This window comes from Brassica napus, chromosome C4 (genome assembly GCF_020379485.1).
Source record: "Brassica napus cultivar Da-Ae chromosome C4, Da-Ae, whole genome shotgun sequence".
Classification (NCBI taxonomy): Eukaryota; Viridiplantae; Streptophyta; class Magnoliopsida; order Brassicales; family Brassicaceae; genus Brassica; species Brassica napus.
In genome coordinates this window covers 10,755,844-10,894,830 of record NC_063447.1, presented here as the reverse complement: position 1 = coordinate 10,894,830, position 138,987 = coordinate 10,755,844, and the positions used below count along the sequence as shown (strand labels likewise).

At 36.4% G+C, this 138,987-nt stretch overlaps 21 protein-coding genes, 1 long non-coding RNA gene and 2 pseudogenes across 26 annotated transcripts in view; 9 read left to right on the top strand and 15 right to left on the bottom strand.

The window, feature by feature from the left end:
• Window positions 1-1,601, bottom strand: part of LOC125585113 — a 1,835-nt gene extending 234 nt beyond the window's left edge. The window contains exons 1-2 of the mRNA XM_048753561.1: window positions 299-1,601; window positions 1-221 (exon numbers count right to left, since the gene is read on the bottom strand). The exon at window positions 1-221 is cut by the window's left edge and continues 234 nt beyond it. Of these exons, the coding sequence (XP_048609518.1) occupies window positions 330-1,373 (1,044 nt within the window). The 5' untranslated portion in view covers window positions 1,374-1,601 and the 3' untranslated portion in view covers window positions 1-221; window positions 299-329. The remainder of the gene's footprint in view (window positions 222-298) is intronic.
• A 5,627-nt stretch (window positions 1,602-7,228) lies between these two features.
• Window positions 7,229-10,900, bottom strand: LOC106396212 (probable methyltransferase PMT25). Its single transcript, XM_013836547.3, has 8 exons — window positions 10,653-10,900; window positions 9,284-10,202; window positions 9,055-9,204; window positions 8,716-8,986; window positions 8,529-8,639; window positions 8,276-8,450; window positions 7,737-8,201; window positions 7,229-7,643 (listed from the first exon to the last, which is right to left on the bottom strand). Exons 2-8 carry the CDS (start codon window positions 10,163-10,165, stop codon window positions 7,415-7,417), a joined length of 2,283 nt encoding a protein of 760 aa, XP_013692001.1. The 5' UTR covers window positions 10,166-10,202; window positions 10,653-10,900; the 3' UTR covers window positions 7,229-7,414.
• A 764-nt stretch (window positions 10,901-11,664) lies between these two features.
• LOC106394532 lies at window positions 11,665-14,202 on the bottom strand. 4 transcript variants are annotated; one of them, XM_013835099.3, is made up of 3 exons: window positions 12,905-14,202; window positions 12,110-12,528; window positions 11,665-11,949 (listed from the first exon to the last, which is right to left on the bottom strand). In XM_013835099.3, the coding sequence occupies exons 1-3, from the start codon at window positions 12,999-13,001 to the stop codon at window positions 11,830-11,832; spliced, it is 636 nt and encodes a 211-aa protein (XP_013690553.1). In that variant the 5' UTR covers window positions 13,002-14,202; the 3' UTR covers window positions 11,665-11,829. The 4 variants fall into 4 exon arrangements, with proteins under 4 accessions (XP_013690553.1, XP_013690554.1, XP_048609517.1 ...); XM_013835100.3 differs by having other exon boundaries at window positions 12,920-13,874; XM_048753560.1 differs by having other exon boundaries at window positions 11,665-12,025; window positions 12,920-13,145.
• A 1,111-nt stretch (window positions 14,203-15,313) lies between these two features.
• On the bottom strand, window positions 15,314-16,036 carry BNAC04G10900D. The gene has a single exon (XM_013835044.2). It carries the CDS (start codon window positions 15,861-15,863, stop codon window positions 15,480-15,482), a length of 384 nt encoding a protein of 127 aa, XP_013690498.1. The 5' UTR covers window positions 15,864-16,036; the 3' UTR covers window positions 15,314-15,479.
• Window positions 16,037-18,437: 2,401 nt separating this feature from the next.
• LOC106392782 (uncharacterized mitochondrial protein AtMg00310-like) lies at window positions 18,438-19,205 on the top strand. The gene has a single exon (XM_013833568.1). It carries the CDS (start codon window positions 18,438-18,440, stop codon window positions 19,203-19,205), a length of 768 nt encoding a protein of 255 aa, XP_013689022.1.
• Window positions 19,206-25,161: 5,956 nt separating this feature from the next.
• LOC125585786 (secreted RxLR effector protein 161-like) lies at window positions 25,162-25,938 on the bottom strand. The gene has a single exon (XM_048755460.1). The coding sequence runs from the start codon at window positions 25,936-25,938 to the stop codon at window positions 25,162-25,164; it is 777 nt and encodes a 258-aa protein (XP_048611417.1).
• Window positions 25,939-28,803: 2,865 nt separating this feature from the next.
• On the bottom strand, window positions 28,804-29,733 carry LOC106392780. Its single transcript, XM_013833566.1, has one exon. It carries the CDS (start codon window positions 29,731-29,733, stop codon window positions 28,804-28,806), a length of 930 nt encoding a protein of 309 aa, XP_013689020.1.
• LOC106396675 (protein NUCLEAR FUSION DEFECTIVE 4) lies at window positions 29,235-35,630 on the top strand. Its single transcript, XM_013837139.3, has 3 exons — window positions 29,235-33,952; window positions 34,346-34,760; window positions 34,859-35,630. Exons 1-3 carry the CDS (start codon window positions 33,488-33,490, stop codon window positions 35,542-35,544), a joined length of 1,566 nt encoding a protein of 521 aa, XP_013692593.1. The 5' UTR covers window positions 29,235-33,487; the 3' UTR covers window positions 35,545-35,630.
• Window positions 35,631-47,733: 12,103 nt separating this feature from the next.
• On the top strand, window positions 47,734-54,161 carry LOC106396673 (RRP12-like protein). Its single transcript, XM_048753559.1, has 17 exons — window positions 47,734-47,867; window positions 48,288-49,347; window positions 49,440-49,697; window positions 49,802-49,893; window positions 50,208-50,417; window positions 50,504-50,905; window positions 51,057-51,232; window positions 51,316-51,409; window positions 51,544-51,600; window positions 51,856-51,984; window positions 52,119-52,187; window positions 52,270-52,383; window positions 52,466-52,627; window positions 52,731-52,859; window positions 52,994-53,095; window positions 53,179-53,258; window positions 53,348-54,161. The coding sequence occupies exons 2-17, from the start codon at window positions 48,330-48,332 to the stop codon at window positions 54,048-54,050; spliced, it is 3,795 nt and encodes a 1,264-aa protein (XP_048609516.1). The 5' UTR covers window positions 47,734-47,867; window positions 48,288-48,329; the 3' UTR covers window positions 54,051-54,161.
• Window positions 54,162-56,972: 2,811 nt separating this feature from the next.
• LOC106396204 (protein DETOXIFICATION 15) lies at window positions 56,973-64,385 on the top strand. Its single transcript, XM_013836538.3, has 8 exons — window positions 56,973-57,328; window positions 62,147-62,691; window positions 62,853-62,939; window positions 63,232-63,288; window positions 63,375-63,613; window positions 63,742-63,860; window positions 63,971-64,057; window positions 64,184-64,385. The coding sequence occupies exons 1-8, from the start codon at window positions 57,092-57,094 to the stop codon at window positions 64,265-64,267; spliced, it is 1,455 nt and encodes a 484-aa protein (XP_013691992.1). The 5' UTR covers window positions 56,973-57,091; the 3' UTR covers window positions 64,268-64,385.
• A 214-nt stretch (window positions 64,386-64,599) lies between these two features.
• LOC125585112 lies at window positions 64,600-66,421 on the bottom strand. Its single transcript, XR_007322004.1, has 3 exons — window positions 65,977-66,421; window positions 65,440-65,671; window positions 64,600-65,377 (listed from the first exon to the last, which is right to left on the bottom strand). It is a non-coding gene; the product is annotated as an uncharacterized LOC125585112 (long non-coding RNA).
• Window positions 66,422-67,724: 1,303 nt separating this feature from the next.
• Window positions 67,725-69,637, bottom strand: LOC106396207 (aquaporin NIP2-1). Its single transcript, XM_013836541.3, has 4 exons — window positions 69,231-69,637; window positions 68,681-69,121; window positions 68,541-68,602; window positions 67,725-68,461 (listed from the first exon to the last, which is right to left on the bottom strand). The coding sequence occupies exons 1-4, from the start codon at window positions 69,369-69,371 to the stop codon at window positions 68,245-68,247; spliced, it is 861 nt and encodes a 286-aa protein (XP_013691995.1). The 5' UTR covers window positions 69,372-69,637; the 3' UTR covers window positions 67,725-68,244.
• A 236-nt stretch (window positions 69,638-69,873) lies between these two features.
• Window positions 69,874-72,719, bottom strand: LOC106392779 (receptor-like protein 54). Its single transcript, XM_048755459.1, has 2 exons — window positions 72,680-72,719; window positions 69,874-72,416 (listed from the first exon to the last, which is right to left on the bottom strand). Exons 1-2 carry the CDS (start codon window positions 72,717-72,719, stop codon window positions 70,198-70,200), a joined length of 2,259 nt encoding a protein of 752 aa, XP_048611416.1. The 3' UTR covers window positions 69,874-70,197.
• A 5,294-nt stretch (window positions 72,720-78,013) lies between these two features.
• On the bottom strand, window positions 78,014-80,393 carry LOC106396206 (aquaporin NIP2-1). Of its 2 annotated transcripts, XM_013836539.3 has the most exons (5): window positions 79,695-80,393; window positions 79,136-79,576; window positions 78,996-79,057; window positions 78,527-78,722; window positions 78,014-78,438 (listed from the first exon to the last, which is right to left on the bottom strand). In XM_013836539.3, the coding sequence occupies exons 1-5, from the start codon at window positions 79,833-79,835 to the stop codon at window positions 78,391-78,393; spliced, it is 888 nt and encodes a 295-aa protein (XP_013691993.1). In that variant the 5' UTR covers window positions 79,836-80,393; the 3' UTR covers window positions 78,014-78,390. The 2 variants fall into 2 exon arrangements, with proteins under 2 accessions (XP_013691993.1, XP_013691994.1); XM_013836540.3 differs by having other exon boundaries at window positions 78,014-78,722; window positions 79,695-80,388.
• A 389-nt stretch (window positions 80,394-80,782) lies between these two features.
• On the top strand, window positions 80,783-86,662 carry LOC106396202 (annotated as a pseudogene).
• LOC111198407 lies at window positions 83,468-86,493 on the top strand (annotated as a pseudogene).
• Window positions 86,412-98,255, bottom strand: LOC106396208 (chlorophyll a-b binding protein 1, chloroplastic-like). The gene is made up of 2 exons (XM_022700423.2): window positions 97,575-98,255; window positions 86,412-87,418 (listed from the first exon to the last, which is right to left on the bottom strand). The coding sequence occupies exons 1-2, from the start codon at window positions 98,238-98,240 to the stop codon at window positions 86,534-86,536; spliced, it is 1,551 nt and encodes a 516-aa protein (XP_022556144.2). The 5' UTR covers window positions 98,241-98,255; the 3' UTR covers window positions 86,412-86,533.
• LOC106396209 (chlorophyll a-b binding protein 1, chloroplastic) lies at window positions 87,774-88,869 on the top strand. Its single transcript, XM_013836544.3, has one exon. The coding sequence runs from the start codon at window positions 87,956-87,958 to the stop codon at window positions 88,754-88,756; it is 801 nt and encodes a 266-aa protein (XP_013691998.1). The 5' UTR covers window positions 87,774-87,955; the 3' UTR covers window positions 88,757-88,869.
• LOC106396211 (eukaryotic translation initiation factor 1A) lies at window positions 89,112-90,890 on the top strand. Its single transcript, XM_013836546.3, has one exon. It carries the CDS (start codon window positions 90,299-90,301, stop codon window positions 90,743-90,745), a length of 447 nt encoding a protein of 148 aa, XP_013692000.1. The 5' UTR covers window positions 89,112-90,298; the 3' UTR covers window positions 90,746-90,890.
• On the bottom strand, window positions 91,000-92,090 carry LOC106396210 (60S ribosomal protein L18a-2). The gene is made up of 4 exons (XM_013836545.3): window positions 91,961-92,090; window positions 91,734-91,849; window positions 91,584-91,647; window positions 91,000-91,484 (listed from the first exon to the last, which is right to left on the bottom strand). Exons 1-4 carry the CDS (start codon window positions 91,973-91,975, stop codon window positions 91,143-91,145), a joined length of 537 nt encoding a protein of 178 aa, XP_013691999.1. The 5' UTR covers window positions 91,976-92,090; the 3' UTR covers window positions 91,000-91,142.
• Window positions 98,256-112,584: 14,329 nt separating the features above from the next.
• Window positions 112,585-116,844, bottom strand: BNAC04G10730D. Its single transcript, XM_013836802.3, has 3 exons — window positions 116,585-116,844; window positions 113,956-114,465; window positions 112,585-113,341 (listed from the first exon to the last, which is right to left on the bottom strand). Exons 1-3 carry the CDS (start codon window positions 116,694-116,696, stop codon window positions 112,761-112,763), a joined length of 1,203 nt encoding a protein of 400 aa, XP_013692256.1. The 5' UTR covers window positions 116,697-116,844; the 3' UTR covers window positions 112,585-112,760.
• Window positions 116,845-117,546: 702 nt separating this feature from the next.
• LOC106391252 (ribosomal protein S14, mitochondrial-like) lies at window positions 117,547-118,636 on the bottom strand. The gene is made up of 2 exons (XM_013831853.3): window positions 117,891-118,636; window positions 117,547-117,813 (listed from the first exon to the last, which is right to left on the bottom strand). Exon 1 carries the CDS (start codon window positions 118,504-118,506, stop codon window positions 117,925-117,927), a length of 582 nt encoding a protein of 193 aa, XP_013687307.1. The 5' UTR covers window positions 118,507-118,636; the 3' UTR covers window positions 117,547-117,813; window positions 117,891-117,924.
• A 446-nt stretch (window positions 118,637-119,082) lies between these two features.
• Window positions 119,083-120,422, bottom strand: LOC106394491. The gene is made up of 4 exons (XM_013835056.3): window positions 119,975-120,422; window positions 119,746-119,892; window positions 119,585-119,662; window positions 119,083-119,493 (listed from the first exon to the last, which is right to left on the bottom strand). Exons 1-4 carry the CDS (start codon window positions 120,359-120,361, stop codon window positions 119,266-119,268), a joined length of 840 nt encoding a protein of 279 aa, XP_013690510.2. The 5' UTR covers window positions 120,362-120,422; the 3' UTR covers window positions 119,083-119,265.
• Window positions 120,423-122,847: 2,425 nt separating this feature from the next.
• Window positions 122,848-124,792, top strand: LOC106394930. The gene is made up of 4 exons (XM_048753558.1): window positions 122,848-123,502; window positions 124,028-124,168; window positions 124,282-124,365; window positions 124,464-124,792. The coding sequence occupies exons 1-4, from the start codon at window positions 122,969-122,971 to the stop codon at window positions 124,569-124,571; spliced, it is 867 nt and encodes a 288-aa protein (XP_048609515.1). The 5' UTR covers window positions 122,848-122,968; the 3' UTR covers window positions 124,572-124,792.
• Window positions 124,793-138,987: the final 14,195 nt, after the last annotated feature.

Sequence of the window (138,987 nt, the reverse complement as noted above, 5' to 3'; positions counted from 1 at the left end):
GTCTATAGCTGACCGGTTCGAGGCGCAGTTGCAAAAATTGCTCTCAAACCCTAGGCCTGATCTCCAATCAGGAACCAGAGAAGCAATCTCTCCATCGATCATGTTAGCTATCTTTGTCACATCACGGTCTTCCATCTCCAGCTCTTCCACCATCTCTCTTGCAACGCTAATTGCTGTGTCGCTTTCTATGTCAAACGGGAAGTATATGTTCCTCACAAGCCCTGCAACGAGAGGAAACTGTTTATGGTCTGAAACATGGAACTTTTAGAACCAAAAAAAAGGTTGTCTGGTCACAAACCTTCCTTGTGCCCACAATAACACTTCGTGCATCACCACCATGTCCAAGAATTCAAACCTGTTTGTGAATGGAAGAAGACATTCAATAAAGAAGATGACCAAGGTGAGAACTGAGTAAAAAAATTAGCAGCAGCTACACCATGCCTAGTATCAGGTGAGTCCCTCTCAGACTTCCTTTTTCTGCTTTTACCATTCACGTCATCAGATATATATCTGGGGTCCACCGAAAATCCATCTCCATGATACTTCGCATGCCGATAGAAGTCCCCACGAAGGTCTGCCAGACTACCTTTTACGGGCTTCATTTGATTTGCATATTTGCTTGACTTTGCAACATTGCTGTGGGACTGCCTTGCTGAATATGGTGGACCCATGAAATGTTCGGAATTCATTTCTCCCTCCCTGGAAAACTTATGTTTCTTTCCAAGCCTCAAGAATCCAGATTTCTTTCTAACAACAATATCCTGATCCCGCCAAGAACCTGTTCCAAAGAGTGGATCCTGGTCATCATCATCCATATTATCTTCTGACCCAAGAACCAAATGAGAACCATACTTGTGCCTAGCGAGAGAAGAGGTGTTGTATGCAGAGGTCATACCTAACCCATTACAACCTGAAGCATATGGCCCAACAGACGTTTTATCAAAAGGAAATTTCAGTGTTGCTGTCTTCGGTTTGGACTTTGGTTTGCCATATCTATCCTGTTCTACAATCGTAAGCTGCGGCTGCCACTGCCTAGGAAACTCCAAACCTGAATCAACAACATAACCTGAATGACGGGCACTTTTGTTCTGCGCAGACATCCTATCTTTTACCTTTCTGCTCCATGGCCCATCAAAAGGTTCTTCCTTTTCTGATGAATCCTCCTCATAATAGTCCTTTTCCTCGCGCATTAGAGTCTCCTCGGATTCATAACCTTGCTTCTCGATTACAGATCTCGCCTCTTGAATCTCTATCAACTGCTTGTTCTGAAGCTTCTTTAGGTTCTCAAGAAGCTTCGTTTTGGCTCTGAAGATTCCTCTGAGCTTCTCATTCGCGGCTTTGACTTCGTCTAGCTCTTCGCACACCTTCTCCATCGTTTAAGCTAATAACACTTTCACTGTAACCACCCACAAAAGCAAACGAACAACAAATTGAGCAAATCGAGATCTAAACCCTAACCAATCTAAATGGAATCGAAATCATAAAGAAGGAATTGATGGATGGAGATGTAGTGGAGTATTGATTGTGGAGTTCTGGATCGGGAAAACTGAAACGATGGTGAAGAAAGGTGAAGACGAAGAGCGAGAAGAGTAGAGGCCTCGTGTCATCCGTCTTGCGTTGAAGTTTTTTTTTTTATTCGAACTGGGTAGCAAAGCCCAACACGAACCGGAGAAGCCCATCAAACACAGTCCGTACGTAAGCAAGAGATCTGCTACCCGATTTTTTTGCCAGCGTGTATTATTGGAATGTTTTGATTGGTCAAATATATTAGCTTATGTGGACAGGCTAGAAACACTCCATATTCACCTTTTAGTATAGGACTAGTGGTATTCCGGCGCGTATGAATTCAAAATTGTTTGTAATCATGGAATCACCAGTATCTCTAAATAAACTCTTACATCGTGTGTGTATATTCTTTTACCTGCTTCATATGATGTTGTTGGTAGATGTTTGATGGTAGATACGGGTTTCAAGCATTTCCGCTTTCTTGAGCAAGCATTGACTGCAACCAAGCTGGACCAGCCACATCAATGTAGGAGTGATGCCCTATTCTCGCACGTAACACTTCGTATATTCCTCCTTGGGATAACATGTTCAAGACTCCAACCATAGTAATCTTGAAAATATATCATTAGTTATGTCATGAAACCAAGGGAAAATGCGAGGATTTAACATGACCTCTCTTGACTGGATCATATGAGATTCAAAATAAGATTTGCTATAATACTTAAAAGTGACACTAAAACTGTTACAATGTATTGTAAAATAATAATATAGTTTAATAGTCATCTAAATGTATGTCATTTAATACGTGTCGTCTTAAAAAAAATCATATTTTATGCTTATAGCTTTCACTCTAAATATGGAAAAGCATTCATAAACTTAAATAATCTTAAGATCAACATTTGACATTGTTGTTTAGCATTGTTGTGATTGATGAACTTTTTATGTAGACTTTTCTGGAGTTTAAGTTAAGAAAATAATATCCTAGGTGTGTATGTTGTTATGAAATTGGGTTGTATTCTTATGTTGGGGTTATACTGTGATCCGTTTTCATATTCATGTCAAAATTGTATCTTTTTGCATTGACAAAATAATGTCATGTAGTTTCTACACATTGCTCTGCACATTTATGGAGATTACATATCTCTCTATCCATTTTTTATGACTTTAAAGCATTTAGTTCAAAATAGAGTTTTCTCATTTTTCTTTTCATAGGATTATTTTCATATGTTCTTTGTTACCGCAACTGAGTACGCATGATTGTTAATATATATGGAAGGAGACGTTATTATAGCAAACATTTTTAAATAAATATTGTAAGATTTTACAAATTTTAAGCTAATATGTAATTTAGTGATCACTTCTGTTTCTTAAGCTCCTTTATATCTATGTTTCTACAAATTTGATGTGAAACTTCTTTTCATTTAATCAAAATCTATTTATTTTTCGCTTCAGGTATGTTTATATATATATATATATATTAATTATGCATATAGAGGCAAAACATGAATCTTTGTATTGATATCCAGTGACTCCTTCCATGTCTTAATTTTTAGATATTCAAACAAACTTACATAACTTGTGGTACGATTTTATTGACAAACTCCGTTTTTTTTTAAGAATTTTTAACAATAGCACCATTCATAAATTTTTAACTTCTTCCTAATTAAAGTTAGGATATGATTTCCAAACAACATTTTAACACATAAAAATAAATAAATTGATTAATGTAAGAAATCTAATTTAGATATTCCTTTTTTATTTTTTACCACTATGACAATTACAAAATCATTTAAATTTGAATATATTATTTCTAATCCATTCTTAACCAATTGTGGTAACTGAAAATGAGAGAAGGTTGATCACCTTAACTTACTGTGTGACTACTAAATGTACATTTTACGTTAAAAACAGATCATAATCAACAAATTTCACACCACATCAGTTTTTTGCACCTGAAGAAATCTAATGTTTCTATTTGAATAGAGAAATTTGTTTTTGTATAAGACCAGTCAATATGTTTAATTTGCTGCAAAGAAATTCAAATATGCAAATCTGAAATGTTATATATTATTCCATTGTGATCTGAGTGACATTAGAAACTGAACCTCAAGCTAACAATAAGCAAATGTACTTCCACACAAAATGTAAAAAAAAAAAAGAGAAATATTCAATCACGTGTAAAGAACCAAAACACATTTTATTTGGCTCAACACACATAATATCTCATAAGTAAAGACTGGCACACTCAAGTCTGTCAAAATATTATTCAACTCCTAAAATAGATGAAAAAAAAAAAAAAAGCCCTAAGCAAAGTTAATATGCCAAACTCTCTCAGGCTCTCACATGTATTTAGATAAGCAAAATTGTAAATTCTGAAACAAATCATTATTCTAGTTTACTTTCTATTTGTTTGTAAGAGAGAACTTAGTTTTTTTTTTTTTTGATCAAAGAGAGAACTTAGTTAAAGTACCTTAATTTGTTATAGGACCTCATCAAAAAGGATTGTGCATGCAGACAACAACACCAAGTCCAAACAAACTGTTAGAGATTCTAGAAGTTGTGTTATCTCGATAAAGAAAAGTGATTTGTCGAGTATTTGATTCCTTATTGACAAACAATTTTCGGTAGATGAACTGTATAGTAAGTGGAAACAAATCCTCACGTATTTAACTCCAAACAAACACATCAACAAATGAGTTTACCTCATACAAATTCCATTAGCCCCTTCTCCACTGTTGTTTAAAAAAATCTAATCTCCAGACAGGCAAACAAAATAAACATATTTAATTCCGCCCACCCTGAATGTGAAAGGGGAAAAATATATTCGCAGAAAATAAATAAAACTTGGTTTGTCTCGTTCCTTTTTTATATATGCAAATTTTGCAGAGAATGGGAGGGGAATGGAACAATCATTCATCCCTATCAATCGTCTTCGTTTCCGGTGAGAACGAAAGAGAAATGAGCGTAGAATTTGTTCTGAAACTCCACCAAGTGGAGACGCAGTGCGCGAAGGAACGTGCTCAGTGTCTCTATCACCAGCAGCAATCCCACAATATGAAAACAATGATCCCAACGATCAGGATCAACACATTGTTGTACCTGTTTATTTAAATGAAAAAACAAAGATCGATTAGTTGATTTGCTAATATTAGTTAGACTAAGAGAGAGAGAGAGAATGAGAGGATGCGCATACCCCAAGCGAGAAGGACGACCTTCTCATAGTCTCATAGAAGACTGACGATATCTCCGAGTGTGCAAGACTGCAATACACACAAAGGATGATTGATATAGTTAAGCCATGAGTAATATATATAGTAGCTTCCTACTACTCCATGATTAGATAGATACCTGAGAGCCCATATACGCAGGTAAGAAGAGGTGTTGGAAACAGATCTAAGCAAAAAATTCTATGGTGTGAAAAAACTGATGCACAAAGATCTCGCCGAATTCAAACTCCCCGTGCCCATGTGATCCTCCGCTTGTCGCTACATGAAGACTCTCATCCGTCTCCTCAATAGGTGCGTAAGACTGACCTTGTTGCTTCTGGATCTGGATAAGGAAACCATTTAGAATGACCAGCAATGGAAAAAGAAAGACCATTATATAGGAACTAAAAGGGAAAGCATCTCACAGCTTCATGTTGTTTCTTCAAGATGAACTGCTTTGAAAGCAACATACACAGAACATAGAAAATAGCCAGAAAGAGAAGCACAAGCTGGAAAAATGAGAAGACTATATTGCAAATCACACAAACCTGAAACTGATGAACTGGAAGAGCATCATAGAACTCATGAGCTATGATTATTGTTGGTACTGCCAATGCAAGCAAAAGAGAACAATAGATACAATGAGGAACGATGCAGATCATCATATTTTTCATTGCTTACGACGTTGACTGTTGCTATATTAAGCCAAGAGCCTCATAAGAGATTCTCAATAAGTAAATGTAACAAACATGCATACCTCCTAATGGTACCTCTTCAAGAGTAGCGTGCCAGTGCACAGGTGTCCCAGCTAGTGAACTTATAGCTTTCTTCTCCGAACTACTTTCATCTGTGCACTTCAGGTTCTGGTGCTGAAGTTTCTGCAACGCGGGACTGCACTCCACCAAGTGTATATGCAATGACTCCGTTAAATTTCTAAACTTTGATGTACCCTAAACGTGGACAGTCCCCAACAGAGACACCAGTGAGATAGTTATCACGGTGGCTGGTATGAGTACCGCTGAAAACGCTTTAAAAAAAACAAATAAACAACCAGAATCAAGACAATAAGATCAGATACATACATATGCTAACATTGGTAAAGATATAGTAAATATATATGCTTAGTGATGTCTTCAATAAGAAGAAAAAGATTCATCATTTATGACATAATTTAACAAAGGAGCCGTAAGATCAAGAAAACAAATGGACACAGGAAGTAGAAGTAGATTTGTAGGAATAAACAAATAAGAACTTACCGAGATAAAAGGAATCTGGGAGATCCACTGCTATAATTGACTAATCAGAAGATACTTTGGCGAAAATGAGTGATGATTGATGGAGATTGAATTAATAAGGAACACCACACGAAAAACACATAACTTGTACCGTTTCAGATTCAGTGATGAAGTTCAGAGGTCGTAGCTGGACGGAGATGGTGTCGACGGATCTGCGGTGAGGGATGGCGGTTCCCTCTCGTTTGTTTCTCTTCGGTCCAGCTTATTCCCCGCCGTCTTGGGAGTGCGTCAGCTTGTGATTCTCAGACCTAAGCGACGATTGGAGGCTTGAGCAGATCCGTGAAGCTAGGGTTTCGGAGTTGGTCTCTGTTTCGGAGCCACCGTTTAAGGCCGCGGGACAACTCCGTAGGCGGCGGATCTGGCGGTAACAGGTGATGGATCTAACGCCGATCTTGGACACACCGGCATGGCGAAATCCCGACATCCTGCCCTTGAAACCGTCTGTGTTCAACGGAGCCGGAAGCTATGCAGAGGAACGTACGGTTTATTTTTTAACATAAACGTAGGGTTTCTTTGTTGACTCGGCTGATGACATGGCAGTAAAGACGAATTTGATTGGTTGATTTTCTGATCTGACGTGGCATAGCTAAGAAGGTTTCTTATTCTCCTTTTAGTATAGTTTTGATTATTTTACGACGAGGAGAGGCTTATCACTGGATGTGATAATGGAATAATTAGGAGGTAACGTAAACAAACACTCTTTCTTCCATGAGAGAAGGCTCTATACTGTTTATCTTCGCTACTTAATTCATTCAAATTATATTTGCATTTTTTTCTCGTTGGAATACTGGCACTGCCCAACAGAATCATACAAGCCAATTGGGTCTCACGAGTTCCCTATCGAAGATCTCGGTATCTTAGACTTCTCTGCTCTTTAAATTAACAGTGTGTTACACCATGTTAACTATTTATTATACTTTTGTGTAGAATGAGTGTTTCTAACTGTTTCGTGTTAAACCTCACTTGAACCTCTCTCGCATGAGAACAAATTTCTTGTACAGGTAGCAAGAGGAAAACAAAAAGCAAAGCAAATCCAGTGGACAACAGAGCTTTCTTCGCAGACATGTAGCTTTTGTTTCAGATTCATACTTGAGCCATCTTTTGTGATTCTGACAGTTTTGTTGATCAACATTATCTTTTCTTAATGTTTTACCATATTGTGATTATTTAATCACATTACCAATCAAACATGCGACCTTTACTCTATTCAGACATACAAGATTCGAAAGAGGCAAATGATTTCAAAAGAACTTGTGTTCAAGAGTTTACGTATGCAACTTTTTCAGCGCAAAGGAATACAAGTAATAAACTAATAATTAAATTTGATAAGCAAGAGCCTTGTGAAGGCCTGAAAGAACCAAACATGAATGCAACTATACTCAAGTGTGATGCTTTTCTGACTTGTCTTTAAGCTATTGCCGATTTGATTGTCTCAGTTTGTGTAGGACGCCACCATGACTTCTTAATCGAAAGCAAGCCTTCATTGTCTTTAGACTGTGTAGTTTTCACCTCCCATTTCATAGACTTCACCATCTTCTCAACCTCCCCTATTGTCTCCATGTCGTCTCTTATGATGAAAGTTCCCTCTGGCCTCAGAATCCGATCCACTTCAGCCATTACCGACTCCAACTTGCACCTGTAACGCAAAAGGAGAGAAAGGTTTATATTGATTAAATGAGATCAGAAGCTGTGAGTTGAAGAAAAGGGAACCGGTGATGTAATTATCTACCTCTTCCTTAGGGTGGAGAAAAGATGATCAGCATGGAGAAGGTCATAAGTCCTTGGATAAGTGTTGAATGATTCACACCAGTCATGATAGATTCCAAACAAACCACGTTCATATATGATCGGAAGCGTATCAGGAGCGTCCACAGGAACCACGTTCATCACCCATAGCTTCAGATCCTTCAAAGCAGCAGCAAATCCTCCATAGACTGCCCTCATGTCCATCACATTTCTCACGTTAGACCAATCGATCCCCATGCCATCAATGTATGACTTCGCGACAACAGTCTTCCACTTCTCTTGGTCCGCTGCGAAATCCTCTGGTGCAGGCTTTCCATAAACGCCTTCCTGTGAATCCAACCACTCAGGCGCAGTCTCGAGCCTCTCTGGCCACATGTTGGGCCATGATGCTCCTCGCTTCGATGAGTCTTCTGTCACTTTATGCATACATGCCTCAAGTGGAACATTCCTAGAAACAGTAAATCAAACATGTTAGCCTCTCACTTTACTAGTGAATTGAGAAAGGGTGTAAGGACACAGTACCAAGCTGCGTTTTGATCATCGGAATCCTTGCAGAGAGGAGGATCATTTTGAGGTCTTTTGTTGTAGCATTCATTTGTAGTTGGCTTTTGGTATATGGCAGCACCAACCTCATTCAATTTGTCTTTCTTAATTGTCACCAGCTTCCAACACATTGCCTTTGTAAGCTCAGACATTGCTACAACAACACAAAGAAGGTTAAAATCAAATTCCAAAAGCCTATTCTGAGGTAGAGAGCGATCAAAAAGTTTCCTACCTTTCCATATACCAGAATCTTCCTCGTTCTTCCTATAGACAGGAGTGGCTGACCAGACAAAGAAACCACCCGGTCTCAAAGCACGGTTCAGTTCCAAAAGAAGCTTACCACCTTCATATCAAACAACAACCAAAAGCAATGTTATCATTTAGAACACAACTAAGACAAAAGAACACAATGAGTTTACCTTCAATATGCCAAGGGACTCTACAACGAGCACAATGGATAAGGTCAAAAACAGAACCGGGAAAGGGTAATCTTTTGGTTCCCATAACATTCAACATCGCAGGAATACCACGCTCCAGCGCGAACTGCACTTGCGCCTCGTGCTCATCCTTTGGTGCAAACGACAATGCAAGCACGTCTCTCTCGAAAAGGAAACCCCCGAAGCTAGCAACTCCACACCCAACATCCAATATAACACGGGTTCTGTTTCCCCACGCAATAGCAGGATACGACTGCAAACAAATACAATCACTTCAGTATTTTTAGCATGCCTTGTAATTAGAAAGCTATAAACTGTTACCTCTTGGATGAAATCAATGTAATGAAGGGCACCGTTCACAAACTGAGTACCACCACCAGGGAACGTGAGATGTTCACCGCTCATCTTCACCCAGTTTTGATGTCCCTTGATCGCTGCAAGCTTGGTGTGGGGAACATTGTTGTACCAGATCTGCAATCACACAAACATAAGAACAGATGTCATGACAGATCGTTTAAAGGAGAACAAGCGGTTTTGTTACTAAGTTCACCTTTTCTCTGCTGTTTGGCCACTTGATGGATCGCTTATACCCATCAGGGAGAGACACAAGGCAACGCGGAGACTCCTCAGGACAATGACGCTCGCGGTGCTCATAATGCATCGTAGACTGAAGCTTTTTGATGACTTGCAAGTTGTCAAGGCAAGGGATGTAGTCTGGTCCAGCAGTCACATTGCACGTCTTCCATTCATAGCTACTTTGTTGGTCTTTAGGTACAGAAGACTCTTGTGCTTTCTTCTCGTTCTGCGACTCGACCAATTGTGTTGACCAAGATCCATCTTTAGTGGTAGTCTCTTTTGTAATCTCAGCCTGGTCACCAGCTGGAAAGACTTCCTTGTTACTCTTCTCCGTGCTTTCTTCAGTTTCACTAGCGTTCTCTTCGGTTCCGTTATTACCATCTTCTGATTTGTTTTCTTCCGTGCTCTCTTCCAGCTGAGTTTTCTCTTTCTCCTTTGCCTCATCACTTTCAGACTCTACCTCTTTCACAACCTTCTCCTTTGATTCATCGCTTTCGGATTCTACTTCTTTCACAATCTTCTCTTTCTCCTCATCTCCATCACCATTCTCCTTCCTGTCCTCGACCACCTCAGTTTTCTCGCCAGAGCTTTCTTCAGGCTCAGTCTTCACTTGGCTATTCTCAGTCACAGCCTCGTTCTCCTCCTTCTTTTCTTCAGCAACGTTCTTAGTAACAGAGTCCACGTCTTTTGCAGTATCGGTAGATGAATAGCCAGCAGAATCATCCGAGGCAGACCAAGAAGAAGTGAACATCCAAGTCCCAACTAAACAGAGGGAAACAATCAAAACAATGGTAATGGTTAATCCATAGCTCGATGATTTCTTCCCGTCTACACGAGAATACTTCCCCATCGCCATGTTCCTCGTTGTCAATGAAACCTTTACTCACATCCACCTGAAAAAAAAAATATGACAATGGAGGAATCAGTGAAGCTTAGATCAGTAACTCAAGATGTACACTTTCTTACAATGGATCTGGTTATATGATCAAAAGCTCTAGCAATTACAGACAACAGCTGACTTATTGAGAATGAAACTGGTCATGCCGTTTATGTTTGTTGGCTGGTTAGGCTCAAAGTTCTAAACTTGGTACAGATCTAGATCAACAAACTGAACTGAATTACACAGATCTTACAACATAACTGAGAATTTTAAGATTCAAAAATGGATCTAATTTTAATGAACTGCGAAAAAAACAAGACATGAAGCAAAAAGTTTCAGGACAAAACATTATAAGTGAAAAAAAGGAACAAGATGAGTTCGAATCAGACATGAAAGCAATGCCAAGACAGAAGAAGCAAAGAGATCTGCAGAGAGGGTAGTGAGAGAGGCACAGAAAGATTACCAGAAGATCCTCTCAAAGACTGCAACTTGATGATCAAGGAAAGTAGTAAGAGTTTCTGGATCGGAGCTAGTTGAGTTTTAATTTCAACTTCCAGAATCCAGTGAGCGAGCTTTGTGGGTTAACGACGGCCTTAAATGGATGATTTTTTATTTTAAAATTAATGCGCAATTTCGTGTTTTTGAAGATTATTAATTAATAATTATTGCTGACAAAAAATAAAATTAATTAATAATTATTATTCCATGCCGCCTCGATCACCGACACAGATCTGAAGACACTCGAGTGTGTGAACTGCTTGCCAGCTAAATGAAACCCACGCGTGTTACGCCATCGAACCCATTCCTTTTACTTTAACGGGCCGTAAGCTTCGGCCCATCAAGGGCAATTGGTGGTGAAGTACGTAACAGCACCCGCAATGGACCAATTTTTTAGCTTCAAAACTGAGGTAAAAAATAGTAAAAAAATTTGATGGGTCTCACAATATATTAAGGATTGGTCTTTTCGTATCCTTCTTTAATGATCAATTTGCTTGGAGTATTGTAACTGTTCTCGGCCCCGCTGTTAGGTGGCGATCCACCATTGGTTATTTTCTTTTTTTTTTTCAGCTGAAAAATAAAATTATAATAATTAAAAAAAAAAAATTCTTATCATGATTGTGGATGGTCTAATAATTATGGTTCTGCTTGTTCAGTTGTTCTGATTTGATTAGATAAGAACTGGTCAAAAGATTTACATAAGTATGCATATTTAAACAAGAAAAATCTATATGAGAAATCTATAAAGTTTTGTTTATCTATTTGTGTGGACAAAATTTTGTTTGGTTTACTTGGTTGATAGCTCATAAAGTTATCGGAATTTTACTCACACAACTTCACTGCATTGTTGCGATTTCAGTAACTAACGTGTGATTTTTAATGCTAGCGTTCAGATGAGGCCAAGTAAACATTCACGTATCATTTTGTGTGCGTGTGTATATACACGAAACTGATTAAAAAGAAATTGCAACCGAAAATTCCTTGACATGAACAGATGACATATCTTATTAAAAATAATTATCTAACAAAGGCTGTTATTTGAGCTTCTGATGTCCACTCATTATTGAATATTTTACTCATGTTCTTCATCACCACACTAGAAGTCATGAATCACAATAGCAAATAATCAAATACTATAAAATCTAATCATTGGACCCGTAGGCGGTTCTGTGAGCAAACAAAGTTTCAGACACAGTGCTAGGTATATCAACAGTAGCCAAGTAAGTCTTGGCTAATACTTGCCTGTAATTATCTTCCAGAGCCTGCCATCACATCAAACAAACCGCAGCAACTTAGCGACGAGGTTCGAACAACTGGTGGACCAGAAAGCAAAAGACTCTGCATATATATATGTCCAGAAGATTTAAGGAAACTGCTCAAATACACAGGAGGGGAGAAAGAAATAACAAGAGATGATGATACCTTCTCTTGAGAACATTCTGGCACTTCAGATTCTTTCACACTCTTGACATCTTTGCTTGTTTCTGGCACTTCAGATACTGGAATGCTACCCTCCTTTGCTTCTTCTGGTCTATGCTTCTCTTCACTTTCATCAGACTTATGCTGGACAGAATCCGAAATTTCAACTTGCTTGCTTTTGTCCACACCATTCTCCTCTTGGCCTGTTCCTCGTCCAAGTGCTGTAAAGCCTTCATCTATCGCTTCTTGTCCTTGAGGAGCGTTTGCATCTTCTGTTTTCTCTTTGACAGTGCTTTTCCCTAGACCAGATAAGGGAGAAGGTGATGGATCTCTTGTCCAAAATTCCCCATTTCCTTGAGAACAAGAGGAACTCAAATTTCCATCACTTTCTCCCTCATCTTGGCTTCCATGTTCATCATACCCTGAGATGTTCAGTAAACCTAAAGTTCAAAGAAACTACAAACAGTCTTTCTATTCAGAACATTACTCGGAACAAAATAAAAAGAAAACCATCCAGCACTTGTTGCAACTTGCAAGTAACTAATTGAAACAAACATCACACAGACATCCAAACACGAGTCATATCAAAAGTGAAAGATGTGACTTGTTTTCAATGTTTCTTCTTTTCTAAAGTAAAGTCACAAACATTAGAACACTCTTCAGACAGAGATTTGACTAAATCTCTGTATACCCCACAAGATCCCCCAAAAGAAGATTCATATAAATTAGGACCAACGTGTATCGTTCAACTAAGTAGAGTATGAACTTGTAGTACTTTTAAAGAAGAAGACAGTATACCATGATCATTGATACCTTTGTTGCTTGGACAGGCTCCAAAAGCTTCCAGCTCCTTCTTCTTCTTCAAGGCCTTTCTCTTCTTCGCACCAGACGGCATGATGAACGGCTTGTAAACCAGCTGCTGCAGATGAGAATAAACGAAAAAAAAGGTTTTGGTGTTGGTTCGTTCACTCTAAAGGTTCTCGAGTTTCTCTTTGTCACAGTGGGGTTTGCTTGGCTTTGTTTGTTTATATGTGATGTTTATGTGGAGTTGAGTTTCTCTGACTTTTGTCTGCATGTTTGGGGAAAATCAAATGTCACTGTAACAGCCAAGTCAGGAGATAAGGCGTCGTCATACGGCTCCATATCTACAGTCGATCGGTTTCTTTTGGTAAACTTTCATATGATTTAATGTGGTTCGGTTTGGTTCAAATCGTTTTATCCAATCAGAAGCTCGTTACACCCTAGTTGCAGGGAAGCTTTACTGGACGTTCGCTTTCCACTTCGAATTCGAAACCAGAATCAGAATTTTATGGAAGCTTACAAAATCATGTTTCTAAAACGTTTTTAAAATATCATACTTAAAAACACTTTGGAAACTTACGATTTTCTTTTGGAATCATGATAATGTTTTTAATAAAAACACAATGTCATAAATAAATAACAAATTATGTTTTTGTTTTTATATAAAATCTAAAATTTAATAGAAATGAAATATAGAGAATATAAATATACAAATACTAAAACAAATACTATAAATATTCTCTTTGCATTGAGGTTTTTATTAGAGATATAGCATATATATTCAAATATATTGTCTCAATTATTTATGAAATATTAAAAATAAGTAATATAATAATTTCTTATAAAATTAATTTATGTGTATTTTCACATTTTTAAAATAAAAATGTTACTATTCACAGATCTTTACCTAAACCACTCTCTAACGTGAGTGTTTCATTTGCTCTGCCTTTTTAAATAAAATAACAACCAAACAAAAAAAATTTGCTCCACTTTCAAACAATATATTACTTTAGTAGATAGACTGCTTTTTGTTAATTGTTATCTTGAATGGGAAATAAAAGTGGTTCTTATACACCATATGGATGGACTGCTAATTAACCACTCCCCATTCGTAGCCTCTGAGTAGAAAGAAGTTACGATGAACCACCCCCATCGAAGATCACTACACTGGGAATAACAATATAATTTTTACAGAATCTGTATTGGTTAATTAAACAAAACAATTTTAAAATGAAATAAATAAATTATAAGTTCTCATAGATGAGAGTTATGGGTTTCTAGAATATAAGAAAGATAGAAGAGGTTACAATATATGTAACAGGTAGAAAAAATGTAGATTTAGATGCAGTTATAAAATATTTGAGTATTTTTTAAATAGATAATGTGGAAAAAAAAATGTTGGAGATAACATTTATCAATAGGTGATCATATTTTAATAGAATAGATTATTTAAATTATTATAAATAAATAAATGCTTTATTTTTATTTAAATCATATAATTTTAGTCATAAATTTTATAAAAAATTTATATATACATATATATATACGCTTCTAGCAAATACTTGCTTCCTAATTTTCTTTCAAAATCGTTTTTGCGCTTCCATACGATTCCGATTCTGGGTATAACATAGGTTACACCCGTGTTCTCATTTGGCTTAGGCAAATCTAAATTGTATAGGTCTTATAAAGGAAAGCATGACCAGCCCAGAACTTTTAATGAGCATGGAAAAAAACAATTTCAGTTTGCTAAATGGTTAGGGCATCAGCATTAGGAGTTCATAAGGGGGGTTCACACGCTTCCCGAAAAAAAAATTATTAAAATATGTTACAGTCACGACTCTGTCTCGCAACGTTCCTTCTGCATGAACCAGGGTCGTTACTGTTCAGCGGGCTCCACGCCACGTGGCGGCCCGCTATTGGTCAATTTTTTTTTTTTTTTTAAATCAAACGAAAAATAAATAAAAAATAAATAAAAAATTCACATGATGAACCCCAAACGGGGGTTAATTAATTCGGCTGCCCTTATGGATTGTTAATGGGCGAATAATAAATATGGCTTAATTAGCTCTTATCTTTATGAAAACTTCAATGCATTTCTCTCTGCATTTCTCTCCTTGATATCACCGGTGGCAACTAATTTCTACTAGTATCTTTCTCTCTCTCAATCAATGACAACCGAACAGCTGTTTCAGTTCAGCTTTTTGTCCAAGATAAAATCCAACTCAGATATATTCATCACTCTTCCATAATTCCAGTTAAAGTACAAAAGACACTTGAGACTTGACTAAAATTGGATTTTCTTTTAATTTTAACGTATAACAATTATTATTTTTCTTTCTTTTCTTCTCACAATTAAAACGAATTTCTCTGATGATGTCTTCTCTTATAATTGAGGAAAATAAAAAATTAAAAGAACCTGAAAACATATTTTTCTTTCAATTGTTTCACATTTTTCCCAGCTTTACTTTAAATTTATAAAACAAAACTGGTAAATTTTTCCGTAAATTGTAAGAATAATAGGAAGATAAATCAAATGGCAAAACCGGGTAGTAGTACTAGTAATAGGTTTAATTCAAGCCTCCAAAAAACCGGTTAACTTGAGAACCGAGTTCCGAACCCGGCTCAGATCTCTTCCCTTGAGAGTTCTTCCAGTACCTGTGCAAACCGAAAACGCCATTTCTCCTCCTTGGATCCTCCGTCCGACGATAACATGCGGCGGAACGATCTCTCCTCCACCGCCGGAGTACTCATCCTCCTCTTTCCCGACGTACCTCCTCCGAAACATGTTCTCGGGAACATTCACCGGAAGCGATCTCGATAACTCCGTCCTATTGATGATCCGGCTCGTCTTCTTCATCTCTTTTACACCGAACATGTGGTTTTCATTCCCGTCGTCTCTCTTGAAGCTGAAATCTTGGGAGAATAAAACCTCAGATTCATCGAATTCCTCGGCCATTAATAACAAAGAGAATTATAATTGGAAAGTTTTGTTTAGTTATGAGAGGATTAGAGATTTCACTAATCTCTGTAGATAATGGGATGGTTTCTTTTAAAGGGGAAGAGAGAAGAAGACAATGAAGGAAACGTAGAGAGTCTTGAGAAGTTGTGTTGGGGTTTTATGTGTGTTTAACTGTTTATCAAGTGCATGATGTCATGGTAATGGCATAGAGTGCGGACCCCGCTTTAATTTTCTATTTATTAATATTACAAATAGAAAAATAATTTTGGTATATGGACAAATCTTATCTATACGTGTCTATGCAATGCAAACTGAGACTTGACTCTAAACTGGATCGTTCCTTTGGTCACCATCACTAAGTCGCATCAGGTTTGTCATAGTTTTGTCTTTACTATCTTACTTTTCTAACTGTGTTTATAGCCGTGAATTTATTCCTCAAAAGTTCTTTTGTTCCAGGGTGCTAACTATATGCTTTAACCTTGAATTATCAATATTTTGGGGTCTATAAACACTCACACAAATAGATTATAGGTAGAGATGTTTTATATGAGCATTGAATGTTTATATGAAATATCACAATCATGGAAATATAATTTAATACCACTAGAACATTATAACAAAGTGGGTTTCAGTCAGTTTGTTGATTTTTTTCTTCTCCATTAATTTTAATACTAAACTGGCGTAAATTAATTATGATTGATTGTTAACAATCCAACTAATAGCTGGACGTGTCATAAGAAGAAAACAAGTTACTATTTTGAAATATTATCTTAGGCAAATCACTTTTTAAGCGTTGGGTGTATCCGTGTATGTTTTAGCAAAATAGAGACCACAGATTTTTTATGAGGCTGTGACACAATCCTCGTTCCTTGGTTTGGTTAGATGAAATAATTGAATATTTTTTTGCTCACACATCACAACTACAAACTTTTAGCAGTTTACTTTTATAACGAATATATGTAAATATATGACGTGAACACCCGTGAGTGAATATGCCATATTTTACAACTTGTGTATCATGAATGTTTCTCATGCATGGTTTACAAAACAAGTTAAAATTTTCTTCCGTAATTTTCTGGAAATATTTTAAAGCTAAACAATGTTTAAAATAAGCAAAAATAAATTATCAAAACTATGCATCAGAAGTTCAGAACCAGATCAAGCATCATGTCTAGATTTTGGAACGGGAAAGACTTGTACTTTTGTTTCGTACATGAAAAATAACTGCAGATTGCCATACAAAACTACATGGTCGAGCAAGTCTCAGCTATGAAAAAGTTAAATCTTTTTAATGAAATGAGTTTGTTTGAATCGATCACAATATGTAATCTACTTATTCTTGCTCTTTCAGGCCTTTCAACAAGTGGTAGGTTCGAATATTCTAAACTTTAAATGTAGGAAAGATAAAATAAGAGTTATTCTTGGGTTCACCCCCAAGATTCACCAGCCAATAGGATTTTATTATTTCAAATTTGATATTTTTTACAAAAGGAAACAAAATATTATCAAGTTATATTATGTTTTTAAAATAAAAAAGTAAAAAAAGCAGCTACAGAAAAAAAAAATTAAAAAAATATTTTTAACGTCGTCAGCAAAACATTAAACTTTAAATCATAATCCCTAAACTTTAAATCTTAAACCCTAAACCCTTGGGTAAACCTAAACCCTTGGGTAAACCCTAAACCCTTGGGTAAACCTTAAACCCTTGGGTAAACTCTAAACCCTTGGGTAAATCTTAAACTATAAATAAAAACACTAAACCCTATAACTCTAAACCCTAAATCCTAAACCCTGAACCCTTGAGTGTTTTAGTGTTTATTGATTTTGATTTAGAGTTTAAGATTTATCCTAGAGTTTAAGATTTATCCTAGAGTTTAGGGTTTACCCAAGAGTTTAGGGTTTAGGATTTAGGGTTTAGGGATTAGGATTTAGGGTTTAGGGATTAGGATTTAGGGTTTAGGGATTAGGATTTAGGGTTTAATGTTTTGCTGATGACGTTAAAAATATTTTTTTTTTGTAATTACTCCTATTTTTTATTTATTTATTTTTACCTTTTAATTTTAAAAAGATAATATAATTTGACAATATTTTATTTTCTTTTTTAAAAGATATCGAATATGAAATAACACAATCTCATTGGTTTTGGTTCACCTTAGGGGTGAACCCAAAAATAAGTCAATATAATAATTTGTTGATAACTTGGCTAGATTTTGAAGTAAGGTAAGACGAATTAATATACGGGAAGTTGGAAACAATACTTTCTGTGTGTTTTACTGAAAAAGGAATCTAGACGTCTGCGTGTACAGACACATCAGGCTCCGTTGCTTTCGGCCCACGCGTAGTGTTTTAATATTTTGGCACTGTATACAAATACTATTCTAACGTTAGTGGTAGTTTAAAATTTATAATTTTTTTTATTAACATGGGAACAAAGTGAAGGTGTTTTCTTTTGTAAGAATGCAAAGTGAAGGTGTTGCACCAAAAAAGAAAACAAAGTGAAGGTATTCACTTTCTAATGAGAAGATCAAATAACAATTTAAATTTATAAAAGCCATTGCAGTACTTACGGCAATGCCGGCGTATACAATGTCATGCTTCAAAATACCGCTCCCGCTGTGTAAACAGATTCAGTCTATGCTCACTAAGTTCTGGTGGGACGCTAACCCGGAGAAGAGAAAGATGTGTTGGGTTGCTTGGTCTACGCTTACCTTGCCGAAATATGCAGGCGGGTTAGGTTTCAGAGATGTGGAGACGTTCAATGACGCCTTACTAGCTAAGGTAGGATGGCGCATCATCCAGCAACCAACATCTTTGATTGCTCAGGTCCTGTTGGGAAAATATGCTAAGAACTCTACCTTTATGGAATGCTCGGCCTCCTCTTCGATGTCACATGGATGGCGGAGCATCCTCGCTGGACGTGATACACTAAAGAAAGGGTTGGGATGGATAGTTGGGAGCGGAGATAAGATATGGGTATGGAAGGACCCATGGCTCTCATGTGAGGAACCGATGACCCCAATAGGACCTGCGAACTTGCGAGACACGGAACTGCTAGTAAGTGACCTTTTATGCCCTATCTCAAACTCTTGGGATTTGGACAAGATAAGGCTCTACATCCCTCAGTATGAGGAGCATATTTTACGCATTGTCACAAGCTCGGCGCCCGCACCTGACCATCTAGAGTGGCTTCCAGATAAGTCAGGGAACTACACTACCAAGACAGGTTACGACTTAGATATGACCAGTGCTGTTGAGACTGATACCTCATTGTCTTCTTTCAACTGGAATAAGAACATATGGAATATCAAAACGTCACCAAAGATCAAAGACTTCTTATGAAAACTGGTTAGAAAGGCAATCCCGGCCAGCTCAAATTTAGTAAGCCGTGGGGTTCCTGCCTTTGATTGCAAGAGCTGCAACGAGTTTGAGGATGGCATGCATGTATTTTTACGATGTAATATTGCTGATCAAGTATGGAGTCTGGCCCCGCTGGAGACAAGGCCTGATAGGTTACTACCATCGATTGCAGCATTAATCACCACGGCGACAACACACACGGTCCTCCCTCCGACTGGTCTGACTGTTCCTCTGTGGCCCTGGTTATTATGGAACCTGTGGAAGGCAAGAAATAATCTCTGTTTTGAGGATAGAACCTTTTCCGCTATGGAAATTATGATGAAGTCCATCTCTGACGCAAGAGAATGGCAATCTGCACAGACCCTGGTCACTCATGCAGTTAAGCAAGTCCAGCTTAACAATGGTCCATCAAGTGCGCAAGCTCCCATTGCTCCGACCAGCACTGTAATTTGCAATGTAGATGCAGCATGGGATGCTCAAAATGGGAACTGTGGAATCGGCGGAATTTTCTCAGGAGGAAACCCCCGAGCGACAGTTGAGCCCATATGCTGCTCTCGCAGTTCTGTTTCATCGGCATTAATGGGTGAAGCCCTTGCCATTCGTGCAGCGGTGATGTATGCCGCTTCGTTGAATGTTAAATCCCTGATGATTCTGTCTGATTCTTTGTCCCTAGTGAAGTTTTTGAAGGGAAGAGGATCAGCTCCAGCATTGTTCGGCATTTTATTTGACATCTATCATTTTAGCTCTACTTTCGATGTTGTTTCTTTCTCGTGTGTTTCTCGTTTGAATAATGCGCTAGCTGATTCGGTGGCAAAATCAGCTCTCTCATTGCTAAACTCATCCTCCGTTAATGGAGGCTAGACTCTTTTAAGTTTAATGAATGAAGTGTGTTTGATCAAAAAAAAAACCTCTAACCACTAGGGAATGATAGGTTGCATTCATATAGAATTTAGAGGTCAAACTACAATGACTTGTTTGTAATACATTAGAACATTTTTAATGTAAAATTCTATTTTTTTCTTCAAAATAGAATAATTTTATAGTAGAGTTACTAGAGTAGTAGTTCTAATCATATTCTATTTTAGAAAAAAATGAAGTAACGAATAAAAAATAATTATATTACTTTATTTATAGAATAAATCTACTTCTAAAATATTGTAGAAAATATAGTAGGGTTAAAAGAATTTTTACTTTAAACTGTATTTGGAATAAGAAACGGAGTGGAGTTTAAAATACTCCAGGAGATGCAAGAAAATGAGATGGAATCATGTATACCTTTTTGGGGGATTTGTCTTAAAAGACTAACAATAACAAAATCATAAACATGCAAAATATAACAAAAAGTCATGAAATTACAAATAGTTAGAAGTATAAAGATTAGCTCAAAGCAAGCAGAACAATCAACTAAACAACAAACCGAATACTAAGCAATATTAAGATTTTGAAAGGGTTTAATCAGGCTGGAAAGTATTAGGCGTTAAGGATCTATCATAGAGATTAATTAATAAACTCACTTTTATACAGAGCATAAACTAGGCATTCTAAGTTCAAAAAATAAACTAGGCATTCCGTATTATTCATTTCGCGCCTATATATTTATGATCAAAAGTCTTCCTTTGTCACTGGTTGACTTTCAAGTTAACCACCTACGTTTAGATTTACGGTATTTGAAAAAAAGAAAGAAACCAAGAGGGGGATTAGGCCAAAAGATTAATGTCAATTGCAAAAAAGTTAAAGTTCATATATTCCACAACTGTAAACCTCAGGGTTGTTATACACTGACATCTCTTTAATGGAATTGTTAGATAACTCTTTATTGATGAAATGTATTACTACTCTGATGGTTATCGAAAAAATTAGCGGCACCAAGTATAGTAACACAATTCTAACTATTGCACTATCATTTGCTGTCTTCATAAATCCAATCATACAAATCCATCTATTTTTTTGTAAGAGTATAAGAAGAAAACAATACAAACTTACTTGTATTGTGGGGGAAAAGACTTTGGGATCTGAGAACCAGCGGAGCCCCCGTAGGCCATACTTTCCAGATCTATCTTCAAATGCGAATATTCTCCTATGAAATTTTAAATTCTCTGGTGGAGTAATCATTTCAATGAATCAAATGGATTGGAAAGCAATATTATTTATTTATAGTGGAGATAAGCTTATAATCATTAATCTTGTGACAAGAGCGCTTTTTTTTTTTTACTTAAGAAACTTTCGGTTGGATTTCCCGTAAAAGTTTAGAATCTCGCAATTACATACACATATATAATATATACATACACATACATGTATTTTAAAAACCTAAGAGCAAGAAATCCCCAATAAAATTGCTCTAAGAACTCTCGTTCTTGCATTTAAGATGTCAAAGTCTCAATGTAAGTAGTTGGCAAAAAAGGTCAAAATATAAGAACTGTTGTCACAAGATTTATAATGCAGACAAGGGATCACCTGTTCCTGAGATGCGAGTACACCCAAGATGTATGGAATGTAGTCTTCAGCAGATGCCACCCCCCTTTGGCGAGCTTCTCGGATTGGTCCGAACTACTATCTTGGATCCGAGCAGCTGCGACGCCAGAGCTAAAGCTTCTTAGGAAACTAACTTCTCAAGCTACGATTTTCCATTTATGGAAGCAAAGAAACAACCTGATACATAATCACATCTCACTCTCTCCTGTTTCAATCTTCTACTGCATTGATAAGGAGTTGAAAAACATTATCTCAGCAAGGAAAGGCAGGAAGTACTTTAGATCTCTTATGTCCATGTGGTTGAAATAAATAGGTTCTTGTAGGTTTAATTGGTGATTCATCTTGTTTTTATTTTTTTTTTGCTAAGATGGTTTAAACTTAAGATTGCAAAATCTTCCTTTCATTTATATGATATTTACAATTTAGCAAAAAAAAAAAAAAGATTTATAATGCAATAATTTGTACGTGTTCTTGCATTCTAAGATGTTGTCAAGTCTAAACATATGTCGCAGCAGGGTCTATTGAGCGAGGGCTAAAATTATTTTCATATATATGGGAAGAATTATTAAAATTCATTAAATATTGAGTTCATATATGTATGTGTGCGACAACATACATGCGTATACGTATGATTTTACGTAGGAAAATATAAACATGGTATCTTATGAAGGGAATATGTAACTGTTTAGTTATACGTTGTACGTATATTCTTGTGTTTATATACTGTGAAATTATGGTGGTGTGCTGGCTACGGAACGAACCACTAATTAACGGGCTTATCCTGATTATTCGTCGCTTACTGTTTTGGTTAATCTAAAACGCACGAAAATGTCACATGGAAAATAAAGTAAGATGAATTTGTAAATCTATTTTCGTGAGTAAACGGCACCTTGGCCAATGGCTGATGTTTCGGTTAGGTTCCTGTCTTCTCGAACCTTGTATTTTAAGCAAGCTATATTTGGATAGTCTAATAGGAATCTTGCAAATGTGTATATATATATGACTACTACATATGAATTCGTATATACTTTAGGTTACACTTTTTATATTCGTGTTGATGGCTTTGAGTTTAATTCCTTTGTACAAATTTATTTGTCCAAATAATCTTGATATACTTAAAGTGCGGATATAATATGTGTTCTTATGGAATCTTTCACTGATAGATTTAACAACTAACTAGCAACAGTGCCACCCTCCATGTAACGAGAATTCGTTACACATCTATATTATTAAAAAGAAGTGCTCATTTGAAAATGTTCTTACTTCATTAATTAAACTCACTTTTTTTTGCTTGTCCAAACTGCATAATTTATTACTTGTCTTTTCAGTTACATTAATGAAATATGCTTAAATGAAATTAAATTTCATATTTTATTGTTTGTCTTTTTCAGTTACCTTAATGAAATATCCTTAAATAAATTTGGACATAATGTCATTTAATCAACGAAAAAACTCATGAGTTATCCTTACGTGCTTAATTTTAATAATGGAGATTTTTAAAAACGTGCATCATTAAAATGTTACCTAAAATAATATATAACATGCATCAATAAAACTAGAATTTGACTCACACAATTGTACGGATATTATTTTCAGTTGATTAAATTTAAAAATAATTATTTATTCAAAAAATATTTAAGAATGACTATGTTTTTAAAAATTATATGGTATTATTTGCTCATAGCCCATTTGTCATTTGATAAATTGTTAGAAAGAAAATTTTAGCATAATATAACTCAGTTGTCATTTGCTAAATTTATGGTTTTTATTTATATTTTTTATTATTTAATTATAATATTTCCATTTTATATTTGAAAGATAAATTAATTTTTTTTCAAACAATATTTTTGTAAATGTATTTTTTTAAAAATAATCAATTAAAATTGTTATTATCATTGAATATCATTATTTTTGACATAATTTGAGTTTTCGTTTACATCAAAACTTATCATATTTTAGGATAATTTTAATTTAAAATGTAATTTTCATATTTTTCAAAAAAATTCTAAAAATATTTTTTAAATATTTTGTTATAATTGTTAAAAAAATATTGAGTTGCATTTCAAATAAAAAGGTAAAGATATTAAAAATATTCTAATTAAAATATGTAAAATTTAATATAGTTTTAAGGAAATGGTCAAAATAAAAAAGAATTACACATAAAATAATCATGATTTTTGTTAACTGGGCGGATCATAATTTATGTGATATCTCACACGAAAGAAAAATTTCTGTTTTTAAAATTATCTAATTAACTCTATACTCATTTTTTTATATTTTTTATATGATATCACACATTCGTAAAAAAATAGATAGTTTAAGATGCAAAAAAAAAATATTTACTTAATGAATATAATATGAACAAATATTACAAATATATCATTTAATAAAATAAATAATTGAAAAATGAAAATTCATATCCGGGCTGATCTGGTGCCTCATTAAATGACGTAAAACAAAACCCAACATGGACCCATACGGCCCACAGTTTGAGAAGCAAATGAAACTACTCTTACTCTTCTTTTTTTAACCAAGCAAATGAAACTACCTGGGATGTATCTAGATGTAATTTAGCAGTCCATCGAGTCTTTGATTCATTTCAGGCTAGATCCAAAACTGGATGAGCTAATTAATGGGTTTGTTGTGGATTAGATGTGCACAATATCTGTTTATATTTGGTACAAATATATAACCATGTAAACGTATTAAACACATAGGAAAAAGACCACATGCATATGATCGTGGAAATTTTTAAAAGATCGTGTTTTCAAATAATTGTGCTCTGCTGTTGGAAGATTTGCTGACTTAATTTGGTTTCAGCCATTCGCCTAGCGTTGTTCAAACAAGCTACATACATGTATATCTGGTGTTTTACAATATTCCAAAATTCATATAAAATAGTTTAATTAAAAATGCTGAGTTAAAATATTATGTATATTTTTAGAACTCTATCACAAAGTAAATTTATTTAACGTTTGATTTATAACAATCCAACTAGTAGTAAAAAGACTGCATATAAAACTTGCAAACATTTTATATTTAAAAATATTGTGTAATATAACAGTGGGAGTATATTATTTATTTGTGTTTAGTAGCAAAAGGGGAGAGAGAGATTGAACGTTTTATTATATATATGTTGTATTACGAGAGAGATAGTGAAGTGACAGAGGAAGTTGTGAAGTGTAAAAAATAATTATTATTCACTTCATATGATCCTATTTATAGAGACTTCAAGTCGGTAAAACTAACCGACTTTAGGAAAAGACAAAAGAAGAAGATAAACATTATCTTCTAAATAGATAATCATTATCCAACACTCCCCCTTGATTATTTATTTTGTGTTACGTAGTACCTCGTTAAAAACCTAGTCATGGAAAAACCCCATTGGGACAAAAACCATAATAAGAGAAAAAGAGTACACTGCCGTAATCTCCCCCTGAGAATAATAGACGTAGCTTTCTCATCATAGGTCACGCAAATGCCGCATTCCGATACCGTAGACATGTTTTCGGAAAGTTGTAGTCGGAAGAGCTTTAGTGAACAAGTCAGCTGGATTATCGCATGACCGTACATACTCAATGTCCACTTCTTTATTTTTCTCGAGCTCCCTTACGTACGAGAAAAATCTTGGAGGGATGTGTTTTGTTCTGTCGCTCTTAATGTAGCCTTCCTTGAGTTGAGCAACACAAGCCGAATTATCTTCAAATATTTCCGTCGGCTCTTTCTCATTGACTATTCCGCTTGATTCTTGTATGTGGTGACTCGTTGATCGAAGCCACACACATTCTCGACATGCTTCGTGAAGCGCAATAGTTTCTGCATGATTCGAAGATGTCGCAACCAAAGTTTGTTTCTGGGACCGCCAAGAGATCGCGGTTCCACCAATTGTAAAAACGTAGCCGGTTTGCGATCGAGCCTTATGAGGATCTGATAAGTATCCTACATCTACAAAACCAACCATACCAAACTCGGGTTTTCTAAAATACATTAACCCTAAATCAATTGTACCTTGGAGGTAACGGAATAGATGCTTTATTTTGTCCCAGTGCCTGCGAGTAGGAGCAGAACTATATCTCGCCAGTAGATTAGTAGCAAAAGCTATATATGGTCTGGTACAGTTTGCAAGATATAACAGCCCACCGATAGCACTCATATAAGGTACTTCTGGACCTAATATCTTCTCGCTATCTTCGCAGGGCCTAAAAGGATCACTCTCAACATTGAGAGATCTACCAATCATTGGAGTACTCAAGGGAGTCGCTTTGTCCATACGAAAGCGTTTCAATAACCTTTTCATATAGTTTGATTGATGCACAAATATCCCTTCTCGGAGATGCTCTATCTGGAGCCCAAGACAAAACTTTGTCTTGCCGAGATCTTTCATTTCAAACTCCTCTTTCATATGAGTTTGAGCATCATCAACCTCCTTTTGAGTTTCAATTATGTTCAGGTCATCTACATATACAGCAATGATCACAAAACCAGATGACGATTTCTTTATAAAAACGCATGGACATATCGCATTATTCACATATCCTTTACTCAAAAGATATTCACTTAAGCGATTGTACCACATGCGTCCAGATTGCTTTAATCCGTAAAGTGATCGCTGTAACTTGACCGAACAAATCTCCCTGGATTTTTCTTTCAATGCTTCAGGCATTTTCAATCCCTCAGGGAGTTTCATATATATATCGTTATCCAACGATCCATATAAATATGCAGTCACAACGTCCATGAGATGCATCTCAAAATTTTTAGACGCCGTTAGGCTCATCAAAAATCTAAACGTAATTGCATCCATTACCGGAGAATACGTTTCTTCAAAATCAATTCCCGGTCTCTGAGAAAAACCTTGGGCAACTAATCAGGATTTATATCGTGTTACTTCATTTTTCTCATTTACTTTTCTCACGAATACCCACTTATACCCAACAGGATTTACGTTCTCAGGCGTTATGACTATAGGTCCAAAGACATTTCTTTTATTAAGGGAGAGTAATTCAATTTGAATGGCCTTCTTCCACTCCCAATCATGTCTTTTCTGACATTCCAAAATGGACCTTGGATCGGGATCATCATTTTCATGATCGATCTCTTTGGACACAGAAAATGAGAACATTCCATCAACATCTTTTATCTTATTTCTGATTCATAACTTTTCATCTCGGGCATAGTTGATGGAAATCTCATACTTTTCTGTTATCTTCTCGTCATCTAGATCATCTTTATCTATGCCTTTTTTCAGACATTTTTCAGTAACAGGTTCTTCTGGAACCTTTCCATTTATGTCTTATTTCAGACATCTTTCAATATCAGGTTCTTCTCGAACCTTACTATTTTGCTCATCCAATTTATTTTTCTTTCGGGGATTTTTATTTTTAGAACCCGCTGGCCTCCCCCTCTTTAACTGAACCTTGGGTTCATTCATTTTATTTCCATCAGTTTGTTCTTTAGGAACATCAACTCTTGATGGAACATTTTCAGCGGGTATACACCCTTCTCGTATCTGTGAACGCATCTGGTAACTGGTTTGCCAAATTATGCAAATGCACAATTTTCTGAACTTCCAGCTCTCTTTGATTCGTAGGGGGATCAATGTGTAACAAAGACGGTGTACACCAAGTAATCTCTTTAGGAATTCTATTAATTCCTCCCCCTAACGCTGGAAATTCATTCTCATTAAAATGGCAATGGCAAATCGTGCCGTAAACATATCACCAGTTACTGGTTCCAGATATCTTATTATACTTGGTGACATATAACCCACATATATTCCCAATCTCCTTTGTGGGCCCATTTTTGTTCTTTATGGCGGTGCTATCGGAACATAGACCGCACACCCAAAGACACGGAGATGGGATACATCTGGCTCTTGCCCAGATGCCAATTGTAATGGGGAGTACTTATGATATGCACTCGGTCTTAACCGAACCAGTGCAGCTGCATGCAATATAGCATGACCCCATACAGAAATTGGGAGCTTCGTTCTCAAGACTAACGGTCTTACAATCAACTGCAACCGTTTTATCAATGACTGGGCCATGCCATTTTGTGTATGCACATGGGGAACTGGATGCTCCACATCAATCCACATTCACATACAATAATCATCAAAGGCTTGCGATGTAAATTCACCATCATTATCAAGCCTTACTTTCTTAATGGCATACTCTGAGAACTGCGTTCTCAGCTTTATTATTTGGGCAATGAACTTTACGAAAGCCGTATTTCGTGTCGTCGAAAGAGACACACTTGACCATCTACTAGATGCGTCAATCAATACCATGAAATACTTAAACGGCCCGCACGGTGGGTGGATCAGCCCACATATATCACCATGTATTCTTTCCAAAAACATTGGTGATTCATTGCCTACTTTTGCTGGTGATGGCCGAGTTATAAGTTTTCCTTGAGAACATGCATTACATGTAAACTCGCCCGTTTGCAAAATTTTTCCGTTTTTCAACGGATGGTCATTCGAATTTTGCACTATCTTTCTCATCATGACTGAACTAGGATGTCCTAGCCTCTCATGCCATATTTTAAATGTATCAGTAAACTTCATGTTTACCACGGCATAGGACTCAGTCATGGTTATTTTCGTACAATATAGTCCAGAGGATAACATTCTTAACTCTTCCAATATATGTTTCCTCTCGGACTTAATGCAAAGAAATTCACTGCCATCTTTACTCATAGTCTCAATATGATATCCATTTTTTTCGGATATCCTTAAAACCTAACAAGTTTCTATGAGACTCGGGGGAATACAATGCATCACTTATTTCAAATATTGTTCCCCCTGGTATTGAAAATTTCGCTCTACCAGAGCCCATAATAATCTTTGCATTACCAGATATTGTACTTACGCTTCCAGCGTAATCTCTTATTTTGAGACAGGAGAAATATTTCTTATCTTTAATTATCGTGTGCGTTGACGCACTATCTGCCAAACACAAATCTCCATCCATAGCCTCAAAGTTTGACATTTTCTAAATATAAAACATATATTATTAAACATTAAACATGAAACATAGCATATATCTTACAACAAAAGATATAGATACTGTAATACAATCTACTTATATCACATCGATCTGCATCACTCATCGATACTCTCTGGCTCAACCAGAAAATCTGATACGTCGCGATGAGTATCATCGTTTAAACCATGAAAGGATGGCCCAGGTTCATCAGAGATGAAGTTTGTTTCACCTCTTCCTTTTTCTTTTCCCTTTTGGGATTCTCTATTCAGATCGGCTAAATGTTTTGGCGTACGACAGTTACGTACCCAATGACCTTTCATGCCACATCTGTAGCAAACCTTTTCCGTTTGCCTTTTATCATCCTGGCCCTTTTCATTTCTTTCATTTTCGTGGAAGTCTTTATTATTTCTTTCATCATAGGGACGGGATCTTCTTCCTCGTCCTCTTCCACGACCATGATAACGGTTTCCACCACGTCCATGACCTCGTCCTCTTCTATTATCATAACTGGATGATGGAACATTCACTTCAGGGAATGGAGCAGATCCAGTGGGACGAGCTTGATGTTTTAAAGTCACGAGTTGATTATTCTGCTCCGCTACAAGGAGGACTTGCATCAACTCCGAGTAACGGGTATATCCATTCACCCGGTACTGTTGCTGCAGGATTACATTTTCAGGATGGAACGTGGAGAGAGTTTTCTCGATCATATCATAATCACTTATTTTCTCTCCACATAACATCATCCTCGAAGTAATTCCGAACATCGCGGAATTAAACTCACTAACACTTTTGTAATCCTGGAACCGGAGATGGATCCACTCGTGTTTAGCTTTCGGTAAGATCACATATTTCTGGTGATCGAACCTCTCTTTTAAAGATTTCCAGAGGTCACAAGGATCCTCTTTCGTAATATATTCATCCTTTAAACCATCATGGATGTGGTGTCGTAAAAATATCATGGCTTTAGCCTTTTTCTCATTTGACACCGTTTTCGAACTATCGATGGTTTTCAAAAGCCCGTTTCCTCTCAGCCCACTGCCCATGTCATATAATTATTTTCCGTAATATCCAGGGCATTAATTTCGAGCTTTGTCAAATTCGACATGATATTGTATTCATAGAATAATATTATAAATATAGTAAAGACGGGAATTTAAATGCATAATTTAAATGCAAAAATTAAAGGCATAAAATAAAAGCATAAACTTAAATTGCATAAATTTAAATTGCAGAAATTTAAATTGCAGAAATAAAATCGGGAGGCTCAGCCTACCACATGATCCGAAGAGTCATAGACTACCATATTGATCATTTTTCAAAGTCCGAGGAGACATGGTCTACCATTTTGACTTTTACTTATTTCAAGGTCCGATGAGACTTTGTCTACCATTTTTGACCTTTTCTTTTTTTTCACGGAGGCAAAGCCTACCACGTGTTTCTCTGATCGTGAAGGCATAGCCTACCATAACGATCAGTCGGGGATGGCAACGCCTATCATCCCGAGAAATAAACGGAGAAGGTCCAGCCTCTCACTCCAAAATAATAATAAAATTTAAATAAATTAAATATATTGAAATACATAAATTTAAACATTACCTCGGCTGGTTTAAGAACTTTCGGATTGATAAGCCTCAGTTGGTCAGAGCCTCGTGCTCATAACGTGTTGTGTAATATAACAGTGAGAATATATTATTTATTTGTGTTTGTTGGCAAAAGAGAAGAGAGAGATTGAACGTTTTATTATATATATGTTGTATTACGAGAGAGATAGTGGAGTGACAAAGGAAGTTGTGAAGTGTAAAAGTTAATTATTATTCATTTCATATGATCATATTTATAGAGACTTCAAGTCGGTAAAACTAACCGACTTTAGGAAAAGACAAAAGAAGAAGATAAACATTAGAGTTATTTACAATCTAAGACAGTTTTAAGTTTTTAATAACACTATAGGGCAGTTATGACTACTGAGGTAGTTTTTCTTAACTAAAGGCACTCATCTAACTAAATGGTCCCACTTTTTTTGAAAATTAGTCACCTTTCTTATTTTCTCGGGACTAGACATTTGAAACTTAAAAACTAATTAAAAAATTCAGAAATTATCAAAGCCTCTTCTTCACATCATTGCAATTTTCCGCCGTATCCGGAGCAATTGGTTCACGTCGTGCTTACACTGTCGTGGTCTGTTGTGGTCATTGGGTCGGGTTTTTTTTCCGCCGTCGCAACACTTTCTTCTCCGCCGCCGCAAGACTTCCTTTGATATGATGTGTTGTGTCTTAACTCATCTCTTCTCGTCGTGATTCATCGTCGCCGTGACCTTCATGTCTCTCTTATGCGCTCTGAAACTGGCATGATAAGCTTGAGAGCAACAATGGCTAATTTTGATATTTTTGCATATTTGGTCCCTAAACTTACTGTTATTTATTTTGTAACCCCAATACTTTTTAAATGTGAAAATTGATCCTTAATTTTGTCTCAAACTTCAGAAATTATATTTTAACCTCTTGTAGTACGAATACATCTATGAAAATACAATTAAACTAAAGACATACCTAAATGACTTAAATGAACAAAACCAAATATGAACTATCAAAAAAATATGTACACCGAATTGTACGACAGTACACATGTACAACAAAAATCTATGTACACAAACATTTTTACCATCCATATGTACAACAATACACATGTACATCAGATTCACATGTACAACTGGTGAATTTTTCGGATAGATTTGCAATTTTAAATGAATTAAATAAACTAAAATCAAGTGCTAAAAATGAATTAAATGAACTAAAATCAAGTGCTCAAAATCATTAAGATTATTAGTTATGAATAAAACATGTAATTATGTGTACATCAATTGTCATATATGTTACTTTAGTTTGATTTATTTATTTTGTTGTTTATTTTGGCATTCTAAGTAAGCAACAGTCAATCCATCTATATCTTAAAGACACCACATATTTCCAATCACCTTCTATGTACACGAAATGCGGTGTACAAAATCACATTGTACACAAAACAACAATCTTTCTACACGGAAGCATGCTCACATATTGAAACAAATCGATGGGACGAGATTTGCGGAAAATATTTCATAGGCACACATAGTTATGCATTAAAAGCTAGGTCTTGGAATGTTATTATTCTTGTTTAAACACATCTAAAGGTATTTGCATGTTTAAAATATTTACTTTCAAAGAAATTTACATGTACACTTATGTTTTTGACTATCGACAAGGGCTAACATGTACAATATACATATTATATTTTATCAGATATTTACATGTACACATATGTTTGAGATACATGTTAGATGTCCAACATGTTGTAAAGTTGTGTACATTCGTTAGTGCACATGTGTACATTAAAGGTTGGAGGCGCACATGTGTACAACACATGAAAATTAGTTTACATGTGTACAACACATGAAAATTAGTTTACATGTGTACAACACTAAATTAAAAGGTTATATTTGCAATTTGCAAAGTTAAAAGACGAATGGAAAACTTCCAAAAGTTCAAGGACTCGTTCGTGTAATCAGGAAAGGTCTGGTCTGTACAATTAAAAAGTCAGTAGTCAATTTGAAAGGGATATATTTGCAAATCAAAAACTTTGGAGGGTAAAAATGAATATACTCAAAAGTCGAGGGACCAGATGTGATATACAGCCAAAAGTGGCCATTGTTGCTCATCGAGCTTTCGCGACCCGCGGTGGTGAATCGCTATTCGGTGGTGGATCCTTCGGAAGATGAGCATAAATTGACGGCGTGGAAGAAGAAGCTTGGTCATGTTGATTCATGGCGAAGAAACAGAGGAACCACAATCGTGTTCTTCATTTTGTTTTCGGCGGCAGATATGAATAGATCGTATTCTTCATTTTGTTTTCCAGATTTTCTCTTGGGATTTCTCAGGATTTTTCATTTTGTTCTTCAACATCTTGTTCAAATTACGATCTATCAACTTCTTCGTTTTGTTATTTTTAGAATTATTTCTCTGTTAGAGAAAAAGAAAAAAAATGAGATTAAGAATTGTGGAACCCATTTAGTTGGAAGAATGAACTTAGTTAGATGGTAGTTGTAAAAAACTATCTTAGGAGCAATATCTTGTAATAAAAAACTTGAAATTGCCCTAGGATGTAAATAACTCTAAACATTATCTTCTAAATAGATAATCCAACAAAAAAAGCATTTAAAAACAATTTATATTTTAAGACGGAAACAATAATGTGTCAGAGAAATGATTAACCAAATCATATGCGGGGATATGCCAAAACAATTGTTTACAAAATCATCACGTTTTTAAATTCATGTATATTTCAATTAATTACTCTTTGCACTTGTACAGCTGTCTCTATAAATAATTGAGCGATCAGATTTTTTTCGTTTTCACATGGTGGACTTTTCAGATTTAGTTTTGAGTTTATTCAGACTTTATTTAAGTTTCTCCTTTCAAGGTTAAGTGCTTTTGGTCCCAGCTTCTTTATGAGTGATATTGGTTTAGTTTGGTTGAGAAAAAAAACAAAATTAATGTAAAACAATTATTTGTGCCGTCTAGTAATTTGCCCGGTCGGGTTAAGTTGGGTTTAGTTTAGTTAGCGTGCAACTAAAGTTACTCCGACAATAAGAACTCTTGTTTTTTTACTGCTTGGTGCAGTCCGGTCTACTTTGGTCTAACCGAACCAATTGAGAATACACATAATCAATATAATAGTATATGCTTTTATGTTTGGAGTTGACTTTAATTTCATTTTAAGACAACATAACATCATTTTGATCGGTTCAAAAAAGTGGGAAAGATGGAGATCGCAAACACAAAATGGGTGGCTGCGACGGCGAGCATGTGGATAGAGAGCTTCATTGGAGCAAGCTATACATTTGGAATCTACTCTTCTCTTCTCAAGTCATCCCAATCTTATGACCAATCTACACTTAACACCGTCTCCGTCTACAAAGACATCGGGGCAAACGCAGGCATCCTCTCCGGCCTTTTTTACACGGCGGTTGCAAACGGCAGAAGCGGTAACGGTCGCTTCTTTAGTGGACCATGGTTGGTTATATTTGTTGGGCTGCTCCAATGGCTCGTGGGGTATGGTTTCATATGGATGGCTGCATCCGGAGTGATCGAACCGCCTCCGGTGGCTGTGATGTGTTTGTTCATGTTCTTCGCCGGTCATTGTCAGCCTTTCTTTAATACGGCGATTGTTGTCACCGCCATCCGTAACTTCTCCGACTATGGAGGGACCGCCGTTGGTATTATGAAGGTAGGACAATTATTAGCGTTTAAGACTAGCAGAATAAAATAAGTAGTATTCATTAGTTTACTATTAATACATGATACTGAACAGGTATGCTAATGTTATTATATTAGGAAAAACAAGGGAAAAATATAGAACTTTCGTTCCTTTTTAAATATAACGTTACTAGCTGGATAAAGGAACAAGTATATGTATCAAAATGATGATATTTCTACGACCGATCTATTTTCATATGTAGTTACATAATGTAATTACTAATCCATACTATACAAAGGGTTTGATCATATATAAAATATACTAGTTACTATGGTAAGAACAAATATATTGATGAGTTTTGTACCCTTAAGGAAATTGAATCACATAATAATTATGTGTTATTATGTTTTAACTTAATTTTAGGGTTATCTTGGGCTAAGTGGAGCAATTCTTGTTCAAATGTACCACATTTTCTGTGAAGGTGACCCAGCGAATTACCTTCTTCTCTTGGCCGTAGTACCATCAATTTTCATCTTGACAATGATGCCCTTCGTAAGGGCGTACGACACAGTCATCCCTGGCCACAAGAAATACTTGAACGGTCTCTCCTCCATCTCCTTGATCGTTGTCACCTATCTTATGGTCGTCATATTGGTTGAAAATGTTATCGGAATGCCAAGGTCCATGAAGATATGTTCTTTCACTCTTTTAGTTCTCTTGCTCGCCTCTCCTCTCTTGGTCGCAGTTAGAGCACATAATGAAGAGAAAGAGAGACTCCTGTCTTTGGATTTTCCGGTTACCGAGAGATCTACCTTGCTTGACACTCCTAAGCCCAATGGTAAGGATTAGTTTTGGTTCTTATGTAGTGGCAAATGATATGTTAGTTTTTTGTTAGTGATTATCCATTTATCCTAATACATTTCAGTTAACGGACAGATGTTGATGTTGTCACGACCAATGACATGAACGTCCTGGAAGCAATATGTACAATCAACTTCTGGCTTCTATTCCTGGCGATGATATGTGGAATGGGATCAGGGCTCGCCACGATAAACAACATCAGACAGGTGGGCGAGTCACTTCGCTACTCTACGGTTCAGCTCAATTCTTTGGTGTCTCTTTGGAGCATATGGAGCTTCCTAGGCCGGTTTGGGGCAGGTTACATCTCAGACGCTTATTTACATAGTCATGGCTGGCCAAGACCGGCTTTCATAACCATAAGTCTAGTCATAATGGCTTTAGGTCACATTGTCATGGCCTCTGGTTTACTAGGAAGCCTATATATCGGTTCCTTGTTGGTTGGGTTAGCGTACGGCTCACAATGGGCACTCATGCCGACTATAACGTCTGAAATATTTGGGATTCTTCATATGGGAACTATATTCTATACAATTGGGATAGCTAGTCCCGTAGGTTCTTATATTTTCTCAGTGAAGGTAATAGGCTACTTTTTCGACAAGGTAGCTTCTGAGGATCATTCTTGTTATGGGAGTCATTGTTTTAGGACTTCATTTGTGATAATGGCGGTCATGTCAGTGCTTGGATCTCTTATTTCTTTTGTGTTGTTCCTCCGCACAAAGAAGTTTTATGCAACGCTTGTGGCCAAGAGGATCTTGAAGTGATTAATTCTTGAAGCTAGGGTCTGGAATCTGGATTGTGACACTATTTTTTGGCATTTTCCCTTACATTTCAAAGATCATTTTTAAAACGTGTGTTATGGATTGTTTGAAAGCAATCAAAAGGTGAGTAATAATCAGAAGAATGGTTGTGTTTCAAACAAAAAAAAAATCAGAAGAATGGTCATATAATAACCTTACAAATTAAATCAACAGCCATTTGATAAACTAAGAGATTGTTATTCAATTAAAATATAGGGTTAAACTAATTTGTGGTTCACTAAAAAATATCTTTCAGTTCTGCATACATTTTAATTTCCAATAAGCTGAACTATCTTACGTGCGAATTAATTATCTAGTTAATTATGTGTTCGCCTGTCGTAATGTTGGTTATATAATACAATAGTCAGGCCTGACGATTATACAACTCAGCTTGTCTGGTAAACGTGTCCAGAGAGTAGGGGCTCAAGGCCAATAGCAACTCCAGTGGAGTTATCCACCATTGGAATCCTTAGGTATATTATAATAATTTTTTTTTTCAATAGTTAAGGACTCTTAAAATAACTATAGATCCAATGGTGTTATCCAATATAGAGTCATTAGATTTTTTTTTTTTTTTTAATCTTAGAAATTTAAAATTTTAAAATTTGAAGTTTAAAATTTTCATTTATTGAAAAACAAAATGTAAACATACAATAATTAAACATCTTAATCATTACCAAACTTGTTCCAAATATTTTGAATCAAATCATATTTCAATTATCTATGTATGTGCGGGTCACACACACGACTTCGTATGTCAAGCATAGTAAGGAGATTTGAAAGCTTCGGATAGTATGACATATCCACCTGTGAACTTCTACTCGACTCTCCTTCTTCAAACTCTGATGTATCATATTGAGTGTATCCATTGCGTTCATTTTCTACTATCATATTGTGCAGTATGATACATGTTCGCATAATCATCCCTATTTGTCTCTTGTCCCACAAAATAGCCGGGTTTTTCACTATTGCAAATCGAGCTTGCAAAACTCCAAAAGCACGCTCCACATCTTTTCGGGTTGCTTCTTGAACTTTAGCAAATAACTCTACTTCAGGACCTTGAGGGTTTGAGATAGATTGGATAAATGTTGACCATTTTGGATATATGCCGTCTGTGAGGTAGTACGCCAAATCATACTGGTGCCCGTTGACCACATATTGTACCCTTGGAGCTCGACCTTGTAAGATGTCATCAAAAACAGGAGACCGATCGAGGACGTTAATATCGTTTAAGGTACCTGGAGGACCAAAAAAAGCATGCCATATCCAAAGATCTTGTGAAGCTACAGCCTCCAAGACAATTGTTGGCTTTCCTGATCCACGTGTGTACTGTCCTTTCCAGGCGGTTGGGCAATTTTCCACTCCCAATGCATACAGTCGATGCTTCCTATCATCCCAGGAAAGCCGCGTATCTCTCCAATATCGAGTAGTCGTTAAAGATCCTCTGGAGTGGGCCTTCGTAGATCCACAGGGGCACAGTTGGGGAATCCCCTGCGGTGAATTTGATACGAAATCAACCCTCTGGTAGTATGCTTTGTGTGCTTTCATATCTCGCTGTTCTTCATCCATTTCAGAACCTGCAAAAAAAAAGAAGTCAAATCAAGAACCAAAACCACCTTAATCGATTGTGAACTCAATCGATTAAACCTCTAATCGAGACGATAACAACAAACAACCGAAGCGAAAATGAAAAAAAGAACAAACCGAGACGATTCTTATTTAAAAAAAAAATTGAAATCAAGAACCAAAACTCTAAATCGATTGTGAACTCAATCCAGAACCTCTAATCCAGACGATAACAACAAAGAACCGATGCGAAAATGCAAAAAAAAAGACGAAAACCCTAAATCGATAAAAATCCCCAATCTGATTTCAAACCCTAGATTTTATAAAACACATCAATCGAACCCTAAAACGTGATGAAATCAACATGCATAAACTCGAGAAGGAAAAAAAAAGATTAAGATCGGATTTTACCTTCACAAGTCGGGATCGTAAATCGCCTCTCTGTCGCCTCTCTGTCGCCTCTCCTTCTCCTCGGCTTTTTTTTTTTCGGGTTCGAGATACAATGAGGTTGGGTCGCGTGTTTTTTCTCTCCCCTAACGAGAGACAACACAAAAACGGACCAATCAAAGTGTGCCAGCACAATAAGGACTTCGGTATTTTAATCCTTGATTAAGGATCATCCTTAACTTTGCCCTCCTCTTTTAATATTTCTTTAATCAAAAAGCATTAAGGATTTTTCCTAAGGATTGCCTGATTTATACCGTTGTACATGCTCTAATACCCTTTAGATGTCGCAAGAGCAGTATATCGACTAAACCAGCTTGAATGTAAAATTAATTCTTTTATTCAGTCTCGACGATCACGATGTCCAAATAACAATTGAACACTTCTTATCTTCATTCAACTTCCAATTTTTTACATCATCCAGAGCTGAGATTTCCTTATACAACAGTTGGGTAGTATAAAGCAAAATTGACAGAGAGATATGGACAGTGTAAAGTAAACACGTTGTAGACTCTCAGTTTGATGTATAAAATAATTTTCGGTTTTGTTATGAACATGTAAAAAGTTTCGGCACCGAATTTGACATCTTATGTAAATATAAATCATGTGGAGTCCAGTGTCACTATGCATGCACAGTAACTTTACTTTTTCATTTCTATATAAACGATCGTTTCGATCGTTTGTAACACACATCCATCCATTCTCCTTCTAATAACACATTCTCTCTTGTTATCGGTGTTATCTTCTTCCTACGGGTATAAAATTTTGCTTTATTTAAATTCCCGCGATTCAATAAAATTCCAGTTCTTTTTATAACACGTTATCAGCACGATCGTTCTTCAATTTGGTAAAATTTATTTGTATCATTTAATCCTGCTATAATGGTCGGTATACCGCTGGTACTATTATTTATATCATGTTATAATGGCCGGAATACCGCCTATATTATTTATTAATAATTTAATTAATTTATTGGTCGGCCGAGCCACCTTATATCTGTTTATTGCTAATTGGTCGGTCGAGCAGCCGTATAATTTATTTATTACTCTGCATTGACAAGGTGAGCCGTCGCATGATTTGTTGCCGTAATTTTTACTTTTATTAATTTTTATGAAATTTTATAGATTTGATTGACTGTTTAATACGATATTTTCAGACTGATTTTTGGTGCACTCGATTTAACCCCAACGATCACAAAGAAAAAAATTTCAAAAATTTTCCCCTTTTTCCAAACGGCTATGAACAGTATTTTTCATCTATAAATACACTCATACTTCACTCATTTACTTCATCCAAAACATTTCATCTTCTCTCAAATATTTTCAAATCGCTCAATCTCGGTTTTTCATTACAAGAAAGATGATTCGCATATTTTTGGTCTTATGTGCAATTTTTATTTTTGCTTCTGTGTATGGTCTTTTTATTGGAGAATTTGCGCTTAATGTCGGTTTAATTTTCTATGCGTTTCTTCTCCTTGTAATTGCGTGTATTATCAATATAAATCGTTTGTTTTAAAATTACGAAATTCTAATAAAATATTTTATTTTGTGTTTTTAGAAATACAAATGGCAAACATCGAGAAACTCCAGTTCTCGGCCCTGAAAATAACCGGCGAAAATTACGTCGGGTGGGTCACAGACGTGAAACCATATCTGGTGATGAAAAATATAACCGAAACAATTGTAATCGGTAACAAATCACCACCCGAGCATATAGCCGAAGCGATAATCTTCCTGAAGAAGCATTTAGATGAAAATCTAATGCACGACTATGCAAACGTCGAGGACCCAACTGTGGTAAACTTTAAAAGAAAGGTTCGATAACCAGAGACAAATCAACCTCCCTCACGCTCTAGAAGAGTGGAAAAATCTGAGGTTCCAAGATTTTCAAAAGGTTAAGGATTACAATTCCGCTGTCCTGAGGATAGTTGCACTCCTGAAGTATTGTGGTAATCCTATCTCTGAGGCAGAATGATGAATAAAACATATAACACTTTCCACAAACAGCTTCACTTCTTGCCTGAAATTTACAGAAAATGCGGGTACACGAGATTTTCTGAACTGATGGTTGCGCTCATGTTGGCTGAAAAGAACAATGAGCTCTTAATCAAAAACCACAATTCCCGGCCTACGGGAGCCAAAGCATTCCCTGAAGTGAATGCTACGGCGGTAGAAAATTCAGAAAAAAAGAACCAGACCAACCGAGGTTATGGTCGCCGTTTCAATAATAAACGTGGAAAAACTTACAATCTCAAATGGAAGGGATCTAACAAGTGGGTTAGATCCGAACAAGTTTCAAAGGGTAAAGAAACTCAAGAGGATACCACCCAGAAGCGTGGGACAGTGTGTTACAGATGTGGATGTAAAGGACATTGGTCCCGTACCTGTCGTACTCCTCCCCATCTCTGTAAGTTATATCAAGAGTCCACGAAAGGAAAAGCTAAAGAAGTGAACCTCACTGAAAACTTTGAAGGGACATCGTACCTCGATGCCTCCGACTTCGCAAATGAGCTGGACTAGATTACTCCTGAAGAGAGCCAAAATGCGTATAATAAGACTATTGAATAGTTTTCAGTATTGTCATGTATAATTATTACATTTCCTGTTTTAAACAAATAATGATGTTTTTAACGTCATCTTAATGTATGCTTATTGTGTGTTTCCTTATATGATTATTATATGAATGAATTTTATGTTTTTCTTTTATTAATATTTATGACAATTTCAGAAATGGATCAGAATGCCAATGAAGCAAAATCCAAGAAACGGATCCGTGAAATATGCACACCAGATAGTGGAACAACGCACACTATTCTGAGACAAAAGAGATATTTCTCCGATATAAAACCGACAAGAATTGTCGTCAATACAATATCAGGTCATGCAGACGTGATTGAAGGGACTGGTAAAGCAAACTTTACGTTGCCGAATGGAACAAAATTTTCCATAAATAATGCTCTATATTCTCCAAGTTCTAAAAGGAATTTGTTGAGTTTTAAAGACATATATCTTCACGGATATGATACTCAGTCTGCAACTGAGGATAAAAAGAAATACATGTATGTAACTTCTGAGAAATGTGGCAGAAAACACATATTGGAAAAGTTTCCAGAACTTCCTTCGGGGCTACATCATACTTATATCGATGAGATCGAATCAAATCTTGTAGCAAAACGGAACCCAGAAGAGTTCACATTATGGCATGATCGCCTTGGCCATCCATGCACTACAATGATGCGTAAAATCATAGAAAGTTCACATGGTCATTCACTGAAAATCCAGGAGATTTCTCAAGGGAATAAAATGACATGTGTTGCATGTTCTTTAGGAAAATTGATCGTAAGGCCATCGCCAACCAAAATTGATAAAGAATCACCAATGTTCCTTGAAATAATTCAAGGCGATATATGTGGACCTATACACCCATCTTGTGGACCATTCCACTATTTTATGGTATTAATTGACGCATCCAGTAGATGGTCACACGTTTGTCTATTATCATCTCGTAATGTGGCATTTGCGAGATTTCTAACTCAGATAATCAAACTGCGAGCACAGTTTCCTGATTATACTATTAAAAGAGTTAGACTAGACAATGCTGGTGAATTCACATCCCAAGCATTCAATGACTATTGTATGGTAATGGGAATTGAAGTTGAACATTCAGTTGCTCATGTTCATACGCAAAATGGTTTGGCTGAATCTTTAATTAAGCGTCTGCAATTGATTGCAAGACCATTGATCATGAGATCAAAACTTCCAACCCCTGTATGGGGACATGCCATTTTGCATGCAGAAGCACTCATTCGGATCAGACCGAGTGCATACCATAAGTATTCCCCACTACAGTTAGCGTTTGGTCGAGAACCAAACATTTCCCACTTTAGAATATTTGGTTGTGCGGTATATGTGCCTGTAGCACCACCACAACGTACAAAAATGGGACCACAAAGAAGATTGGAAATATATGTTGGTTGTGATTCTCCATCAATTATACGATATCTAGAACCACAGACTGGTGATGTTTTTACGGCACGTTTCGCCGATTGTCATTTTGATGAGAAAGTATTCCCAGTTCTAGGGAGAGAAAACAAAAAATGTAGAAAATGACATCAAATGGAGTGTACCTTCATTACTTTATCTTGACCCTCCTACTAAGGAGTCTGAACTAGAAGTTCGACGAATCATGCATTTACAGAGTATAGCTAATCAGCTACCTGATGCATTTGCGGATACCAAGATGGTAACTAAATCTCATATACCAGCCGTGAATGCTCCTGCTTGTATCAAAATATCAAATGAGAAAGGAAAAGCGGACAATACACGAGAGTCTAAAACACGCCTGCAGCGTGGCAGACCTGTTGGTTCTAAAAATAAAAATCCTAGAAAACAAAGGATGTCAAGATAAATGACACATCCAAAATAGCAGAAAGTATTTTGGAAAAAACAAATAATGAGGATACTGAGAAAGTTGAGCATCATGAGTCGGAAAGTAATCATGAAATCTCTATCAACTACATCCATAATAAAAGGATATGGAATAGAAATGAACAAAATGAACTTGATGATGCTTTCTCATATATTGTGTCAAGTAAAATAAATGAAGAAGTCGATGATCCAGAACCAAAATCTGTCTATGAATGTCAAAAGAGACATGATTGGGAACAATGGAAAGATGCAATACAAGCCGAACTTGATTCGCTTAATAAACGAGAAGTATTTGGATCTATTGTGCTCACACCTGCAGATGTGAGACCAGTTGGGTACAAATGGGTTTTCGTTCGAAAACGAAATGAGAAAAATGAGGTTATGAGATACAAAGCTCGTCTAGTGGCTCAAGGTTTTTCTCAAAGGCCTGAAATCGATTATGAAGAAACGTATTCTCCAGTTATGGATGCCATTACATTTAGATTCCTGATGAGTCTAGCAGCTGATAAAAATCTAGAGATGCGTCTCATTGATGTTGTTACAGCTTATCTATATGGATCATTAGATACTGACATCTACATGCAAGTTCCTGATGGATTTAAAATGCCAGAAGCATTAAGTTCCAAACCTAAAGAGTTATGTGCAATAAAATTACAAAGATCATTATATGGGTTAAAGCAATCTGGACGTATGTGGTATAATCGTCTCAGTGATCATTTAATAAAAGAAGGATATGTGAATGATCCTATATGCCCATGTGTTTTCATCAAGAAAACAATATCCGTATTTGTAATAATCGCGGTATATGTTGATGATCTTAACATTATCGGAACTCAAAAGGAAATACAAAAGGCATCAGATTATCTCAAAGGAGAATTTGAGATGAAAGATCTTGGACAGACATAGTATTGTCTTGGCCTACAAATAGAACATTCACAAAATGGTATATTTGTGCATCAATCCACATACACTAAAAGAGTGTTGAAACGATTTAACATGGATAAATCAACTCCTCTTACCACCCCGATGGTCGTTAGGTCACTTAATATTGAAAGTGATCCATTTCGACCACCAGAGGAGAAAGAAGAGATACTTGGTCCGGAAGTACCATATCTAAGTACAATTGGAGCGCCGATGTACCTTGCAAATTGTACACGGCCCGATGTATCATTTGCTGTGAATCTTTTGGCAAGATTCAGCTCATCTCCAACTCGAAGACATTGGAATGGGATTAAACATGTTTTTCGTTACCTCCAAGGGACCATTGATTTAGGCTTGTTTTATCCTAAAAGTTCAAAAGATCAAATGGTTGGTTTTGCAGATGCAGGATATCTTTCAGATCCACACAAAGCCCGATCACAAACAGGATACGTTTTCACGATCGGAGACACTGCTATATCTTGGCGTTCTCAGAAACAAACACTCGTGGCTACTTCTTCAAATCATGCTGAGATCATTGCACTCCATGAAGCAAGTAGAGAATGTATATGGCTAAGATCAATAAGCCGACACATCTGTTCAAGCAGTGGAATTGACGAAAATACAGAGCCAACTATTCTATATGAAGATAATGCAGCATGTGTTGCTCAAACAAAGGACAGATATATCAAAAGCGATAGAACGAAGCATATTCATCCGAAGTTCTTCTCATACACTCAAGAGCTCGTGAAGAAGAAAGAGATTGAAGTAAGATATGTCCAATCATGCGACAATGCAGCTGACCTCTTCACAAAATCACTTCCGACTTCGATATTCAGAAAACATGTTCGTAACATTGGAATGCGTCATCAGAAGGATCTATGACTGCTCATTCGAGGGGGAGCTTACGTAGTTGTACTCTTTTTACCTTACTATGGTTTTTCCCATTGGGTTTTCCTAGAAAAGTTTTTAACGAGGCAACGTAGACGTTAAGCAAGAAGCGATAGTGACACTGGTCTCCAAGGGGGAGTGTTATGAACATGTCAAAAGTTTCGGCACCGAATTTGACATGTTACGTAAATATAAATCATGTGGAGCCCACTATCACTATGCATGCACAGTAACTTTACTTTTTCATTTCTATATAAACGATCGTTTCGATCGTTTGTAACACACATCCATCCCTTCTCCTTCTAATAACACATTCTCTCTTGTTATCGGTGTTATCTTCTTCCTACGGATATAAAATTTTGCTTTATTTAAATTTCCGCGATTCAATAAAATTCCAGTTCTTTTTATAACAGGTTTTACATTATTCAATAACTAATATGGAGAGAGTAAAAAAAAAAATATGGAGAGAGTTGTAAACTCTAGGCTGGTTTACGACACAGCCTCTATTTTAGATCTGTTTTTCTTTTATCGGTATGCGTTGTGAACAAAGACGAACAATCATAAAGAAATCAAAATCAATTAGAGAGAAAATATGATTGAAAAAATATATGATTGAAGCAAAACCTGTTTATAATATATATATAGATTTTATGAACAAATCATTTACAGCAAAACAAACGATATGAGCCTGAACACCGCCACTGCTTCGATGTATTGTGGTGATAACAAGATTGAACTTTTACGGTCATTGAGCTCAATAAATATGTTTTCACTTCTCCACTTCAGGTATACCTTCAAAATGTATTTATTTAGGTGCTCTACAATATTTACTGGTTGTTTATTAATGCTGCCTCATTGAAACAGTCAACTGAGTTTCTTTGCGATGGAAAGTTCATGGGCATGCAAACAGAGAACACGTCCTTTTCTAACTGTTCCAAGAAGCTACAACAGTGCTTTCGTCCTTCACATGCATTGCACGTGATGATTCAAAGCCTTTGGTGTTGCAGCTTCCAGGTAACCAACATTTACATTCAGTTTGTACAATCAAATCTCTTACTTAGCTACACTAAACTCTGAAGAAGAAAAGTTTAATCTGTCCCAAAGAGTTGCTCATAAGATTTCTCCTCTTGGCTTACATCTTATACATTTTTGAATGTTTATTATTTAGTAAATGTTTCGTTCAATTTATTTTAAAATTTTTATTTGCAAGTGAAACACCAAAGAATAACGATACTTCCGTTTACTTTGAAACAAAAATAATAGCATTGGTATTTAAATATAGTCTCCAGAGTATTTGAGCTTTTAGTATTTGGATATTTGAAATTGGTTTTCTTGCTGATGTACAAGTTTTTAAAAATTATATCGTTGAAGTTTCCTCGCACTACAAGGATGAAAAAAAATTTTAAATCGCATAAGCTCGAACATAATTGATAATACTACACAATTTCAATAAAATATTTCCTTCAGCGAACTATCTCATTGTTTGTTTCCTTAGTAGTTTGGTTGATAATTTTTTTTTGTCAACGTTCGGTTGACCATTTTAATTGATAATATTACACAATTTCAAAAAAAATACCAAGTGTTTCAAAAATACCGAAGTCTTATTTATTTCGCGAAAGATAAGGAGGCTTCGAGGGTCCTGAATAAAGTTGTAAATAAAGTCCTGTTCGTTTGGTTGCCGCAGGTCTCGGCGTCAGCGGCAGCGTCAATGAGGACAGTTGTTGTTCGTTTCGCAGACGCTGACGCTGCCGCTGCAGCTGCCGCTGCCGCATACTATATCGCGACCGCAGATTTTATCGGCGTCAGCCGCAGGACGCGGCGTTCGGACGCGGCGTCAGACGCAGTTTCCTGCGTCAACGAAACGAACAAGAGTTGACGCAGAATGTTGACGCTGCCGCTGCCGCCGGTACCTGCGGCAACCAAACGAACAGCCCTTAAACCTTCTGTCCTTCATCCGCCGTGAACAAAAAAGCCCACTCTGTGGAAAGCAAATAAGACTGTTTTCCATGACAATACTAAAAAGATTAGCATGGATTTTGTGACTCTAATACATATAACCTAGGCACCACATTAAATAAAAACATGTCTCGACAAACTTGGGTGGCATCATAACGAAAATATGAGCGATAAGTGTTGGAATCAAATCAAGAAATCATTTACAAAGTACTCCTAGAAGAACTCCGATCCTATGTTACATTTCAACTATACAGACTCCAAAGGCGAGAATAACATGACACCCAAACAACATAAACTAAAGATGCTACCTATGCTACTAATAAACAATAATAAAATTTTGTCTGCTTCCTGTGAAATTCAACCAGTTACTTATTATCTTCAATCATTTAGCTACAACATATGTTAACATACATAACTAATAAAATATATTATTAGTATAATAAAAACAAAATCCACTCATCAACCAATTGATATCTGATAATATGAACAATACAACTTGAGGTTATTAAACAACATATTTTTTTTTTTTGTCAACTTAGCTTTTCATTAAAGCTTATCAGAAGTAGGAGTACAAATAAAGTTTACAAACATATGGACACAAGAAAAAGACGTGTCATACAAAAACTTAAGCACAATCCACATGTTAAAGAAGAAGCATGCAGATCGGAGAAGCTTTTGCTCCACCGCCAGTCAAGTTTCAGGCTGAAAACGCCGACATACTCTTCAACGTTCTTGCAACACTTCCATCTTCTTTGATTTGCACTCACTACTAGTCTCCCTTACACCTTCCGCCGATGTTGATGCTTTGTAAATCTTACATCTCCGGTTCATAACACGGGGACTTCTCAATCAAAACCCAAAGTAGATCCTTAGTTGGACCGCTCACATTAGAACGCCAAACTCTACTGAACCTCCTTTGAAGCAACTGACTTTTAGTCCATCATCTTCATCCCCTTTCCAATTAGAAAGCCCAACCCTTTGGCCTTCATCGGCAAACTATAACGGGTTAAGACTGATTTCTTGAAGAAAGGTTCTGAGCTTAACCTTTAAAGAAGATAAACCAAATACCAACAATCGGGATTTTGTATGAACTCGCGAAGAGAGAAAAAAGTTGAATCCGATCTACAAGACCATAACTTTATTCAAACTCAGTCTTCATCGGAGTACAAGAGAAAAGCCATGAAGTTTTGCTCCGCTTCAGACTGAAAACGTCACAACAAAAGTCGCCAACGCGAAGGAGAGATTCGCCGAGCGAAGGGAAGGATCGATCATACATATCGAAGTATTTACATCAAAAAACAAAAAAGAAGATGGTAACCGGCGGCAAAAGCCACCAGCACCGAACATGAATCGTTATCTGAAAACTCTTTTTAGAGAGAAGTTGGAGCACTTAGAGAGGGTTTGGTCCAAGTTTTTCTCAATTTTTATTAAACAACATATCTCAACTTCAAAAAGCCACTTTCTTCATCACATAATCTCATTCGTCCATAATTAGTGCCACCATCATGAGAGTACTACAAAATTAGAAAGAAAAAAAACCAAAAAAGTTAACATAATTAGCAAGTCTAAGAGTTAATTTACCATATAAACAATGGTATCTAAAATCAAAGATTCACAATAAAATTAGACAAATTCACTAATATTCCGCCCTAGGGGCCGACCCTAGTTTGACATATATATTATTTGTGACTTAGTTAAAGTAATCTGAATAAGAAACATAACTAATCTATCGGTAAATCCAAAGACATACAACCAACTCAAGAATTTACTTTAGTGTTTTTAATACTGGATTAACTATGAAGAAAAAGGACGTTAATCGTATAAATCAATGTTTTTAAATGGATACCGTATCGGTCCGTTGGACCGGTTAAACCGCAATACCGGTTAAACCGCAATCTTTTGGTCAAAACCGCCTTAAAATTACAAAACTGGATTAAATCTTAAACCGTGGATTAAATTTCGTGGGAGAACCCTAAAAGGCTTCTCGTTTCATTGCCGCCAACATCAGACATTCAGACTTCTGTACTTACCGATCTTCGAGCAGAAACAAACTCCACGAAGGGTCTTCTCCTTCGCTATATCCAGGTTAGAATCTCGACCAACCTTACTCTCTCCTCCTCCTAATTCTCTCTTCGTTCGGGTTCAGTCTAAAGTTCGAAGCTTTATTCGCTTAGTTCATGTTTTCTGAGACCACACATTTAAAGCTTACAATTTTTTTTTGGTAGAGTTTTGATCATTACATGCTCCGATGATTAGTTTCATTTGTAATGAATGATAATTACCAAGTTTGTTTTCAGCTTTTGATTAGTTCCAATCGCATGATAAAGTTCTCTCTTTTATTGTTTCACATATCATCAGAATCTCTGAAGCTCCTCAGTCTTACTCTTGAACATTTACGAAGATTGTTTTTAGCTTTTGATTAGTTACAATCGCATGATGTTGCATTAAAGGTTCCGTCTTTTCTTGTTTCTCAAACAAACCTAATAGTTCCGGTTTTTATTTTAGACATTTCCACCTGGAATAGTCGAGGAAAACGGAAACCTAGTTATGGATTCATTATGTCTCGACATTGAAACCGGCTTGTGCCTCACACCCTCAGAACCAGACCTCCCTCTTTCCGCTGACTTTGGGGAGTTCATGCTCTCTCGCTTATCACAATCCAAACGACCTGACCATAACCACCTCTGCGCTGTAATCGACGAGCTATCAAAAGCTCTAGCGGAAGGTAACCATAGCCGGACCCCCGTGGCTTACTTCGCCGCAACGTGCAGCTCCCTGGACAGCCTCTTGTCTGCAGACGCTGAATCACCTATGGATGTAGTCCAGCCACATGTTGTCATCCTTTCCCTTGTGTTCCCTAAAGTCTCACCAGGAGTACTGAAGAGGAATGGTTTGGCTTTGCGTCTCGTCCTCAGCGTTCTGCGTCTAAGATCAGTTACATCTGAGTGCTTGATCTCAGCATTGAAGTGTTTAGTTCATCTCCTCATGATGGGGAATGAAGTCTCTGAAGCTCACAGCATCTTGCTGAATCTTGTAACTCATTCAGATGGAAAGGTAAGAAAGCTAGCAAACTCGTGTCTCCGTGATGTCCTGGAGAAAACTCGTGGTACAAAGGCATGTCAATCAGTGAGTGGAACTATCGCAGAATCATTCCAGAAACATCTAGACCTCGCTCATAAGTCAGAAGCGCGCTCTGCGGAAGGAGCACAGCAAGTGCTTTACCTTCTCAGCACTCTAAAAGAATGCTTGGCCCTGATGTCGAAGAAACACATAGCTAATGTGATTGAGGGCTTTAAGATGCTGATGGTTACGCGAGATGCATTCGTAGCAAGGCCAGTGATCGACTCTTTAAACGCACTTTGTCTCAATCCAACATCCGAGGTTCCGGCTGAGGCGCTGGTCGAAGTGTTGTATCATGCTGCTGTACTGTTCTCGGCGCCGGAAACATCTGCTGATGCCATGACCTTCACAGCACGCTTGATGAAAGTTGGGATGATGAGGGCTTTTTCTATGAACAGAGATGTTTGCGTGGTTAAGCTTCCTGGTGTGTTCAATGGTCTGAAAGGTATGCTGTTGTATCTATGCTCCTTCCTGCTTTTGTTTTGTCAATGCGGTTTATCTGATTGTTGCGATGATCTTTGTGTTTCCCTTTGGCAGATATTATTGCGTCTGATCATGAGGAGGCAATCTTTGCAGCAACCGATGCGTTGAAGAGTTTAATATGTTCATGCATTGATGAAAGCTTGATCAGGGAAGGCATCAACGGAATCCGGAATTCAAACTTGGATGTAAAGAAGTCTAGTCCAACAGTTATTGAAAAACTGTGTGCAACGGTTGAAAGCTTGCTTGATTACAAGTACCATGCGGTCTGGGACATGGCTTTTCAAGTTGTTTCGACCATGTTCAATAAATTAGGTAATTTTTGTTATTCTCTGTATTGTTTGTTTCTTTGTACTTCAGGGAGTTATTTTGAGCAATTGTTTGCTTAGTTGTTCATGTGCCTTTCTTTAAATTTTCAGGGGAAGAATCTTCATTTTTTATGAGGAAGACCCTCGAGGATTTATCAGATATGCAAGGTTTACCTGATGAAGGCTTTCCTTATAGGAAACAGGTAACTGTACTGTTATAGTATTGGATCCTAATCACCATCTGCTCAGGTTCTAGACATAAGTATAAGTACTTGAAATAGTTATGTCACTTGTGATTGAAAGACAGTATCGCTTAGTGGTGGCTCTTATGTTGTTGGTATAGAAATTTGGTACAAGAAATATACATGCAGAACTTGTTATGTGAGCGTGCCTTCATTTTAGTTAGAAATGAATGATTCTAGGATATAAGATGATGCAACATGTATTAGACCGAACTTATTTTAGCTACATCTTGTATTTTCCTTACTGATGTTATCTTTTTGTTGGCGATCCCCAGTTGCATGAGTGTGTAGGATCAGCTCTTGGTGCTATGCGACCTGAAACATTTCTAAACATTGTGCGTTTAAACCTTGAGGCGAGTGATCTGTCTGAGGTAAACGTTTGGCTCTTCCCAATCCTGAAGCAGTACACAGTTGGAGGACGGCTAAGTTTCTTCACGGAGACTATTTTTAGAATGATAGAAACAATGAGCCAGAAAGCTCAACAGGTAATTTTTTTTTATCTCTACCCGAATTATAATTTTTTCTTATCTTCATTGTCTCTAATGTTGTTGCTAATTGTTTTTGATGGCAGCTCAAGCTACAAGGTCTTACTGCAGCATCTAGGAGTGTGGATTCTCTCGTATACTCATTGTGGGCTCTGTTACCTTCATTTTGTAATTATCCTGTGGATACTGCGGAGAGCTTTGAGGATCTGGGGAGAATATTGTGTGGAGCTCTTCAAACGCAGGCTGAAAACCGTGGAATTATATGCACCAGTTTGAATATTCTGATTCAACAAAATAAGAAAGTTGTGGAGGGTAAGGAAGTACCTGTCAATGATGCAAGTCCTGCGTTGGTTCGAGCTATCGCTCGTTATGATTCACACAGTGCGGCAGCTAATTTGGAAGTTATACGGTCGTGTGCTCCTAAGTTATTGGATGTTTTGTCAAAAATATTTCATGAATCTGGCAAAGATGATGGCGGTTCTCTTCAGGTAACTAACAATCTTAAAGGGCTCATTAAAATGTCACCAAAGTTTGTTCTTTTTTCTTGTGTGATTGGTCTCTGTCCCTCTCTAATTAGATATCCTTAACGTTATGAGAGCTTATCAGAGTATTTGTTAATTCTTGTTATCTTACTTTCAGTCTGCGATAGGGAATTTGGCTTCCATAGCGGAGAAAAAGACTGTTTCAAAGCTACTTTTCAAGACACTGCGAGAGCTTTTAATGGCTACGAAAACTGCCATAGCAGAAGATGAAAGACCTGTTAGTGGGATGGACGTGGATAATGCTGCAGACAAAAATTCTTCTTCAAACCTTAGGTACTGTTAATTCCAAATGTGTTTCTGGTTTTCTTAGTCGCTACTGAGCCAGAGTTGACATTATTGTCTACTTTTTATTCCAGGGCAAGGTTGTTTGATCTGTTAGTTTCTCTTTTACCTGGTTTGGATGGTCAAGAAGTAGATACCGTATTCAGTTCTTTGAAGCCTGCAATGCAGGTTTGTAAACTGATTTATTGTATTGAATGATTCATTGTTCTGGGTGTGGCTGTGATTTATCCTTCTGCACGAAGGTGCGTTTGGTGAATTGTGTTGATGAGTGGTATATGCTAATGTGGATCTTTAAACTGCAGGATCCCAAGGGACAAATTCAAAAGAAAGCGTACAAAGTTCTTTCAGTTATCTTGAAGGTATTGCTTTCTTTGCCTCTAAGCTTCCACGCTCGACTAGGTCAAGTATATTGATTCATTTAGTGAATATTTGACTTCTCACTTAAGCATCAAGATATTATATGCTTGCTCACATTTGTTAAACAGTAGATGACTAACAGTAAGTTGTGACCCCTATACACTGATCCATTCTATTTAGGTCCTTCAACAACTTTAGCTTTCGTTCTTAAATAGATCTTGACTAATGTCTTCAGTACAAATGTTTTCTGTTGCCAGAGTTCTGATGGATTTGTTTCAAAGAACCTGGAGGAGTTGCTTGAGCTGATGCACAATATATGCCATGTCTCTGCCAAGCGCCATAAACTTGATTGCTTATACTTCCTATTAGCTTATGCGTCAAAGACGGTAAGAAACTAGCCCTTATAGCTTTATGCGTATTTTGACCAAATATATTACGATATAGCTGTAGGTTTTAATTAGAGATGCATTTGGTTTCTTGTTCAAGGATATAGATGCTGATGTTTTATTTTCCCGTACAGGATGATCTAAAGGCGAGAAAGGACATTGTTTCTTCATTTCTACCCGAAGTTATACTTGCTTTAAAGGAGGTACTAAGCATTGCTTGAAACTGTTTGTGTTTAACCTATGATAGTGCAAGAATCATTATTCACATCTCTGCTGTTTCTGCAGGTAAATAAGAAAACAAGAAGCAGAGCCTATGACGTGCTTGTTCAGATTGGGCATGCATACGCAGATGAGGAAAATGGTGGAGACAATGAGAAATTACATGGTTACTTCAATATGGTATGTTTAATCTAATCTTAACAAGCCACTGTAACATTTTTTCGTCAAGATTGGTTGTTTACCTCTGTTATAATCATCATAGGTGGTTGGTTGCTTGGCGGGAGAAAAACCTCAGATGATTAGTGCTGCCGTTAAGGGAGTAGCTCGTTTGACATATGAGTTCTCCGATCTCATAGCTAGTGCTTACAATTTGCTTCCTTCAACATTTCTTCTCCTCCAGAGGAAAAATAAGGAAATCACAAAAGTGAGTTTATCTATCTTCTTTAAAGAAGCCACGACAATATGTTGCTGCAAGTTAGCCATTTTCTCTTTCTGAAACTTGGAACCAAAACTATTATGGAAAACAGGCAAATTTAGGTTTGTTAAAGGTGTTGGTGGCTAAATCACCCGTTGAAGGACTACACGCAAACTTAAAGAGCATTGTTGAAGGCTTACTTAAGTGGCCAGAAGGAACCAAAAACCTTTTTAAAGCAAAGGTTTGTTTCAAATACCTCTCCTGTAGTATGCTTTTTGGGAGGCATACAATACTAGTTGTGTATATATATAATATATATTAGGATTTGTATTTGCGGCTTCGTGTCCTATTTTGAAAGTCATGTTGGTATAATAGGTGAGGCTTTTGTTGGAGATGCTCATCAAGAAATGTGGCACGGAGGCTGTCAAGTCTGTGATGCCTGAGGAACATAGGAAGCTCCTTACAAACATCCGAAAGGTTTGCTAACAGTTTTCAAAGTTGTTTAGATGTCACTATCTGAGTAATGTATACCATTCATCTTCCCTTGGTTTTAATCTCAGGTTAAGGAACGTAAAGAGAGGAAATATGCAGCTGGCTCTGAGATGAGTAGATCTCAGCATTCAAAAGAAACCCTATCAAAGTACCTTTCCCAACTCAGCTTTCAGATAATCTCTCATAGGACTTTCTGAGTGGTCAAGTAATGCATGTTCTTGATTTTTTGTCTTCCAGGGCCAGCCGGTGGAATGATACCAAGATATTTTCTGATTTTGCGGATGAAGACGAGGACAGCGATGGAGACTACATGGATGCAGAGTCGAATGGCCGTAGCAAGGCTCCCTCTGTATTGAAATCTAAAGCATCCAAAAAACATCCGAGGCAGAGTCATCTTGAAGTTGACGAGTCAGATGATGAACCGCTTGACTTAATGGACCGATACAAAACAAGATCAGCCCTTCGATCAAGCGAGCTTGGCAGAAAACGGAAAGCTGACTCGGATGAAGAAGCAGAGTTTGATGCGGAAGGACGGCTAATCATCTACGAAGGAGAGAGATCCAAAAGAAAAGAAATCTCTGATGCAGATTCGGATGCCAAGAGCAGGTTCTCTGTAAACACATCGAGGAAGAACCAGAAGAGGTTAAAGACATCAGAGTCTGGATACGCTTACACAGGGAAAGAGTATGCAAGCAAAAAGGCAAGTGGGGATCTTAAGAGGAAAGATAAGCTTGAACCGTATGCATATTGGCCACTTGACCGTAAGATGATGAGCCGTAGACCAGATCAGAGGGCGGTTGCAGTCAGAGGTATGTCTAGTGTGGTTAAGCTGACGAAGAGGTTGGAAGGTAAGAGCGCTGCGGAAGCACTTGCCACTACTAAGTTCAAAAAGTTCAGGAGTGGTAAGAAGAAATCGGCTGGGAAGAAGAAAAGCAAGTAAGCTTCTCGCAATGTTTTAAGATAATTATTCAAAACCACATTTTTGACTGAAACTTCACATACCATTTTGTTCATTTGTTAATTTTAATCAGATCTTGAATTTTTTTTTTTTTCCAAAGTTATTATAAACTTCATATACATATAAGCATTCCAGTTTGATGAATCTGTTATGTCCTCGCTTGTAGTAAAAATAACAAAAGGTTAGCATGGCACTGATTTTCAGAATATCATTGTTCTTATTACATTTTATTTTTACGAGTGAATCTGTTAGAAAACCAAAACAAATTATGAAATTAACAATTTGCCTTAAAAGCATTGTTGTAGACCACGTGGTGGATCAGAGCTGGATCAGAAGAAGGCAAATTTGAGGCATGTGCAGTGTGTAATAGTGATTTTTGGCACATTTTTAATTTTGCATAAATGCGTATATTGAGAGTGCAAATACCCTTATTTTTACATAGAACTTGCATAGAACCAAGTCATAAAGCTTTAAAAAACGATTACATAAGAGCATCTGCAGAACAATACAAGCCAGGATGCTTATCATGGGATTTAAGTGTATCCCCTACAAAACAGTATAAGCTACGATGCTTCCAATTCCAAAATAAGCAACGTTGTTTTTCTGATGCTTGCACTGTTTGCGGGATCCACTGATACGTGGGAGTCCGTGATCGGTTGTGCGCTAATGGTGGTCTAAGGGAAATATATGATGAACCAGAACCAATCAGATTTTTCGCTCTATTGACTTATGTGTTTGGCACCGAATAACTTTAACCACGTGCACGTCCACCACGGTTCTCACGTCTCTTTGATTTCTTCGTCCACGACTTGTGGATTGCCAATGCATTTCCCTAATCTTTGTTGATGGTTTAATTGTTTTTTTCTAAGTATTCTTTTTCTTACAGGTGTCATGACTCATGAGATCCAATCCGTCTCTTTGTCTTGTGCTTTTTTATAATAGAGATTAAACAGGTTTTGCTCCTGAAACTATGTCCTAACTCCTAATGTATCCCACCATGTTTCTTTCAAGTTTAATAAGTATTAGTTAAGAGTCGAGAGACAGAGACGGAAACACGCAATAAAAGAAAGCACGCTTATCAAATTCAATCCTCGCCACTGTCCCAAAGTTTGTTCAGATGTCAATTCTTTTTAAGACAGTGTAAGTTAGTTCTTGTACTAGAAGATGAAAGAAACAAATAATGTATACATGAATAAATAAGAAATCTTTCGGCTGTCCTTGGTGTCTTAGGAAATCTTTTATTCCTTTGTGGACATTGCATAATGCTAATATTTCTGGCGGGCACACATTTTTTATTTAAGACGTTTTTTGAATATATTCGATACACACTAGAGCTGGCAAATAAACCGAACCCGATCCGAACTCGGCGTAAATACCGATTAAATCTTGTTTTATGGTATTTTGGGTTATGAGTATTATCCGAACCGAACCCGAACCTAAATGGGTACCCGATAAAACCCGAAAGATTCAAAATCCCCCAAAATAGCTTGTACCAAACATGATCTTAATTTCTAATATGTATCTAAAATACACTAAGAAATTATTGAACATCTAAAATAATTATCTATTACATTAAGGTTGATGGTTGATGGTTGAAGTTGGAGGTTGAAGCTTGAAGTTTTTAGATTTTGGTTTTGTTTTCATTGTATAACGTTTCTCATTTTATGAGAACTTGATTTTTGTTTTATACTTTCTTTTATTTGGTTTTCTTTCTATCAATAACTATGTTTACCTTTCGTTTGATTTTGAATGATCGAGTTTGATGTTTCTTTCTTATTTTTGAATCAATTTTACTTACAAATATATATAAATCAAGTATTTTAAAACCGAAGAACCGATTTTACTTATGTTTTGGTTACAAAGTAAATACAAATTACGTACTTTTAAACCAAAGAACCGACTGGAACCCGAACCTAAAAGTACATCGGGTTGTACCGGTTCTTTGAAAATTTACCAACCCCGACCAGAACCCGAGAGAACCCGAACCGGTCCCGAACTGAACTTTCATATAATCCGAATGAGGCTGCTTTTGATAAACCCGAAAAACCAAGACCCGATTGGATAAAACCGAAACCCGATTGGGACCCCGGATGCCCCATGCCTGTTACACACCCTTCCTAATTGCCATTTATGGATCTGAGACAATTCTAAGTGCATCAGCATTGACAATTGTTATACTCCCTCCATTTCTTTAAAAAGTTTCACTTTGACATGTTTTACATAGATTATTTTTTTTGTAAAATATACTAATATTTTCTTATTTAATGTAAGATTACTAAATGAAAATAATTTAAATAAAAAATATTAATTACTAAACGAAAATAATTTAAATAAAAAATCTATATATTATTTATTCAAAAGGATAAAAATAGATTTAATATGTAAAACTGCATTGAAAACGTAGAATAATGATACTCTTTTGAAATAACACTTTTTTTTAAAAAAAATTTAGAGAGATTATAAGTTTTTCAAAAGCACATTAGAGATCGGGGATTGATTCAGATTGATTTATCATAATATCACATTAACAAATATAAGAACCGGATTAGTACATCACTAATGGCTGATTTCTTGTATTGAACTAATGATGCATGAAATACGGAAATCTTCCGTATTTTATAGTTTTTATTAACGTATAAGAGACATCTTACATTTCTATCACAACTTGATATTTTCACCAACCTAAAAAGAAAAAAACCATCTATACTTTGCTATCTAAAAGATCCCCCACCAATTAAGGGACCAATAATACATTGAGATGGGTTCATTCATCTCTGATCTCCCTATCAAAACTTTTTCGGATGGTTCAACTTTCCACTGTATTGGAGACACGTAGGTAGGCACATAGGTCACATGTACTTGTCTCTATATCCTTAAAAGAATATAAATACACTAATCTATCTCCACAGATCAGTAGAGAGATACTGAACACAACACGAATCCCCAAAAGACAGGGATCAAAGAGTTTGTTACTTTGCTCTCTCTCTCTCTTGAGTGCACACATTCTTTGCAGCCGATCGATAATGAAGAAGGAGAGTAACGATGTGTTGTCGTGGCCTCTCATTGAGCAGAAGAGTAGTGGAATAAAGGAGGAAGTGAAGAAGCAGCTATGGCTTGCTGGACCACTAATAGCAGTGAGTCTACTTCAGTTTTGTCTTCAAGTAATATCGGTTATGTTCGTCGGACATCTTGGCTCTCTTCCTCTCTCTGCCGCTGCCGTTGCCACCTCATTCGCTTCAGTCACCGGCTTCACCTTCCTCGTCAGATCCTTTTTCTCTCTTACTACTCTTTCTATGACTATACGTCTATACGTATATATGTGCATACTTCATTTCTTTTACCTTTAATGATATTCTTATTTGGCATTAAAAAAACGATAGTCATCAAAAGAGGTTGCCGTTAAAAATATATTCATCGGCTGAGCAATCTAAAAAAATGAAACATATCGGGTATCTAAAGCCTAAAAGGTGAAAACTAGTTTTAGAACCTTATGTTGTATATTTAAAAATTAGTAATCTGCTTAATTAAGCAAGTATGATAATTTACTCATTTTAAATTTACAGTAAAAATTATTCTGCCTCTGAAACTTGGTTGTATTTAAGTCTTTAAAAGATGGGAATTTTTTTAAAAACATCTGACCTAACTTTCACTTGCTACAAAATATATAACGTCTTGACTTATTTTTTTAGTATATCATATTAATACTCCAACATTTAAAAATTATAAATTTCACACATTTTGTAGATACTATAATCTGGAAAATTCGGCTTTATCCTTAAAGATCTATTTTATTTTGGTAAGAAACTAATTTTACTCACTCCGCAGCAATTGAATACAAATTGTTAATAAATATAAAATTAATAACTAACAGAAAATCATTAAACTCTAAAATTTGGGTTTATAATTTGAAGGTATTTCATAAACGTTTATTTGGGTTCTCAAAACTGAAAAGTATTTTTTTTAGTCAAAGATCATTCCGACTAAAAAAATAATCTATATTATTATAATAGAATCCTTACTAGGATTTTATCCTTGAGTTTTGAGTTAATTACAATAGTATGCCAATTCTTTATTAGAATTGTTTTACTTATTTTCGCCACTTTTAAATTCAACCAATCAAAAATAAGCTTTAATACTAATATCTTTAGTTCAATTAATATAACACCATTAACCTATTCTCTTCACGAAATATATATATATATATATATATATATATATATTTATGGTTTCATGTTCCAAGTCAACTAACATAGAAAATAATTAACCATGCATATTTTTTTTAGAACTCAGTATATTGAAATTGACCATATCCATATGATGGGTAAAGATGTCACCGGTAAAAACATAAATATTCATACGTTTTATATATATTGAAATTTGACCATATGAAATTGTTTTAATTGTATGGCACTAAATTTATTTCTGGTTTACTGGCTTAATAACCAGATCTATTATATTGCCCGCAAATATAGATCAATTTATTATTTTAGTTGGTTTGCTATATTGCCATATCTTTAAAACACATGTATTTGATAATCTTATATATTAAAACAAAATTCACAACCTTGATTCATGTGTGATTTTTTTTTAAAAATAGACCCTCACTAGAAATCAGTTATCATTCATTTATTACTAATAATATAGATTAATAATATATCATTCCTAATATAACATCGACTCCTAAAAATTCGGATTGGTTAACAAACTCACCTTGATTCATGTGTGATATTTTTATTTGGATCATCATTTAAATTTTTTTATTAAATGTATTTCATTAATGCTAATATATAATCTTTTAACTACTTAAATCATAATATAATTTGATATCTTTTAATTTAAAATATAAATAAATATATTTTTTTTTTTTAACAAATGTGTTGAAAAACATTATAACAATATCTTAATTATCAAAAATTGTATATAAATATTTTTACTAATTTTGTAATTAGTAATAAAATTAATATTATTATACATTAATATATATATATATATATACACTCAGTTATCTTTTATAAAATGAAAAAAAATATATCAAATTTTACTATTTTATAGTTATATCTATCATTTTAAAATAAAACATTGTATTTAACTAAATATGATAAAATTATTTTAAACTGATAAATTAATATATTTTATTTTCATAAACATTAAAAATTTATGCTAGAAATATAATATGTTGGTAGAACGGGTTAACATTAGTAAATTAGATAATTCATGTATAAAATTAACTTATCTTAAACTTATATATATATATATATATATATATAGTTATTATCTTAAATGAATAAACATAAAAAAATATTGATAAAGAAAATCTAGCGCTTTGAATTACGGATCAGGATCATAATAATTGAATAAAAAATGATTTTAAAATATATATAATAAAAAATTTCAAATATATGTGATGATTTGAAATAATCAATTAACTTACAGCATGAAAACTATCAAATTGTTATATTTAAAATAATTATATATAAACATTTAAATATATAAGTAACTTAAAAAATATATTCTAATTATGTAAAATATATATAAACATGAAAATTAATATCCGCACGGTTGTGCGGGTCCAAATCTAGTTATTAAGTTTAAACACATGTAGTTATAGTTTTTCCTTTTCTTTAGTTAGATAAATTATTTGAACGGAATTATACTAAAAATTATAAAAATACGTAACAAATATATACTTAAATACATAAAAATATGTAACGAATATATACAAATTATAAAAATACATAACAAATATATACAATATATAAGATTACTTTATATAAAAATACATAATACTATAATTAACAAATGTTGACTAAAATTTTAAAAGAAAATAAATTCCGCGCTTTTAAAGCGCGGATCAAAATCTAGTTAGTTTTTTTAATTCGGGAGATATTTCATTTTCAATAATTTGAGTTTGCTACAGTATAGGATTTGGCATTTTCCCATAATTGGAACTTTTAGGGTCTCATTATCTAGCTTCTTCCTGGATCAGTCACGAGTTTGAGAGAGTGAAATAAACAATTTTCTTTTGTCATCTACAATAGTAAATAAAATTATTTTTGGTATTTGAAAATATATGAGTAATCCGAAACTGTTAGTCTGATTGGTGAAACACTCGAGGGTAAAAGTTACATCTTCGAATCTCGGTTGCTGAAAGAAAATTTAGCAATCGGTACTTGTTTCTGACTCAAAATATGGGTTCGAACTCACAAATTCTTGCAATAAAAAAATAAAAGTTATAAAACTGAATATTTCAAATAATGACGTACACCAAATGGATAAAATTTATAATTTTTAAATATTTAAGTATTAATCAACTGTTATGTTATATTGTGTAACATTTCAAAAATGAAAATATATAATATATATATTGTAACAAATATTAGGTTAAGTATTTTCTCAGAATTTTCAATTTTTTTTTTTTTTTTTTTTTGATAACTCTGGTATCTGGGCAGCCACATTCCCAACTATCCCCCGTAGAGGGTCCAGCACCCCAACGGAAGGGATGTTAAATCCGCTGTGGCCGGGGCTCGAAGTCGTGATGGCGGGCACCTCAGCCGATGTTCCTATACCACCAGACCAGTAAACTGTATAGGTTGAACTTTTTATAGTGACTGGGCTCACCCCGAAGGGCCACCTCGCCAGAAACCGTATCCCACGTTCAGTACTGGCCGTAGCCCACCTGACGCAGGGGTTTTTTAGCTAACCCAGTTCCACCCCGCTATCCCCGAATATCGAACTGGCGACCTCAGGTAGTCGTGTGTGAGAAACATTCAGTATTGCCGCTAGGCCACCTGATGTTCTCGAGAATTGCCTTGGGCTAAATTTTTATGGGAGAATTTTCAATTTTCCCATAAAAAATTAGCCCAAGGCTTCTTTCAACATATACCCGAAATGGATTTATAAAAGAAAACGTACATAGAAAATAGAAAATGTATAGCTCAGCTACTAAGCATATTATCAGGAGACACTAAGGTTATTGAGAGTTAAATTTTGAACGAATTTTAAAATTTAGAGATTTCATTGTTATTGGTTTATGAATTCTTAAAATCTTATTAGAATCCATTGTTATTGGTTTGTGGACTTTTAAATTCTATGAAAATCTTATGTTATTCAAAAAGTTTAGTTTTTATTGACTTTGTAATTCTATTAAACTCTTTTGTTATTGGGACATAAATTCTCTCTAGTTTTATTCATAACACTCAACTTTACAAATATCACGTATAGTCATAGGATTCTCAAAATCTATGTAACAAAACACAAATACACAAACACAACAAGATTTTTTTTACATTTTTATTGTCAAGTCAAAGATAATTGTAAAAAGAAAACTAAAAATAAAAGAAAATATTAAAAATAACAATTTAAAAAAAAATCTTTCATGAAATATAACTATTTGATATTAAAATAAAATCATGAGAAAATTCATAGGTTGATCTTAAAAACTTAAAAACAAAAATCAAACAAGCCAAATCAAAATGTCAAAATATTAAAAAACCAAAATTATTATTTAATTTTCAAATAGTTCTATTTTATGAAAGAATTTAAAAAAAAAAAAATAATAGAAAGATAAGTTTGGAAAGAAAAGTATATATGAAAATCTATAATAATCAATGACAATTTATACAATACTTTGGGTAAGAATTCATCAAATCTACTTAACTTTTAAAAATCTATTAACTCTTAGAATTTTCAAACTCCATACAAATTCTATTTCCAATAGGCCCCCAAGCCACCTTGTCTGAATTTCCAAGTTGCGTATGCATATTAGATTGTCTTATTATTATTATTTTTTTAGTTTTTTTTTTTGGTAAAATAGATTGTCTTATTATGCTGCTACAAAAACAATAATATTTTGTCACTTTAAGGAGAAAAGCAAAAACGCCAAAAATAAAGAATCAAAGGCGTTCTCTGCTTTGCTTAAATATTTTATTTTATTTTTCTTTTTAACATATGCCATACATTGAACGGTAAATGATCTCGAAACTTTTTAGATTGGATGATATCTAAAACTTTCGTTGACCGCTTACTTGTGAAGCAAGAAAGCAAAATCTAATCATAAAGAAAAAAACTCTTCTGAACAGATGGGAACAGCAAGTGCGTTGGACACAGTCTGTGGCCAATCCTACGGAGCAAAGCTGTACGGAATGCTAGGCATACAGATGCAAAGAGCAATGCTTGTTCTTACACTCTACTCTATTCCTCTCTCCATCATTTGGGCCAACACAGAGCACTTCCTACTCTTCTTCGGCCAAGACAAATCCATTGCACACCTCTCTGGCTCCTACGCCAAGTTCATGATCCCTAGCATCTTCGCCTACGGTCTTCTCCAATGTCTCAACAGGTTCTTGCAGGCGCAGAACAATGTGTTTCCCGTGGTTTTGTGTTCTGGAGTCACCACTTGTCTTCATGTGATCCTCTGTTGGGCCTTGGTGTTGAAATCTGGTTTAGGGTTTAGAGGAGCTGCTGTGGCCAATGCTATCTCGTATTGGCTTAATGTCATCCTATTGTCGTGTTACGTCAAGTATTCTCCTTCTTGCTCACTCACCTGGACCGGTTTCTCTAAGGAGGCTCTACGCGATATCATCCCTTTTATGAAGCTTGCTATTCCTTCTGCACTTATGGTCTGGTAAGTCCAACGACCAGATGTCTATATTAATCATTTATCGGAAGCAACTTGGGAAACAAAGTTTTGTATAATGTTGAGATTTGGTAGTTCTTGCTCAACTTTATTTCTTAACTTAGAATCCATTTAAAGCATCTTTATTTTCGGTGATGTTGTTTGAGCAGCCTAGAGATGTGGTCCTTTGAATTTATGGTTCTCTCGTCCGGACTTCTTCCCAACCCGGTTTTAGAAACTTCTGTCCTATCAATCTGGTAAGGATCAATCAATATAGGGTTTATGAATTGTAACACAAATACCAAAACATATATTACTGTATTCTGTTAAGCTTACATCTTTTTATATTACAAATAACATGTGTAGGAACATAAATAGTATATCTACTTTCTAAAGGCAAATAATTATAAATGTCTCGAAATCATATATATCTTCGTCAGTGATGATTGATGAGATACCCAACTAATCAGAATATATTATAATACTCTTCTCATATGTAATAAGTTTAGTTATTGTTTATGAGTGGATTTAGTAAGAAAGTTTTTGCAGCCTTAATACATCAGGAACAATATGGATGATCCCATTTGGCCTCAGTGGCGCCGCAAGGTCAGTACAAACCTTATATATGACTGCATCAAGACTTAATATAACCATATGTAACTTTATTTGTTAAATTGTCCTTTAATCCATAGCACAAGGGTGTCAAATGAATTAGGAGGAGGGAATCCCAAAGTGGCTAAGCTTGCGGTTCGTGTGGTCTTGAGCATCGCAATCTTAGAGAGCATACTAGTTGGTTCCGTATTGATATTGATAAGGAAGATATGGGGATTCGCATACAGTAGTGACCCAGAAGTAGTCAACTTTGTAGCCTCGATGTTGCCGATTCTTGCCTTAGGCCATTGCCTAGACAGCTTCCAAAGTGTTCTTTCAGGTCACTTATATGCTTCACTCAAACGCAAACATTTTTTTTTTTTTTTGCAAGGCAAACCACCTTACAAGCACCGTTATTACTTGTCATGCTTAATATTTGGTTTGTTATTTTTTATTAATGGTTGAAAGGGGTTGCTAGAGGATGTGGATGGCAGAAGATAGGAGCTGTTGTGAATCTTGGATCATATTATCTTGTAGGAATTCCTGTGGGATTGTTACTTGGTTTTCACTTTCACTTGGGTGGTCGGGTAAATTAAATAGCCTAACTCTGAATCTCTGTTTGCTCATCCCTAACTTTCTCTAAGATTGAACGGTTACAAAGTTAGCTCTATATAACTAAAATGTTGTAATATTTAAGGGGCTTTGGCTGGGAATTATATGTGCACTCATCGTTCAAGGTGTATGTCTCTCCATCATCACCTTTCTTACAAATTGGGATGAAGAGGTAAGTAAGAAGCTGTACTGTAATTTAACAATAGATTGTTCTTAATCTATACTGATATTTGGTTACTATGCCTTGTGACTATGACGACTGAGATTATGATTTATAATGTTTGTCGTTTATTGATAGGTCAAGAAAGCTACAAGCAGAGTTGAATCTTCTTCTGGTGTGAAGAATTTTACAACCGAGAATGGGACAATTCTTGTATTCTGAAAGCTATATATATATGTTGAAAATGACAATATTTATATATATTCTTCATAAGTTGGAGATCATTAGAACCATATTTTATTGACATCAATAAATAAAAATTAAAAGTGTTTGTGATTTACTCAGCTTGTTGGAGATTTTCTTCCTTCTTTCACTTATATAATATCCAGAAAAATTATAGTATATTATATAGGTTGGATATAAGTTGAGTATATCAATACATGAATCAAAGAAAATTTGTAGAGATATCTTATGCAAACGCAGAAGGAGATGAAACTAGGCTTCTATCCACAACAATGGATTCAGGCCCACGTGGATATAGATAGTAAGAAGATGGAGAAGACGATGTAACAGACATGGCATAATCTGAAGGAAACGGTGACATCCCTGTCTCTAATGTTTCCTTGAACTGCAAGTCATCTCCGTACACACTAGGTCCGAGATGCTCTGTTTTATCTCAGTCTCTCCTTGTAGCATCTTCACAACTTCCGACATATTTGGTCTTAGTGTCTGAGACATGTTTGTGCAAAGAAGCCCAACTTTGATCATTCTGTCTGCCTCAGCTATATCTAATTTGCCCTCTAGCTCTGGATCTATTATTCCTGCAAAATCTCCTTTCTTGTGCAGCAAGAAAGCCTAGAATTTTTTTTGTAAAAACACCATGAAGGAGTAAAAGAAGGAAGAGAAGCTCGTACTAAACAATGAGCAACCAATTATATGTGTCTCTTAGACAAAGTTTGTCAGTACCCAATCTATAAGTCCAACACAAGATTCATGTTCAGGTGTGTAATTTTTTTTGAATTATACAGGGATATCCTGTCCCACAGAAGTTGTCCAAACTATTCACGTGTTTCCACGTGTCGGTTCTCTGTCTCTGGCGATGCCAAAAAGTTAATTTTCCAGTGGCCGGAACTCGAATAGTAATACTGGTGACTTCACCTTATTGGGCTTTTGCCCTCAAGTTAATCACCACCAGGCCACAAGCTCTGGTTCAGGTGTGGAATTTGCATTGCTCTTTCCGCTAACAATCTCCATTGCCACAATGCCAAAGCTATACACATCAGCCTTTCTGTTAGATAACCTCTCATTGCATATTCAGTAGCCATATATCCACTGCAAACCAGAACCACTGTTAGTTTTGAAACATATCATATCTTTCTTTATATAAACCTTACATTGTTCCTGCAACTCAGGTGCTAATGTGACTCTTCTCATCTTCGTGCAGTCTAGCCAATCCGAAATCCGATATCTTAGCGTTAAGGTCCTTATCTAATATTACAATGGTTCCTTTGATATCTCTGTGAATGATCTTAACCATTGACTCCTCATGAAGAAACATTAGTCCTTTCGCTATTCCTATGCATATATTCTGCCTTGTTTTCCACTCAAGCCTCTGACTATTCTTTCCTGGGAAAGGAGTCAACAGAGATCTAATGAAACCACTTTTGATCTATTACAAAACTAGAGTTGAGCAAATAACTGAATCTTACCAAACAATACACTAGAGAGACAATTGTTTTCCATGTATTCATAAACAAGGAGATGGTTTTTCTCAGCACAGCATCCATAAAGTTTAACAAGATGTGGATGCTGCTAGCTTTCCCTATATTTAAAAAAAAAATTCTCTCTAGCTAACATTACCTTCTTTACATTGAGTTTCTATAAGATTACTGCTCAAATTTTTTTTACATCTTTGAGATTATGTTTTGTACCTTGAACACAGATCCAAAGCCACCTTCTCCAATCTTGTTGGCTTGGTCAAAGTTGTTTGTGGCGGTTCTAAGTTGCCTCAAAGTGAAACAGTACCTCTATCTCCTCTTGTTTCATCTCTGACACATCGCCTCCAAAAGTGAACTCCCAAACACAAGAAAATGATACAAAGTATTGAACTTGTTACACCAATTAAGAGATGATAATTTCTTGTTTTACTATGTGTTTGTGCAGGAGCATCTGCACAGTAACTGAATGATGGATCTTTCAGACATTATGATTCTCTCCAGGTAAAAAAACATTGGGAAAACTGTTTTTTTAGAGCAAAAAAATAGTAATTATGTCCCTTTAGACTAATCTATATTTTGTGTCATATTTTTCTATAATACCCTTTAATATTTATGAAAATAATTTTAATAAATAGTTTTACAAACAAAAAAAAATTTGGAAAAATAGTAACATTTGTTAAAATACCTATATGAACTTAATGGTATATTTTCCAGTTATAAAAAAGTTAAAATTATAAATTTCAGATTATGTTCTAAAAAAAATAGAAATGACATTCTACGAAGTAGAAAACGAAATCTATTTTTTTCATTGAATCTACAATGTTTAGAATACGTGATCTACGTAAATAGGAGTATATTCTACAAATATGTAGAATGCACATTCCGCGCTTAACCTACTATTCTAAAATTCTTAGAAATCGAAATCTACACATTAATCTAATTCTAAAACATGTAGAAACCGACTTCTACAGATTTACTATAAATCTAAAACATGTAGAAATCAAATTCTAAACATTACTATAATTCTAAAAAACTGTAGAAACTGATTTCTACATATTAGTTGTATTCTACTGATAAGAAATCAGTTCCTAAAAATATGGAAACAAAATATTTGAGAATATTCACTTTTATATTTTTTTAAAAAATCGATTTTTTTTTTAAAAAAAAAACGAAAAAGGAATACAACTGATTTCTACATATTAGTTGTATTCTACGGATAATCATACAAAACCAAAAAAATCGATTTGGGATTCTTTCCTCGGCACGGGATCGATCGATCTATTCTTACAGATCGGTCGATCTGTGTAAATCGACCTTCGCCGATCGAGTGAAATGGACCCGGTCGATCAGTATATATTTCGCGTTTTTTTTTGTTCTGAATAATGATCGGGATCGATCGATCCACTATAACTTGTAAAGTGGGATCGATCGATCCCCCTTGTCGAACTCAATATATATCTTTTTAAAAAATTTACAATTTTAAGGGCATTACTGCCATTTTGGAAAAAATTAGTCTAATAGGACATAAAGTAGTATAAATTAGTATAAAGGGACATAGTTACCATTTTTTTGCTCTAAAAAACAGATGTCCCAAAAACATTTAGAAGGAAATTCAGTGTGTAGACATGGGATTGTTGCTAAACCGGACGACGGTCTATTTTTTGTCTGCTAGTATTCTATAGTTAGCGCCTTTTGTTATTGCAAAATAGACCGTGCTTTTATATTTGGTTTGTAATTTGAGCGCAGAACTTTGGAGTTTGTCGGTTTTCCCTTTTATAGTCTTATGTTTTGTAATGTGCCTGTATTAATATTAGATTTGTGAACTCTTTAGTTACAATTTTATAAACATGGGGTTATTTGTTTAATAAATAGAGTCCGTAGGGGCTGTTTTGAAGGTAGAATGGAAATAAAGAAAACTTCAGACTGAAGATTTTACCATAATTTTTTTTTTGTGGAACAAGTGGAGTAGTTGCACAATTTATCCATTAACTTTCGATCTTCTCAAGAGTTGACTTTTAGATTCAAGCTGTTTTTGGGAAATTGTGTTGTCTCCTCTTTAAGCTATCATAGTTAGTTTTTTTTTTCTATCAAGTTGCACAAAACCTCATGTGCTTGAATAAACCGGGAAGATCAGAGGCACATATGCTTCTGGAGGCTGCTTTGCCATATTCGTTGATGTCTACTCCCTCATAATTGAACAGGTAAGCAACTAGGGTTCTAGTTGAGACTATAAAAAAAAAAACTTCTTTAGGTTTTGTTTGACATTCTCATGCTTTCTTGGCAAGGTACCTCTCTGCATTCAAGGATTTTTCGCTCGCTTTGATTTGTCAAAATTAGAATGTTGCAGTCTGCAGTTCTTACTTGAATCGAATAGTAGTTGCTGTCCGAGTATATATGTATACTGATAATGATTACTTACAATTCAAGCCATTGAACAAAGATACAAGAACAGGATTAACCTTAAATATTTATCTACAATCATCACAAAGGAAGATCAGTAACTCGTTTATGAGAAGATCCTGTCTTGGAGAACTCAGAGTTTGCTTTCTGTGTAGCCGGTAACAGTTTATGAATCAAGGCCGCAGAGACAGCTCCAAGTGTTGGAGCCACCAAGTAAATCCAAATCCCTTTGTAACATCCCCACACAAGTGCAGGCCCTAGGCTTCTTGCTGGATTCATTGATGCTCCTGATACCTCTCTGTTAAATGAAATATTGGATTGGTTGGCTAAAGAGAGAGTTAAGCTTACATAGATTGGAAGAGAAAAGTGAAAATTACCCGGCAAAGATAACATTCAGGGTGACCGTTGCACCGATGATTAACCCCTCTAGTTCCTTGGTCTGCAAGATTCATATTATGTTAAGATTGAAAACCTAATCAAGAAATGTGTATAGTGTTTCTGTTTGCTGATCACTTACTGTTCTCTTGGAGGTAGTGAAGGCACAAACAACTATCATAAGGAAGCCGGTGATGATGAACTCCATCACGAATGCTTGAAGATCAGTCCCAGAAGGAGATGATCCTAGGAAGACATCGTGTTTCTTGCTGCACACGTCATTGTTTAGGTCAAACAGAATACGCAGAGTCGCGGAAGCCAATGTTGATCCGATGACTTGAACAGTTAAGTATGCTGGGAGTTGATACAGAGGGAATCTCTTGCAAGATGCTAAGGCTATGGTGACAGCCGGATTGAAGTGTGCAGAGATGTGGCCGAGAGAGTAAACAAGAACCATTATCACTAGACCCCAAACGACTGCAATGCCCACAAGAGTCACTACATTGTTGTGTTGAGCGTTCACGGCAATAGCGGCACAACCCGCAAATATCAAGTAGTAAGTTCCCACGAGTTCTGCTATAAGCTGCAGATTAAGTGAACAAGAAAACTTCAAAAAGGGTACGGAGAAGAAGAAGAAGAAGAAGTGTGAATTAAGCAGTTTTTCCTCAATGGGTTTTGAAAAAAGAACTCACCTTTTGCAAGAAGTGGACAGATAACAATGGTGGAGATGTGGGAGGAGAAGAAGGAAGTGAAGTTTTTGAAACAGGAGGAGCTTGGATGTTTAGTACAACAACGTTTCCATGGTTGCTTTTGCCCACTGATATGTCATCCATTTGATTTTTTCTTTAGAAGAGAGTATAAAGGCTTTGATTGATGTTTGAAGTTCTGTGTGTTGAGAGATTGTGATGAGGTTCTGCTTTTTTATAGTTTGTTTACCAAGACAAAAGCAGAATGAGAATAAAGTGAAAAGGTCAAAGTTTGCTTAATTTATAGCAACTTGCTACAGCAACATCATGGTTTATTATTGGATTTGTATTTTTTGAATATATAAAAGATGAATACTGCTGAACTGTAGATGGTTTTGGAGAGTAAAAGACACAGGTCCAGGCCAAATAGATATTATAGTTTATATGTTAACCAAATGGATTTAAAGTTATTGTTAAAGCAAAGCCAAATCCAGTTTTAGTTTCCTGTTACTTTGTTAGTTTAGGAAGGTATATGAGCCCAATTGATGATAGAATAAAGTAAATGATGATTGTATACCAAACCTAACGCCATCAGATGATCACGCATCTACACATATATTATTGGACAATATCAATATATCATTCATTACTTACACAAATCTTATGATTAATTGATAATATGTACTATGTGTTATGTACCTAACATCATAACTATATTTTTTTGTTGCCAGAACAGTTGATCAAATGTCTAAATTCAGTAATTAAATATTTTAAAATTGATTTTGATGATCCAGATAGGCATTGAACCCTCAGCAGCTCTCTGTTGGAACCCCATCTTGCAAATTAGTAGAGGTGCATGTGGAGAATAACACCGGTAACGAAGTCTACCCACCCCTTGACAGGTCACTTTCAAACTTCTTCCACAAAAATATATAGCTGAAAAAAAAAATACAAAAGTTGTGTTGTTCGTTTATTAAAGGCGAAACAACTTATAGAACAGCATTGGTTTGTATAAAGCAAGGGCTTGTCCGATTGCTAGTCCAAACAACACTCCGGGTCCATAGCCTATTGCTGCTGCTTTCCAGTTCAACACTTTTTCTGGCGTCTGCGGTGTTGATGTTGGTACATTGTCCCTGAAGCAAGATTCTTGAAGAGGAAGACCACAAAGACCCATATTCCCTTCAAAGGAGGCTTTAGGTTGCCCTACAATCTGTGTACTCTGCGGTATTTGGCCAGTGAGTTTGTTATGCGAAACGTTAAGGTAAGCCAAGAAGGTGAGGACTCTTAGCTCCTGAGGAATTTCTCCAGAAAGTTGGTTTTGAGAAAGATCAAGTGACTCAAGTTGTTTGAGGTTGGCCAAAGACGATGGAAGATGACCTGTGAAACTGTTGTTAGATAAATCCAACATAATCAACGACTTCAAGAGACCTACGGATTCTGGAATCTCCCCTCCAAGCCTGTTCCCAGAGATAGCAATGGCTGTGAATGCCTCTGGGATCTTTTCCAGCTCCATATTTAATCCTTTGTTTCTCATATAAATGGAAGGGTAATACTCCGGGGTATACGTAGAGTGCTGTTCTCCTGTGTACTTTAGCCAGGGATAATCAGCTCTAGGGATCTTAAGCAAAGGTGAACTCCAATTAGCAAAGTAATTTCCCGGCAAACTCCCGTAAAAGTTGTTATGGGATATGTCAAGTATCCGCAGCGCCGGGAATGGATGATGGCTTCTAGGAGAAGAAATGAGACCGTGGAATCTGTTTGATCTCAGAACAATGATTTGCAGATCCGACAAAGCCTTCAGCCAGAAAGGGAAGGTGTCATTGATTCTATTGTTCTCCACGTTTAGAAACATCAGGCTTGTGCAATTGACTAGAGACCTCGGAAGCTTCCCACTGATTTGATTGTGGCCAACATCAAGTATTTGTAACCCACTTTTTTCTATGTAGGGAAGTGTACCAATAAGGTTATTGTTATGTAGTTTCAACGTTCCCAGTGACTTGCCTATCAAGCAACGGGGAATGGAACCACTGAAATTGTTGTTCGACAGATCAAGGCGACCAAGTCCACTTGCGTTGCACAATGAAAGAGGTATGTCTCCTGTGAAATGATTATTCGATGCGTAAATGGTCTGCATGGTGGGTGGAATCATTGCGAACGATCCATGAAAGGCGTTTGAACTCAAATCCAGCTCGGAAAGGAAAGAATTGTAGCGCAAGGAAGGCGCTTTTCCTAGAATTCTATTTTTGAAAAGGTCTAATTTCTGCAAGCTCCGTAAGGTCTTAATAAAGGTGGGGAACTCGGTCATGTTGCAGCTCGACAAGGTTAGCTCCTGCAAATTTTTCGAACCGATATTAAGCCTCGTTATAACATTCCCGGAAAGATCTAAAGACTCTAGAGACTTGAAAGGCAAGGAGTCGAAGTTAATTGTGTCGGGTGTGTTCTGAAAAGATAGGTCGAGTTCTGTGAGCTTGGCTAACTTTGAGATAGGTTCTAGGATTCGACAGCTCAAAAGGTTATTGGCCATGTCTAAATGTTGAAGCTTCGAGGTTTCAGAAGAATTTATATCCTCGCGAGGGTGTGTAAGATGGTTTTGGCGCAGATTAATATACCATAGGGAAGGCATGGTGAATAGATAAGAAGGAACGGTTCCAGAAAAGTCATTATTAGAAAGGTCAATATAAGAAAGAAGGGTTAAGTTCTGTATATTGGGAAAAGGACCGGTGAACTTGTTATACGAAAGGTCTAAGGTGTTTAAGCGGCTTAGGTTACTGATTGAGGATGTAACTTGTCCGATAAAACCATTTTGGCTAAGATCCAAGTATTCTAAGTTGGTGAGTCTGCCAAATCCGGCGTGGAAGGAGGATGTGTCAAAGTGGTTCATTGAAAGAGAGAGGTACCTGAGGTGTTGGAATCTGAAGAGGTTACTATTAGCCTTGATGGTGCCATTGATACATGCACCACGAAGGTTGAGCTCTGTCACGGCACCGGTTTTTTCATCAAAAGAAACACCATCAAAGGAGTTGGCATCTTTGGTCCAAGAGGTTATATTTGCACTAGGGGATTGTAAGACCCCATCGGCCAATTTGCGATCGCAGTTGCGGGATGGAAACTCATTCTTGAAAGCTAAAAGAATCTCAACTTGGTCGCGAGGAACGGAAACTGAAACGCTGTGTTGACATGAAGCAGAATTAAGCAGCTAGACTTGAGAATTAAGCAGTCAGACTTGAGAATTAAGCTGCCGGACTTGAGAATTAAGCTGCCAGACTTTATAAGGTTTTATAAAGTTTTATAAAGGTTTTATAAGCTCGATTTTATTGAAGAGAAGAAGAAGAGAGAAAAAGATATTTTATTATATTGTGTACTGAGGTCACTTGTTTTTAAATACTTGTATCCAGATCCACAATTAAATTAAGGAAACTATTTTCTCCTTCTTTCTCTTACATCTTGAGATCTACTTTCTCTATCTCTGTGTTCTTCATGTTCTTCATTCTCCATAAATAAACTCTCAATAATTCTCTCATTCTAACATGGTATCAGAGCATTAAGCTCCTGAAACTCACAAAAGCTTCCGCAAATTTCTTTCTTTCCTTCTCAGATTATCTTCAAAATCTGTTGGATACATCCTTTTATCCACTGGTCCAAAGGTCTTTCAAAAGGGAAGAACCTCACCAGAACTCAAGATAGAGGAGTACCCTATTCTCTGGAACTCAAGAAAGCTTCAACCATATCAGGAAAAGCTTCTTCAAAGTCCAGTTTATCTCAAAATCAGTAGGAACAATCTATTGTCCACTGGTCCATATCTCTCCATGAGGGAGAACTCCAACATGGTGTTGTTTCCAGAGTACAAGAAGGCTAAGGAACAACATAAGAACCACAATATGCCAAGAAGAAGTGACTTGAATCAAGCCAGGAATGTAATCAAAGAGTTTGAGCATCCATCGATTCAAGGTCGAACCATGTATTCATCTGTCATTGGTGGTTCAAATGAAGAAGGAACATGGAGAAGTACTGATAGTGCAGCCAACACTGATGGTCCAGCAACCATGAGTGACCTACATTCCCTTATCCAAGCTTTTATCTCATTCAAGAAGGCTGGTACACACTCTCTTGACCCTAAACCTATCATTATAGATTCAGGAGCAAGCCATCACATGATTAGTGATAGAAACTTGATGAGTGATGTCCAGTCTGCCTCAAGGTATGTTCAAATAGCAAATGGTGATAAGATTAAGATAGAAGGGATAGGGAACCTGAGGTTGTTTGATAGGGAATCTACTGCCTTGTATATGCCTCAGTTTACATCAAACTTGCTATCTGTGAGAAAGACTACTGTTGATCTGAGTTGTCAGGTTGTCTTCAGACCAGATGAGGTTGAATTTCAAGACTTAAAGACAGGCCAAGTGATTGGAAAGGGGCACGTTCACAATGAACTATATCATCTTCAGAAGACAGAGATGTCTAGACCATCCACTTCTCAGTGTTTGGCTAGTACATCCAGCGGGGTTGATAGCACACTATGGCATGCTAGGTTGGGACATCCTCATACAAGAGCCCTAAACTTGATGCTTCCAGGTGTGGTCTTCAAGAATGATGATTGTGAAGCTTGCATATTGGGGAAGCATTGTAGAACAGTCTTCTCACAGTCTAGCACCATCTATGAAAGATGTTTTGACCAAGTTCACTCTGATGTATGGACTGCTCCATGTGTGTCCAGAGAGAACCACAAATACTTTGTCACCTTCATTGATGAGAAATCCAAATACACTTGGGTGACACTGATTCCGTCTAAGGACAGGGTGTTGGATGCTTTCAAGAATTTCCAGACCTATATCTGCAACCATTTCAATGCCAAGATGAAAATTCTAAGGTCAGATAATGGTGGAGAGTATACAAGTCATGCATTTAAGCAATATCTTGCTCAACATGGGATAACTCATCAGACAAGCTGTCTTTACACTCCTCAACAGAATGGAGTTGCTGAGAGAAAGAACAGACATTTGATGGAAGTAGCAAGATCAATGATGTTCCACACCAATGTTCCAAAAAGATTCTGGAGTGATGATGTGATGTCTGCTACTTATCTGATCAATAGAACTCCAACTAAAGTCCTCAACGACATGTCTCCTTTTGAGGTTCTAAATAAGACCAAACCATCTTTGGACCATTTGCGTGTGTTTGGATGCCTCTGTTTTGTGATGATACCTGGGGAGCTGAGGAACAAGCTTGATGCTAAAAGCTCAAAAGCTATGTTCATTGGTTACTCTCCAACTCAGAAGGGGTATAAGTGCTATGATCCAGAGTCAAGAAGGGTTCTTGTCTCGAGGGATGTGAAGTTTGCAGAATCTAGAGGCTATTATGATGGAAAGAGTTGGGATGAGCTCAAAGATCTTTCTCAATCAGCCTCAGATAGAGCAAATAACCTTAGGGGAGTAATGGAGAGCCTGGGAATCAGTATGCCCTCTTTACCAAGTGTGGAACATGTCCCTGAAAATTTATCATCTACTGCAGCTGATAGTGTTGAGAGCACTCATCCTAATCATGAGGGGGGCAGTAGAAATGTTGAGCAGTCTACACAAGCTCAACCTGAAGAGAGCTCTGTAGCTCATGATCAAGATGAGATGCCATCAGAATCAGATGTTGAGACTCAAGTAGAGGCGCCAAGTGAAGGAAATGAAGCAGAACCTGAGCAGATACAACTTTTGAGAAGGAGTACAAGGATCAGGAAACCCTCACAGTGGATCAACACAGAAGTTTACTTCAATGCTGAAGTTGTAGCTCACCCAATAAGTGCAGTATGCTCCCTTGCTCAATATCCAGAAGATCATCAAGTCTTCATCAGTGAATTGGATCAGGAATACATTCCAAGAACATATGAAGAAGCTATGCAACACAAGGAGTGGAGAGAATCTGTTGGAGATGAGATGAGAGCCATGATCAAGAATGATACATGGTTTGAGACTGAACTTCCAAAAGGAAAGAAGGCAGTGACAAGCCGACTTCTCTACACTATCAAGTATGGAGCCAATGGAAAACCAGAAAGAAAGAAGACAAGACTGGTTGCAAGGGGATATACTCAAGTGTATGGTGAAGATTATCTAGACACTTTTGCACCAGTGGCCAAGCTTCACACTATAAGGATTCTCTTATCTCTTGCTGTCAATCTTGAGTGGGATTTATGGCAGATGGATGTGAAAAATATCTTTCTTCAAGGAGAATTGGAGGATGAAGTCTACATGAAACCACCTCCTGGTCTTGAGAACATGGTGAAGTCAGGAAATGTTCTCAGATTAAAGAAGGCAATTTATGGCTTGAAGCAATCTCCAAGGGCTTGGTACCATAAGTTGAGCACCACCCTCAATGGAAGAGGCTTTGTCAAGTCTGAAGCTGATCATACCCTATTCACCCTCACTAGCCAGCAAGGAATCATTGTCATTCTCATCTATGTTGATGACATTATCATCACAGGCAGTGACAAAGAAGGGATCATCTCGACCAAAGCGTTCTTTAAGGCTTCATTTGATATCAAGGACTTGGGAGAGCTCAAATACTTCCTAGGGATCGAGATGTGTAGGTCTAAGGAATGGTTGTTTCTATCTCAAAGGAAATACACCCTTGACTTACTAAATGAGGCTGGAGATCTTGGTGGAAGAGCTGCCAAAATACCTCTAGAGGAAGGATACAAAGTGATGCGTGAGGGGGAGATTGAAAACAAGTCATATGAAGATGTAAAGCATTATAGGAGAATGGTGGGAAAACTCATTTATCTTACCATTACCCGACCAGATGTATGCTTTGCAGTAAACCAAGTAAGCCAACACATGCAAGCTCCCAAGGTACACCACTGGAACATGGTTGAGAGGATTCTCAGGTACCTAAGAGAGGCACCAGGCCAAGGAGTATGGATGGGATGCAATAGAAGCACTGAGATTGTTGGGTACTGTGATGCGGATTGGGCAGGAGATCGAGTTGATAGGAGATCAACTACTGGATATTGTACCTTCATTGGAGGCAATTTGGTAACATGGAAGAGCAAGAAGCAGAAGGTGGTGTCTTGTTCAAGTGCTGAGGCAGAATATAGAGCTATGAGAAAGCTCACAAGCGAGTTGATTTGGATCAAGGGACTTCTTAAGGACTTGGGAATTGAAGTTACAACGCCAATCACGATGCATTGTGATAACCAGGCTGCTATACACATTGCTAGCAACTCAGTCTTCCATGAAAGGACCAAACATATAGAGGTAGATTGCCACAAAGTGAGACAAGCCGTGGAGCAGAAGATCATATTGCCGTGCTACACAAGGAGTGAAGATCAGCTAGCTGATATCTTCACCAAGGCAGCAAGCACTAAGGTATGTGAGTCCATTCATCCAAAATTGGGACTCATAGACCTATCATGTCAATGATCTCTCCTTCATGAAGTGTTCTACTCTTTTTTCTTGACTTGGGTTTTCTCCCAAAGGGTTTTACCTAGTTGAGGTTTTAATGAGGGAATACTTCATGGCTTCCAAGCTTGACTTGTTTCACATGGTCAAGCTTGAGGGGGAGTGTTGACATGAAGCAGAATTAAGCAGCTAGACTTGAGAATTAAGCAGCCAGACTTGAGAATTAAGCTGCCAGACTTGAGAATTAAGCTGCCAGACTTTATAAGGTTTTATAAGGCTTTATAAGGGTTTTATAAGCTCGATTTTATTGAAGAGGAGAAGAAAAGAGAAAAAGATATTTTATTATATTGTGTACTGAGGTCACTTGTTTTTAAATACTTGTACCCAGATTCACAATTAAATTAAGAAAACTATTTTCTCCTTCTTTCTCTTACATCTTGAGATCTACTTTCTCTCTCTCTATGTTCTTCATGTTCTTCATTCTCCATAAATAAACTCTCAATAATTATCTCATTCTAACACACTGGTCACAAAGATGCACCAAAAGGAACAAGTGGTGAATAATAAAACGGCAAAAGGCGAGATCATCATCATCTGAAAGAAAGACTTCAAAGAAAATAACATCTTGGAAGAAGAAATTGGTATCTATGGTTTTGTTTTTTCAGTTCCAACGATATAGTATTACATATTATATATCTTCTGAAAAAAACAATATATATCTCTATCTGATAAGTATGAAGTCACATTGCTTGACTTGGAAATTGTGGAAGTCCTCCACTATGTTGTAGTAGTATTAGTTTGACTTGAAAGTTGTGAAAGTCTTCCGCTATTTATTGACCAAATAATTACCTATATGCTCATATTGCCATATTGGTGACGTTATTGTTACAGTAATTAAGGAAGCATCTGTGAAAAGCCCAAAACAAACTCATGAATCGGGCCAGGTCGAGTTTAAGCACTAAAACACCAACTAAACCGTTAACGCCGTTGGATATGCCAGACATCATCAGGACGGTATCAAGCTGTTTTTGGGAAACTGTGTTGTCTCCTCTTTTAAGCTTATCATATTTAGAATTTTTCTTCTTTTTTTTTTTTAATTTTGGTCAAAAGAATTTTTCTTCTATCAAGTTGCCCATAACCTCAAGTGATTCGAGCTGCCAGGAACACATCTGCTTCTAATGAATGCTGCTTTACCTAATCCGTTGATCTTACCCTCTCATCATTGCACAGGTACGCAACCAAGGATATAGTTAAGACAATTTCTAGAAAAAATTAGGTATTGTTTGACATTGTCATGCTTTCTTGGGAAATAGATTTGCTGTATTTACATATGTTCTACTGTATAATCATTTATTTGTTTTACTTGCGGCGCAAGCCATGTTCAGTCGACTAAAGAAATCAGAAATGGGATGACTAAAGACGTTTTATTAGGTTTAAACTGGAGGGTTACAAGAGTGACAGGAAAAGTGAAAGAGCAACAAGATCAAAAAGTAACAAGATCAAAGAGATAGCCTAAAACCCTAGATCTAGCCGCTCAGTCTGTTCAATCGTCCAAAAGTCCCTTTTTTGTTGCTTCTCTTTCCCTTTTTATAGGACTCATGTCCCTGATGCCCTAATTTCGTACCTCTTTGGGCCTTGATGTGAGAGGCCGAGTATACGGGCCTGGACAAGGCTCCCTTCAAGCCGGGCATTTTTGGTCGACTTACTCGACCGGCTAAAAGTAATCTAAGGTCAAGCCGATAGGTTTAGCCGCCGAGCCGACTAAATCGATCCGACTTACTGGATTAGGGCCTGTTATTCGATGAGCCTTGTGGAGGGGTGTAATCCATCTCCTACAAGCCATTGAACATATTTAAAGATACAAGAATGAGTATTGACCTTAGAGATTTATCTACATCATTACAAAGGAAGATCAGTAACTCGTTTATGAGAAGATCCTGTCTTGGAGAACTCAGAGTTTGCTTTCTGTGTAGCCGGTAACAGTTTATGAATCAAGGCCGCTGAGACAGCTCCAAGTGTTGGAGCCAGCAAGTAAATCCAAATCCCTTTGTAACATCCCCACACAAGTGCAGGTCCTAGGCTTCTTGCTGGATTCATTGATGCTCCTGATACCTCTCTGTACAACAAAAGATTGGATTATTGGTTAGCTAAAGAGGTTAATTACCATTGAATAAGAGTTAAGCTTACAGATATTCAGGACCAGATATGAGATTTAGAGAACCATAAGCATTTTTTGATTAATCTTAATATATTATTTGACAACTTGGAGGCTATACGCCTTAGATATAATATATATTTAAAATTTGAGGGCTAAATTAAGCGAATGTTTCGTCTAACTGTGTCTAGAACCGGTCCTGTGAAAATTGAGAAGGTAAAAAGCGAAAATTACCCGGCAAAGATAACATTCAGTGTGACGGTTGCGCCGATGATTAACCCCTCTAGCTCCTCACTCTGCAAGATTCATATAATGTTAAGATTGAGAACCTGATCAAGAAATGTGTGTAGTGTTTTTGGCTGTTGATCACTTACTGTTCTCTTGGAAGTAGTGACGGCACAAACAACTATCATAAGGAAGCCGGTGATGATGAACTCCATCCCGAATGCTTGAAGATCAGTCCCAGAAGGTGTTGATCCGAGGAAGACATCATGTTTCTTGCTGCACACGTCATTGTTTAGGTCAAACAGAAGACGCAGAGTCGCGGAAGCCAAGGTTGATCCGATAACTTGAACAGTTAAGTAGGCTGGGAGTTGATACAGAGGGAATCTCTTGCAAGATGCTAAGGCGATAGTGACAGCCGGATTGAAATGTGCAGAGATGTGTCCAAGAGAGTAAACAAGAACCATCACCACTAGACCCCAAACCACCGCAATGCCCACAAGAGTCACTACATTGTTGTGTTGAGCGTTCACGGCAATAGCGGCACAACCCGCAAATATCAAGTAGTAAGTTCCCACGAGTTCCGCTATAAGCTGCAGATTGAGATCAACAAGAAAACTTGAATAGGGTACAGAGAATAAGAAGAAGAAGATAGCTTTGAAGTGTGACTCGAGCAAGTTTTCATCAGTGGGTTGTAAGAGAATAACTAACCTTCTGCAAGAAGTGGACAGATAACAATGGTGGAGATGTGGAAGGAGAAGAAGGGAATGAAGTTTTTGACACAGGAGGAGCTTGGATGTTGAGTACAACAACATTTCCATGGTTGCTTTTGCTCACTGAGATGTCATCCATTTTTTTTTCTGAGAAATAGAAGGAAAAGAGAGTATAAAGTTTTGATTAATGTTTGAAGTTTTGTGTGTTGAGAGATTATGATGAGTATTTGCCTTTTATAGTTTGTTTACCAAAACAATGGCAGAATGAGAATAAAGTGAATAAAAAGTCAAATTTTGCTTTTTAGCAACTTGCCAAAGCAAAATCATAGTTAATTATTGGATGATTGTATATTTTAAATAAATAAAAGCTGAATACTGCTGAACTGTAGGTGGTTTTGTAGAACAAAAAGACACAGGTCGAAGCAAAGCCAAATTGGATATGATAGTTTATGTTAAAAGCAAAGTCAAATCAAGTTCTGGTTTCCTGGTTACTTTGTTAGTTTAGGAAACTACATGATTGTCATCAGCTTCGATAATCTTACACATATATCACTAATCAATATTTATGTATTACTATGATATATATTAAGTAGTTAGCTAGCTTCATAACTATTATTCGATATGTTTCACAAACAATGTCATTTAAAAGTTTTTATACATATTGAAGTATCATTTAAATTTTTTATTTTATTTTTTATTCACACACTATGTATTTTTCTCTTTCTAACTAATACATTAAAACAATAAGGATGCAATTGAATTTTTATTTAAATTTATGCATTAACAATACAAAACGATACTATTCATAAAGCAAAAATAAAAATTTAAAATGATACTTTTTACCAAACGAGTGTAGTATTTTTGTTGGTAAAAAAGTTGAAGGAATGTCCAAATTTGGTAATTCAATCTTTAAAATTGAACTTCTTAAATAGAAACCGAACATAACCAATTTATAATATATTAATTATACTAGATATATGATCGATTAAACTGGATTAAAGCAGTTTTCATTTAAAACAGTTGGTTTTTAATACTAGTTTGCCGGATTCAACGTGTGGTCTATCATTTCGGCAACAAAAATATAGTTTTTATGTTAGTTATATAACATGTGTTATCAAGTTTAACCATATAGTTCGCGTGCTATTAATGGACCGTATCTGTACCCAAACCCGAATCTGGATCCGAATCCAACCCACTTAACATTCTAAACTCAGTTTTCGCACGTGGGTTCCTCTTCTGAGCTTTGCAAATGCTCAAACCGAAGAAACTAGCGTTCTCCATTTCCCGCCAATTCCCATCACTCAAACCTAAACAACCTGAGGAAGCACGACTTTCTTCTCCGGCTGAAAAAATGCGTCTCCGTGAACCAACTCCGAGAGATCCAAGCCCAGATGTTACTCAACTCCGTCGACAAACCCAATTTCCTGATTCCCAAAGCCGTCGAGCTCGGCGACTTCACTCACGCCTCTCTCCTCTTCTCCGCGACGGAGGAACCAAACCACTACTCCTTCAATTTCATGATCCGAGGGCTAACCAACACGTGGCACGATCACGTGGGAGCTCTGTCGCTGTATCGCCGGATGAAGGTTTCCGGGTTAAGGCCCGATAATTTCACGTACAATTTCGTTTTCGTCGCGTGCGGGAATCTCCCGGAGATTAGGGTTGGTAGATCTGTTCATTCCTCGCTGTTCAAAGTCGGATTGGAAAGAGACGATCATGTAAATCATTCGTTGATCACTATGTATGCGAAATGCGGTTTTGTGGAGTATGCACGGAAGGTGTTCGATGAAATTACTGAGAAGGATATGGTGTCGTGGAACTCGATGATTGCTGGGTATTCTCTGGCGGGCAAGGCGGAAGACGCGGTGGGTTTGTTTAGGAGGATGGAGGAGGAAGGAGTTGAACCAGATGAGAGGACGTTGGTGAGTGTGTTGGGTGCTTGTGCACATTTGGGTGATTTGAAAACTGGTAGATTGCTGGAGGATATAGCTATCAGGAAGAAGATCGGGTTAAACGCGTTTCTTGGGCCTAAGTTGATCAGTATGTATGGCAAATGCGGGGAATTGGACTCGGCGAGAAGGGTTTTCAATCAAATGGTTAGCAAGGACCGTGTTGCTTGGAATGCTATGATTACTGTGTAAGTCTCATGTTTGAAACTATATTCATATAAAGATTGAAACTTTTTAATGGATTCCATCCCAGGTACTCGCAAAACGGGAGGTCAATGGAAGCTATTAAGCTGTTCCGTGAGATGGAAGATTCTAGAGTTTCCCCTGACGCTGTCACATTGTCTACTGTACTGTCTGCTTGTGGTTCTGTTGGAGCTTTTGAGTTAGGCAAACGGATTGAGTCATACGCTTCGGAGACAGGCTTGCAACATAACATCTATGTGGCCACAGGACTAGTTGATATGTATGGAAAATGCGGAAGCATAGAGGACGCTCTTAGAGTATTTGAATCCATGCCGGTGAAAACCGAAGCCACTTGGAACGCTATGATATCTACATACGCGCATCATGGACACGCTCAAGAAGCTCTTTTACTGTTTAGTCAAATGTCAGCTCCTCCAAGTGATGTTACATTCGTGGGAGTGCTCTCTGCTTGTGTTCACGCGGGTTTGGTCGATCAGGGCCGTAGGTATTTCCATGAGATGAGTTCTTCGTTCGGGTTGGTCCCGAAGATCGAGCACTACACAAACGTTATCGATCTTTTGGCTCGTGCGGGGATGTTAAACGAGGCGTGGGAGTTCATGGAGAAGTTTCCTGGGAAGCCAGACGAGATCATGTTGGGAGCGGTTCTTGGAGCGTGTCAGAAGAGAAAAGATGTGGTGGTTGGAGGGAAAGTTATGAAGATGTTGATAGAGATGGAGGAGGCTAAAAACGCAGGGAATTATGTTATATCTTCGAAGGTGTATGCTGATATGAAGATGTGGGATGAATCTGCGAAGGTGAGGGCGTTGATGAGAGACAGAGGCGTTGTTAAGACACCGGGATGTAGCTGGATTGAGATGGATGGTGAGATGATGGAGTTTAATGCCGGAAGCGATTGTTTACAGTGTGGCAGGGAGGATGCTGGGTCGTTGTTGGGTTTGTTGGTAGAGGAGATGAAGAAGGGAAGGTGTGATTTTTCCAGTGGGAGTTTGAGTTTTGGTTAGTCCCTTCAGCTGCGAGTGTCTGAGGATGTTAAAGTTGTGAGTTAAGTTGTGTCTTCTGACGATGAAAGTGGTGCAAAGTGTTGTAGGTCGCTCAAGACTCAAGAGAGCATGAATCAATATGCTTCATTTGCATTTGATACTTATAACGTGGGGACGAAGAGGTGGTTGCAGATGTCATAACTCATAAGTACTAACTTATGACTCTGTAAGTGGTTGGCAATCATACAACTGTGATGATTGGTATATCAACTTTTTACTGTTTTTTTTTAATGTGATTCAGCTAATTTCTACTCATAATATCTTTTTCATGTTTTTTACATTTTTTTTTTAAAAGTAGTTTCTTATATAATGTGTACTTGTTGAAAAATAAGTGAAAAATAATTTTATTAGTCTACAAACTAGCCGGTTAGTAGCAGTAGTTTCTTTTTTTTTCCATCGATAATCATTTGTTTTTTCTGTTATTTTAATAAGTAAACCGACGTAGCACCCGCCATTTTCTCCATACTTGAAGCAAATAGCTTCTTCTTCTTCTTCTACGGTTGGTGGTGTCTCATGCTTCAGTGTATTCTTAATTTCATTATTTATGCGTATCGTGATTGAATTTACAAATGTGGATCAGTTTGCTAAGGAAATTTAGTTTGATATCTTAAGAATGCTAGTAGTAGCTTTCCAAGTTCATTCTATTTTCTCTTTAGCCTCAATCGTAAAATGATTGCACACTATAGATCTTCTCGTATTTTTTCTTGAATGCAGGTTTCGTTTCTGCTCGGAGTCATCCCTGTCTTCATAGCATGGATATACTCAGAGTTTCTAGAGTACAAGAGATCTTCCTTGCATTCTAAAGTGTATGTACTTTTGGGAATTATTTTATGATTTAAATTGGTGTTAGTTTGTTATACGGCAGCTCTCTTGGGAAGTATCTAACTTGCTTTGTGTTTTAATATCTTTGCATCTTACTTGCAGTCATTCAGATAATAATTTGGTTGAACTTGGTGAGTTGAAAAACAAGGATGAGAAAGTAGCAGTTTTACTTGAAGGAGGTGGTGGTCTTCCAAGATCCGTCTCTACCAAGTTCTATAACTCTCCTATCAAAACCAACCTCGTTAGTTAGTTATAGGAAAAAAAGAAATTGTCTGTTCTTTGGAGTGGAGTGTTCTTGAAACGATTTACGTTTGTCTACTTGCAGGTTTCTGACGCTGGAGGACTCTTTCTTGATTGATAATCGAGCAACCTTGAGAGCCATGTAAGTTCCTTAATTATCATATTGGTTTCATGGCCATGCTGATCATCATCTTCATGACTGTATTACTATCTCACAGGGCTGAGTTCGGGGCTATTATTTTTTAGTTTTATATTTGCGATCTTGGTGAGTCGTAAAAGGTGTCACCTCTTAATTTCCCTTTCTCAGTTTCAACCGCATATCAAAGCTCTGAAACAATATATGTGCTAGAGATGTGTAATATAGTGTAACATTATATCTTTATATCATTCAGAGGTAGGAAATTAACATCTGAGATTTTACATTTTGCAGAATTACAACAGAGACCTTTTCATCTTTCTCTACTGTCTACTTTGCTGCGTCTGAGATATATAATGCCATTAGGGTCTTCATCGCTGCGTATGCCTGGATGACTGGTTTTGGGAACTTCTCCTATTACTACATCAGAAAGGATTTCTCCCTAGCATGATTCACTCAGGTCATATCGTCAGTTTCAATTTCTATAGTTAATCAGTTTACCATAATATATGTTTCTGTAAATCATATGGTTCTTTTGAAGACTCAATATGCTCATGAAATCTCTTACTACTTCCAGATGATGTGGCGTCTTAACTTATTTGTGGCATTTAGCTGCATTATTCTCAATAATGATTATATGCTATACTACATCTGTCCGATGCACACTCTGTTCACTCTAATGGTGTATGGAGCCCTTGGTATCTTCAGTCGGTATAACGAAATACCATCAGTAATGGCTGTGAAGATTGCTTCATGCTTCCTTGTTGTCATCCTGATGTGGGAGATTCCTGGAGTTTTTGAGATCTTCTGGAGTCCTCTAACATTCTTACTGGGTCAGCGTACAACTTCTCATGACACCCACCATCACTGGAGGAATGTGATGCCAAAAGAAAGATGTCTATCAAGACGAGCATAATTGGAATTTCCTCATTGGTGAGTTTGGCTTTTCTCTTAGTTATAGATCTTATGTGTTTGATTATGTTATTATTTTTCAGGTTGGTTACCTGTGGTACGAATACATCTACAAGCTTGACAAGGTCACATACAACAAATATCATCCCTACACATCGTGGATTCCAATAACGTTAGTATCTAAACCCTTCTGTCACTCAAAACGTCAAATCTTGACACATCTCTTGATTTTGACTTTAGCTTTGATTCTGTTGTTCCAGTGTGTACATCTGTCTGCGAAATTCCACCCAACAGAGCGAAATTTCTCCCTGACACTATTTGCGTATGTTTCTCAATCCATTTCAACTAAGCTTAGTATTGATTATAAACGCATCTATAATAAGACACAACTGTCATGATCTTCCTAGGTGGCTCGGCAAGATTACTCTGGAGACCTATATTTCTCAGTTTCACATCTGGTTAAGGTCAGCAAAAAACTGTGTGCTTTCTCCCAAATAAGTAGGCAAGAAACCATTTGTCTCAAAGAATTACAAATGAAAATTTAACAAAAAAATTGCATGTGATACCAGATCTAATGTGCCTAATGGACAGCCTAAGTGGTTATTATCTATCATTCCAGAGTACCCAATGCTCAACTTCATGCTCACCACGGCCATCTATGTCTTTGTAAAGCAAAAGTAGAATCTATGTAGAAGGAAAACAGCCTTTATCAACTCTACATTATACAAATTAGTCATGATTTATTTTTACTCCAGGTGTCTCACCGGCTTTTCGAGATGACCAATACGTTAAAGTCTGTTTTCATACCCACAAAAATGACAAGAGGCTGCTCCACAATGTCCTCGCTGGAGCTGCCATTTCATTCTGTTTATATTTAACTGCTCTCATTCTTCTCCGGATCCCACACTAAACATGTAAGTCCATTGTACCCATTGTTGATATTGGAATGCTCGCTTAGGAAGAGAAACAGCGGTTGAGTAACACAGTAGAACCACTTTTATTTACAGGACTATAAACATGTGGAAACATGAATCTTCTGTGTCAAACTTGCTAAATAGTTACAACACACATCTCATATCGACAATAACGATTTGTTTTCGGAATTCAAGTCATTTTTGAAGCTTACCAAGTGAAGCACCTTTGGGCTGATTAGAACCAGAGAAGTTTCAGAAATGGTGAAAGCGAAGCATCATAGGACTACTTTTGTTCAACCCTTTTCTTTCATTTTTCTGTTGTAATTTTGCCATGAGTTTTGTTATTATATAAGTTTCATTTGCCTTTTTTTCGGCTGTATTGCTACATATTGTCACACAAAACAGAACATACATACATCATGATCATGTGCAATTGCGTGATGTTTTGTATAAGAACAGATCATTCATTAAGAGTCTTTTGTTAAAACGCCAACAGAGTTGAGAAAAAGAGGTTCAATGTCTGATAAATAATACAATGGTACGACAATGGAAATTTCACAAATTTACTTAAAAGAAACATCACAAACGAACTCTCTTTCTCTTGCTAAGCTTCAACTCGCTCACTTTCCGGGGACGAAGTTGGTGGCGAAAGCCCATGCGTTGTTGTTGACTGGATCAGCCAAATGGTCAGCGAGATTCTCCAACGGTCCCTTTCCGGTAACGATTGCCTGAACGAAGAATCCAAACATGGAGAACATAGCCAACCTTCCGTTCTTGATCTCCTTCACCTTCAACTCCGCGAACGCTTCTGGGTCAGCAGCGAGGCCCAATGGGTCGAAGCTACCACCTGGGTATAACAAGTCCTCTGCTTCTCCCAATGGTCCGTCTCCAGCGACTCTGTAACCCTCAACAGCTCCCATGAGGATCACCTGAGTAGCCCAAATGGCTAAGATGCTCTGAGCGTGGACCAAGCTCGGGTTGCCCAAGTAGTCGAGCCCTCCTTCGCTGAAGATCTGCGAACCGGCCTTGAACCAAACAGCCTCTCCGAACTTCACTCCGTTACGAGCCAATAGCTCAGGGAAAACGCATCCTAGGGCTCCAAGCATGGCCCATCTGCAGTGGATAACTTCTAGCTCACGGTTTCTTGCAAAGGTCTCCGGGTCAGCGGATAGACCAGCGGTGTCCCATCCGTAGTCACCGGGGAACTCTCCGGTGAGGTAGCTTGGGGGCTCGCCGGAGAATGGACCCAAGTACTTAACCCTGTCGGATCCGTACCATGGGCTGCCTGATGGACCGGTGGGTTTGACGGTTTTGCGCATGGTGACACGGGCGGTTCCAAACACTTCGGAGGCTCCTGGTGAGAGCTTCACAGCCTTTCCGGCTAAGGCGAGGGAGGACAGAGCCATGGTTGAGGCAGCCATTAGAACTTTTCTTCTTCTTTTTTTGTTTTTATGTTTTTTTTTTTGTGACCGGTGAGAGTGATTGAGAATGGTCGGGATATAGATCTGTTTTATAGGTGTGTTACGAGTAAGGTTTGTTATCTGTGAAGTATCCGTATCTGTTTTCTTATTGGCCTATGAGATTTTGGATTGGTCTATTAGTTGTCCTATGTGTCGCCACCAGCTTTTGCTAGATTCTTTAGTTGCAATGAATGACACTTGTGATATGTACAATAGCAGCTTTGAGTTAATGGCCACACATAATGATATTTTGTTTGAAGCACCTTTTGATGCTGATACGTTTCAAACGGATAGAATTACGTCAGATTTACACGTGGCAGATTATCAATGGTTACTCTAATATTGCTCAGACTCTACGAGATATCTAATGGGGACCGGACCAGCCAATGCAAGCTCAGCGAGACAAGAAAAATCTAAACTCCAACCAATAGATATCAAGATACTGATATCACGAGATAAGCAAAATGATTCTGTATTCATTAGCTTTCAGATTATAAATACATGGCAACCTCACCGTAACAAAACCATCCAATTCATTACAAGTTATCTAAAAACTTTAACTTGCACCACACTCTAACAGCAATGGCCGCCTCTACAATGGCTCTATCCTCTCCCGCTTTGGCCGGAAAGGCCGTGAAGCTTGCTCCCGCAGCCTCTGAAGTCTTTGGAACCGGCCGAGTCACCATGCGCAAAACCACCAAACCAGCCGGCCCATCTGGCAGCCCATGGTACGGATCCGACAGGGTTAAGTACTTGGGTCCATTCTCCGGAGAGCCCCCGAGCTACCTCACCGGAGAGTTCCCAGGCGACTACGGATGGGACACCGCTGGTCTATCCGCTGACCCCGAGACCTTCGCAAGAAACCGTGAGCTAGAAGTTATCCACTGCAGATGGGCCATGCTCGGAGCCCTAGGCTGCGTTTTTCCTGAACTCTTGGCCCGTAACGGAGTGAAGTTCGGAGAAGCGGTTTGGTTCAAGGCCGGTTCACAGATCTTCAGCGAAGGTGGGCTCGACTATTTGGGCAACCCGAGCTTGGTCCACGCTCAGAGCATCTTAGCCATTTGGGCCACTCAAGTGATCCTCATGGGGGCTGTTGAGGGTTACAGAGTCGCTGGAGACGGACCATTGGGAGAAGCGGAGGACTTGTTATACCCAGGGGGTAGCTTCGACCCGTTGGGCCTCGCTGCTGACCCAGAAGCGTTCGCGGAGTTGAAGGTGAAGGAGATCAAGAACGGAAGGTTGGCTATGTTCTCCATGTTTGGATTCTTCGTTCAGGCCATTGTCACCGGAAAGGGACCGTTGGAGAATCTCGCTGACCATTTGGCTGATCCAGTCAACAACAACGCATGGGCCTTCGCCACCAACTTCGTCCCCGGAAAGTGAGTTTAATTTGTGATCGTGTTGTGTGTATCCGGTTTGTTAAATCTTGAATGTGATATAAAAACTTAAAATGTTATGAAATATTTATTATAAATTTGATGATATTGATGGATCAACTAGTGTGCCAGATTAATATTGCTTACATCAAATTAGGGGTTCACACAAAATAGTTCGGTTCCACGGAAAGAGATGTCTTCAACTAATTTTAAGCAGAACATCTACATACAGATGATATATTTCGTATTTCCGACAAGGAAGTAGATCTAAACGGAACAATCAACAAACTTCCCGGCGGGTCAACTTTATTTGGGTGTATTGTCTTCGAAATATCAAAAGACTTAGCTTTCGTAGTGTGGTTTTGAGTCTTGAAAGCATTTTAGGACTTATGGTGATGTGAATGTTTCGAGTTCTTGTTTTACATTCCTAAAGGACATGTATAGGTCCAACAGTCCAAGGTGACTATACTCATAACTTGAGAGACTTGCAAAACTTTGATCCTGTCTCTTACGGTCTTATTCAGTACGGAGTGTTATTATTGTACAATATATTATGATAGCGGAATCTACCATATATTTTTGAGGTTAGTTCTGATTAGTTTCTTTTTAACATTCCCATAGCTAGTCTCAATTTTCATGTTTAGCCATTCCAAGATTTTGGATGGCTTACCCAAGGTGCATTGGGCTAGTGGTTTAGTGCTTGGAGTAGGTTCCATTGCATCCCTAGTTCGATTCCCATGGGGAGGGGTGCTTTACGCCATGTTATCGGTATCAGCGCAGGCCGGCCCCGGGCCTAGGAAGGGATTAAGGCCGAAGACCCGAACCCTTCCTGGTTAACCAAAAAAAAAAAAAAAAAAGATTTTGGATGGCTTGGAGAGACCACATGAAACGTCCGACTATGTTAAGATGAGTGTAACTATTATGTATGTGGTGTGTTTCATGGAAGAAAAAAAACAAGAACTGAGGATGATTTTTTCTAATTAATAATTGAAAAGATGGTTTTGTGTAATTTGCTAGGAATAAACCGGTTGTGCGTAGACGTCACAAAACCAGTTTAATTACGATAATTGAGTCGGCATTATGTCTATGAAAACCAACTTGATTTCGACAAAGATTTGATATTGCTTGCTTCGCAAGCTTTACGCTAGACGGAAAATCTAAATTCACTAGAAAAAGGATCAAGCCAATTAATCTCTTTTTACTTTTTAGGTCAAGAAAATCAAATCAATCTATAGATAATCGTTTCATATAATTCTGTAGTGAAACAAGATGGGCTTAAAGTCTCTCTGACCTAGTTTCTTGTTTTCTATAAGAAGATAAAAGGAAACTGAGCAAAAAGAGTCGGCAAAGACAAGAAAAAATGGAAAAAGTTGATTTCAAGTGAAAAGGAAACTACATTGTAGTTACTACAAAGCATGTGGCTATATAAGGAAGACGTCCTCCAAAATAATCTAAGAACAATAAAGACAGAAAGAGAGAACAAGCGAGAAGAGAGCAGCAAGTTCATATCTAAGCTCAGCTCTTAATTTACACTTTAGGCTTTTAAATCATGCCGAAGAACAAAGGAAAAGGAGGAAAGAACATTAAGAGAGGTAAAAAAGAAGCAGACGACGATAAACGAGAGATCATATTCAAAGAAGACGGTCAAGAATACGCTCTAGTCCTCCGTATGTGCGGCAACGGACGGTGCGAAGCCAAGTGCATAGACGGAATCACGAGGATGTGTCACATCAGAGGTAAGATGCACAAGAAGGTTTGGATTAGCGCTGGTGACATCATTCTTGTCGGACTCAGGATGGATATGGACAACGACAGCAAAGCTGATGTCATTCACAAGTATACTCCAGATGAAGCTCGTTTTCTCAAGAGTTGTGATGAGCTTCCTCGTGACCTTCGTCTTAACGAAGGGGTTGCTGGTGTGTTTGATGAGGAGGATGACGTTGATTGTGGTCGGGACTATTTTGAGTTTGGTGATGATGAGATTGATAGGCTCTAAAAGCTTTACATGTATTTTTATTTATTTTTTACTTTATTCTTCTTACTAATAAGTCTCTCAAACTTGATTGATGTCTTCTCTCAGATTTTTGTCAGTTTATAAAATATTCTCATTCTTTATTTGGATAGTTTTTAATTGTGTTAGCTATTGGTTGAATATAAATCAATCGCTATGTAATGTCTCTCCTATGTTTTATTCTTAAATATTCGTGATCCAATACTGAGTTAAGTAATCATAAAGGAGAACATATAAAATAAGAAACAAAAGGTGTTTTTCATAAGCATGAAGTAATAAAAACCACAAAATCCAAAGAACGTCGAGTTTAGTTCCATTGATAGGCCTAAAGTACACAAAAATATCCGAGAAAGAAGCAAAAGCAGCAGATAGGACAACTTCATTACATAAACAAGTTGGGCTTAGAGGCCTTGTAGGTGGTCTTGAGCTTCCTGGTTGGTGGTCTCACCTTACGGAACACCAATGGGAACTTGATCTTGCTATTGTGAAACTGTTTGGTGCTCTCCCTCTTGCAAAGCTTGGCCGGAACAGTCGCAGTCTTGATGATCTGGATGCAAGGGAACCTCACACGGTGTCGGGACGCCATCTCGGTGTACATCTGCTCAACGGCACCGTTCAAGGTGGTGTCACGGAACTCCTTGTACATGTTGTGGTACCCAGTCCTGCTCTGGTACCTCAGCCAGATTCCAAAGTTCTTGATAGTTGTCGGGTTCTTCTCAAAGATCTACAAACCAAACCCAACATCATCTAACTCAGCAAAATACATAACCTCTAACACAATGATAAACCTAACATGACTAAGATCGTCCAGCAAAGTACGAACCTCGTTGATGGCGAGCATCTGACCATTACTCTTCTTGACCTTCTTGAGCTTCCTCAAGAAGTACCTATTCAAGATTTTCAAGATTTATAGTTAAGAGACTAAGACGAAAATTAAAGAATCAAGAAAGAGAGGTTGAGTCATTTTACTAACCAGAACTTGGACTTGGCGCGAACCTCGTTGGTGGCCCAGAGCTTCATCCGGTAAATCTTGGGTTGAACATCCTTCTCTGTCGGGAGAGCTCTTCCGACAACCTGGTACTGGTGAAACTGCCAAGGAAAAGACATAAGCCGAGATCAGATTCTATTAAGCATTAAACTTGATTACAGTGACAATGGAGACGTATGAGAGAGGGAAGGAATCAAAGAGAGAGAGCTTACCCTGAAGGCACCCATTTTCGTCTCGAGGGAGGCAGGTGCGGTTGGAAAACAGGAAGGAGTTTAGGGTTCTTGGTTGTTTATAAATGAGCCTGTGCAGAAACCCTAATGGACAAATTTAAATCATAAAGCCCAATGGGCCGCTAAAAAATAAGTTGTCTTAAACCCCTATCCAGAGTTTGGTTATTATTTTTTTTTTTAACAATTCCTGGCTTTTTTTTTGTGATTTATATCAACTAAAAACACAATTGAATCCGGTCAATCTTAGTTTGAACATATTTAGTGTTACATTTTCCAGACTAATGTCAGGTGGTAACCAAATCACGTATTACCCAACTACTTGATAAACTAGTCGCCGCAAAGTCCAAACTCAAACTTCCCATATAGCTGTGAGCCTGTGATTTTTGTTTCAAATGAAGTTTCAACCCCTCGAAAAATGTTTTTAACACTTTTTGAGGTCTCGCCTACCAATTGATCATATAGTCAGCCATACAGGTAAAACAATTCATTGTGTGTTAATTAGGCTGTAACATTTGGATGGGTGTAGACTTTGTTTGTTGGTAGAAGACAAGGTTAAAAGTTTAGCATATCATATCAAATGTGAATCTCTATTTCCGTTTTTTTTTCTTTCACTTTTTCAATGTAATTATGTATACTCGTTTTCCCTCTTATTTGTATTCAGAAAAGGTCAAATCAAAATTTTTAAGATGTTTACTTATGTTCAAATAATTCACATGATTCTTGTTGTATGAAGTAAAACGTTCAAAAACCATGTGCATGCCTGGATGTATCCCAAGACTGGATGTTGTTTGCTCATCCTCTGAATCAAAACTGGATATCCCTTATATAATAAAGCGCAAGTCGCCTCACGAATCAAATACTGACATACGGCATCTATTATATAATTTTAATTTAAAAAAAAAGTAAATACAAAAAAAGAAGAGTTTCGTGTACTAACTGATTTCTATGTATATTTTGAAAAGAAACCCCTAATATTTCTCCCACTACTCCCATCATCATCTCACATATCTAAATTCGTTAAATGTTTTTCAAAAGAATCTTTACAATGCATTTAAATTCATCTCTACTCACACATAAATTCATAAGTTCTTTGCAAAAGTTTCACTGACTCTCTCAGAGAGTTTGATGAATTGCAATTTCTAGACAAATAGATCAAATTTTTTTTTTTTTGTAGTGGTCTGCCAAGAGTAAATCCTAGATTCACATCAACATAGTTTCGTACCGAACGGTGATACAGTAATGGTCTTCGAAAAAAAAATTGAACAGAGAAAAATAATTTTGCTTTTTTGGTATGGATAACTAGTGGCAGACAAGCGCACATCAAAATTGGCAGATGAAGGGTTAAACTCTTCCTGGTGAAATCATATTTTTTTTTATGTAAATTTTATTGCATCATAATTTTTCTTCTTCTAATTTTCTTATAGCTTTTTTCTTTTCTTTGCTTTTTAGATATTGGCAAAAGCTACTTACTGCATGATTAAAAAGGTTACGTACACAAATTAGGTCAATTCAAAATGGACTAAATCAATTAACCATTTATTGGAATATGTTTTACTTCTTATGATGGTAATGGTTTAGAGAACGAGATTCATAGAAGATGGCTATTGTCTAGATCAAGACTTAATCCGATCATCAGGTTGGTCTTCTTCTTTTTTTGTTTATAATTTAATAGAAACGTGGTGATATTATTTTTGTTTAGTCTCAAAATAAAATTTATTTTCATTATAAATTAAAGATATATATTATATCTCATATATACATACATAAAACAATGTCAGTGCGAAGCACGGTGTAACACCCCCGAACCATCCTAAGCATAGGTCGACCCACCGGCCAACAATCAAACAACAACATAACCGACGGACGATCCACACCAAAGCGAATAAAGGGTTTCCTTGAACCCGCTGGGTACGAGGTCGAGGAAACACTAATCAACCTCTAAACATGCCTAGCAAGGTGGGGTACACACAAGCTATATGGCATCACACTCTAACTCTACAACACTAACAACAATATCATCACTAAACAACTTAACCAGTTAGTCACTCCTTTACCAAGAGATGATTAACCTCAATCAACAAGATTAATTAAATGAGCAAACATTTAATTAAATCTACTCAAGCAATCTACTCAATCAAGCTGTTATCCAGATAGTTTGACCTCCTGCTACGACACTATCTTTAAAGATAACGGGAACATGCACTCAACCATATCGACACACAAGAATATAAATCATGATGCATCCTAGTCCTAGTCAGGTTATTATCTCAGTCTTAATTCCATTCATCTCAGTTTAGCCCGTGCTAAACTGAGTTCGGTTTAATAAATAACCCTAAAGATTCTATCATGCAACAGTGTGAGCATTCTACTCTATATGAATACTCGATCTTCCCTAAGTTCCAAGTGGAACTCAAACAAACCAACTCACAAAACTACCCTAAATTCCAAGTGGAATTCAAACAAGCCAACTCACAAAACTACCCTAAATTCCAAGTGGAATTCAAACAAGCCAACTCACAGTGTTCTAGGCGAGAAGCAACTGGTTGATCGGAGAGGACTTGGCCAAAACCCAAGATGAACGTCTTGACTGGACTGGACTGATCTCGACTTGAACATAACCTTGGCTTCATCATGAAGACACTAACAAGTCTGGACGGACTGATCTGGATTCAGACAGAACCTCCTTTAGCTTCTGGACAGTTCTTCGGACTTCCCGGCGGAGTATCGAGCAGAACTTCGACTGATCTTAACCTGTGGAACTGAACTAACTCTGGACAGTACCTCCACTTGACCTTAGAAGAATCTGACTGGCGTGGATAGATTGATTTGGACAGAGCTTCCGCCTCACAATCGTAGAGAATCATCGATTGGACGGAACTGGCCTTCTCGGTGGAGTACCGGTCTTCAGAATCGACCATACTTTAAAATCGACCACTTTCTTTCACTTTCTCTCTCTAGCCACGTTTTATGAGTGATTTTGGTGTGTGATGGATGTCTGAAACTGAAGGGAGGGTTGGGTATTTATAAAAACCTTCGGCCAGTAATATCGAGCCACACCGGGGACTGTGTGTCAGCCCGCATGCTTCCGGTCGCATGCGCGGCGACACACGGGCGCACACATGTCTTCATACATGTCTCGGACACATGCAGGAGGACACCTACACGTCCAGATGGCTTGCTGCATGGCTGGAGTTCATGCGTCGCGACACACGGCTCCCCTGCGTGTCTATCAGCATGCTTCGGTTGCAGATACGACGACACCTCGTGCTTCTACATGTCAAGCTGCATGTGCTGCTTCTATGCATGGTGACACCTCGAGCTTTTGTAGACACTCAGCTTCTTAGATGGTTGCCACCACGTCCTGATCCCTTAGATCAAGCCACCTCGAGCTTCTTGGTCGGTTTACGCGATTTTTGACCCTATCGGCAAATTTTTGACCCGTGATCAATCCCAAATATTTTTCCGCTCCCGTTCTGATGCTCTAAATATTTTTAATAGAGTCCAAATGAATTCTGATATCCTGTAAAAATATTTTCCGAGCCTCCGGCTTCTTCGAAGAATTCCATAATACCGAAATTAAGGTTTTTGCCCAATTTCGGGTTTTTCCGTCGTGCTTTGATCCCGTCGTGCTTAATTCTCGTCATGCTTTCAATGTCTTCGAAATAATATTCCGCTGAAACGAAGTTTCGCGGAAAACTTCGTGCTGAAGAAACGTCATTCTTCCCAAACGTCGAGCTTCTAAACCGTCGTGCTTCCAAAAATGTTGTGCTTCCAAAACGTCCGTCTCATCAATCTAGGACATCTTCTAACTATGGTCGAGCAACTTATTCGACTCATAGTTTACTCACGCTCACTTCTTCGCCCACCTCGTACTTCAAAACTTCTCGATCGATCCTTATCACCCGCAACTCGACCACCACAATGATACTCGACCATTCTCTTTTTTTTTTAACGGGTTTCTACACACGGGATATATACTATTTGCACTCCCTGTTCGGGAACGCGCTAGGCGCTAGTCGGGCGGTCGGGTTGGGCCTAGCGCCTAAAGAGAAAATCGGGGATTAATCGGAAATTATGCGGGGCAGAATTTTTAGATTGTTTACTATGTTATAAAACATATTAATCTTTAATTTTGTATAACATTAATACATTTTCATGTTTAAGATTGTATAAAACACACAAATAGAATATATAAACTTAATATAGTGTAATTTTCATCAAAATTATGAATATAAATGATATTTATAAAATTTTAGATCAAATAAATAAATAAAAATATTATTTAAAATAATAAAAAATAATAAAAAAATAGATTAGGCAGTCTAGGCAGAGAAAATCGGATATCCGATTTTTTTAACCGATTTGGCATAATTCGGGACGGAAAAGTGATGCGTAGCGCCAAGACGGCCGCCTAGGCGGCAGATTTTTAGAAGAGGGGTTGCACCTAAGTCACGGGCCTTGTGTTTTTCCAATATAAAAATCCAAAATGTGAACTATGGAAGTTATAATCCATTCGAGAGCATCCGATGAAGACACAAAAATGAACTTTGGAAGTTATACCAAAACAAATGAAACATGATAAAACAGATTAATTAATCTTGAAGATATGACAAACAATGACACCTCCTGTGAAATTCAATAAACACTTGAAGACCTCTCACTTCGAGAGACCCATCGCAAACAAAACAATGATAAAATCACACTCTTGACTTTGACCACACAAAAGAATAGGAAAACATAATATTCAAAATCAATTCAACGAAAGGTCTGGATACGCTGCGACGCGGCGAGACAAGAACACCGTGCACCCGTCTTTAGGCGATATCGTGGGGCAATAAACAATCTCATCGCACCCGTCCGATCTCACCCTCTCGAAATCCAACAGCGACGAGAACATCGCGATGAAGAGCACGAGGTGGTTCAACGCATAACGCTGCCCCACGCACTGGTGCGGACCCCACCCGAACGCCAAGAAGTTTCGTTTAAACACCTGATCCTCCTTCCTGGTCTCGCTAAACCTATCCGGATCGAACCGGTCCGGTTCAGTAAACCCTTGGAACGAGGAGTCGTAAACCGAGGGAAAGACGATGGTACCTTTCGGGACAGTGTACGATTCCGTGAGAGGGAAGTCTTCAGCGGCGACGTGTGGGACCATCGTTGCCGGGGGACGGAATCTAACGACCTCACGCGCGACGGCGCGCGTGTACTTCATCTCCGCGAGCTGTTCGACGGTTATCAACGCGTCGGACTCGTGCGACCATATCCTCGCGACTTCCTCTCTCACTCTCCTCAGCACCTCCGGCTCCGAGTCTAGCAGAGCCACCGCCCAGAGAAGCGATGACGTGGACGCGTCCTGCGCGGCGAAGAGAAAGTCGAAGAGGAAACCGCCGATCTCCTCGTCGCCGGAGTGCGGCGGCGGAGGATTGCTGGCGTTTACCTCCGCGACGATCGCTTGCATCCAGAAGTCTATCAGACACGTCGGCTCCTCCCCTGCCGCCATCCTCGCTTTTGACTTCCCCGCGCAGACGGCGAGCGTCTCCGCCAGCCTCGTCACCGCGCGGCGAGCTTCGCCGAACGCGAACCCCGGGAGGTCTACCGGAAGAGCCATGGATCCGAGGTTGAAGAGATTGTAATCTTTACGGAACCTGTCTCTTGCTTCTTTGTCAAGGTACGGTCCGACAAAAACTGTCTGAGAAGTTTCTAGGTTGAGTTCACGGACGAGGTTTCGTAGAACCACGGGACGAGTTCCGCCGCCGGAGAAAGATTCCTCCCACCGGCGTAGATGACGGAGGATAACTAGTTGCTGTAGAGCAGTGTAGGTTGAGAGTGCTTTAGGTGTGAAGTTGGGAGCAAGCTGGCGGCGAACGGACTTATGATCCTCGCCGAACATGTAGATGAGGTTGTGATCACCGAAGAGCTTCTTGCCGAAGGGATGTCCGACGAGGTGGAAGGCATCGGGACGAACGTTGGAGAAGACTTGGTGGGAGAGCTCTGTGTCTCTGATGTAGAGGATGAATCTCCCGACGAGGTAGTTGGCTGAAAGGCCAGGAGAGTTTCCCGCGGTTGAGGATTGCTTGTACCAGAAGGAAGTGGGGTCACGGACCAGAGCGACGGCGTTGCCGATGAGCGGAGGGACGAAGAGAGGGCCAGGGAGGTTACGTTTTTTGATAAGGTAGGAGAGTTGTTCGAGGAGGAGGAAGAGAAGTAATGCGGAAGCTATATATGGTGCGAGAGAAGCAAACATGGAAGCAGAGGAAATCATTGTTTTCTTTGTTTTTGTAAACGATTCTTCAAGCTTTCTTATTTTGGATGGGTTGTGGTATGTTTGATGGGTTTGTGTTTATATGGAAAGGGTTGGTTCGTTTGGACAAAGAGGGTTTTGCTTTGTCTTGTCTGACTTTTTGTCTTTCTTGGTGTTCTTTCTTTTGTCTGCTGGGTTTTGCAGAATTTTCTAAGGGGTTTTGGGGAAATATGATTCAAGCTGCGTGCAATAGTATTGTGACAAGAAGAATTCAGAATGTCCTCTCAGCTCTGTTTTTTTTTTGTGTTCTTATTGAGACTCACAAGGGGCTGAAACATTTTGAATTGTCTGTTCACTGTTGCTTGATTTTCACGTGATTTTAAATAAACATATATCGCAGTTGATAAAATAACTTTTAGAACTTTCTTGGTTATAAATTTTTAATATTTACTGATTTTTGCTCTTAGATACCGGATGAAATGCTTAATTCAAAAGCTGTTTGGCCTCTCAAAAGACATTGTTTGGGCGCCTAGAGTATCAATTTTTGAGTGATGCTCACAATTTTCTCAGAATTGAAAATGAATTGCAATATTTTGAAGTTGGTTATAAACATAATAGGTATATTAGATGTGACCGGTGATCTATCGATGTTCTTTATTTTAACATCAAAACGAGAGCATCATCAGTGAAAAACTCTTAAAAAAATTCTCATTAATAAAATTAAATAAAATAAGTTAGAAAAGAAAAGAGAATGAAGAAGATTTCTCATATGAAAATTTATCACTATGTTGTGAGAGATCCATTTTACAACTGCCAATTAGTTGTCTATTTGTTTTTTTAAATCATGTAATTGGTATATGATTTTTTTCATTTTTGAGAGATTTAATAGATTTCTCCCCATTGCTGTATCTCAGAATCTACCACTGATCTAAAACAATTAAAACTTCGCAAATGCTGCTGGTAAGTAACAGTTACGAAATGAATGAAAACCAATGGTTAAAGAAACACATCAACCATGCAATCAATGTTTCTTAAACCATGCTTATAACTTAAGTGATGGTAGGTAATCAATGAACAATTGTAGTATATTGTTGTTCAATCTATGGTTTATGTTTATGCACTAGTATATTTTAGTGACAGCGGACATAGGTTTTGTAAATCATGTTTATGAATTTAAAATTCTGGTGTTATTCAGTCATTTAAATAGTTCACTAATATTTGTTATTCTACAAACTAATTAATTATATAGATCTTTGTATACCTAATCAATAAAGATAAAACTTAATAGAGGTTGGTTTACGCAGTATTAGAAAAATCCAAAAAACATTACATATACTTGAAAACTGGTACACAAAAATTATATGAAAGTATATTAACTTTTCAATTTGGAAGATTATAAATTTGCAATTAACTTATCTATATGGTTGAGTACATTAATCTAGCACTAGGGGTGGGCGTTCGGGTACCCGTTCGGGTTCGGATAGGGTATTTCGGATTTTTAGTATAGAGGTATAGAACCCGTTCGGGTATTTATGTACTTCGGGTCGGGTTGGGATATTTAGATTTTGAAAAAAAAAAAATTAAATTTTTCATTTCTCAAATTTCTTGTATTTAAAAATATAACTTTCACTTAACTATTTTTTTTTATTTTTAATAGATTGAATGGTTAATAGATTTGGACATAACATTTTGAAACTAGAAAAGACATTAATTTGGTTATTTTTTTTAAATTTTGGATGTAACTTTTTGTTAATTCTTGAAATAAAAAGTTTGACATGCATTTTAAGTGAGTAGCAAATCATTTTCTCCGTAATTCTATGTATATCATATGAGCTTAAAGTATGTGTAGTATCAATATAAATATTTTATATAAAATGAGAGATGTAAACTAGAAATATATGGTTAATTATACATATATTCGGTTATCTTCGGATATCCATCGGGTTCGGATATTATCCGTTCGGGTTCGGATATCCATCGGGTTTGGATATTATCCGTTCGGGTTCGGATATCCAATCTCTCCTAATTCAATACCCGTTCGGATATTTTGCTACTTCGGTTCGGATTTCGGTTCGGGTTTTTCGGATTGGGTTCGGGTGCGGCTTCGGATATCAGGTAAAGTGCCCACCCATATCTAGCACGGCAAGTGGTGGGTCACTTTTGTTTGAGATTCTGGGTGCTTGGAAAAGACTTATGTGTGATAAACAAGTTATCTCACTGGTTGAAACTATGAAATCAGTTTTTCGTCCAGACGACTTACATGGAAGTCTTCTGGTCAATGCAGAAGTTAGTTTTGCAATTGACTTTTAAATGTGCTTTTTAGACGACTTACATGGAAGTCGTCCATTTTGTATGTTAAAAAAAAATTCGAGACGACTTCCATGTAAGTCGTCTAGAGAAAACGGGTTAGTTTTGCATTTGACCGGATTGTGTCAAAAATTTGACTTTTCCTGGACGACTTCCGTGTAAGTCGTCCAGTAGAAAATTAAAAAATCAATATTTTGTTATACCTAGACGACTTACATGGAAGTCGTCTCAGGTTGGTTTTGCAATTGAAAAATAAAACAAAAAAATTATTTTTTTCTAGACGACTTACACGAAAGTCGTCCGTCCGACGACTTACATTGAAGTCGTCCATGATTTTATTCCGAGATTCTGGTCAAACCTTGCTTATCTTGGACGACTTCTATGTAAGTCGTCGGACGGACGACTTCCGTGTAAGTCGTCTAGAAAAAAATAATTTTTTTTGTTTTATTTTTCAATTGCAAAACTAACCTGAGACGACTTCCATGTAAGTCGTCTAGGTATAACAAAATATTGATTTTTTTTTAATTTTCTATATGGAAGTCGTCCAGGAAAAGTCAAATTTGTGACACAATCCGGTCAAATGCAAAACTAACCCGTTTTCTCTAGACGACTTACATGGAAGTCGTCTCAAATTATTTTTTAACAAACAAAGATGGACGACTTCCATGTAAGTCGTCTAGGTTAAAAATCAATTGCAAAACTAACCTAAATGAACGACTTCCTAGAAGTCTGCCAGACGACCTCCGTGGAAGTCGTCTGCGTCAATGTTTAATAAACTTTCATTTTCTCTAACACTATAAATAATTTTTAACATTTTCTTGTTAATTCACGTCTATTAATCAATATTTTAGTTACTGAATGAAATTTATAACTTAATTCGTGATATTTATGAGGTAACCAATATTCATGTTTATTAAAGTTTCTAGCTGATCCGAGAAGACTTCCGTGGAAGTAACAGAAGTCTTCTACGCTTGTTTTTGAATAACTTGTATTTTTAAGAGTATTAAGTAACTTCAAGATATGTAAAACTCATATTTTCAAAATATGTTTTCTCCCTTAGTTTTACTAAATTTGACTAAGTTTTTCAACACAAATTTATAAAAAATGTGATATGCTTTGACTAGTTACTATTGTTTGTTTCCATCTCTTAAGTATTATTGTTATAGACACTAATCATAATTATTGTTATGAGTTGGAAGAAGGGTTAAAATGCTTCTTAAAATGTTGTATCAATATGAAGCCACCAACATTCTTGTTTATTAAGATGAGAAGAAGACCATTGGAGTTCATTTTTGCATATGGGAGATCCAAAGATAAGAGAAAAACTATTGAAGTCTATTATTTCATTGATTTGTAAATGTGTAAACACATTGTTAGCACATGTATTACATCTTGGGAAACATTATTACTAATTATACAAAAAATCACAAATAAAAGAGTAGACATGCAAATCACAAAACAGATCACAAACAAAACTATTATAGATCATTCCTCTACAAAGACAAGCTTGGACTCCACTTGATATAGAAGAAGACTTCATCAGAAGACTTCCAGGAAGTCGTCTAGCGCATTATATTTTAGACGATTAACAGGTAAGTCGTCCCAAAAGTCTTCCAGATCTGAAAAACCTGCATATCCAAATCCAGATCTGAAAAACCTGCATATCAAAAAACGTTCAAATGGATTAAAAACAAAGAAAATGAGTGGAAGATTAGATAAATCTACATTTATAGAACACACAAAAATACATATCTAAAATTAATAGATCTACTTTTAAATGGGTGGAAGATGAAAACCATCTGATTAAAAACATGCAAAAAAAAGATAGATTTGTGAGAAAGACATGGGACAAAACTGAAAAATTCATATAAAATTTGGTGTTTTCAAGTCAAAGAGATTAGAGTGGGTTTGGAGAGTTTTAGTTTGGAAAAAAAAGTAAGAACTTATACAACAGGAAGTTACCAAATGAAGAAAAATCAGACATAAAAACTTACCAAAACGCTCAGATCTGTTATGAATGGGAGACTTCGTCAGAAGACTTCCAGAAAGTCCAGACGACTTCCTGGAAGTCGTCTGGAAGACTTCCTGGAAGTCGTCTGGAAGACTTCCTGGAAGTCGTCTGGAAGACTTCCTGGAAGTCGTCTAGCGCATTATGACTAACAGGTAAGTCGTCACAGAAGTCTTCCAGATCTGGAAAAACCAGCATATCAAATCCATATCTGAAAAACCTGCATATAAAAAACGTTTAAATGACTTAAAAACAGAGAAAATGAGTGGGAGATTAGATAAATCTACCTTTATAGAACATACAAAAATACATATCTAAAATTAATAGATCTACTTTTAAATGAGTGCAAGATGAGAACCATCTGATTAAAAACCTGCAAAAAAAAGATAGATTAGTGAGAAAGACGTGAGATAAAACTGAAAAATTCATATAAAGTTTGGTGTTTTCAAGTCAAAGAGATTAGAGTGGGTTTGGAGAGTTTTAGTTTTGAAAAAAAGTAAGACCTTTATACAACATGAAGCTACCAAATGAAGAAAAATCAGACATAAAAACTTACCAAAACGCTGAGATCTGTTATGAAAGAGAGACTTGGTCAGAAGACTTCCAGGAAGTCGTCTGGAAGACTTCCTGGAAGTCGTCTGGAAGACTTCCTGGAAGTCGTCTGGAAGACTTCCTGGAAGTCGTCTAGCGCATTATATTTTAGACGACTAACAAGTAAGTCGTCTCAGAAGTCTTCCAGATCTGAAAAACCTGCATATCCAAATCCAGATCTGAAAAACATGCATATCCAAAAACGTTCAAATGACTTAAAACAGAGAAAATGAGTGGATGATTAGATAAATCTACCTTTATAGAACACATAAAAATACATATCTAAAATTGATAGATCTACCTTTAAATGAATGGAAAATGAGAATCATGTGATGAAAAACCTGCAAAAACAATATAAATTAGTGAGAAAGACATGAGACAAAAACAATAAATTGATATTAAGCTTAGTGTTTATAAGTTCAAAGAGATTAGAGAGAGGTTGAAGAGTTTTAGAATGATGAACATTACATTTTTGTTACAGCCATTTGAGAGGAGGAGAGAGAATGTGTAAATTTTTCTTTATATAGGGAGACAAAAAAATCCAATTAGGTTAAAATATTTTTGATTTAGACGACTTCCTAGACGACTTACCTGTAAGTCGCCCAGAAGACTTTAATATTTTTAACGGGAAATTAAAATATTTTTAGCAGGAAACTAAAATAGAAGACTTCCCAGATGACTTACAAGTAAGTCGTCTAGTTTAAATTATTTAAGCGGGAAAATAATTTTTAAAAAAATTTTAGGCGGAAATATTTGGACGACTTACATGTAAGTCGTCCAGCTAAAATTATTCACCAGTCGTCTAGACCCTAAACATAACCCCTAAACTTAATTAATTAACTAAACACTTCATAAAATCAAATTAAACTTCAAAAGTATTTACTATACACAAAAATAAACACTTATAGGTAAAAATTTAATTTTTCAAAAAAACATTCAAGCTTTCCAAAATCTAACCCTAAGAATACATACAATACTACAATATATGTTGTCAAACCGTAGACCAAAGAATACCATGATTTACTACCTACACTCATCTATGTTGAAAACAATTCAGTTTTGTTATATTTTAATTCATATCACTTATAACTGTTTATAATTACATGATTTTAATTTTTCGCTTATCAAAATATTTTTTTAAAAATTTTAAAATTATTTTTAAGATCAGCTACACCAGAAGACTTACTTGAAAGTCGTCTAGAAGACTTCTAGCATCTCAGACGACTCAGACGACTTACTGGGGCTATATTCGTAAAAATAGCTTCTGTTTTTTTGTTTGGTCACAAAGGGCTAGCTGTAATTTCACAAGGCTTTTAGGTTAGTTTTGCATTTGATTCAAGTTTGGGTATAGGTTTGTATTTAAAATCAAGTTGTGAGTCATATTTGGCAAATCCCCCAACATATATCGCAGTCGAGAAAATAACTTTAAGAGTGGGTCTTGGATGTGGAGAAAGGTTCTCAATAGTAGAGAGATGGCGAAGCATTTCTACAGAGTGGAGGTGGGTAATGGTCGAGGAACTTCTTTCTGGTATGAAATGTGGAACCCAATGGGTCATTTGAAGGAAGTTGCAGGGGAGGGAAGTCATATTGACATGGGTATCTTGATGAATGCTAATGTAGAGGATTGCTTAAACCACAGAAAGATGCATCATTGAATACAAATCCTTAACAGAATAGAGATGAAGATAGAGAAGTTCGAAGCCAATAGAAATGAGGAAGCTGATATTCCTTTATGGAAGAACGAGAAGGGTAAGTACAAAAGGAAATTCTCCACAAAAAGTACTTGGCTCAGTATTAGAGAAAGACATCAGCCTTGCTATTGGCATCAAGCGATTTGGTTCAAACACGCAACACCAAAGTTCTCAGTCGTTACTTGGATACTATGTATGGGAGACTAGCAACAAGTGATAGAATGAGATACTGGAATGGCGCTGCTGATGTTTCATGTGTCTTATGCCGAGAACCTTTGGAGACATTATATCATCTCTTTTTTGAGTGTCCTTATTCAGCTCAAGTGTGGGAGGCGTTAACAAAAGGCATTCTTCATGATCAGTACACTGTTGATTGGTAAAGGATCATCAGAATGCTTGTGGAGAGTTTGAGTTGGAGCAGATTGCAGATGTTCACAATGAGATATATTCTGCAGGCTACAGTTCATACTATTTGGAAAGAACACAATAGACAAAGGCATGGAGAAGATGCAGTTCCTGCAGAAGTTATGATAAGGAGGTTGAATAAAAATGTGAGAAATCAGTTCACTGTGATACAAAGAAGAGGAGACAAGGACTATAGAGAAGAGATGTCTTTTTGGTTTGGTACTAGAGAGTAAAAAGGAGAGGGAAATTATTTGAGTTTGAAATTGCTAATAGAATTTTCGAAATGTTGCAATTTTTTTAAAAAACACTTGATGTAAGGTCTTTTTTTTTTTGAGTTCAATTTAACATTCAATTCAATTCAATTAAAAAAAAAAACTTTAAGAATTTTCTTGGTTTTAAATTTTTAATATTTACTGATGTTTTGCTCTTGGATACCAAATGAAATGCTTAATTCAAAAGCTGTTTGACCTCTCAAAAGACATTGTTTGGGCGCCTAGAGTATCAATTTTTGAGTGGGCGCCGGGAGTATCAATTTTTGAGTGATTCTCACAATTTTCTCAGAATTGAAAATGAATTGCAATATTTTGAAGTTGGTTATAAACATAATAGGTTTATTAGATGTGACCGGTGATATATTGATGTTCTTCCTTTTTTTTAACATCAAAACGAGAGCATCATCAATGAAAAACTCTTTAAAAACTTCTCATTAATAAAATTAAATAAAATAATTTAGAAAAGAAACGAGAATGAAGAAGATTTTTCTCATATGAAAATTTATCACTATGGTGTGAGAGATCCATTTTACAGCAGCCAATTAGTTGTCTATTTGTTTTTTAAATCATGTAATTGGTATATGATTTTTTTTTCATTTTTGAGAGATTTAATAGATCTCTCCCCATTGCTATGTTCTCAGAATCTACCACTGATCTAAAACAATTAAAACTTCACAAATGCTGCTGGTAAGTAACAGTTGCGAAATGAATGAAAACTAATGGTTAAAGGAACACATCAACCATGCAATCAATGTTTCATAAACCATACTTATAACAAAATGATGGTTCTAGAAGAGTTCAAAGCCTTCTCAGATCTGTCAATCAGCGTGGAGAAGTCCTGTTTTTTTCCTAGCGGGTTGACTGAATCAGAAACTTTCACTATAGTCTCTTCCTCTGGAATTCCGCTCGGCTCCCTCCCTGTCCGGTACCTAGGCCTACCTCTCAACTCAAAGAAGCTGTCTCTTGCTAACTCCGAGCCGCTCCTGCAGCAGATCAGAACAAAAATTAGTGCATGGACAACAAAATACTTGTCGTTTGCTGGCAGACAAGTGCTCATCTCAATAGTCATAGCAGGTATTTCTAATTTTTGGTGTGGAGCTTTTGTGTTACCTAAAGAATGTATCAGCGCCATAGACAAAATGTGCAACGCTTTCCTCTGGAAAGGCCCATTGGAGGGTAAGTATGTGGCTAGAGTGGCATGGGAAAAGGTTACTCAACCGAAACAGAGTGGGGGACTTGGGCTCAGAAACCTCAGGCTCTGGAACCAAACTTGTACCATCAAGCTTCTCTGGCTCCTGCTATTTAAAACAGAATCAATATGGGTTGCTTGGATATATCAAAATATCATTAAAGATGATAGTATCTGGCAAATGAAGCCAAAGCAGCAGCATACCTGGATCTTCAAGCAAATCTTAGCTCAAAGGCAGACATCAATTCAATGGGTTCAAATAGATCGAGGGAATGGTGTTGATGTCAACTTCTGGTTTGATCCTTGGACAAAGTTTGGTCGACTAATCAAGTTCTTAGGGCCGATGGGACCTCGCCTTACTGGAATTCCTCTCACAACCGCAGTGGCAGAGCTCTGGAGGGATGGCGCTTGGGCTTTACGGTCTGCGCGATCTCATCAAATAGAGGAATTGCTTATATATCTCACAACAATCTCCTTATCTGATTCATCTAGCTTTCCACAATGGCTAATCAATGGCAAGATTCAAACTTCCTTCAAAAGCACCCTCATTTATCATTCGCTAGTGGAGTCACCAACAGTACCTTGGTACCCACTCATCTGGATCAAGAGAGGTATACCTAAACACAAATCACTAGCTTGGCTAATGCTTCTCAACAGGTGCCCTACTAGAGACCGCCTCCTATCTTGGGGTCTCAATACAGATCCGTTATGCCTCCTCTGTAACCAAGACAATGAATCGAGAGATCACATCTACTTCAACTGCTCATACTCCAGTGCTGTCTGGAACCATTTCTCCTCGCGGTTCGCCATCAACTCAGCAACGAACACGTGGGATGACATCACTAACTCTCTACAATCTCAATCCATCTCCAGTAAACACAAATATCTCTCGATCCTCACTTGGCAGACGACGGTGTACGATCTGTGGTGGGAAAGGAACGATCGGCTTCACCGAGGGAATCATCGATCAACTGACCTGATCATTGCCAAAATATCTGCAACGATCAAGAACAAAATCTCTGCACTGCGGCCTCAGAACAATTCCCTTGCTAGCGAACTGGTGCAATATTGGTTCCTTCTCTTCCCGTAACTATCTCTCTTTTCGTTGCTGCGTCTGGTTTCTTTGTGACTAGGGTTCTGTCACTTTCGTTTCCTTGCTCTCGTTAGAGTCGCCAGCTGGACTCTTTTTCTTCTAAGGCCTCATGAAAATGTTGGGCTTTTCTTATGTATTGGGTCCTTTGTTATTTCCTGTGGGCTAAGGTTTCTACTTGGGTTTCTTAAAAGGGCTAGTTATTAAAGTGGGTATTGTAATCACTTTTGCTACAATCGTTTATTTTAATGCACAAAAGTAGTCAAAAAAAAAAAAAAAAACAAAATGATGGTAATCAATGCACAATTGTAGTATATTGTTGTTCAATTGTGATGGTTTAAACTGCTGTCATTGAACAATAATCACATCAGTTTAGAAAATAAGATTTTTTGATGTATTTTGTTGTTTGTTTGGAAATTATTTTCTCAAGTAATTTCCAATTTTATTTATATTTTGAATAAACCACATGCATTGGGCAAAACTAGTGATTTTTTTTTTGGACAAAAGGGCTCCAGAACTAGTGATTTGAATGGTATAATATCTAGTAAATTATATATTATACCGATGTTTAAAGTATATATATGTTTCTACTATTATTTCAGGTAAAACGTTTTTACTATATAAAACTATATAAACTTTGAAGATTTCACTGCAATGATCTACTTTTTAACTTTATGTCTAATTTTTAACATCTGTTTCCATTGTATTTCATATGTAGTTCAAGAATTTTTACAAATATTAATAAATATATTATTTTATCATCTCTCTTATCAATACATCTTTAATTTTTTATATCCTACTAATACGTTTAATTAATTATTCGTTCAAACTTTAAAATAATACTTTTTTTTTTAAAATGATACTTGAACCAACAATATTGAATACGACCAATATAATACTTTGAATATTGAATAATATAATTATCTATCTATACTATTATTTTCGAAGTGATTTTTCGCATATGAGCTCTCACGTTAAAAGTTAGAGCGGTTAATATCGTTTATACCCTTAATGAATAAAATATATAAATTAGCCAAAAAAATAAAAATAAAATTGAAATTTATTTAATTAGATAAGTTAATAAAAATAATAATAATAATAAGAATTATACAAAATGAAAAAAAATATTTCAAAAAAAAAGAGCATATATATATATATATTGTGTTGTTATCTGAGAAAAATATTTTTAATAAAAATATAAAGAACAGAAAAACACATAACTAAATATTAATCAAGTAAAACTTTTAATTTTATATAACTACTCTAAAAGAATATCGAGTGATTTGTGAAATTTATTTTACTAATAATGAATATATCCTACAAAGATCTTTTTTTAAATATTTATAATAAGTAAGAATTTCTAAATGAAACCATTTATCATTATAGTATTTAATTAATAATGCATGTAATGGTAAATAATTATAAAAATTTTATGCCCGCATGTGCGGGGCCGAAACATCTAGTTACATCATTAAAATCACTGAATTATAAACCTGTAATATTTTGAATGTTGACTAATATAGTTGTTACATCATTAAACTATATAACTATAATTCAGTATATCAATACTGAGATAAACACGAATACGTGTCCAAAAAAAAAAAAAATATATATATATATATAAGCACAACTAATCGGGCAACCGATTTTACTATCTTAATATGTTACTCCATATCAAATTATCATAACAAATTATTAAATTTAGTTATGTACTCATAAAAAGATAGTTGCGTAGAATTTTCAATCGACAATATACATAAAAGTATTGCAGAGTACAATACGTATGGTTTCAAAATAACAAAAAATATAAATAAAAGAATTTAAAACATGTTTTGTTTGTAGTTTTGTACTAACTGATAACAGCTACAACCAACAACCATGCGAGCAATACCATCCAAAAATTCAAAAATTTATATATCGTAAGGTTATGGTAGTCTCTGTGAAATTGAATTTTTTATTCAAACACTAATCAAATTGTCATTTATATTATTTTTAATTTTTATTTATATTGCTTATGATGATTAGTTATTTGCAACATACACGATATAGAACGGATACGAATTTCATAATGAAAATCTCTCTATAACATTTGAATTAACAGACGGTTACACATGTATGACATTTTCGATAAATATACACTCTCCACAGAACATAACCATAAAAAACAGTTCTGCTTGTACTACTCTAAAACTTTCAAACTTTGCATTTCTTAATTTACAAAAAATAATAATTATAAAGTTAAATCCTGTATTTGATGTAAAAACTTTTAAACTTAGTATTATGCCACAATTAGGCCTGGGACGGATCGGGTATCCGGAAAATTTTAAGGTATCCGGATCCGGATCCTTATCCGACGGATCCATAATTTTACTATCCTTATCCGGATCCGGGGTTATCGGATATCCGGGTGTCGGATATCCTTATAAAAATTGTAATATCCGGCGGATATCCGGATCCGGATTTGGATCCTTAAAATAAATAAATAAATAAATAATATTAATATATATAAAATATTAACAATAATTTAAAACAAAAAATATATAATGTTTTGAATTATTTCTGTGTATAAAATTACAAAACTTACATAAAATTTACATATACTATTATAAAAATGAAAATATATTAAATAAAATTAGTTTTTATATATAGATATTACTATTTTTGAAATAATTATTAATAAAACTTACGGATCCGGATATCCGGACTAAAAAATCGAAATATCCGGATCCGAATCCGGCTTTGGCGGATCCAGCATTTTACTATCCGGATCCGGATTCGGTCCCTCCGGATATCCGGATTTTCGGATCGGATCCGGATCGAATCTCGGATCGAATCCGGATCTCGGATAAAAGTCCCAGGCCTAGCCACGATGCTTTCACGCAGGTTGAAACTTTTATTTAAATAGACAAATGTAGATGATGAATTGAATGAAAAGAAGTTACCTTTACCTTTGTATTTCGCCAAAGTTTGTCTCCTTCTTTAGTTTATTGCCTTCTTATAACTTAACTCATTAAACAGCTTTCCTTTTTCAGTTATTTATAACAGGAAAGTTAGTAGCCAAATTTAAGAGTGTGGTGCACCACTGAATTTCCAGTCCAGTGGTCTTACTCTTATGGTGTGTCAGATCTCTTGTACCAACTTTTAATTGAATTCGTTATTTACAGATTATGTAGTCTGTAATGCAACGAGATCCATGATAACATATCAACACATAATTAATCATGTAAAATTAGTGCTAACTGCTAACCTAACACTTTTGTCGTCATTATTAACTGTTCAAGTTCTTATCGCTATACGATATATATAATGTGTTTGAGGACCAGCTTTTTAAGACCTCTTTATCCAATCATAACAAACTTTCTTGATATACATAATACATTTTTTTATATACCTAATACATGCATATACGACGTCAAAAACAAAAATGTTTTCGGAGCGAACATATTTGACGAATCTTTTTTATTTTTTGGGTTTATGAAGATTGTTTTTTTTTGATATACTCTTAAGAATCAACGTCGTTGACCTTTTATTTAAGTCATTTTCATTGTGTAGACGTAATTACGTGTGTCACCTAATAGTTTTAGATAACGCTTCGATTACAAAATCATATCCTTTTGTTAAAATAATTGTAAAACGTTCAATTATTCTTTTGACTAGTTGGCTCAGGGGTTGAATTAGTATCTAGAATACATTACAACTTTGTCAATAAAGAATCACGTTACATGTTTTCTTTTAATTAAAACATTTTGGCATATTGACTTTTCTAATTTCATCTTCCTTAGAATACATAATTGCCTTTCAACTTTGAAAGATCACTTGGAATGTGACCAAAATTCTGCGAAATACGAATTTGAATACTGGGGTAACTTACACCTAATTCTTTGGTATTATAATATATGTAGATGTAGCAGTCAATGAACGTTATTAGCTCAGTTAAGGTTTCAGGTTTGAAAAGAACTTTATATTTTTCAGATTCAACGACTTTCGAAGTTTCTAGACCACTTTTCTCATTAATCTTGAGAACTGTTTAGATAAGGTTGGTCACACAACGGATACACACCATTTTTCTCTGTGTCGTCCAGTGTTTCACTAAAAACGCAATTGGATTACATTACATGGTATAAAGAAACAAATTGCAAATCCAACTAAAGCCCAAAATACGATACAACAGCGCGTCCAAACACATTCACAACATGTGTCGGCCAATACAAGAAACTTCAGCAGATATGGGTGGCAAGATTAGGATAAATCCATTGATGTCATCAAAACGAGTCTTCACCACTGCCTTTTCTCATGGTTGCGATCATTGACGATTGACAAAGCTCTTCCACTCACGAGTACTCATCATATACAGTGAAGCTTTGAGTGACAAAAGTTCAAACACATACCAAACAATACAGTAAGAATCCAAATATTACATGCATATTTGAAACGTTTATATTTGTCTAAAAGTTTTAGTAAAAAAAGTCTGGAAGCTGATCAAGTCTACATGAGCAGGGTCAATAAAGTTATCAACAATTTCATCACACAGATAAAAAGACGCTTTATATTCATATGATGGTGATGGAATTTCAGCAGTGTTGATTATATAAACAGCGGCAGTGAACTTCTTGTTAGTAATTTTTAGAGATATAAAGACGTACTCGATAAGTATTCTCATTAGCTCAATCAGACCAATGACCAAGCCTAGTGGAAACAATTCATGTCAGATCAGCGAAAATAAACTCAACAGCACATTGATGCTTATCTAAAATACTTATACCATCTCTGTCCCAAGAATATACCTTCCTCTAAACCCTAAGACCCTGAACCTTGATCAAGTCTGATTCATCAAAACGTCTTACATTGGACCATGAATTACAATAAAATATAAAAGACTTTCTCATTCATGGTTATCTTGAACCGATACTTAACCATACAACATTGGAACAAACCTATAAATTCCTGGTCTGCCAATACATATTCAGGAAAATTTAAACCGGAACAATCTAGATAAAAACCAATGCGAGAACCAGAACCAAAACCGGAAGCCCAAACCCAATTCTACTAGACCCGGAGAACCAAACCCTGACGTCATCAATCACAGGCCCACACAAGGAGCTCATATCATCCGTCCTAGTATTGTAATAAACGCTGTAGAAAGCAATCCTCGTACGGTCTGCCTTCGCCGTGAAATTCAACTCGGAGACTTCGAAACTAGAGTTCGCTTGCGCCATGTAGTGAAAGTTCTGAGCTTGATCGCCGGCAAACGCCATTACAGCCAGAGGCTCCTTGCACTTGTCGCCTGCGTGACCCAACGAGAAAGACATCTTGTACGGAACGTTGGCCTTTGTCTCAACCATTTGAGAGATTATGCCTTCTTTGCCCGATAGCAGCTCCACCGCTCGCTTTCCCTCAGGGACCGAGAAGTGATCTGAGTCGATAAACCGGACTGCCCGGTTTGATTCGACGGTCCAACCGGGAAGAGAGGAGGTTTCTTCGTCGAGGTTTGTCGGAAGGAGAACACCTAGGGTCGTGTTTCTGAACATCCATGGACCTTCTTCGAAATCTCCGTTAACCACGGCATTGCCTGTTAAAATATAACAGTTCGTTGTTTATGGCGGGAATTTAAGTTCTGTTGGGGTAAAATTTAGCAGGAGTCGTAACATTTGGTATCAATAACAGAAATAAGGGAAACCAGGGGCTAGTTTTGAAAATATGCTAAATTTAGGGGTATATTTAAATTTATATAAAGTTTAGATGTCCAATAACAATAGATTAAGGAAAATGATTGGGTTATGTTGGCAAAACAATTATCACTCTTTAATATGTAAAATGTTTTTATTATTTTCTGTTGTTTCACAATATAATATATTTTCATATATCAAAATGAAATTTAATTTCATCAAAAATACGTAATCAATTATGTGCCACTAATTTTTATTTATGATTAATTAAACTAATTTTAATTTATATTTCCAATGATATTTTCCAAAAAAGTAGATTTTTGATATGTGTGATTTTTTGATATGTGTGATTTATAGTACAAATCATCTAACATTTTTAAAGAAGGCAAGTAAGTACGTGCTAATTGTACTTTAAATGTCCCCAATTGGTGTAAAATTAAACGATTTAAGAAATATGGGCAGCCTAAACCAATAAGGAAAACCTAAGGGGTTATTTTAGCAAAATACGAAACATTACCTTTGGGTTTATCAGGAGTAAAGAGTTTCTTGACGGCGATGTCGTCGATGATTGGCCCACAAGTAGGATCATCCTCCATACCAGGATTCCTAAACACCAACCGGACGCGATCCTCAACCGCTTCAAACGCCCAAGCATAAGGGTCCCACCCTTGAACGCTGTAAAGCGTTTGCAGGTCAATGGTCTGCGACGCGATGGGCTCATCGGAAGCCACCGAGACGTTCAGCGACTCGAGCTGCGCACACGTGCGTGCGGCGCTGAACGTGACGGAGTAGATAAAACCTTTCTCCACCGCGAGTTCTTGGCTGATCTCGGCATCGTTTCCTAACCTCACGGCGTGGCGTCCCTCGGGAACGATCAGGATCATCCCTCCTTGTTTTTGACCGGACTTTATTAGCTCCACGGTGCCGTCAGATCGCCAGCTAGGGATCTCGGTGGAGTCTTGGACCATGGCGTCATCAGGGAAGCCGTTTGACGGTGGAGTCTCGAAGTCGCCGTTAACAACCAAGCCTGAAAAAAAGACCAGTCAAAATAATTACTAAGTCCGTTTCACTAGTCGTGTTCACAAGAATTATTACAACAAACAAACGTTTTATGTTTTAGGCCTGTCCAATACGGTAACTGAATGGATATGATTTTATAAAAACCGTAGAATTTAGATATGGTTTGGTTTATAACCGAATAAATTGAACAAAACCAATCAAAAGTAGAAACATGTAAATATATACATATTTTATAACGTAACATGAAAATCTATTTTTATATAAGTTATTTTTTTGTTAATAATTATTACCACATTTTTTATAGTAATAAAAAATACACTTAAAATATAATTAAATAACAATTCAATGCAATTGCGACTTCTTATTTTCTTAGTCTTTTTCTTTTTTGCTTTCTTTTAACATTGATTAAATTGAAGTAAATGTTATAAATTTGATGGATAACAACTAGAATAAATTCTTGACAATTTTTTTCTTATTTATAAACGAAGAGAGTTTCACTCGAAGAAGCATGACTTTGATGAACACTACGGAAGAGTGGAAAAACTTTTCTTTCATATTTCTCTTTTGTTTTTTCTTATTTATAAACGAAGAGAGTTTCACTCGAAGAAGCATGACTTTGATGAACACTAAATATGGAATAGTGGAAAAACTTTTCTTTCATATTTCTTTTTTGTTTTTTATTTTTATTTTCAAAATTTCGAGCTTTGATTTTAATTCTAGATTTGATTATTTCATCAGAAAGTATAAGCGTTTTTATTTTTTTATTCTTTTATTTGAAAATATAATATCTTTTTAATAAATCACTGCGATGACAAAATGACTCTAAAATTTATATAATATGATCTCAAATTAAATAATTATGTTTTGGTATAAAACCGAATAAACCGAAAACCGACGGTATAAACTGAACCGGAGTAAATATGAATTTAGAATGGTAGTTATATTTTACTAACCGAAATACCGAAAAACCGAAAAAACCAAACCGATATCCGGATTGAATACCCCTATTAAAACTATCATTCAAAAAAAAAAAACTTACAACTGTACTTGTAATAATTTAATAAGGGAAAAAGGGATAAGTACGGTATTTAAAAATGGTGTCAGAAAATATTATATGGGATGGAGATGGATAACGATCAGTTGGTCCCCTACACAACAATGATATGTTTCATCTTCAGTGTCCCCTTTTGGGCCTTACATTCTCTCAAGAATTTGCAATCTAGACAAATTATATCCTCCGAAATAGATTCTCTCCCTCGCATTTCTCGTGAGGTCACACTTACCAGCGGTTTGTTGAGTCTATTATTAGTATTAAAAAATATGAACAGAGAAACACGAGTAAAGAGAAGACACGAGAATTGAACCGTTTCATCACCGTCCACGCATTAACTTTGGTGGGAATCACACACATTGGTATGAGCACATTGGTATGAGTTATGAATATGTGGGGCGTGTGTCTACATTTACGAGTGCCCTTTTCCTTAGGGCAGGGAAATGACTAGTCGAATTTAAGGATCCAATTAATGGTGCCAGTTAAGCTACTAAAATAATTAAGTTTTCTAAAGAGTGAAGACTGATAAAAATGGTTTTGACTGTTGAAGATTTGAATTGAATACAGCGGGACTTAAGGAGCTGAAGAGGGATTTTCTATTCTTTTACCTAAAATGACCCATAAAGCTTTTGTCTTCTTAAAAAAAAAAAAAAAAAAAAAAAAGCTTTTGTCTTCTTTTACTATTGTGATGGTCTAATTTGAAAATTACTAAGAGATTTTTATTCCAAGATTAATGATCCTAACTTTACTCATTGCTCAGCTACCAGTCAAACACACACACAAAGGGGAAAGCAAATCTTAATTCTAAGCAACAGAGGACTGGTAAAACCCTGAAATGGGAATCTAGAAACAAAGTGAAGATTATATAACTTTAAGCTCCTTAGCCGGATCTGTAAGTAACCCATTTTAGAGAGAAGAAACAGGCAGTAGAGGCCACGGTGCATCCATCTTTTGTTCTTGGAACAGAGAGAACAAACAATCATGCGTTTTAACATCATCAGAAACCCCCAACACCAAGAAGCAGTCTAACCAACCAAGAAAATTGATGAGAATATGTGAGTGAAGAACAGCGTACCGTCTTCGACCGGCGAAGTTTTGCCGTCGGAGGCTGCAGCGAAGACGCAGAGACCAACCAGAAGCATTAGAGTGGAAACCGATTTGCAACTATCATTGTTGTAAAACACCATCTCTACCTCTCTCTCTCTCTCTCTGAACAGTCAAAGTGTTACTGTGAATTCTTTTGGGGCGGTGTGAGCAAAAGCAGGGAAGTGTAGTGTCCTTTTTATCCTAAATCCTCCCAGCTGTTCTTTTTGTTCTATTCTTTAATTATTTTAATAGCTAAATTTTTGGAAAAAAAATAACCAATGAGATTTTGGGGATATGTCAAAAAAATTAGATTGAGAAAGCATTTTGGCATTTTGGGACCCTCTTAACCACAAACCGCGTGGTGGTCATAGTCACCGGTAACAACATTTCTCTTTTTGTAAAATTCGATGAAACCAGTGTAGAAAAAAAAACAAGTGGGGGGGGGGGGGGGGGGGGTCCACATCTTTTAGATATTGAGGAATAGATTCAGAAACATTATCACTAGATGTTGTCAGAGCCACATTGTTACTTAGTAGAAATGTGCTCTCACTGCTCAGGCAAAACCTTACTCCAGATGGTTGATATGATACTGTTGGTTTAAGATACTCGAGGCATTTGAGTGGAGAGTCGAGTGCTTTTAAAGAGATTGTGTAATTTTTGGAAGATGGGTAACTCACGGATTGTCTTATGTTTTATTCATAAAAAACTAAGAAGCTTGGGCAGCTAAGATGCTGTACGCTCTCACCTTACTATAGAACAGCCTGAAGCGTTTACTTATAGCCAATCACATAAGCATACAACATGAGGAATGAATCTATTCTGTTTTAAATGTTTTAGTTATTAGCCATTATCCAATTCTCCTCGGTAATTATTGATTAAACACATGATACAACCTAATAATACTTGAACCTTATATTCCCATGTAAATTGTTCCTATGTCTTTGTTTTCACTTACTACTTAAATTCACCTTTTACTTAGGCAATGCATCAAACCTTATGCCTTTGTTTTTACATACTATAGTCAATTCAACAACAACAAAAAAAAATTGCAACAAAATAACTTCACAATCCTAAAACGAGATAATAAAAAGAACAATATTTGACAAGTGTTAAATCTTATTCAACGAGAATCGCTAGAATAACTTCCATAATCCTGAACGAGATCATAAAAGGGAAGTATCACTTGTGTCATAAGCAAAACTAAGTTTTGTTAGATTCCTAGAAACAAAAGATTCATCCATCAGATATAACGCAAATACACAGAAGAATAAATATAAACTCAAAGCTACACTTACTTTGTGGTTCGGTCACATTCCTTGCAAAGCCCCCTTACCAAGACGACTTCTTTATACCCACCAACTCCCCTTTATTCGCCAACCCACGGAAACAGATCCTAGACATCCGAAACAGCTCCGTCACGGACCTAGACCGACCAGTGAACACACATCGATTCCTTATCCTCGTAAACGCACTGTTCCTCGGCAGTTTCGACAGCTTATAACGATTCTTCTCTCTCATTTCGCTAGGAAGCTCCGGATCCTTGCAAAACGCTTTGTAGAGCTTCCTTCTCAGCTCGAATCTCGCCGCGAGCAATCTGCGTCTGTGATCTGCACTGTTTCGCTTCACGCCTTGCTCCGTACCACTGTGTTTCGCGAGAGATGTAGAGATTTGTCTGGATTGGATTTGAGCGAGGTTGTTCGGAGGTTTGACCGCGGATCGCCATAGCAGAGCCGATTGAGAGAAGGAACGTTGACAGTAGGAAGATACGTTGGTTAGGACTCCTCGGAGGTTGGCCATTGGTTTCGGGAGATTGCCGTCGCGGGATTGGATTAGGGTTTGAGTTCCTCGAATCGATTCAAAGCTGCTTCTTCTATGGTTATGGGCCTGTTTAATTTGGGCTCGGTTGGGCATGTTATTCTGAATTATAAAAGCCTTTCTTTTTTGGTTTGAAGAAAAATGTTGCTAATTCAAAATCCACTAGTAGCAACTTTCCCTCTGTGTTTTTTTTTTTAAGACTGATTGATAATTCTATTTCGAGTTATGAAAATTGTTAAATTTAGGATTTTGTAACCGATAATTCTATTATTTTTTTAGAAAAATTAACGACTGAATTTTATTTACATCACATTGAGTTGTGTTCTAGTTCTAACTAAAACTCACAGTTCTACTTCTGTTATATTGAACTGTTTTATGAAAATTAACGTATAACGGTTTTATTTAAAATTTGTCAAAGCTTTATTGTAAGTTTTTTTTTTCCATTAGTTTACATATTTGATAAAATGTATTTTTGGACTTGAGCCTTAAAGCTTATAGTGTAAAACAATTAGTGAACTAGTAATTAAAATAGTGGACCAAAATAAATAAATAAATCTCTCCTTGTTCTGATGAACTGTGTGATTAGTTTTCAGGATCATGTCAAAAAATATTAGTTATTAGTAAAATTATGATGTCCATGTGACTAAATGATGTCCATTTGTGTCTTCCTACTGATAAATGTTTTTTTGACTATATTTGATACTGAAGAAATGGTATATTAAATTGACATACTTAGATTGTTCTATTTGTTATAAGTTGATGTATTTTCCAAGAATAGTGTACCAAATATTTTTATCAATTCGTGGAAACAACACCATTTCTTGAAATTATTGAAACATATCATCCATGTCAATTTTATTTAGCCTCACGTGGAGTTGAGTTAACCGTTTGTCTTTTCTTGCTGTCTTCAATTTCGTGCTTGAGAGATTCCATTACTTTCTTGAACTCATCTAATGTGATTTCGTGGCTCTCACTTTCCTCTGAGTTTCCAGGCCATTGTAGACCCATCTGAATCTCCCTGAACCTGTTGAATGTCTCCTCGACTTGCTTCCAAGGATCTCCACGAAAGTAATATATTATAGTCTGAGATATAAAAAAAAAACATTTGACACTAAGCGAAAATAAAATGATAGATAGGATTTTAAAGTAATAACAAAGGACTACAGTTACTTGCCTGGTAGAGAGGACGCCTTGCATCTGTTATGAAATCATCCTCTAAGCACTTACATTTCGAAGCCTCTTCAATGTTTCCCTATTATATATATATTGTTTAACTTCTTATAAAGATATGCTGAAAATAATCATACTTATGATAAATGAATGTAAAGAGCAAACCATGTAGATCAACATCTCCACAAGCAACATCTCGATCTCATAAGCCTCATGACCTTTTCCTTCTGCTTTTGCTTTCTCCAGTGCTTTCTTCAATATCTCAACTCCTTTTGCTTCTTTTCCACTCATTTCCATCTTCACAATGTCTCTCTACAAGAGGAAGAAGAAAATAGGGTTCTAACGACTTCAAATTTAATCCTAAAGGGTAAAAAGATTTTGTATATAAAACAACCTGAAGCAACCCGAAATCCGGCTTTTCCTTGGAAAGCAAAGATTCAAATTCAATCTCAGCATTTACAAGGGAAGAAGTATCAAGATGATATGAGTGCAAGTCAAGCAATCTCTGCAATGCCACTTTTCCTCCTCGAATAGCCCCCATTGAAACAGATCTTGAGAGGGTTTTCTGATCCTTTCGACGTCTTTTTAAAGAAGTCTCCTTACTAATGCTGTTATGGATGCCTTTTCTGATATCTCGACCATTGTTGTCGTCCTTCTTTCTCCATAACCGATGATTTATGTAATTCCAAGCGACATATGCACCAGCAAGGACGAAGACGGGTGCAACTGCTGCTCCATACTTTGTTTTCATGGTGAACCTGTTCTTGGACCGATTAACCATATACTTAACTAAATTCTTTGTTTGTCTGATTCTTTTGTTATGAATGTCAATATATTTATAATTTTTCCTTGTTGAAAGATTCTTTTATATGCAAAGAAAATTGGATTGCAAAGGGAAGAGGAAAGCGAACATTCAAGTTATTCTAATGTTATAGTCTTGCATCGCAAGTAAAGAAGTTATTATACTTTGTCCTAGAAGGCATACGAACAAAGAATATGGCGCCACCGGTACATATAAGTTTCCAACACTTTGGAAAGAGATAATAATTTTTTTTCAAATAATTCCTAATCAAAATAGAAATACACCAGTCTTCGAAGTTTGTTAATTGGAAAGAAAACTAGGTGACTTTCCCGTGCTCATGCATTGGTATATATATTTCTAAAGTAAATATACTATAATACTTGATTAGTATTTACTTTTAATTTTAAATTAATTTATTATTTGTATGCATCATTTATATTAATAATATTATATCACTTTAATTATACATATGATTTTATATATCTAATATCTAATTGGTTTTGTTATTTTTACCATCGATTTAGTTATCATTTGAATAAATTAGATTGCATCTATGAATTCAATTGTAATTTTTTTTTTAATTTTATATATTAAAATTTTGATTAATTTCTTATTTGCATTTAGGTGGTTGTTGTCTTAGATATGTAAGTATACTTTATGAAGATTATGTAGAATTTAGGATATATTGTGATTAGAATGAAATAAAAAAATAAACTAAAGTGTATGATTCTAAATTAAATAAATTAATATAACGATAATATTCTGAAGTCTCATGCATATATATAAAGTTTACAAAAGAACTAAATTGTAACAATTAGTTAATATTTTATTTTTATTTGTAATATGTTTTGAGTTGTTCTATGATTTATATTTGTAAAATAAATTACGATTCTTATAAAATTATATATTCTTATCGTAGTTAAATCTATGATTATATATATAAGTTAGATTAGTCAGATCACTTATGTTGTGAGTATATTGAGTTACATATATTCTTTCAAATTTAAAATGAAGTATAATTATTTTTTTATTATAATTAAGTCAAGTCAAATCAAATCAATTTTATTTATCGTTTAAATGTGCATGTATTTTCATGATAATTATCAAATTATATGTTGATTTTTTTTAAAAAAAAATTAGGAAATAAAGCGATTATCAGTAGGAAGTTACATGCATAAGTAGCTGATACATTTTTAAAAGCTCATGAACACATGCCAATATTTACAATAATTAAAATATTTTTTAATTTTTAAATAACTTTATACCTTTGATTTATTGAATGGAAACTGAAATTTATTTTAAATAATCTTAAAAATAAGAATTCAGATTTGCTTTGGTGTTTTGATCATGGTTCTATTAAGATCCACAAACATAAAAACATAAAATTTATAAGAAAATTTAATATTAAGAAAAAAATAACTTTAATATTGATAAAATATAATATATCTACCTCATTAAACTATTTTGTAATTATTTGATCAAACGATGTTTATTTTTAAAATTTATTTTTAGTTTTTTAATATCTCTTAAAAATAAACAGTAAACAAAATTGTGATTGTATTTGAAAATAATATTATATAAGTAAAATATAATTTATCGATATTTTTTTGCTGTAATTGAAAGATATTATAGTCAACTAAATATATGAAAAATAAACAAAAAATTTAAATAATACTAAGTATAAACTATTTTCAGTCAGTTAAACATATATTAGTTTATGTTGCTTAATTATTTTATGTAATCATCTAAGAAAATAGATAGATATATAAAAATATTTCTATTACTTTGAATTTTTTAGTATTGTTTAAAATTATGTTTTAAAAGTAATAATATTTTTTTTTTCTAATATCAAGATTATCTATGTAAATTGTTTTTAAAGAAATCATGTTATATACAAATTTATATTTTTCATCTAAGAAAATATAGATATAAGGAAAGTATTTTATTACTTCAAAGAATATTTTATGTTATTTAAAAATATTATTTAAATGTAATAGTACTATTTTGTGAACTTTCCCTTTTTTATGAAATCATATTATATATACATATATTTTCATTTTTCAATTCATTTTTTACTTTATAAAAATTTTCCTTTTTATTGTATGTATTTTTTTTTGGAAAATTTTAAAAAGAAAACTAAATAAATAATAAATAATAATATTTTAAATGTAATATTTTTAATTCATTAAAGGTATCAGTGTAATCAACCATCGTGAGAGTTAACGTGAAAGCGACAGAAACTGACTTCTCAAATAATATTATAGCTATTTCAAAACAACATTTTAAGAAAAGAAACAATACAAAATAGTAAATAAAAAATATGTTTTTTTTTGTAAAAAATATGCTTATATTAGTATATACGTACTTGCTTGTTTAAGCAACATTCTTTGATGCCTTTCTGCCAAACTGGTTACTTCCGTCTGAAGTAACACATTGATGCTTTACTTCACAAACCCTGAAACTGTAACATCTTCTATGCACGTGGGGAAATTAACAGGAACAAAAATTTAAGAACCAATCTCTAACATAAGATCAACCAAATGCAATAAAAATCCATTATAATTTTTTCAACTCATAAGAAGAAAAATGGCTTCTGCATTTCTTCTAGACCATACGCAGAAACTCACACTTCCTTTCTCTAATTTCACCTCCACACATAAACCAACTCTTGGATCTCAAAAATCTTTTCTTGTTTTTCCCTCCAATGGCAGTCCAAGCGGTCGTTTGTTCATCAGATCACCAATCACAATGGCCAAATCAAATAGCAAAAGTGATTATCAAGATGACAAAAAACTCTTAAAGCCGTTAAAATTGGCGGCGGGAGCATCCCTTGCACTTGCTTGTGCCTTAGGTATTTTCGGCTTTAAGATAAAGAATATGAGCTATTCTGCCGCCGCAGCTGTGCGTCCAAGCGCCGCCGACATGATCATAACCGGTAAGCCAACCGCAGCTGTATCAGAGTCTTCAGGGATGCATCCTTTGCCGGCAAAGTACGCATTGCAGTCTCTCTTTGAAGTGAGCTCAATGCTTGCTTCGGCTAAACCCATTCCTTCTCAAAGACAATTCAATCTTCAGAAACTCCCTTCGTTGCCTTCAAAGGAAGATACCGACTCCATCAAGGTACAATTTGCAAACTTATAAATTCAAAAGGATTATTCGGTTCTGTTTTAATTATTACCCAAAAAGGTGTAATGAAATCTAACAAACAAAAATAAAAATATGGTTTTCTGCAAAAAAAAAATCTCAATGTGGTCTTTTTTGTTTGCTATTTCAGTCTGGTACCTCTATCTCCATATTATAAATATTTATATACTAAAAAGAGAATAATTATGGATATATATTGTAAATATTACTATGTCGACGTGCTCTGATTTTTTAATATCTCTCAAAGCGAGTTTACATAAACATTATGCAAAATACAAACAAAGCTTTTATTTGTTTACTTTATATATATATATTAAGAATATCGAAGCTTTCGATACCCTATAAAAACTCATATAATTTCTTTACAAATTGACACCATATATCAAGTGCTACAAGCCTATAACTTTATAGCCACAAGATCAACCAATTTAAAAAGAGAGAAAAAAATTTTGAGCAAAGAAAGAAAATATTTAACAATCTTTTAAATCGAGGGAAATATAGATGGAGGCGGTGCGGAAGATGAAGGAAGGAAAATGCGAGGAGGCGGTGCAGCTCCTTCGCGATGCAAACATGCGATACAAAAACGAGCCCGAGGCCGCCTTCAACGTGCAGATGGCTCTAGTTGAAATTTTAATATTGCTGGTGATTATTTTATTATTTTCGTTATATGCATATGCATGCAACTCTAATTTCTTTATATTAAACATTCTTGTCTATATGTGATTAATGGTTAGTATATTTCGATGATATTCCAGGAGAGGTATCAAGAAGCTGCTGAGTACAGTTGTCTAAATGATGAGAATGCCCTAATTTCTGATATTCGGATCCCTCTTTATAAGGTTTATCAACATAGTATAAATATGTGTTTATGGAAATATTAATTAAACGAATTTTATCGCAGTTTTAGTTGTTAAAGCTAATGGTGTTTCATGTACAGGCAATTATATACACAATGCTAGACAAAGATACAGAAGCCAAGAAGTATTGGAAAGAATTTAGAAAATCCATTGGCGAAGGATTTGACCCTTTTAGTTTCGAAGAGTAATTACAACATTTTAATTGGAAGCTGTTATTAATACTTTTGGATCGATTGTTAAAAATAAATCGTCGTCCGTAAGAAAAAAAAAACATATCACCCAGCGGCTAATGGTGGATTTCAAAATTTCATTTGATTGGGAACATCCGATAAAGCAAGAAAAAAATAATGTTGTATCTTCAATAGTTGTGTTTTACCTTATATATTTAATTCTCATTCCATTCTTAAAAGATAATCCCTCCGTTTCTGAATAAATGTCACTTTGACACTTTTCACATATACTAAAAAAGTAACGGAAATATATATAAGTTGTTATTAATTACATCTTTATGACCAATAGTATTTGAGATAAATAAAATTATTTATGAAATCAATGCAGTTTGCAATTAATTTTCAGCTGAAAGTAAGTATAATTTGCATTGAAATTGTAAAGTGACACTTTTTGTGTAACAAGAAAAAAAAGCTAGAATGACACTTATTATGAAACATATGGAGTATATGTTTTAGAATTTTCACATTTTTTAATAAAACAAACATATTAATAGTTAGCTATAAATGCATAGTTTTTTGTAATTTTATATTTTCTATATTTTTAAAGCAATAAAATTTTAACAAATGCAATTAATGTTCTTGATCTTCACAATTTCTCATTATTAGTTGACAAAAATTACATTAGAAATATAAAATATGTATCGTTTTGAAACAAAATTTTTGTTTAGAATATGAATCTTTTAAGAACGAAGGGAATATATTTCTTGTTGTATAACATTTATCTATTTAACCTAGTATTGCTTTTAAGAACCTTTTTTCAAAGAAAACCCATGTGATAAATAAGTCCAGGGGCTTATTCTACATTTTTACCAAAAAAAAGAAGTCCAAGAGCTTATCAAAATTTATGTCTATAACTATCCAAACAAGATATAAGTATATATTTGTAATTACGTTTTATTTACATATTATTTATGACATCCGATCTAATATACACATTTTTTATATTTTAATAATCTAAAACTATCCAACGAAATTTTACAACATAGTTGGTTAATACTCTATAACTAGATAAAAATGTGTCACAAAGTTTGGGCTTGACTCGGTGAACGATTCTTGAAAATGGTGAATACATTTAGTCACCAGTCACCCACTAGACAAGTGGCACGAAGTACATGTACATAGACTGATATCTATGTTAGTACAGTGACGACTGAGTTTTAGAAACCGGAAAAACCAACTCTTCAAAATGTCTATGTACCAGTCGTGAAATACTACATGAAGTATTACATGAAGTCGTACAAGAAGTGTTATGTGAAGTGAAACTGAAGTGAAGCTGTGTAGCTGACTTTAAAACTGAAATTGGAGCCGACGTAAAGCTAAACTACAAGATACTTGGAGGCTAAATAAACTATGATTTACCTTAGGAAAAGATAAATCATCAACGGAATATTTCCAAAAGGCTTTGAAGAAGTTTTGAAAATATTCCATAAAAGAAGATTTGTGAATATCTCTTTCTTGAGAAGTTGACAATGATAAGCCACGAAATCTACGTGTATAAGTAGACAAAGACGTGCCTTGGGATAGGTAATACCTTAAGAGAAAGTTGTAAGCATAAGGGCTTTGGTGTTGAATTAAAGTAGACATAAAGCATAAGGGCTAGTGGTCATTGTAGAACCTAAAATCTACACTAAGTATTTGATAGTGATCGGGGTTTGATCTAGGGAAACAAATGATGTAGGCAACGATATCTTTCGAACACAACGATGTTAAATAGTTTGCAGTAGGTGAAAATGGACTTTATTGATGAATAAGATCGAATACAATGAATTAAATTAGATCGAGTGATACAAACGAGATCGGTAAAGAAAGAATCTAAAAGTGGGAAAACAACAAGATCAATGTAAATGTGTAGCTCTCTCTAGGGGTTTCAACGTGTTCTCCTCTGTTTCAACTCTTCTTCCTTTATAGTAAGTCGACTTCGAGATATCTGTGGTAGCTCCGCGATCTCAGCTTCTTGTTGCACGATCTCCGCGACCTCGGCGACTCCTTCTCGAGCTCGTATTCTTGCTACGGGCTCCGGCCCTTTAAGGCCCATGCCTTTGATCGTGGCCCATTATGGTATTGACCAAAATTGGGTCCAACAGTCATGAGAGGGTTAGAGGGGTTCTTTGGTTAGTTTGATCTAGGAACGTGTTAGGCTTGTGTCTCAGTCTGGAGTGTGACATGTTAGTCAATTTGGAAGAGAGCTAGTAAGACACTTTATCTATGTAAATATAAACCTTCATTATTATCCTGTTGTAGTACTTTGTGAAATAAATAAAGCATTGTACTTGTATGTTTCACTCTTTGTATTAGACCCATCTTGCACCTTCAATTGGTATCAGAGCGGGTCACCTAAGTCACTAGTGAAGATCCTGAAGGTAAGAGGGAAGACTGAAGACATAGTACAACAGGAAGCATGGTGGTTGAGCTGAAGCAGTGTCTGGGTGCTGAAGCAGTGTATGGGCGCTGAAGTAGTTTACGAGTGTTGTATTCTAAAACTCAATCATCAAGGGGGAGATTGTTAGTGCATTGACGACTGAGTTTTAGAAGCTGAAGACAACTCCTCAAGGTTCCCATGTACCAGCCGTGAAGTACTACACGAAGTCGTGAAGTACTACACGAAGTCGTGAAGTACTACATGAAGTCGAAAAAGAAGTGCTACGTGAAGTGAAGCTGAAGTGAAGTTGTGTAGCTGACTTGAAGACTGGACTTGGAGCCGACGTAGAGCTAAACTACAAGATACTTTGAGGCTAAGCAAGCTATGATTTACCTTGGAGAAGGGTAAATCATCAACGGAAGATTTCTAAAAAGCTTTGAAGATGTTTTGGAAATATTCCATAAAGGAAGATTTGTGAATATCTCTTTCTTGAGAAGTTGGCAAGAATAAGCCACGAAGTCTACATGCATAAGTAGACATAGACGTGTCTTGGGATAAGTACCACCTCAAGAGAAGGCCGTAAGCATAGGGGCTTTAGTGTTGAATTAGAGTAGACACAAAGGATAAGGGCTTTGGGGTCATGAGGGGATCAAATGGATTCTTGGGTTAGTTTGATCTAGGAAAGTGTTAGGTTAGTGTCTCTGTCTGGAATGTGACATGTTACTCAATTCGGAAGAGAGCTAGTAAGACACTTTATCTATGTAAAAATAAATCTGCATTATTATCCTTTTATAGTACTCTGTGGAATAAATAAAGCATTATACTTATATATTTTACTCTTTATATCAGGCCCATCTTGCACTTTCAATCTATTTCATATACCAAAATGTCTTCAACATCAAGTTCGTAGATCCACTGTATATATAGAAAAATGAAAATTATCCTGTTATATCTCTTATGTTTCATGTAAGCATTTAAACCCAATTTGATATCAGTAAAATAATTTGCCGTTAAAAAAAAAAAGAAATTGCTATTTTCTGCAAACTACTACGCATACAGTAACATATATGCATTTCCAAGATATATGTGTCGCAGCGCCGATAGATAAATTCTAGCGTAAAAACATATATGTATTTTACGAAAATAATGAGGGTTAATATATATAAATTTAAGTAAAAAATAAATAAATTATGCTTCCTCCATGGATCCAACAGAAATATAGCGTCTCCATATATAAAGACAAGCATGCTATTAATAGAAACACGCATACGTACGTAGGCACAAAGAAGTAGGTTGTGCAACACTGCACATAATCACAGCCACGTGAAGTGTCCATGTTCAGTTTTCGACGACTCATCGTGGTTTAATACACTTCGTTGATCATTTTTGTCACACGTGTCATTATGGGATCACTGCCAAAATCCAAAAATGATTCGTCAATCGACCGAATCCCAATTCTTCTAGTAAAGTTACACATACTTTTTTTTACAAAGACTCGTAGTTCCCAAATTTAAAGGATATTTACAAACTCTGACCTTCAACTCTAAACAAACGACCTAAACGAAAAAGGACATAGCATCCAACTGGAGATTGAAATTTACAGTACGTAAACACGCACGCGCATGGCAAAACATTGAAGAACCCAAAAGGAGATGTGTGGAGATTGGAGAACCTCATGTTTTGTTGTTTTTATAACAAAGAGAAACCACATATATCAGACGTGCCCAACACCTCCACGTAGCAAATTAGCATTACCTTTTGAAAGAGCGCTGATTTAAGGATTTTAACAATAAAAGGTTAATATTTTAATAACAGAAAAAACATGTTTCATCAGAGTTTTGATTTTTAACAGGTTCTCATAGTATATGTTTCGAGAACTTTAGCCATCCCTCTATCCTGCTATTTTATTATTTCTGTTTCAAAATAGTTGCTGTTTTGATTGAAAACACAGGAATTAAGATATCTATTTTTCTAAAATGTAGCATTAAAAATATAAACTGAATTTAGTTCAACCAAATCAAAAAAATTATAAAACATCATTAGTCACATGACTCAATAAAACTAAAATTGATATAAAAATATCAAAACGTCATGTATTTTAAAATATCAAAATCTCTTTAAAACATCTATTTATTTTGAAATGGAGGAAAATTTTAATTATTTTTTTTTGGTTAGATATTCTTCTAAGGGATTTCCAGTGTAATTTTTTTTAAATTAATTGTAATTCATGAGATACTAGTGATTTAAATTATGAGAAATTGGTAAGTAAAAAAACTATATATTTATTATCAAAATTAGTTAAGTTTTTTTTTTTAATATGCGTAAAAATACATAAATTTACATTATTTAAGAACATGGGGTAATATACTGAACAGTTGGCGACGGAGGCCCAAGACATTTTATAAAAAAAACAAAAGTTTAGAAGCAACACTTTTTTTTTTTGACATCAATCATCTACAGACTCGTACTGACTCTGTAAACCAAACCGGTAACTTTGCATCCATGTGAACGACGAAAGACGATTGTTTCCTAGCACTGCGTGCTAAGCTATCCGCCTTTTGATTCTCCGTCCGAGTTACATGAATGATCTCTGAGTTTAAGAAGCTTCTTTTCAAAAGCTTAATGTCTTCCAGGTAACTGTCAAACGCTGGTCATTCTTCTGGTTCTGAAACCATCTTTATCAATTGAGAACAATCCGTCGCAAAAATGACCTGAAATTGCCTTAAATTCCTCATACATTCCATTGCCCAGATTAACGTTTTCAATTCCGAATGAAGAGGGCTTGCCTTTACATTCCTCGCCCTATCCATCAAAATCCTCGGGAGAAAGTTTTAACTTCATATCTTAATTTTGTTTTAATGTTTCATTTTCGTATTAAACCTCGAAAATATAAATATACCCTTCAGATGATAATATATTGTATGTTTCTTAAACTAGTCCCTTCCTTTTTTTCTCAGTATAGACCACAAGCCAATGTTTCAAAATCCTTGACGGCTCTGGTTGCCGACGTCCTTAAAAGTATATAACGATTTTTCATCATTTCTTTTAAAAAAAGTTACACGATTTTAAGGGAATTTATATTTAGAATTTGGATATATTTTGTCTTCCTTTTTCAAATTCATTTTTAAGAAACTATAGAAACCACTATTCATCATCAAAATTAAAGAACAAAAGAATATAAAATTAAAAATGCTTGTTTTTAAGGTATGGGTAATTTATTTATTTTTTTGTTATAGCAACATTTGACATTTTAGATATATATTATCTTCGATAATTTTCATTTTCTATCTAAAACCAAAATATAGCTTTCAAAATAATTGATTATTATATTATTTAACATATAGTTCAACCTCAACCTCAATCTCATATTAAAAATGATTGACATATAAAACCTTTCAAAACAATTATGTATATTGAAATAACAATTATGTATGGGGGATATGCTAAATATGACTCAAAACATGATTTTAAATGCAAAACTATAACAAAATTTGAATCAAATGCAAAACTAACCCAAAAGTCTTGTGAAATTACAACCAACCTCTTGTGATCAAACAAAAAAACAGAACTTATTATTACGAATATAGCTCTGGAAAATCGTCTGAGTCTTCCGAGATGCTGTAAGTCGTCTAGACGACTTCCAGGAAAATCGTCTGGTGTAGTTGATCTTAAAAATAATTTTTAAATTAAAAAAAACATTTTGACAAGTAAAAAATTAAAATCATGTAATTATACATAATTTTAAACGATATAAATTAAGATATAATAAAATTGAATTGTTTTCAACATAGATGAGTGAAAGTAGTGACTCTTTCACTCATGATATTCTTTGGTTTAAAGTTTGGCAACATATGTTGTAGTATTGTATGTATTCTTAGGGTTAGATTTTGGGAAGCTTAAATATTTTTTTTTAAATTAAATTTTTACCTATATGTGTTTATTTAAGTGTATAGTAAACACTTTTTAAGTTTAATTTGATTTTATAAAGTGTTTAGTTAGTTAATTTAGTTTATGGGTTATGTTTAGGGTCTAGACGACTAACCGGTAAGTTGTCTGGCGATTAGTATTATCGGTTAGAAGACTTCTCTGAAAGTCTTCTAACTCCAGCTAAAAATATTTTAGTTTCCCACTAAAAATATTTTAGTTTCCCGATAAACATATTGAATTCTTCTGGGCGACTTACAAGTAAGTCGTCTAGGAAGTTTTTTATTCGAAGACTTATGATGTCACTCAAATTACCCTAAGGAGTGAATTACTGGCTCAGTTGTAGTACTTAGAGATCGAATCTACAGAGAGCTAGGGAACCTAATAAATTTAATCAGATTTGTTAAGCTAGGTTGTTTAATGATTTAAATGTACAGTTGCAGGTTTGTGAGCAAGTAATTGCTCGATTGATTGGTTGAGGTTTTGGTACTTAAATGGAAATAGCTAGACTTAGGGTTTTTATTCAGCAAATCAGGATTATAATCATACAGATGCCTAATAAGTTGTATGCATGATATTATAGAGCTCAACACTTAATAACAAACCCTTAGGCTTTCGCTTTCTAGGTTTGTCTATTGACCATTGTCTAGGTTTGTCTATACACTTGTTGAAACGTCGACCGATTATTCGATAGGAATATCGATCGACGCTCTTGGTCAAGCGTTAATGCGCGGATTGAATATGCTCACTAAGCTTCCTAGATCAGCTCTCGCCTATACTAGCAATCTTAGCTCATTTAGGATGGATTCAATGTGAGTCTACAACTCCTAGGGCAAGTTCTAGGTAGCTAATCTAGAAACATGCATTAATGACAATCCAAATAATGAATATCACAACTTAGCAATCTATAGTTGGGGCTAATCCCTCATAACTTATTTAAACTCTAAAATCTAACAAGAGAACTACTCAGACATGAACAAACAATTCATAACAGTAATAATGTATAAAAACTGCATAGATATATAGATAGATATCAATGGAGTTCCAATCACAAATCTCTTTGGATCTTCTCTCAAATCTACAAAATATCCTAGAAAACCTTTGCTGTAAAATCAGTAAAACAAGAAAGCACACTTTGCCTCTAACATGTTGGCAAAGCTTATATAATTAAGTTAAAACTCGTCAAGGTAATCTTGTAAATTGGTGAAGACTTGGACTCTAAGTCGGCTGAGACCAAATGGGCTTTCTACGCGCTTTGCTGTCGATCGATGTCAAGATGTGAACATCGATCGATTATTCCTCTTCAATGTCGACCGATGGTCGAGCTCGATGGTCATCTCGGGTGCTTACTCCAAATATCTGCAAAATGCTCCAAAATGCTCCAAAATCATCACCTTTGTTCAAATCACTCATGATCATATAAATATGCTAAATAGACTTTATAATATAATAATTAGTAGTTAAAACACTTATAAACCATGGGTAAAAGTGGGTCAAATCCATGGTCTATCAACTCCCTCAGACTTACCCTTTTGCTTGTCATCAAGCAAAACGCATAGGCAGTCTCTCCGAAAGAGATTTGAAAACAGAAGGGACTCACATACTCTTAAACTTAGAATCAACACCTTAGACAGTCCTAGTCTCAAAAGCACACTATACCATATTCTAGTCTAGCAACCAAGTTCATCTAGTCAACAACTTAGTAAATCATGTCTGACAATCCCCTCTACCAACCTCAATTATTACATAAATAAAGTGTAGGCTTTACCTTGGGGGTATAGATCACTGGATGCAAGGATGCTCAAACAAGTATCTGGACCTGCAGGTAAACAATAGTTGCTATCCTCTCTCTTTACTAATTCTCTCTCTCAGTCAAAGTCTGCTTATATTGCAAGATCATTGACCAAGACATGCTTCCATGAATCAAACTTTGATGGTTGTAGCCACCAAAACCTATTCACTTATTTTTGACCTATATCCGAGGATTATTTGTGAAGTAAGCCTTAATGGTTGTAGCCACCAAGTCCTGTTCGAATCCCTTCCTAATTAATCTATAATATATATATTATTATTATTATTATTATTAACTATATCTATAATTTTACCTATATTTCGAAAATAGAGAGAGGGAGGGTAATAAATCTACACAAGGCTTTACCTTCCAGACTTGTTTGAAGAATCCGATCCCATGTATACCAAGCCCCAAGACAAGCAGAGGAGCTCAATTAGGTTGGTGGTCAGCTTTGGTTCCTTCAAACACTCTTAGCAAGTGTAACATAATTGACAGGTTGATCCACTTTGGTATCTTTATTACTATCTGTAACTAGTAAGTCTAGAATGGTGTGGTTAGATAACAAGCAAAATCAATAAGTTCATCATCCCCTTCTTGACTCAATAAAACTTTTTGAAAACATTTTAATAAGACTCATGAATAGACTACTATCAGTAAACCTCCCCCCAGACTTAAACTACATTGTCCCCAGTGTATATTCAGTCGGATTTATGGTGATAACTAAATCATAAGGACTCAATGTAACAAGTTAGAACGATATACCAGACCACAATGGATGTCGATCGATGTAAGGTGTTGATATCGGTCGCGGCAGGTGATGTTCTGTCGATCGATGTCGGCAGTGTTTCGTCAGTCAATACTCACGACAATCGTCTACTCGGATATTTTTATTTTTTTAATGACCATCAATAATTAAAAACCAACATAAATACTAGATTAATAAAAACCAATTAATTATTACCTAATAGTGGGTTGCCTCTCACTCCGCGCTTTGTTATAGTTATTTAGCTTGACTTTGGAGGTGATTTGGCTAGTAGTGTTGAAAGCTGGACTTGCTGGGAAACAAGTGTCCATCTCTTCTCTGCGCTTGTTGAATCATGTACCTGTGAAGTCTCACATTTCTTCATCTCCTCTGCGCCATTTTTCCTTCATTGTTGCAGTTGTGTTTTCTATCTTCTGCAATTTATCTCCAAGACTATCAAGGTTTAACTGATATCTCATAAGTGTGGCGTAAGTGTCAGCTGAGATCTCCTCACCATGGTTGTGTGTGTCAGACATGTCTGATGTCACCTTTGGTAGTAGCCTGCCTCGGTTTGTAGCTTCGTTGACCGATGTTTGTCTATGAATGTCGGTCGATTTGTTGTTGCGTCTGTCGATAGATGCTGATGCTTCTGGTTGACAAGCGATGTATCCGTTAATCTCTATTATCTCTCTCTGTATTGTTTCTATCTGAGAAGTCAAAGCACTCATGCTAAGGTCCATTGGGAAATATATGTCATCACATCTCCTATCAAGCCTCTTTTCTGTAGTTTCCAGAGTTCTGTAGATCTCTTCTATCAACTGATCAATCTCTGCTCTGGTGTGAAAATATGGTTGAGACTTCATCGGGTGTGAGTTATTTGGGTCGTCGTCGATCGATGTTGAGTGGTGTATGTCGATCGATGCTGGTCGATGTTTGTCGGCTGCATGCTGAATTTTAGCTATGTCTTGCCTCATCTCCTCCATGCATGTAGTCAACCAACTAATGCTATCATACAGTGGATAGTAGACACCATCAAGCTTCATTTAGAAATCACCTTCATTCTTTTCTTGGGCTCCACATACTCCATAGAACATCTCATTGATCTCGTCCTTGGTGTAGATCTCTTGTACCAGCTTGGTCTGTGTGAATGAGCTAGCATGTTCTGGAAGACATTTGTAGTTGTGCTCATCTCTCAAAGCTCTTTCCATTAGCTTTCTTTTATCATCCTTGGACACATTGATGATGTGTCCATCCACATCTCTTGCACATCCCTGATCATCTCTGTAGACTCCATACTCATCCTTCTTTTTCAGTAGAATTTCCTAGTTCCAAAAAGGTCAAAGGCTCTTCTGCCAAATTTTGGACGTCTGTCGATCGATGTAGGGACGTCAACGTGGATCGACGGTCGAGTAGGATGTCTATACTTTTGCTTGAAGCGATTTTCTATGCCACCAGTTGTGTCATAGAACTCTTTTGTAACACTCTGCTGATGTGCTGGGACGGTGCGTTGTTGCACGAAGAGATTATCTGCTCCATTAGCCATCTGAAGAATGTCTGCAATGTCCTCTCTAGATACTTGCAGTGCATGTCCATCTATTGCTCTTTCATATCCATCTGGGTCCCTGAAAATACCAAATTCATCTGGTGTTAGATACTGGTTATCATAATAGGGTTTTTGCTTACAGTGGATGGTGGTTTTGGACGGATGTCGATCGATGATGGGGGATGTTGTCGATCGACGGGCGGTTGGCTATGTCGATAGGATGGCTGAAACGTGTTCTTTCCCCAGTAGCTTATGCTCGGTATTGTTCTACTTCATCACGTCTCTGCATGCTGAGAAAGTCCTCATATGTGAAACCCTCATGAAGTTCGTCTGCCCCTGGCTCATGAATTTCTGTTTCTACTGCATTGCTTTCGTGATGGTGATCATCTGCCCAACTGCCAATCGAGTAGGCTCTTTCTCGTACATGGTCGACTCCAATGTCGATCGATTAGGTAGTAGGCAATGTCGGTCGATGCTCATTTTTGGTTTGTCTGATGAGGATGAGTGTTGATCGATGTTGAGACTGATCTGTCGATCGACGGCGCATTCTTTTTCCAAGAGGAATGATGTAGAATTTTGTCTTCCTCATCAAGAATGGCTCTGTACTCTATAGCTCATTCCTCCACATAATCTTCATCATACTCTTCTGCATGCATGATGTCTTTGCTGTGTGCTGCCATGGTGAGATTGTAGTAGTCGTTCTCTCAATCGTTTGGACTACTGTCGATCGATTCCTCTTTCGGTGTGTCCATTGATTTCTTATGGGAACTGTCGATCGATGTGGCTGTGTAAGTTTGGATCGACGCCGTGTATTCTGTCTCGTACTCAGCTCCATAGTGGCATGCTGCGATGACTCCTGGATCATCAATTCCTTTGGAGGATGTTTGTGGCTTCTTGACTGGGATAGGGTTGTAGTGGATATGAGGATCTATGAGTGTCAGGCACAACTGGTTGGTTTGCATGTTCCACACTGCTCCTACTGTTGACAAGAAGGCTCTCCTAAGTAATAGAGAAGAGTTCTAGTTTAACTTGATATTCAAGACATAGAAATCAACTGGAACAAGGGCATTACCAATCTGCACCTCTAGGTCTCTTACAATTCCTCATGAGCTCTTCTGAGAACAATCCACAAAAGTAAATGAATCCTTGGAAGGCTCTACCTACAGACCCATATGGTCTGCCATAACCCTAGGTTGGATGCTGACTGATGCTCCTGTGTCGCACAGTGCACGTGGGAATTCAAAACCCTTCACCGTGCATGGTATTGAAAACTTCCCAGGATCCCTCTTCTTCAGTGTAATCCTCTTCTTCATCTTTTCTCTAGCTTCAAAGAAAATTCTCCTAATGTCATCTTCGGTCTCTCTAGTTTCTCTGAAGAACATCCACAATCTATGGGTAAAATAAGTCTCCTCGAACGGCTTTTCTATAGGAATCCTGAAGACTCTCTTTTGGAAACTTTCCTTTTCCTTTTCATTAACTCCCTTCTTCAAATGTTTCGCCACTTTTTCCTTTCTTTTCCTCAGGGTTCTTCCCATAGGAACCCTATCAACTTCCATAGGATCTGTTGCATCATCTGAAGGTGTATTGATGGCCTCTGGTTGGTTATTTGAAGGTTTAGGTTGTGACCTGAGTTTATTTAGACGGGCAACGTCTATCTTTAGCATCTGCACTCGGTATGTAAGAGGTGCGCGTCGATCGATGGATGCTGGATTTTATCGATCGATGGCGGTCACTTTCTGTCGATCAACGGCATTATGAGAATGTCGATCGATTTTTACATAAACAGGGCTAGGCGGATGTGGGTGTCTTGCTGCGAACTCCTTGTGAGTCAGGATTTTCACGGCATTGCAAGATGCGGTTGACTCCGTAGGTGTTGTCGATTGATGCTCTGGAGAGGATGTCGATCGGTTTTGGATGACCTCTGTCGACCGATGTTCAGAGTTCGGCGTCGATCGACACCAATGCGATCCGCCGAAACTCATCAAGCTCTCTACTTCGAAATCTCCCTCTTGCAGCTTCTCTTGCTTCACCACTTGCCAGAAATCATCATCTATGATGGCATTGACATGGTGCTTCATCACATCATCTCATATCCCCCTTGTTGAGACTTCTTGCCTCTTAACAGCTTCTCCTGTCTGAACAACCTGCATCTCCAGCTTCTTCACATGAGTGCTCAAAGTCTCAAACTTTGTGTTCAGGTTGGTGTAGACAGAATCAATCTTCCCATTGAAGTCCACCGTCATGCGCTGCTGTCCCTCAAGAACTATGTCAAGCATCTCTTCAATCTTGCTCTCTTGAGTAGGTGGTGGTGGTTTTTGGTAGTAGGAGTTTCCATACCCCATGTTGTTGCTGATGTAGTTGTTGCTGTAGGGTTTCTGGTGCTGCGAACTCCAGTTGAAATTACCCCTATTTCCATAGGAATTTCTGTTTCCACTATGGTTTTCAGAACCCTGGAATCAAGTTCCACTGATGAAGTTCACATCTTCTTCTTCCTCTGTTCTACCCTCTGTGTCTACAGCCTCTGCATCCTCAACTACGAAGATCTGCTTCCTGAGAAGCTTGTGAACACTGTCCAGTTTTGCCTTCACTTCATCCATCTGGTCATTTCCAAGAATGGCTGCAGATCTCTTCTTCTCAAAATCAGTGTTCTTGGTGCTGCTGCAGGATGCTAAGATCTCAATAACTTTCACAGCCTCCTTTGGATTCCTGGTGTTGAAGTTCCCATTGCTGGAAGCATCAAGAGCCATCTGATATTGCACCGCGATGCCTCTGTAGAAAGTACTGGGTAGTTGTACTTCATTGAATCCATGGTGTGGACAATCTCTCTGATAAGACTTGAATCTGATCAAGGAGCTTCTGAATGATTTTGCAGGCTCCTGAGTAAATGTAGCAATCTTGCTCCTCAAGTCTTCAGCATGCGCCTCATCAAAGAAGTTGCATAGGAATGCATTCTTGATGTCGCTCCAGGATGTGAGAGATCCTGGTGGTAACTGCTTAAGCCAAAGCGAAGAATCTCCAGGAAGTGAGTACTTGAAGATCTTGCGCTTGCATAGGAGGTAGTCTTCAGAGAGTCCCTCGACTTTAATAGCAGATATAAGATCCTCGAACCTCTCCAGATGGTCCATAGGATGTTCGTGAGATAACCCATAGTAGGGTGTCTGTCCCACGAGTGTGTAGTATTGCGGCTTCAACTCGAAATTCCCCCTTTGAATTGTTGGAGGACGAATGGCTGATCTGTTGGTGTAGAACTGATCTGGCGGTTGTAATCAGCCAACGTCCTCGGTCGAGCGGCCTCATCTATAGGTAGAGTATTGCGTGTAGTATCAGTATCAGACTAAGGGATTGCAGCCCCCTGAGCGTTTATCCTTTGACATGCTGCATTACGCAGATGACCTTTCTGGTCATGCAGGTCTCCCTTCTGATCACGTACAAGTATCAAGATCGCAACCATGTCTCGCGGCTCAGTATCGATCGATGTTCAGACTGAAGTGTCGATCGATATCGGATGGAAGATGTCGGTTGACGGAAAGGTGTCTTCAATCGATGGTGGAAAGTGAGTGTCGGTCGACGAGATTAGTGTCGAGGTCGGCGGTGGTGGACGAGAATCGATCGATGAACTTATGTTGTTGTCGGTCGATGAGGGGCGTCTTCCCTTGCGGATTGAAAGTTCCAAACTTTTAGGATCTGTTGAGAATAGCAGTTGAGTTTCTTTGTTTCTTCTGGTACTGTTGGGCATGTACCTGAAAAGACAAGAAATTGTTTTTGTGTCAAAAAGTGGTTTTAAGAAGAAACCTAGACTAAACAAGACTAGATCTGTAAGGCGATCAAAGCTCTCCGACAATGGCGCCAAATTTGATATCACTCAAATTACCCTAAGGAGTGAATTACTCTATGAAATAAGAGGTTCAGTTGTAGTACTTACGGATCGAATCCACAGAGAGGTAGGGAACCTAATAAATCTAATCAGATTTGTTAAGCTAGGTTGTTTAATGATTTAAATGTACAGTTGCAGGT

What these genes read in the sequence shown, in the direction of transcription:
- LOC106396204 (XM_013836538.3), top strand. Translation starts at nt 57,092, where the DNA reads ATGAAGAAGGAGAGTAACGATGTGTTGTCGTGGCCTCTCATTGAGCAG. An exon ending in CTTCCAAAGTGTTCTTTCAG is followed by an intron (nt 63,614 to 63,741) that starts GTCACTTATATG and finishes AATGGTTGAAAG; the next exon opens with GGGTTGCTAGAGGATGTGGA. An exon ending in ACTTTCACTTGGGTGGTCGG is followed by an intron (nt 63,861 to 63,970) that starts GTAAATTAAATA and finishes GTAATATTTAAG; the next exon opens with GGGCTTTGGCTGGGAATTAT.
- LOC125585786 (XM_048755460.1), bottom strand. Translation starts at nt 25,938, where the DNA reads ATGATTGGTAGATCTCTCAATGTTGAGAGTGATCCTTTTAGGCCCTGC.
- LOC106396211 (XM_013836546.3), top strand. Translation starts at nt 90,299, where the DNA reads ATGCCGAAGAACAAAGGAAAAGGAGGAAAGAACATTAAGAGAGGTAAA.
- LOC106392780 (XM_013833566.1), bottom strand. Translation starts at nt 29,733, where the DNA reads ATGGGCAGTGGGCTGAGAGGAAACGGGCTTTTGAAAACCATCGATAGT.
- LOC106391252 (XM_013831853.3), bottom strand. Translation starts at nt 118,506, where the DNA reads ATGCCCAACCGAGCCCAAATTAAACAGGCCCATAACCATAGAAGAAGC.
- LOC106396675 (XM_013837139.3), top strand. Translation starts at nt 33,488, where the DNA reads ATGGAGATCGCAAACACAAAATGGGTGGCTGCGACGGCGAGCATGTGG. An exon ending in CCGCCGTTGGTATTATGAAG is followed by an intron (nt 33,953 to 34,345) that starts GTAGGACAATTA and finishes ACTTAATTTTAG; the next exon opens with GGTTATCTTGGGCTAAGTGG. An exon ending in TGACACTCCTAAGCCCAATG is followed by an intron (nt 34,761 to 34,858) that starts GTAAGGATTAGT and finishes GTTAACGGACAG; the next exon opens with ATGTTGATGTTGTCACGACC.
- LOC106396208 (XM_022700423.2), bottom strand. Translation starts at nt 98,240, where the DNA reads ATGATTTCCTCTGCTTCCATGTTTGCTTCTCTCGCACCATATATAGCT. An exon ending in TCGGATCCATGGCTCTTCCG is followed by an intron (nt 87,419 to 97,574) that starts GTAGACCTCCCG and finishes CCTATAAAACAG; the next exon opens with ATCTATATCCCGACCATTCT.
- LOC106396207 (XM_013836541.3), bottom strand. Translation starts at nt 69,371, where the DNA reads ATGGATGACATATCAGTGGGCAAAAGCAACCATGGAAACGTTGTTGTA. An exon ending in CTGTCCACTTCTTGCAAAAG is followed by an intron (nt 69,122 to 69,230) that starts GTGAGTTCTTTT and finishes CTTAATCTGCAG; the next exon opens with CTTATAGCAGAACTCGTGGG. An exon ending in CTGAATGTTATCTTTGCCGG is followed by an intron (nt 68,462 to 68,540) that starts GTAATTTTCACT and finishes TTCATTTAACAG; the next exon opens with AGAGGTATCAGGAGCATCAA.
- LOC106396210 (XM_013836545.3), bottom strand. An exon ending in CGCGCCAAGTCCAAGTTCTG is followed by an intron (nt 91,648 to 91,733) that starts GTTAGTAAAATG and finishes AATCTTGAATAG; the next exon opens with GTACTTCTTGAGGAAGCTCA. An exon ending in AGATGCTCGCCATCAACGAG is followed by an intron (nt 91,485 to 91,583) that starts GTTCGTACTTTG and finishes TTTGGTTTGTAG; the next exon opens with ATCTTTGAGAAGAACCCGAC.
- BNAC04G10730D (XM_013836802.3), bottom strand. Translation starts at nt 116,696, where the DNA reads ATGGTGTTTTACAACAATGATAGTTGCAAATCGGTTTCCACTCTAATG. An exon ending in AACTTCGCCGGTCGAAGACG is followed by an intron (nt 114,466 to 116,584) that starts GTACGCTGTTCT and finishes TCTTTTTTTCAG; the next exon opens with GCTTGGTTGTTAACGGCGAC. An exon ending in TACTCCTGATAAACCCAAAG is followed by an intron (nt 113,342 to 113,955) that starts GTAATGTTTCGT and finishes ATATTTTAACAG; the next exon opens with GCAATGCCGTGGTTAACGGA.
- LOC106394930 (XM_048753558.1), top strand. Translation starts at nt 122,969, where the DNA reads ATGGCTTCTGCATTTCTTCTAGACCATACGCAGAAACTCACACTTCCT. An exon ending in AAGATACCGACTCCATCAAG is followed by an intron (nt 123,503 to 124,027) that starts GTACAATTTGCA and finishes AGGGAAATATAG; the next exon opens with ATGGAGGCGGTGCGGAAGAT. An exon ending in TTGAAATTTTAATATTGCTG is followed by an intron (nt 124,169 to 124,281) that starts GTGATTATTTTA and finishes ATGATATTCCAG; the next exon opens with GAGAGGTATCAAGAAGCTGC.
- LOC106394491 (XM_013835056.3), bottom strand. Translation starts at nt 120,361, where the DNA reads ATGGTTAATCGGTCCAAGAACAGGTTCACCATGAAAACAAAGTATGGA. An exon ending in TGGAGATGTTGATCTACATG is followed by an intron (nt 119,663 to 119,745) that starts GTTTGCTCTTTA and finishes TATATATAATAG; the next exon opens with GGAAACATTGAAGAGGCTTC. An exon ending in CAAGGCGTCCTCTCTACCAG is followed by an intron (nt 119,494 to 119,584) that starts GCAAGTAACTGT and finishes TTTATATCTCAG; the next exon opens with ACTATAATATATTACTTTCG.
- LOC106396206 (XM_013836539.3), bottom strand. Translation starts at nt 79,835, where the DNA reads ATGGATGACATCTCAGTGAGCAAAAGCAACCATGGAAATGTTGTTGTA. An exon ending in CTGTCCACTTCTTGCAGAAG is followed by an intron (nt 79,577 to 79,694) that starts GTTAGTTATTCT and finishes CTCAATCTGCAG; the next exon opens with CTTATAGCGGAACTCGTGGG. An exon ending in CAGGATCTTCTCATAAACGA is followed by an intron (nt 78,439 to 78,526) that starts GTTACTGATCTT and finishes AATGGCTTGTAG; the next exon opens with GAGATGGATTACACCCCTCC.
- LOC106396212 (XM_013836547.3), bottom strand. Translation starts at nt 10,165, where the DNA reads ATGGCGATGGGGAAGTATTCTCGTGTAGACGGGAAGAAATCATCGAGC. An exon ending in GGCCAAACAGCAGAGAAAAG is followed by an intron (nt 9,205 to 9,283) that starts GTGAACTTAGTA and finishes GTGTGATTGCAG; the next exon opens with ATCTGGTACAACAATGTTCC. An exon ending in AGATTCTGGTATATGGAAAG is followed by an intron (nt 8,451 to 8,528) that starts GTAGGAAACTTT and finishes GTGTTGTTGTAG; the next exon opens with CAATGTCTGAGCTTACAAAG.
- BNAC04G10900D (XM_013835044.2), bottom strand. Translation starts at nt 15,863, where the DNA reads ATGGCCGAGGAATTCGATGAATCTGAGGTTTTATTCTCCCAAGATTTC.
- LOC106396209 (XM_013836544.3), top strand. Translation starts at nt 87,956, where the DNA reads ATGGCCGCCTCTACAATGGCTCTATCCTCTCCCGCTTTGGCCGGAAAG.
- LOC106392779 (XM_048755459.1), bottom strand. Translation starts at nt 72,719, where the DNA reads ATGGAGAATGAAGAACATGAAGAACACAGAGATAGAGAAA. An exon ending in AGAACACAGAGATAGAGAAA is followed by an intron (nt 72,417 to 72,679) that starts GTAGATCTCAAG and finishes AAGTCTAGCTGC; the next exon opens with TTAATTCTGCTTCATGTCAA.
- LOC106392782 (XM_013833568.1), top strand. Translation starts at nt 18,438, where the DNA reads ATGCCGGCGTATACAATGTCATGCTTCAAAATACCGCTCCCGCTGTGT.
- LOC106396673 (XM_048753559.1), top strand. Translation starts at nt 48,330, where the DNA reads ATGGATTCATTATGTCTCGACATTGAAACCGGCTTGTGCCTCACACCC. An exon ending in TGAGCCAGAAAGCTCAACAG is followed by an intron (nt 50,418 to 50,503) that starts GTAATTTTTTTT and finishes TTTTGATGGCAG; the next exon opens with CTCAAGCTACAAGGTCTTAC. An exon ending in TTCTTTCAGTTATCTTGAAG is followed by an intron (nt 51,601 to 51,855) that starts GTATTGCTTTCT and finishes TTCTGTTGCCAG; the next exon opens with AGTTCTGATGGATTTGTTTC.
- LOC106394532 (XM_013835099.3), bottom strand. Translation starts at nt 13,001, where the DNA reads ATGCCGTCTGGTGCGAAGAAGAGAAAGGCCTTGAAGAAGAAGAAGGAG. An exon ending in CAAAGGTATCAATGATCATG is followed by an intron (nt 12,529 to 12,904) that starts GTATACTGTCTT and finishes TGAACATCTCAG; the next exon opens with GGTATGATGAACATGGAAGC. An exon ending in CAGAATGTTCTCAAGAGAAG is followed by an intron (nt 11,950 to 12,109) that starts GTATCATCATCT and finishes ATGTGATGGCAG; the next exon opens with GCTCTGGAAGATAATTACAG.